This window comes from Sorex araneus, chromosome 2 (genome assembly GCF_027595985.1).
Source record: "Sorex araneus isolate mSorAra2 chromosome 2, mSorAra2.pri, whole genome shotgun sequence".
Taxonomy (NCBI): Eukaryota; Metazoa; Chordata; class Mammalia; order Eulipotyphla; family Soricidae; genus Sorex; species Sorex araneus.
Window position 1 is genome coordinate 212189136 of NC_073303.1, and position 144179 is coordinate 212333314.

Below are 144179 nucleotides of genomic sequence, written 5' to 3' on the forward strand. Positions count from 1 at the left end.
TGATTGTTACTGACTGAAATGCTCTATTTTTATTTTTTTTATTTTTTATTTTTATTTATTTATTTATTTTTGCTTTTTGGGTCACACCTGGCAATGCACAGGGGTTACTCCTGGCTCTGCACTCAGGAATTACCCCTGGCCGTGCTCAGGGGACCATATGGGATGCTGGGATTTGAACCCCGGTCGGCCGCGTGCAACGCAAACGCCCTACCCGCTGTGCTATCTCTCCAGCCCCTGAAATGCTCTATTTTTAAAAATGTAGTAGTACTGTTACTTATTCAGCCATTGATTAGGCTGATTGAATTGAGCATGAACTTTACTTTCTTTTACTTAGAATGTAAATTTTATTTTATTTCACTTTTATTATTATTATTTTGATCACCGTGAGACAGTTACAAAGCTTTCCTGTTTGAGTTTCAGTCATACAATGATCGATCATCTAACCCTCCACCAGTGCACATCTTCCACCATCAAGAACCCCAGTATCCCCGCTCCCACCCTTCCCCCTGCCCCTGTAAAAAACTAAGGCTCGCCGAGGGGCGAGTGCACTCTCGGGCTCTCCGGGCGGCTCTGTCTCACCGCCCGCGTTCGGTGCCCTGGAACCACAGTGTGTGGACTGGAGTGGGACGGCCGGTGGTCAAGGACAGGAGAAGGAAGAACGAGGACCAAGCTGGTTGCTGATTATTTACCGTTTATTCAATCTTCCATCTCTCTCATCTCCCGCACTCCCAGCTCCGGCCTCTGTCTGGATCAACTGCCGCCTCTCCCTGGCTTCTCTGTCTCCTCCTCCTTCTCTCCCCCACCTTGCCTTCTAGGCTACACCCAGCCAGGTAGCAAAATCAACATAAGAAAGCCCTTCCTGAGGGCAGGGCATTCCAAAGCCCTTCCTGACTCTTAAGGTTTTTGTCTTTTCCTTAGTCCAAGAACTTATTCACATATGAATGCTAGTTATTTTTGTATGGACATAGCAAGGGATACATTGAGGCTTGCAAGGCAGCTCTCCTGGCAACATCTTGCCACAGGCTCAGACCACAGCACTCAGGCCAGATTAATCATTCCTCACCCTAGCAGGGTCCGAATCTAGTTATCACTGTTTGGATCATGACAGCATTTGTCCATGACCAAGCTCTTAACTTATAGTTAAGCATTAGGCACTTTGGCCAGGCCCATCTCGATGCCAGGGTAGCACACAACTCACCGCTTGCCCTGGGTCCTTCTTATCCCACGTAGGGACCCTGCTTTGGGGATGCTAGGAAGTAAGGGCAGCTGAGGCTTAGGTCAAGAGAACAGATGCCCTGGAGGAAAATATCATGTAGAGTCAAATGACTCCCAGGTTACAAAAGCATAACATTTGTTAAGTCTTCCTGTGTCCATACAAAAAGGACTTGCTCTGAATAAACTATGCAAAGGACTCAAGGAGAAGAGAAAAACATTATTTACAAGTCAACAGAACACTAAGAAAGAAGCTATAAATAAACAAAGAGGAATAGGAGCACTGTAACGGGAGTAACCCAATAAACCTAAACTACCTGAGGCTATGTTATCCTACAGCCCCTATGGCAGACTATCTCCCCCATACTCTCTTTTGTCTTGCTTGTTATGAATAGCATAAGATGTCACGTGGCCGTGATCACAGCCACATGCTCCCGGAACTCCAAAATTCCAGATAATTAGGTTCCGTTGAAATCTCTGCAATAAGTTGCTCTGTTCGGAGATTCTTTTGTGTGTCTCTGGATCATGGCCATTAAGGAGCTTAAGTAGCAACCGGGGGCAGTTTGTGGGCCTGACCTCCAGGGTCCCATGGGGATGGGGGTTGAGAGGGACCGGCCCATCCCTTATCCCTTGAGGCCTGGAGTTTGCCATCACTGAACTTGCGTACTTGAACTTTATATTGGGTTCTGGGAGGTGGCCACCGGGGTTCTTAAGGGGCCAGATGGAAGAATGACACCTTTTCCCATCTGAGGCACCTGGTGAAGCTGGCCTGGCTTAAAGTCCGGAGGCATCTCTGCAGCGAGCTGTGCTCGGTTCAGAGATTCTTTGTGTGTCTCTGGATCATGGCCCTTGATTCCATCTTTTCCAGAGGAATAAACTATTGGCATATGCCCTGCAGGGAGCTCCTGCCCACCCACAGCGTGCCGCACCGCTGGCCATAGCTGTGTTTTTTGACCTCTTTTGAGATTTGTGGGCCTCTGAAATAAGGCCAATCAATGAGCTTGTATAGCTGAGCCAGAGGTGGTTTGTGGGTGTGGCCCTCACATACCTGTTGGCCGTTTAATTTCTTGATAAGTTTGACCCCAAGTTGTTGTGGTTCGGCCAAAGGCACAGTGGCAATTTGGGGGTGTCAGAAAGTCTGAAGGCACCATCAGGCTGCTGATGCACTCGCCCCACAGGTACAGGTTGACCTGCTGGCAGCATCCTACCTCCACAAAATGCACTTTTCCTAGGAGAGATTGTTCCAATTTGACCAGATTAGCTTGAATTTCTAGGAAGTTCTTTAGGGGATGCGAAGAGTGTTGCTGTTGGTTTCGTTGGTTTTGTTTTGTTTGGGGACCACAACCAGTGGTGCTCAAGACTTACTCCTGTCTCTGTGCACAGGCATCACTCCTGGTGGTGTTTGGGGGCTATATTAGGCTCAATGGATCAGATCAAACTAGGGTCAGCTTCATGCAAGGAAGCAGATTGACTCCTGGACTATTTTTCTGGTACTTTAATTTCTAGAAAGCCCTTATCTGAAATAAAATCCTTCTCTTTGTGACTTCCACACACTAATTTCATTTCACTTGTTTCTTTAGATGTCATTATATATCCATTTTTTCTTTCACTTGTCAGCCTTTTGGTTATTGAAAGTAGTTTTCTGGGTGAAGGATAGGGCTTAAGCTCAGTGCTCATTCTTACTATGTACAAGGTCTTGAGTTCCATTCCGATTAGTTTGTGACTTTAAAACAAAAACTGACAAATGTTTTATTTATTTATTTATTTATTTTTCTTTTTGGGTCATATCCGGCAATGCACCAGGGTTACTCCTGGTTCTGCACTCAGGAACCACCCCTGGCAGTGCTCAGGGGACCATATGGGATGCTGGGAATTGAACGCGGGTCCGCCGCGTGCAAGGCAAACGCCCTACCCGCTGTGCTATTGCTCCAGCCCTGACAAATGTTTTTATTAAAGCACACAGAATGAGCTCTTCAGTTTCTTCTGACTATGTTTTCATGAATTGTATTTATACCACCTTTGCTGTAAATCATATTTTAAATTTTTACCAAAATTTTATATATCATTGTATCGCTGTCATCCCGTTGCTCATAGATTTGCTCAAGCGGGCACCAGTAACGTCTCCATTCGTGAGACTTGTTGTTACTGTTTTTGGCATATTGAATACGCCACTGGGAGCTTGCCAGGCTCTGCCATGCGGGCGAGATACTCTCCATAGCTATCTGAGAGGGGCGGAGGAATCGAACCCAGGTCAGCTGCATGCAAGGCAAATGCCCCACCTGCTGTGCTCCAGGGCTCCAGCCCTGATGCACATGATACCTCAGTTTTAGTAGAAGCACTTGAAAATTACAGGTCCATATGTTAGTATGAGCATGCCCAGATAGAAGTACTTGAGTGTGACTAGATTATTTGGGAAATGCAGACTTACAGTAGTAAAGAAAGAGTATGAGGACAAGAATTCAACCAATGAAGGGTTTTAAGCCAGTTTTCACTGGAGGTAATTAAAGATGAATTTCATGAAGAAACTCTGGAAAAAGACTGCAAAATAAACACCCTAGAATTGGACCAACCAGAGATGAACCTTAGTATTTTCAGCCTGCGTATAGACAAGCTGTCTTCCATAGTGCTAGAATAAAAAGCTCTCAGGCACTGAGGAAGCCATCAGAATTTGGCTGGAATATTGTATGGGTCACTGGCAGATTCTGGGACAGTATTCAAAATAATCATAATTATAATCTTAGCTCATGGAATATACTTCCATTCAGAATTTTGCCATTTGTATACTAAGATGAATATAAAGTAAAATAAAGATAAAGCTATTCTATGATATTAATTTGTTCCTGATTTAATAACAATATCATATTATGTCTACGTAAATAATGTGATAAACATAAATTACCCTTATCATTAATGTTAATAGGCTGTACCATAATGTAATTAATTTCTTGATTAAATGTTTACAGTAGTTCCAGAAATTTGTGATTCTTTTGTTGCTGTTTTGGGACCATATATAGTGTGCTCAGTGGCTACTCCTGGATCTGCACCGGGGAATAGTCTTGGTAGTGCTTTGGGAACCATGTGATGCCAGGGTTTGCTTGTAGAGTATGTGCCTCAGTCCTTCGGGTTAACTCCTTGGCCAAATTTTTCTATTATTTTGAGTTGCGTTGTTACCGTACCAGTGTTCAGGGCTTGCTCCTTACTCAGTGCTCAGGGATCACTCCTGGAGGTGCTGGGGGACCCTATGGGGGTGCCTGGTGTGGAACTCAGGTCAGCCGCACGCAAAGCAAGATAATACCTTACCCGCTGTATTATCTTGCCAGCCCCAATTTTGCTGGTCTTGAGGGAGAAGCTTCATTTCCATCTCAAACAACAATGAAGTCTCTACTTGGTTCACAACTAGCTCGGTGAGTGCAATATTGTCTTGGGTTAGGTTTCCTGGGAAACAGACTGGGATAGGATTTGCAGTAAGGAGGTTTATCTGGGATTAGTCACAGAAACATTTTGAGAGGCAAAACTTAACTTCATCTGTAAATAGAATATCCTGAATTTTTACTACCCTGTTTTCCCTGGAGAAATTTACAAGGTTTGTAGGGGGAAAAAATCTAAATCCTGACATCATCTCTTTCCTCTTTCATAACCCTCTTCTAGACCAAGATGGACTTGTCTGGAGGGCTTATCCAGACTCCTTTTCCCAGGGGATCAGAGCCCCTAGTTCAGTTCTCCTTTAAGATGAGGGTATTGCATTTCCTCACTTGCCATCAAAATTTATGATTTAGCAGAGATCCCGTGCATTGACAAAGTGCTAATACTCATCTACACTGTGTCACAGCTGCCCTACCCAATTACCCGGTCAACATGGGGACTCTGCCAACCTCATAGCAAGAAATCTGGAATAACAAATGATAACTATAGCTTAGAGTTTAATGAAACTTCCTGAGTCCCCTCTTATAGAAGCATTTCTTCTAAGGAAACTACTTCTTGCAGAGTACAAAGTTGCAGTGATAAGAAATGCTTGTAGTGTTATTTAGAAAAACTACATTCCTGCAACCTTGAGGACTCCATGTGCGAAGGAAGCATCACTATATGTCATACCCTACCATTGACTTAAAGTGTTGACCCTGAAACTATTGCGCCATAAGAAAACATCACTAGCCTCCGCTGAGATGTGACCCCGGGGGCCGCACGCATGTGCAGCCCCTCTGCAGCTGCACGAGCGTGAATCCAGACCCAGTTGAACCAAATTCAACGTGGGCAGCTACTTGCAGAATGTCTCCAGCCAGAGAACCAAGCCGCGACCCCATGCCCGCCCAGGAGGGGAAAGGTATTTCTTTCTCTCGCCTGTCCCTTCCCAGGGATGAAGGGCAAGGGGACCGCCATATTATGACGACCACAGATGGGATTTACAAGCTTGCAATGATACAATATCCGGAAGAAATCTCCCTGGACTTAGTTGTTAACGTACAGAAATCCAAAACCGCTCGGCCACTACCGCGGCCGCTCGACCTCATTTCCCTTCACAACAGGTCTGACTCTAGTGGGGTGCTCCTAACAATAATTGTGAGGATTGTGTTGAAAAATTGAATGTAACCAAATTAAATAGAAAGTAAAGTGAAATTTATCAGTTATAAGGGGGGGGTGCGGGGGTGGGCGGGATGGGAGGCGTACTGTGGTTTTTTTTTTTTTTTTTCCGGTGGTGGGATATGGGCACCGGTGAAGGGATGGTTGTTTCAGCATTGTATGACTAAGACTTAAGCCTGAAAGCATTGTAATTCTCCACATGGTGATTCAATAAAATAAATTTAAAAAAATAATTAAAAAAAAAACATCACTATACCATCATTGACCACACACCACTATTAACTTAAAGAGTCAACCCTAAAGATTGTGCCTGAATTTTATACAAAGCTATAAGTTTGAAAGTCTATTGCAGGTCAAAAGATAGCACTGCAGTTATGGCGCATGCCTAGAATGCAGCTGACCCAGGTTTGATTCCCAAAACTTTCTGGTCTTCTGAGCATCACTAGGAGTAGTCTGTCAGTGAGCAGTGTTGTGTCCTTGGGAGCTTGCATTGAACCAACACCTGGTTGTCCCAGAATCATGGGGGTTTCCAGGGGGAGCAAGCATAGCCTGGGAGCCTGTTCCTTCAAAAAATATCTTTATGATGACTTTAGCTGTGTAGATTGAGATAAGGCCGCTGTAAATCATGATTACAGACTCACCACCACACCCTATTTGTGAAGTATCTTATACTGACACGATGATTTCTTCTGTCATGGAATCCCAGGAAACACTTTGGTTAGGAAATGTAAACCCACACTGAACAAGATGTTAATATTCAATTCTGAGCGAATTTCTCAGAAAGTTTCAGATCACTGAACCCCTAAAAAGTTCACTGATATAAATAATCCTGGATTTTCTTTATATTTGTGAGGTTTGGGGGATCAGGGAGGGAATTGGACCATATCCTGTGATGCGCAGGGCTTACTCTTTGCTCTGTGCTCAGGGATCATTCCTGGATGGGGTTTGGGGCACAAGCAAGGCAAACACCTTACCCTTGGTACAGTCTCACTAGCCCTTAGCCTGAATATTTGCACAGATTGTTTCCTGATTCTGGGGTATATGGGTTACCAACGCAGGTAGAATAAGTGCTTAATCAAGACCAACTGACTGTGTTGTTCGTATCATATAATGTTGTGAAGTGCTGTCGGATATTTGAATGGTCCAGGCACCGCTGCACTATAACAGAGTAGGAGAGTTGATCAGCACTGGGACAAGACCATTGATGTATACTTCTGTCCATCCGATGTAAAAACAAACAGCTTGTACTACTTGAATCTGCTTTATCTTCAAATTCACCTTCCATCTTAATAGTTCCACACCATTTATTAAAGAATGTTTTAATTTCTTAAAACAAAGATGAAATATCTATCAGAGTAGCTACAGTTAGGGTGACTACTTATTTGAAATTCGAGATGTGATCCAATTTTTCTTATAGAGGCCAGCCTGCAATTCCATAGGGATACGATGGGTCCTACCAAGCCTGTATTATTTATGTCTTTGAGGTTGACACTGATCTCTGCTAGTGATATAGGGGCAGAGTTGTTTGTGACTTCATAGTCTTCTGAAGATATGGAGGGCAATTTCAGGATATCCTTTTGGCTTCTTCTACTAAAGTATCTTTTATAGGTCAAGAAAATATCATGAAGTTTCTTCCAGTGCTGGGTATGTCCATTCTAATGATATGTTTATGTACCAGGGAAATGACCATTAGGTAATTTATATTTACTTTTGGAGCAAATGGATAGACTATGAAATGGACTAAGGTCAAGACTCCACTTATTACCTAACCTTTTTTTCTAACAGAGGTGTTACACATTTTGGGTTACTGAGTATTCAGTTCAGTGCTTAATCAGACTCTGTGTTCAACATCCTGCAAAACTTCAATGTATTCACTTTCTCTGTTTAAATTTACTGAGAAAGTCTTTTTGGAGGAAATTCTTTTTGGCATATTCGGTATGCCAAAAACAGCAACGATAGGTCTCATTCCCCTGACCCTGAAAGAGCCTCCAATCGTTGGGAAAGACGAGTATGTCAAGGCTGCTAAAATCTCAGGGCTGGGAACAACAGAGATGTTACTGGTGCCTACTCAAGTAAATCGACAAACAATGGAATGACAGTGATACAGTGATGCATTTACTACTGTGTTGTAATGTCCTACGTCAAAGGACATGATATCTTTGAACGTTTATCTGGAAAAAAAGACTAAAAGAACTAAGGTAATTATGACACAAAACAAGAGGCTATCTGCAATAAATTAGCAAATCTGACTAATAATTAAATGACTTTTAAAGATATTAAACATTTATTTGTTGAAATAAAAATGTTGGTGGGTGAGCTGGATGACAGATTGTCTAATCTGTAAATACAGATAATTTGTAACATATTCCAAGAATTCACATTTTAAAATTTGAGAAACAATATTCCAAACGTATGTTGCTTAGAGTTTCTCAGCAGTTAGCAAAGAATCAAGCATCACAGTATCACGAGAAAAAGAAATTTAAAAATCATTCCCACATGTGACAGAAGTGTCTATATAAAAATATTCTACAAGGAATTCTATCTAAAGCTACTTAATAAGTTTATCAAAGTAGAATACAAAGCCAATATAAAAAAGCTATTTATGTTTATATACATTGTCAAGGAACAATTTCATATCAAAACTTAAAATGCAGCACCATTCTGCATACATCAAAAACAAAAAATCCCGGGGGTATGGTGCCACCAGCAGGTTAACCAGTACCTGCGGGGCGAGTGCATCAGCAGCCTGATGGTGCCTTCAGACTTCCAGATACCCCCAAATTGCTGCTGTGCCTTTGGCCAGACCCCAACAACTTGGGTCCAAGTTTACCAAGAAACTAAGTGGCCAAAAGTTAGGTATGTGGGAGACACACCCACAAACCACCTATGGCTCAGCTATATAAGCCCATTTATTGGCCTTACTTCAGAGACCCATAAATCTTGAAAGAGATCAACAGACGCTGTTAGGTTTAAAGATGCGTGCCGAAAGTAGACTATAGACCGAACACGATGGCCACTCGATACCTCTATTGCAAACTACAACACCCAAAAGGAGAGAGAACAAAAGGGAATGCCCTGCCACAGAAGCGGGTGGGGTGGAGGTGGGGTTAAGGTCGTGGTGGTGGGAGGGATATTGGGACCGTTGATGGTGGAGAATGGACACTGGTGGAGGGATGGGTAAACGATCATTGTGTGACTGAAATGCAAACACAAAAGTCTGTAAGCTTGCAACTATACCCCACAGTGATTTATTAATAAAAAATTAAAAAAAAGTATCCTATTGATTTTAACTTTAATTTTTATTATTTATTTTTTTAATCCTCTCTTTCAGTTGCCCTCTTATTGCTGGGGTGGGGGTTAGATTTTGGATTGTAGATTATAGATTTTCTTCTTTTCGAAGAGACACTAAATGCTAGGCACTGTGGGCTAAGTTCTATTTTTATTGTATCTACAAATTTTGATAAGGAATATTTTCAATTTTAGTTCTATCAAATTAGCACCTGAAGAATAATTGACTTTAAATGTTAAAGTTTAATTCTGAACTTTAGATCTCACAAAAAAAAGAAACTTAAAAAAAAATTTATTGTTGCTTAGTGTGGTACAGGCACAATCTAAAACACAAATTCATTTTCTCTTCATAGTAACTCTTTGAGATGGGCACTATTCTACCTTCAATGTCCAGAGGCAATGACCAAGATAGGGTGAGTTAAATGACCACGCAGGTGGTCAAAGGCAGGATACAAATTTAGGGTTCAGGGCTTGAGCTCTTATCCACCTGAGAAATAATATGTTTAGAGTTTGCTGACGGGGTCATCCTAAATAAAATGGTTAACATTGGATTGGCCAGGCAGATTGGAGTACATGCAAGATATGCAGACACTTTTTAAAATTAATTTATTCTTTTATTGAATCACCATGTGCAAAGTTACAAAGCTTTCAGGTTTAAGTCTCAGTTATACAATGCTCGAACTCCATCCCTTCACCAGTGCACATATTTCACCACCAAGAATCACGGTATACCTTCCCCCTCCCCCCCACCTCCCCAGCTCCCCACCCCGCCTGTGTAACTGATAAATTTCACTTTACTTTCACTTTACTTTGATTACATTCAATATTTCAACAAAAAACTCACTCAGCTACTTTATATTCCACATATGAGTGCAATCTTTTTATGTCTGTCTCTTTCTGACTAATTTCACTCAGCATGATACTTTCCATGTTGATCCACTTGTATGCAAATTTCATGACTTCATGTTTTTTGACAGCTACATAGTATTCCATTGTGTAGATGTAGCAGAGTTTCTTTAACCAGTCATCTGTTTTTGGGCACTCTGTTTTTTTCCAAATTGTGGCTATTGTAAACAGTGCATGCAGACATTTTTTAAATTTTTAAAAAAAAATTTATTGAATCACTGTGAAATAGTTACAAAGTTTCATGTTTGGTGTTACATCTCACAATGATCAAACACCCATCCCTCCACCAGTGCACATTCCCCACCACCAATATCCCGGGTATATTTCCCCTTTCCCACCCTCCCCCTGCCTCCATGGCAGAGAGTATTCCGCATATTCTCTCTCTACTTTTGGGCATTATGGCTTGCAACACAGACACTGAGAGGTCATCATGTTTTGTCCATTATCTACTTTCTGCATGCATCTCCCATCCCAACTGGTTCCTCCAGCCATCATTTTCTTAGTGATCCCTTCTCTATTCCATCTGCCTTCTCCCCTCCGCTCATGAAGCAGTCTTCCAGCTATGGGGCAATCCCCCTGGCCCTTGTATCTACTGTCCTCGGGTGTCAGCCTCACATGACGCTACCCTACACTCCACAAATGAGTGCAGTCCCTCTAAGTCTGCCTCTCTCTTTCTGACTCACTTCACTTGGCATGATAATATGCAGACACTTCTTCAGAGCTTGCTTCCTGGATATTAAAATATAAATATTCCTGAATATTAAAAACAGACCTGCCCACGTGGGTTGCAAGCAGCCTGAACCTCAAGAAATCATATGCGCATCCCCCCCTGGGTTCCTGGGCTGGAGCCCCGCGGCAGGTGCAGGGCTCGCCCCTCCCACTCCCTCCCTGAACTGTTCGCTGCTCCCTCCCCCCCCCTCGCAGCGGGGGGGAGGGGGGGAAAGAAGGGGAGGGAGATCGCGCGGGATGTGCCAGGTCTCGCGGGAGGGTGCCAGGTTGCCTCGGTAACGGCGTCTCAGGCGCCAAAGATGGCGGGCCGCGGTTCCGGCCCCCGGGTCGGTTGAGGCGGCGGGTCCGGGTCGCGAGCCGCTCTCGGGGGAGGGCGGCGGGGCGGCTGTTCTCGGACCCCGGCCTGAAGCTCTGTCTCTTTTGCAGGGACGGAGCGTGCCGGGCTCTCGGCCCCCGCCGCGCCCGCGGGACCTGCTGGCCCGGGAGGAAGCCTACAAGTACGGACCCCGGGGGGGGGGGGGGGGGGAGGGGCGGGCCCTCCCCCACCCCGCCCCGGCCGCCGGCCCCCCGCCCGCCTTCCCGGGCCCCGCGGGACCCAGGGTTCAGGGGCTCTGGGGGGACGGCAGGGAGGGGAAAGGGAGTTTGCTTGGAGGGTTTGGAGGGTGTATGGGAGAGAGAGCAAGAGGGGAGAGGACAGGGGAGAGGAGAAGAGAGAGGACAGGGGAGAGGGGAGAGGGGAGAGGAGAGAGGACAGGGGAGAGGGGAGAGGAGAGAGAAAAGGGGAGAGGGGAGAAGAGAGGAGAGAGGACAGGGAGAGGAGAGAGGAAAGGGGAGAGGGGAGAAGAGAGGAGAGAGGACAGGGGAGAGGAGGAGAGAGGAGAGGAGAGAGAAAAGGGGAGAGGGGAGAAGAGAGGAGAGAGGACAGGGAGAGGAGAGAGGAAAGGGGAGAGGGGAGAAGAGAGGAGAGAGGACAGGGGAGATGAGGAGAGAGGAGAGAGAAAAGGGGAGAGGGGAGAAGAGAGGAGAGAGGACAGGGAGAGGAGAGAGGAAAGGGGAGAGGGGAGAAGAGAGGAGAGAGGACAGGGAGAGGAGAGAGGAAAGGGGAGAGGGGAGAAGAGAGGAGAGAGGACAGGGGAGAGGAGGAGAGAGGAGAGGAGAGAGGAGAGGAGAGGGGAGAGAGGACAGGGAGAGGAGAGAAGGGAGAGAGAGGAGAGAGGAGAGGGGACAGGGGAGAGGGGAGAGGACAGGCGAGCAGGGAGAGGACAGGGGAGAGGGGAAAGGAGAGAGGAGAGAGGACAGGGGAGTGGAGAGAGGGGAGAGGAGAGAGGACAGGGGAGAGGAGAGAGGGGAGAGGAGAGAAGGGAGAGTAGAGAGGGCAGGGGAGAGGGGAGAGGACAGGCGAGCAGGGAGAGGACAGGGGAGAGGGGAGAGGGGAAAGGAGAGAGGAGAGAGGACAGGGGAGTGGAGAAAGGGGAGAGGAGAGAGGAGAGAGGTCAGGGGAGAGGAGAGGAGAGAGGAGAGGGGAGGGGAGAGGAGAGAGGACAGGGGAGAGGGGAGAGGAAGAGGATTGTGCCTTGCTGTTGTGGAATAATGCATGAGCTTTGTTCAAGTGTGCTGTGCTCAACCCAAGTCAGTTGCTTTCATTGTCAGACAGTAGGACCAAGTGTTCATGTTGGTTAGGTGAACTGAGTTCTGTAAGCGTGTATCTGACTCCTGGTTGTGGTATGTGTTTAGGGATGTAGGTGGTCCAGTTTAAAGTCAGACATCTTCCCGATGTGTTTGGCAGATGTTCTGTGATGAAAGTATTCAGTTGTTAACCTCATGAGGTGTATAAGACACCTGAGGTCTAGAAAAGAACACAGTAGCTCTCTGGTGCTGCTCAAGCTCCTAAGACCTATTCACTAGGCAGAATGTGTATAGTTATTCTTATCAGCGAGATTCTGAGCTCAGTATTTTACCATATGTTGTCTTGGTATCAAGCCATTGTTTATTCATTCATCAAAATACACCACTTCACATGCACGCTAATCCAAAAGTTTCTCCAATCAGTTAATGTCAAAATAGTTGGAGGAAATAATGATCGAGAAGCTAAGCTAACAATATGCTGATCACTTACATCGGCAGATTTCCCAAGCTTCATGCCTGTATTATGAAACCAGAGAGTTTAATGATAAATAAATAATAAATAAATGATGTGTGACATCTGTTTCAATTCAACTTGATGACTGGTGGGGCAAGCCTGCTCTTCCAGCTGTCTACTTGTAAATGCCAGTTACATTGTATTTATGCATAAAGAATTGATATCTTGATGCGATTGAAGCTTCCCTTTCACTAATACAGTGCATGGCCATTTACACAGGTGGTCACGATAATTTCCTTTAGATAATTTTGAAAGAAACTTGAAGTAGTACTGTATCCTATGAATAAAATATATACTTCTGAGGATGTTTATTACATTATTAGACTTTAAAAGTGGAAAAGGTAGGGGGTTGGAGTGAGGGCACAGCGGGTAGGGTGTTTGCCTTGCACACAGCCAACCCGGGTTTGATTCCCAGCATCCCATGTGGTCCCCCGAGTACCACCCCAGGAGTGATTCCTGAGTGCAGACCCAGGAGTAACCCCTGAGCATCGCTGGGTGTGACCCAACAAACAAACAAAAAACAGTGGAAAAGGTACTGAACAGTAGACAGTTGAGTTATTATGTTGATCACAACTTATTAGAAGAGTAATTTTAGCCACTCATGACATTAACTATAAAGATTTTTATAGAGATAAACATATTCTCTTTATGGGGGCTGGAGCGATAGCACAGTGGGTAGGGCGTTTGCCTTGCACGAGGCCAACCCGGGTTTGATTCCCAGCATCCCATATGGTCCCCAGAGCAGCTCCAGGGGTAATTCCTGAGTGTAGAGCCAGGAGTAACCCCTGTGCATTGCCGAGTGTGACCTAAAAATCAAAAAAACAAAAACAAAAACAAAACATTCTCTTGATGTTATTACGGTCAAGCATAGTACAAAATTTTGTAAACAAAACTTTTGTAAAACATTTTGTAAATAACAGATGAAAGTTAAAAAGGAATCTTGAAAATAAAAGTGGTTGAATGACGGTGGTAGGACCATGAATAATTTTCCCTTTAAAACAGTTTCCTTCAATGACATTGTCATTCTTGCAGTTTAAGTGGGCCTAGACAATACTTCTTGCTAGATTCCAAATACATTTGAAAAAAATTTTAGATGGATTGGCTGGTGGAGGTAATGATTGCCTTTAGTTTTTTTTTTTTTTTTTTTTGCTTTTTGGGTCACACTTGGCAATGCACAGGGGTTACTCCTGGCTCTGCACTCAGGAATTACCCCTGGCTGTTCTCAGGGGACCATATGGGATGCTGGGATTTGAACCCGGGTCTGGCGCGTGCAAGGCAAACGCCCTACCCGCTGTGCTATCTCTCCAGCCCCTGCCTTTAGTTTTTGATGAAGCTGATGTTAAAGTGTGCTTACTTAATCTTAGATGTTCTGACCCCAGCTATACCTCAACCCAAACAGACCTTTTCCTTACGGGGCTGTCCCTCCTGCCTCCAGTTTGCATTAATTTCAAGAAGATGGAGAGACAAACTGAGTTGAAACAACCCAATTTGTTCTCCCAAAATAAGTCATTACACAGTAGAGATGCAGAATTTAGATTGAGGTTTTGACAGAAAAGAAGAGTAGCTGTATGGATTGGCAGAAACTATTCTAGTGGTTCATTTAGTTCATTTTAGAATTAAAATGCCGTGCGTATATTTTGGCAGGTTTTGATTTGTTCATTTGCTGAAGAGTTGTGACTGAAATTTAACTTTTGCTAGACTTTACAATAATCTTTAAATTACTTTGTGTTTTTAGGCGTTTAAATGCAGAATTGGAGGCAAAAACAGCTGATTTGGTTAGACAAGCTGAAGAAGTAATTGTAAGTTATTGAACAATTATTATTACTAATTTGTTATAAAGCATAAATACCAAAATTTCTCAAAGCTTAAGTTTTGTACAAATTTTCAGTTTAATGGTTTAATCCTAATTGAACACGAATCTATGTATGTATATGTGTATATGTTTTTGGTAAGAATGCATTTTCTAAGAGCCATTGAAAAACTGTTTTAGATGCTTTGGTCATATGGTTATTCAGAAAACTAGTATTTTAATTATTTTTATTTGTTTTTTATTAGTGAATCACTGTGAGGTACAGTTACAGACTTAAAAACTTTTGTGCTTGTGTTTCAGTCATACAATGATCGAGTACCCATCCCTCCACCAGTGCCCATTCTCCACCAATGGTGCCAGTATCCCTCCCCCACTTCCACCCCATGCCCCCTCCCCCCCCCACTCAGAATGCGGCAGGGCATTCCCTTTGTTCTCTCTCTCCTTTTGGGTATTGTGGTTTGCAATAGAGGTATTGAGTGGCCATGGTATTCGGTCTATAGTCTACTTTCGGCATGCATCTCTCAACTCGAGCGGGTCCTCCTAGCACCCTTTACTTGGTGTTCCCTTCTCTATGTGAGCTGCCTTTTCCCCCAGCATGTGAGGCCGTCTTCCAAGCCGTGGGGCAAACCTCCTGGTCCTTATCTCTACTACTCTTGGGTGTTAGTCTCCTATTCTGTTACTTTATATTCCACAGATGAGTGCAGTCTTTCTATGTCTGTCCCTCTCTTTCTGACTCATTTCACTTAACATGATACTTAGCTTCGATGTCGTGGAAGATTTGGCCAACCTTGTCTTCAATGTACCTTATGGATTCTAGTCTGATGTTAAGGTCTTTAATCCCTTTTGATCTGACTTTTGTACATGGTGTTAGGTAGAGATCTCAGCCCATTTTTTTTTTTTGCATGTAACTGTCCAGTTTTGCCAGCACCATTTGTTAAAGAGGCTTTCCGTGCTCCACTTCACATTTCTTGCTCCCTTATGAAAGATTAGATGATCATATATTTGAGGGTGTGTGTCAGAATATTCCACCTTGTTCCATTGGTCTGCGGCCTCTGGCTTTGTTCCAGTACCATGCCGAGAAAACTAGTATTTAATAATGTTCAGTATTACTGCTGCAATATAAAATTATCAAAAGATAGCAGTTAAACTATTTCTGGACAAAAGTTAAATAATACAACCATCACTAATACTTTGATAGTAATTTATTTCTTGTGTTTTTTGTGTTTGGGCCTCACTCAGTGGTGCTCAGGAGCTACTCCCAGGACTTAGTTGTTGCTTCTGGAGCATGCGCTGGTGGTCTCACCGGGGCCTCCAGTAATTTGTTTCTTAAACTCTGCAGTGTGATATAACACATGTTCTTAGGACTAGACCATAATAGATTTTTTTAAATTAGGAAGCATATTTTTGCTCCAGGTCTGAGTACTAAATTGAATGGTAAGTATCCTTTCTTGGGGCCGGAGCAATAGTACAGTGGGTAGGGCATTTGCCTTGTATGTAGCTGACTCAGGTTCGATCCCTGGCATCCTGTATGGTCCCCCACATGCAACGCCAGGAGTAATTCCTGAGAGCAGAGCCAGGAGTAACCCCTAAGCATTGCCAGGTGTGACCCCAAAGCCAATTAAAAAATCTTTTCCTAAGTAGAAGCCTTCTCATTATTAATTGATATGTTATAATAAGGGGCATTGCAAGTATAAAGCAGCTGCTTTCCATAATTTTTCATTACTTTTTAATTTTTTTTTCAAATCTAACCTCACTATCCTTACCTGATGAAATGTAGAGGTGATGGAGGCAGGCAAAAACTGGAAAATGTAAAATTTAGTGCCTTATACGAAACCATCATTTGCTACTTTAGGAATATTAAATATTGAGTAAAGGGATATTTAGAAAGATAAATCTTGAATAAATGGCATAGAGACTATGCTTAATTTGAAACATTTTCCTACCTATTAAATGGGCTTATGTTTTCATTTCTTCCAAGTCTGATTTTCTTTGCATGTTAATACAAGTGAAAGAATCTTATGTGGGAAGCAGTAGATAAGACAAAGACATTGACACACTTGTATTTTACCTTTGAATTAACTTTTTAAACCTAGAACAAATAAAAGCTTGAAGTGTATTGTTATGGACTATATTTTCATATAGTAACATTAAGATCCTATGCCTTGAATTTGTAGAAATTCAGGAAATTGTGGAAGCTCTCAAAGGACTAATGACTCTTTTTATAACTTGCCTTTATTCATTTAACTAGAGAGATCAGCAAGAGCTTCGATCTAGACCTCTTTCAACAGAAGTTAAATCCTACGACGAGGAAGATGATTACAGTTTAAGGTAAGTCACTTTAAATACTATACAATGCTAAATTAATGCTATATTCTATATACAGACTCCAAGAGATAAAAAAAAAAGACGACTAAGATTTACCCCTGTGTTTTGTTCTAAGAGAGTCTTGTAGTTTTAACTGCTATATTTGATTGATCCAATTTGAGTTAATTTTCTATATGACATAAGGTAAAGACCAACTATGTGGATAGATCTTTTAGTTATTTCACCATTATTTTTTGAAAAGACTTTTACCCCATTAAATGGTCTTGGCACCCTCGACACAAACCAGCTGCCCAGAGAGACATGATTTTATTTTTGAATTCTCAGTTCTGTTCTGTTGATTTAAATATCTTCTTTGTTAGTGCCATTTCTCTTAACTGCCTTCCTTTGTAGAGCTGGCTGCTTCTAGATCTCAAAACTGTGAGATGAAATTGAGAAAAATCTTTGATGTACAAAATCCTTGAGGTACACAGTTTAGACTTACTACTTACTTACAACTACTAATAAAACTTTTCAGTTGACTGTTATTTAGGCAACAATCATTAAATGGTACATTAAGTGACACATAGGGAAACTTCCCGACTGGATAAAATGGCTCAGAGCAAAGTTCCAACAAATGATATAGTCTCCCTATAGAAACTGCACAACCTCAGAGTATCACTTTTTTTTCGATATTTCTGTATTTAGTTATTTAAATTGAATCCTCATGAGATACACAGTTAGAAAGCTTTCATGATCAGGTTTCAGTCATACAGTGTTCCAACATCCATCCCTCCACCAATGTACATTTCCCACCATCAGTACACTCAAACCCCTCCTGCCAGCCCTTCCCACCCCTCAGCTGGCCTCTATGGCAGGTGCTTTTCTTCTTTGTCTGCCTGTCTGTCTATCTGTTTCTGTCTCTGTCTCTGTCTCTCTCTCTCTCCTTTTGGGCATTATGGAGTAACATGTTTTTAGATTGAAAGAGTGGCACAAGAGAAGGGAGTGAGGTGTTTGGATAAATAGAATAAAGAAATAGTCTTGAAAAATAACTGTGACAGGACACAGAACTGACTGTAGCCTAGAGATGTGAATATTAGTGTACGCAAAAATATGAAAATATGTATATCAGTTTTTGCCTTTAATTCCTAATTACTAAAAGCTGGAAATAGCTCAAATATCCGTTAACAGGTGACTGGTTCAACAGGATATGGTAGTATCCCTGTAAAGGAATACGACTTGGCGGTCCAAAGCAGTGAGCTACTGATACAGCAGCAATAGAGCTGCTGAGAATAAGCCAGACTACACAGTGTATAGTTTCACTTATTTCACATACTGAACAAGCAAAACCATACAAAAAAATCAGATTAGTGGTTGTGTGGGAGGCACTATTTTACAGAGACATCAGAAAATTTTTGAGGATGGTGGAAATATTCTACATCTTGGTACTGCATGGCGCATAAGTTTATAAGAATTTGCAGAAACATAGACCAAAATTTTTAATTATATTTAAATTATATGCAAATAAACCCAAAATAAGTAAGTTTGGATAGCATTAGTACATAAGTGCAGCTGCTGGTGGAATGATGGTATGTACGAAATTAGATTCTGACTTCAAGACTATACACATGCCTGATATGTAGTTTTTCAGTTTTTATTTTAAAATTAAAATTTTTTTCATAAGATGTTTCCACCATCATTTTACATATGGATATGTGCACATATAACATGAAACTACTAGTCTATTTTATATAATTCATGCTCTGATATTTTAGAGAAAATTGAGTCAATTTAAATTTCAAAATTTGGATTACCAATAAGATCAGGCTTGACTTTTATCTGGTAAATTAAAAGATTGCATGAGGGTAATAATAGCTATTCCCTGGTTTTTGTTGAAACAAGTGAGAGACTGATTTCACAAGCATAAAAATAAATCTGTTGGCTTTCTTTTACTTAACTTTCCTTAAGTGGTGCTGACATTTCTTTTTACCTATGTCAGGTGATTTTTTATTTTTTATTTTTTTTAACGCTACTCTTTTTTTTTTTTTTTTTTGGTTTTTGGGTCACACCCGGCGATGCACAGGGGTTACTCCTGGCTCTTCACTCAGGAATTACCCCTGGCGGTGCTCAGGGGACCATATGGGATGCTGGGATTAGAACCCGGGTCGGCCACGTGCAAGGCAAACGCCCTACCCGCTGTGCTATCGCTCCAGCCCCAACGCTACTCTTTGAATAATGTCTCACCTTGTGAAACATGGTCCTTGTTTAGGTGGGAATTACTGAAGTTAAGAGTTAACTCTGTAAGGGACAATCCATTTCAACTTGCACCAATGATGATTCACTAGCAGGTTGAACAACATATATGATACTACAAGGAAACTAACCTTTGGTATGACTATCATATTGTTTGGTAGAATAATCCTGATGTTGAAAACCTATATACTACTTGACTCATGTTGTTCAATCTGCTAGTAGTCGGGTTTACCAGGCAAAACATTTCAATCATATTACGCACAATCTTTTCATGGTGAGGTTTAACAAAAATCATCAGAATACTGTGAGGTTTTTTTTTTTTCCTCATGAATAGAAACTAGGAAAAGAATTCGCTCTGCTGCACCTGAGGAAGGGATCTGTTCTGTTTGTTCTGGCGCCCTGGTTTGCAGTGCTGTCGATGGCAGGGCTCCATGAGTTACTCTCCAGTATCTCAGGGCTCCATGAGATACTCTCCACCAGTATCCGTTTCTCTCCACCACTGTTCCATTGTCCAGTCCCTGATCCCCCTTGCCAGGGTAGCTTCTGTTTTACGGACTAATTCTCAGGCTATGTTGCCTTTAAAGATTCTATATTGCTTTGCTATATTTATTTATATCCCACGTATGTGAAAGAGATCATTAGTGTTTCCTTTAAAAAAATTTTTTTTTGTTATTGAATCGCCGTGAGATACAGTTACAAAGCTTTCATGTTTGAGTTTCAGCCATACAGTGGTCCAGCACCCATCCCTCCACCAGTGCACGTTTTCCACCACCAGTTTCCCCAGTATCACCCCCCTCCTCCTGCCTCCTGGCAGACAATTTCCCCCACACTAAGAGATCATTTTCTATCTGTCTTTCTTCTTTTGACTAACTTCACTCAGACTTTTTTTTAGAATGTAGGAGTACGGCTACTTATTCAGCCACTGATTAAGCGGGGTGAATTGGGCATGAATGCCACAACTTCACTCCGCTTGACACTCTCCAGTTCCGCCCATGTAGTGGCAGGTTGCATGCTTTCATCTTTCCCTTTGTGGTTTTTTGTTCTTATACCACATCCATGTGTGCTCAGGATTTATTCATTGCTTTGTGGTCAGAGACCACTCTTGGTGTTGCTGGGGGTATCACGGGCAGGACTGGGATCTAACCCAGATGGCATGCAAGGTAATGTACTCTCTCTTTGCCCCTTTTTCTTTTCTTATGACTGAATAATATTCCATTGTATATGTATACTATAGTTTCTTTATCCAGTTATCTGTTCCTGGACGTTTGTTTTTTTTTCTTTCCAGGCTTAACCTATTGTAAATAGTGCTGCCCATCTCTCCCATTCTTTTCTTTAAGGCCAGTGTTTTCTTACTGAGTTTTTGCCTAGTTGATTTATCCAGTGGATGTAGCAATATAGGAATCATTGAAATGAACTTGCTGCAAATCTCTATCTTTAGCTTTTGTCATTCTGATTAAAATGTGTTTCAGATTTTTAAATTTTCCGTCTGTTTTCACTGGAAACCTTTGGCCTCTTGAATCTAGGTGCCTACACTCCCCAATTCTGGGAAATTCTTTTCTGTGATTTATTTGATTAGTGATTCTTTATTGAATTCACCTTCTTGTTCCTTAGGGGTTTCAATGATTCTTATATTGTTCCTCTTGAACTATCTTGTAGTTCTCTGTGGTGTGCTATTGATTTCTTTTTTTTTTCCTTTTGGGTCACACCCGGCGATGCACAGGGGATACTCCTGGTTCTACACTCAGGAATTACTCCTGGCGGTGCTCAGGGGACCATATGGGATGCTGGGATTCGAACCCGGGTCGGCTGCGTGCAAGGCAAACGCCCAACCCGCTGTGCTATCGCTCCAGCTCCCTGTTCATTTCTTTTCAGACTTTTGTCCTCACGTTTTTTTTTATTTCCTTGAGGTTTCCTGCATCTCATGTTAGAACTCACCATTTTTTTTTCATCTGCTTTTCTTTTGCTCCTGAGGCCTTCCATTGAGTTTTTTATTTCTCTTTTCGCAACAACCATACTCCTCAGTTCTCTCACTTCTGCAATTTTTTTATTTAAAAAAATTAAGTAATTATTTTTGTTTTTTGGGCCCACCTGGAAATGCTCAGGGCTTACTCCTGGCTCTGTGCTCAGGAATCAGTCCTGGAAGTGCTCAGAGACCATATGGGGTGCCAGGGATTGAACCTAGGTTGTATGCATGCAAGGCATTTGCCCTACCTGCTGTACTACGAGCCCATCTCTCTCACTTCTGATTGTAGTTTTCTCATTTCTGCTCTCATATTTTCTTGTGATTTAATGATTACCACAATTTTTTGAACTCATTAAACATCATTATCTTGGTGTCTCTACTCTAGCTGAGAGGTTATAGAGAAGATAGGGGCTGGGCTACCAGGACTATTATATTCGCTCATTAAGCATGGTAGTTTTCTATAAAGTTTCTATAAAGATATGTCCGGTGCTAAGAACTAGAAATAGAGGCATAAACAGGCAGCCATAATTCCTAGCTTCATAGATATTTACTTATCAGGTATAGAAATGCATTAGGAAATGTATCATTTCATGAATTTATAATGAAAAACCATACAATGAATCATTTTGTATTCTGTGTCACTGTATCACTGTCACTGTCATCCCATTGCTCATCGATTTGCTCGAGCGGGCACCAGTAACATCTTTAAGTGAGACTTGTTGTTACTGTTTTTGGCATATCGAATACGCCACAAGTAGCTTGCCAGGCTCTGCCGTGCAGGTGAGATACTCTTGGTAACTTGCTGGGCTCTCCAAGAGGGATGGAGGAATCGAACTTGGGTCAGCCGCATGCAAGGCAAACACCCTACCCGCTGTGCTATCGCTCCAGCCCTTGTATTCTGTGTATACTCAATATATCACTTTTTATGCATTGCACTTGTTAATATTTGTGCTATGGTTTTTTTACAAAATACTGGTATTATATATTTTCTGAAAGGTGAATTTAACCAAATCTTGTTTGTGATACTTAATCCAAAATAAATCAATATGTGCAAAATTAGAATTTTAGGGATTGGAGCAGTAGTCCAGTAGGTAGGGCTCTTGCCTTGCACACGGCCGACCTGGGTTCAATCCCCAGCATCCCATGTTATTCCCTGAGCACCACCATGAGTAATTCCTGAGTGCAAAGCCAGGAACATCACACCAATGTGGCCCCAAAACAAAACAAAGCCCCAAAATACAAAAACCCCTAGAATTATAGAAAGATATATCTCAGAGTTGCGTATTTTCTTTCCAAATGTAATTTCTTTTGACTTTTATTATGTCTCAGTCTTCTGTCATTAATAAATAATATTTATTTTTTGTCTGTAGAGATTTACTATCTGAAGGAACAGTTCATCTCCATTCAGAAACAAAGGTATGAAATAATACATCTTTGTGAATTTAATTGCAATCTGTTGAATTTAGTTTTTTTAGAAAACACTTTTCTTAAAACAGAGGGTAATGGGTATGATTGTATAAAAATAGGATATAAGCCTTTATACATAAAGATGCCTTCATGCTTTATAAATACATAATTAGTCCTTTAATATAAATTGAGTCTTTTTTGGTTGTTGTTTCATGATGCAACAATTTGGGGTTATATTAGAAAGAACTCCAACAAAGTAATCTGTAGCCTAAGGATTTTAATTTTCTCTCTGAAGCCCAATATTTACAGATTGAAGACACGATTTTAAAAAAAAATACTCACATACTAGGAAAAGTATTTAGAATATTTAGTCAGTCATTAAAATATTCACCATACAGGGCGGGAGAGATAGGACAGTGGTGGGTCACTTGCCCACATGTGGCCGACCTGGGTTTGATCCCTGGTGTCCATGTGGTCCCCCAGCACTACCAGGAGTAATTCCTGAGTGCAGGGTCAGGAGTAACCCTGGAGCGTCACGGGGGGTGGCCCCCAAACAGCAACAGCACAGTTACCTACTCTTGGGGACATGGGCCAAGGGAACAACACGTACATGAAGACCTGTCTGAGAAATAAGTGAGAGGTAAGCTGTGAATCACAACAACCCAGTTTAATGTTTATCCAGTTAGCTGACTATCCATCCTTAGATCTTTCTGCCTCACTTTCCTTACCTTGGAATCTTTTAGTCCTAATTATCTCTATGTCACAGAGAGTCTCTTGTAGCCTACTTCTCCCTCTGGGAGAAACTGGCAAGCTTCTGAGAGTTTCCTGCCCACATGGGACAGCCTTGCAAGCTTCCCATGGTGTATTCATATGCTAAATCCAGTAACAAGCTGGATCTCATTCCCCTGACCCTGAAAGAGCCCCCAGTGAGACATTGACATTGACATCTTGGGAGGGCCTAGTCAAGAGAGACTTCTAAGATCTCAGGGAAAGGACGAAATGAGAGGTTACTGAGCCCGCTCAAGAAATTGATGATTAATGGGATTTCGTGATCATGATTGTGATCTCTATGTCTTTTCCAGCTGTACATTTATAGGATCCTTAAAAATACAATATGATCAATTACATGAAAATAGCATTTTATCTATGTAGCAATCTTATATTACCCAAAATTATATTACACAAATTGCTTTCCTGTGTAAATAATTAAAATATAATTAATAGCTTAAATTATTTTCATGTTCTCAAAGACCAGCAACATTGATCCAGCAAATAAGGTTCAAAACAAACGACAATCTACAATTAAGGGAAAGAAGACAAGTTCAAGGTATGACACATTTAAAAGCGATTGCATTCTTTTTTTCAGTTTTATTATTCCCAGTATCATGCGCCTTAATTATTAAGCTTTTACTTTTTCTCCAGATAATTTTTACTCCAAATTTAACAAATTATATATTATTTATATATGCTGGTATGTATTTATATATCAAAATATGTAGATAATATATGACATAGATACAATATATAGATAATATACATTATTTGTATACTATATGTAATGTATCTTATCCATACATACTGAGAAATATGTATAATATGTAGTTATACTACATATTAAAGTATAAGTTAATAAATTATACCATGTATTATCCAGTTTCAGTAATTACTCAGAAATGTAGCAGCTATGAACATTTACAAAGTGTTCTTTTAAGCATACTTGCAACATCTCAAATACTTTTTACATGTGAATATAGTTTACTTATTTAAAAAATTTTAATTTATTTTAATGTACAAAAAGTCACAATGGTTGATAAAATTCTGGAATTAAAATTGGTTGGATATCAGAACTCCAATATCATTAAAAATGAGATTGATGTGAACATTATTATATCTGATCACGGGTTGTTAAGTTCTTGTCTAAGAATTTATTAAGCGGTTATGGCTAATTGAAAGTTCTGTGTTAATTGTTTTTATTTTTGAGTTTAGTTGGCTTCCATGTCCCTTTCCCCTGTACTTGGCTGTGCCGGTACTGGGGTTTCAGTAGAGAGGGTCAGGAGGTGTCCTGCAGCTGTCGGGAGACTTCAGGGTCTGTGCTCTGGACCAAGGAGTTAACAAGACGCGGGAGGTGGGCCTGGCCGCAGGGGCTCCCAGACGTATGGGGGCTGGGCAGGGCTGCCCACCTCACTCCGAGAAACACGAGTTCCCAGCCTGGGCACTGGGCTACCTGAAATCATTAGCAGTTTGGTGACTGCAGAGTCTTTGTAAAGTGGCATCGAGCCCTTGGTGTGGCCGCGGCGGTGGGTGGGTGGGGGTGTAGCCGTGGCTGCGGGGGCGTCCGCAGGGTGGGCACTCGTCCCACCTTCCTTCCCAGGGCACCCAGAGTTTCCCTTCGCGAGGACCCGTGGGTCACAGTTCTTTACACAAATGTCTTTGATAACTTGTGCTTTGTCCGTTTATGTTTTTTAGTCTAACACTGAAATACTCGCCCGTGCAAACTGTAGACGATGTCGCCATCCCGGATGATTTCAAAGACTTTTCTCTTGCACAGACAATTAGCAAAATTGAAGGGCAGCTGGAAAAAGAAGGCTTACCTGATGACACAGATGATATTTTTTGTGGTGTTAGTGATGACATTGGAACAGGTAAGTTTTCTTGTTGTTTTTATTCTTTTCCATAATTAATACATTTTTATTTTCAAATGTATTGGATATCCTGCATTTGCTTAATAGTCACTTTGCGGGACATGATTGTGGGAGGAATGAGTGGGTTTATAGATGAGGTTATCATGGTAGATTATTAAAATATTAAAATTTTTTTCCTTAACTTTCCTTTTCACGTAATTGTATTTATTGCACATTAAATAGATACTTAGAAAAATACCCCTTAAAAGGACATAAATAAACACAAAAGGATAAATGATTTGTTATAGTATCAGGTAAGATCATTGTTTTTCATTGAATATAATTCTCTTTCCTATAAACTCATTTTTGCATACCTCTAGAAAAATAACAAGTTTAGATCTCTAAAGACATTATATTAAAAATTAGCCTCTAGGGGCTGGAGTGACAGCACAGCGGGGAGGGCGTTTGCCTTGCATGCGACCAACCCGGGTTCGATTCCCAGCATCCCATATGGTCCTCTGAGCACTGCCAGGGGTGGTTTCTGAGTGCAGAGCCAGGAGTAACCCCTGTGCATTGCCGGGTGTGACCAAAAAAGAAAAAAAAATTAACCTCTAACATAGTTGACTCATGACGAGCCACCTATACTACTGTGAACTGAAAAATAGCCAATTGAATATATATGAATATAATGAATGTGACTTTATGTAAGAATTTTGCTCCTCTGTCATACAATTTTTTATTTTAAAATTAAGCAGTTTGTATTAGGTATCATAAAGGGTATTATAAAAAATAATCTGATTCTGTGCCAGATAGTACAGCGGTTAAGGGGCTTGCCTTGAATGCAGCCCACCCCAGTTTAGCCCAGGCACTGCAAATGGTTCGCCAAGCCCTGCCGGGTGTGATCCATAAGTGCAGAGCCAAAAGTAAGCCCTGTGCACAGCTGGTTGCAACCCTAAACAAACAAAAATCTCTTGAGTGTGAAAATTTTAACAATTTCTAAGTGTAATGATTATTGTGCTGCATGCTAGACAGTCAGACATGAGTCTTATGCACTTACTATTTTCATTTAATAAAATAAAAATTTATTATGTAACCTTCGTAGTCTAGTCATGGGGAGGGAAGGGATGTGGAGCAGGAACTTCCCTTTAATATGTCCATTCATATGCCTTCAAGGAGTCAGATGTGAGCTGCTCTTCAGTACCATCATCGGTGTCCCGTTATGTTACTCCTGCTCCCAAATCAGGAGCCCGGCAAAGATAAATGCTTAAAATTGCCCCTCTTACCTTATCACTAAATCACCTTGCCTCTTTGCCTCTGTCTTCCCTTTTCAGGATCCTTAACCCAGGTATCAGGGATTCATCCGTTTGGTGAATTTTATCATTTCAGATTATTGCTTAGCGAGAGTGGTTTGACAGCATGGAGCGCTCTGTAGGACTGAAGTCTTACTAGTGGGAGTCATACAGAGAGGGGCGGGGAGTGCTCCAGAGAAGGAGCACGTGCTGCTTGCCAGCAATTCTCAGACTTCACTGGGGAGAGGAGGATGCAGGACGTCACACTACTCTGTTCTTGCAGTCTTCTCTCCCCTGAGACCAACTGCTATAAGCTTTTATACTTCGTGTTTTACTTCTAGTGGATGAGGCAGGATGAAAGGTAAGACTAGAGAGATCTAGGTGGGGTTAGAGCAGTTTAGGTCATTCAAGCCCTGTAGCACTGTCATCCCGTTGTTCATAGATTTGCTCGAGCGGGCACCAGTAACGTCTCCATGGTGAGACTTGTTACTGTTTTTGGCATATCGAATATGCCACGGGGAGCTTGTCAGGCTCTGCCATGCAGGCAGGATACTCTTGGTAGCTTGCCAGGCTCTTCGAAAGACACGGAGGAATCGAACCCGGGTCGGCTGCGTGCAAGGCAAACGCCCTACCCGCTGTGCTATCATATCGCTGGGTGTACTTCCTAAGATGGGCTCTAGAGTAGGAAGTATGTATGGAGAGGTTCTGTCACTGCAGGGTTTATCCTATCTTATTAATGACAATTCAGAGTGTTGACTCAGATAAGCTTCAGGAAGATAAAATCTTTGTTCTTATAATATCATTACTATGCCTGGAATAAAATAGAGATGTAATGTTTATTTTCTAATTGATGAATGAATTACAGGTGATTTTAAAATTTAGTTTAGTTTTCATTGACTAACAAACTTTTGCTGGCAATGAGATAACCAAAGGGCAGGGTCAGAGCTATAGTATAGCTGGTAGCGTGTTTGCCTTGCGTGCAGCGCACCTGGGTTCGATCCTCGGCATCCCATATGGTTCCCCAAGCACCGCCAGGAGTATTTCCTGCGTGCAGAGCCAGTAATAACTCCGGAGTATCTCTGGGTGTGACCCAAAAAAGAGAAAGATAAATAAAACAAAAGAAAATAACCAAAGGTAGATTCTAATGAAAGTTTGTAGAACAAGTCTTTTTTCATCAGTAAGCTATTAGTATATTGTTTATTTACTTCTGTGAAATTAGGACATCTGTTATAACTACAGTACTAAGAAAGGAGTTATGCTTGATTTTGCCGAATATTGAGACATCCCCTCTCTGAGACCACTTTATTTTATTTGCACTTTTTTTTGTGGGGGGTCACACCCGGTGATGTACAGGGGTCACTCCTGGCTCTGCACTCAGGAATTACCCCTGGCGGTGCTCAGGGGACCATATGGGATGCTGGGATTCGAACCCAGGTGGGCCGCATGCAAGGCAAATGCCCTACCCGATGTGCTATCACTCCAGCCCCTCTGAGACCACTTTAAGTCCCGTTTGAGCTATTTTGGATCACCTTGGTAAATATTGATTTAGTCTGCAAATTTAGGCAAGTACTTACTGACTTTTGTAACTTAGAATCTCAGGGACGTTTTGTCCCCCTTTGTTACTTTCAGTATTGAGCTATAAACAGATCCTTTCTGTTGTGTGGATTTATCATTACCTTTATTATAGTATGGGCATTTAATGTTTTATATTTCCTATTAGATTCTTCACTAATTTGTCACTCAAATGGTATTTCTTGTAATTAATGGTATTTTTAGACTCAGTGAAAGACAGTAAATATAATTATTTAAATTTACAGAAGCACAGATCAGATTTCTAAAGGCTAAACTCCGTGTTATGCAAGAAGAATTAGATAATGTTGTATGTGAATGCAATAAAAAGGTAAGTTTTAAAACCTCTCAAAATAAATGCCCTATAAGTCAAAGACTTTATAAGAACAATTTCAGTTACATTTTAATAATAATTGTATTGAGATATATTTAAGTTTAATTCGAATTCAAAATTTGTAAATATCGAATTACTCTGTTGGAATATTAAATTTATATTGAGCTACATTGTTTTAAATTCTTATTAGTCATTATCATTGCCTATATTAGATTTACAAGCATAAAGCATTCAACTTCATTTCTGAAGATGAAAATGGAATGTAATTTATTTTTCTTCATGAGGTGTGTTAATATCTCATCAACAATAATCTGAAACTCTTTGTTTTCTACCTTAATTTTTTTTTTTTTTTTGCTTTTTGGGTCACACCCAGCGATGCTCAGGGGTTACTCCTGGCTTTGCACTCAGGAACTACTCCTGGCGGTGCTTGGGGGACCATATGGGATGCCGGGGATTGAACCCAGGTCGGCCGCGTGCAAGGCAAATGCCCTACCCGCTGTGCTATCGCTCCGGCCCCTCTACCTTAATTTTTATAGCAAATCTTAAGGACTTTTTTCACATGCTCTATAATTTTATAAACTTTAGGAAGATGAAATACAGAATTTAAAGTCTCAAGTAAAAACTTTTGAAGAAGATTGTGTGCGACAGCAGCGAACAATTAATTTGCAACAGGCTCAAACAGAAAAATACAAAACTCTTTTTGAAGAATCAACTAAAAAATGTGACAGATTGCAGCAACAGTTGTCTTCAGTAGAAAGGGTAATAATTTTGTTATTTTTTCCTAACCAAAATACCGTAAAATATTATAGTTACACATCTATATAGATGCCATTTTTCGTTGTCCAAGCTACTTTCTATTTACTCAAAACCCTTTCTTTCAAAATATGGGAGAATTTTCTTTGTTGGGCCACGCCTGGCCCTGCTCAGCGCTCACCCTGGCTCTGCTTGTGGGAGACCGTGTCTGGTGCTGGGATCAAACCCAGCCAGCCCCGTGCCGGTCTGGGCCCCACTCACCTAGACTGTGGCTTCAGGCCATTGAAGGATATTTTTATTAAAAAACACCTTTGAAAGATTCACATCCAGTGCATCTCACCATTTCAGTGTATAATTTGTTGTCTTTTAGTATAGTCACTGAGTTGTGTAACTATCACCATTCTCAGTTTTAAAATATTTTCATTATCCCCAGAAAGATACCCCCCATACCTTTCCCAATTCCCTCCAGGCGAGGCAACTTCTAATCTGTTTTCTGTCTTGATAAATTTGCCTACTCTGCATATTTAATTTGTATAGAATCAGACAATATGTTGACCTCAAGCAAATCGAAGATCAACGGGATGACAAGTGATACAGGTGATACAAGTGATGTAGTGCTCTGTGACTGACATCTTTCACTTAGCTTAATCAAGTTTATCAGAGTATATACACAGTTACCTCACTGCTTTTTATAGCATAATGCACCTTTTCTTGTAGGTTTAATACATTTTGTTCATTTCTTCATCAGTTGGTGGCATTTGGGCAGTATTGTACTTAAGGACTGTTTTGAATGAATATTCATGTACAACTTATTATGTGAATATATTTTTTCATTTGTTGTGGGTGTATACCTAGGAATAGAGTTGTTGAATCACATAGTAACCTGTACTTAACCTTTTGAAGAGCCACCAACTGTTTTGTAAATTTGTTGTATCGTTTTTACATTTCCACTAAATATTTCCATTTATATTCCTAAAAATGTACCCAGTTTTTCTGCATCCTCACTAACATATGTTAGATAAACTATCTTTTTTTTTTTAAATTACAGGCATTCTACTGGTGTGAGGTGATTATCTTGCTGTGATTTGTAGTTCCCTGATGGCTAATGATGTTGAACATCTTTTCATAAATATTGGCCATTTGTGTACCTTAAGTTTATTTTGTTTGGGGGACACATCTGGCTCCATGCTGGTGTTTGGGGGTCTCTCCTAATTGTGCTTGGGCAGCCATGTGGTAATGGTTATCACACCCAGGACTGCTGCATGCAAAGCATGTGCTCCAGACTATTGAGCTATTTATGTGGTTCCCCCATTCATATATCTTTGGAGAAATGTATTATCGGGATCTTTATCTATTTTTAATATAAATTTAAAAATTATTGAATCTTAAAGTCTTCATATATCCTAGATGCAAATCCTCATCAGATGTGCAATTTAAATTTTTTTATTGAGATAACATTAATCTACAATTTTTATATGTTTCAATAATTATTTTTCCACACTTCTTCAAAAGTAAGTAGTCACCCCACCCTCCACACCAAAGTTCCTAAATTCCTTCACCCTTTCTGCTCCCTTTGCTTTCCCTCTGGCAATCTCAGATACGAGTTCTAATTCCATGGGTTGCTTTTGTCCATTTTCTGGCTTTGTTTCATTATGAGTAAGATGATCCAGAATTTGTCTTTCTTCTTCTGACTTATTTTACCTAAAATTACACCCTCTAACTTTGTTGTTTTTGTTGCAAATGCCAGAACTTTATTTTTCCTTACAGCTGTATAATTCCATTGCATGTGCACTCACCATAATGCCTTTACCCATTATTGGTGTGATGCCCTACTGTAATTGTATAGTGAACACATGAGATGTGTTCATATCTTGTCTTCTATGATAAAACTGCAGTGAGCATAAGAATCCATACATCTTTTTAAATTTGTGTGTTTATATTCTTTGGAGCAAAATTGCGATCTTATTATGGCTAGTCTATTTTCAGTGTCTTGAGAAATCTCCATAGTAATTTCCAGAAAGATTAGACCAAATTACATTTTGACCAACAATTCCAAGAGTTCTTCCTTTTCTCCAGACTCTTGCCAACAGTTGTTTCTGGTCTTTGTGGTATGGGCTGTTGTCAACAGGGGTGTGGTGATAACTCATTCTGGTTTGATTTGCATTTCCCTGTAAGTGATGCTGAGCATCTTTTCATGTGCCTGTTGACCATCTGTCTTTTTTTTAATATAAGTTTTTATTCAAATTTTCTGCCTACTTTGGGGGGAAGCACTTATTTTTGTTATTGTTTATGAATTTGTATATTGGACATAAATCCCTTATCAGATGTATGATTTGTCAATATTTTCTCCCACTTAGCAAGATATCTTTTATTTTACTGATATTTTATCATGCAGAAACATTTTTTTTTCAGGGTCTTTTTTTAAAAATTTTTTTATTGAGTCACCATGTGGAAAATTACAAAGTTTTCAGGTTTAAATCTCAGTTATACAATGCTCGAATACCCATCCCTTCACCAGTGCACATATTCCACCACCAAGAATCCCAGTATAGCTCCACCCCACACCCCCACACCCCTAACCCCCCCACGCCCCTAGCTCCCCCACCCTTAGCCCCCCCACCTGTGTAACTAATAAATTTCACTTTACTTTCACTTTGATTGCATACAATATTTCAACAAAACTCACTATTATTGTTTGGAGAGTCTCTCCCCTAAAGTCAGACCTGCTGAAAAGGAAGCATTAGATAATTTGTTTTCCATTGCTAAGGATGAAGAAGTATGAGGTCGAGTGACCACACTTATCGGCCTCTCAGTTTTGGGTTTCTGTATTTTAGTATTTTAGTAACTAAGTCCAGAGAGATATCTGCCAGAAGTTGCATCATTGTCAACTTGCACTTCTCAGTTACATTATATTCCACATATGAGTGCAATCTTTCTATGTCTGTCTCTTTCTTTCTTTTTTTTTTTTTTTTTTTTTTTTGCTTTTTGGGTCACACCTGGCGATGCACAGGGGTTACTCCTGGCTCTGCACTCAGGAATTACCCCTGGCCATGCTCAGGGGACCATATGGGATGCTGGGATTTGAACCCGGGTCGGCCGCGTGCAAGGCAAACGCCCTACCCGCTGTGCTATCTCTCCAGCCCCTGTCTCTTTCTTTCTGACTCATTTCACTCAACATGATACTTTCCATGTTGATCCATTTATATGCAAATTTCATGACTTCATGTTTTCTGACGGCTACATAGTATTCCATTGTGTAGATGTACCAGAGTTTCTTTAACCAGTCATCTGTTTTGGGGCACTCTGGTTTTTTCCAGATTCTGGCTATTGTAAACAGTGCTGCAATGAACATAGAAATACATATGCCATCTCTACTATACCATTTTGCCTCTCCGGGATATATTCCCAGGAGTGGTATTGCTGGGTCAAATGGAAGCTCAATTTCTAATTTTTTGAGAATCGTCCATATTGTTTTCCAAAAGGACTGAACCAGTCGGCATTCCCACCAGCAGTGAAGAAGAGTCCCTTTCTCCCCGCATCCACACCAACACCGGTTGCTTTTGTTTTTTGGGATGTGGGCCAGTCTCTGTGGTGTGAGATGATATCTCATGGTTGTTTTGATCTGCATTTCATGCAGAAACATTTTAGTTTGATGTAATCCCAGCATTTAATTTTGCTTTTGTTTCCCTTGATTTTGGGGTCAAGTTTCATTATTCTGAAGTTATTTTACTTGTGCTGTCTATTATTGTATTTTATGGTTTCATGTCTTAAGCATCCAAATCAGTTAATTTTAATTAATATTTAAATTAAATTTTAATAAACTTAATATTTAAATTACAATTTTAAATAAATTTAATATTTAAATTAAATTAAAATAAATAAAACCTCACATATTAACATAATGTGAGACAGTGGCCTAGTTTATATTGAGTAGCTAGCACCATTGTTAAAGCAATTTTTCATTCTACAGTGTGTACTCTTGACTTTTTGTCACAAACTAAGTACTCATATATGTGTGAATTTATTTTGGGGATCTTAATTCTGTTATATTGATCTGTGTGTCTGCTTCTACCACACCATTTTTCTTACCATCACATTGTAGTACATTATAAAGTCAGAATGTGATGCATCCTACTTTTTTTCCACTGAATAATCATTGTATCAACGTACAAAGTTTATGAATACCACCACTAAAGTACCCATGACCTTCCACCAGTATCTGAGGTTTTAAAAGTTTTTTATGATATACTTTTATAATACTATACATTTTGAGGGGTACACATTAATACCTGTGTGTAAGAACCAAAATTTTAGTGCCATCCTACTATCAAAATGACCCTCTCTACCCACTCCTTTCCCTCTGATAACCATCAGATTTTTCTCATGATCTAAGGATTAACTTTTGTGGTGATTTGCCAATTCCTTAGATTATTGTACATGTGAAAGAAACCATCCAGAAATTGTGCTTTAGTTCTTGATCTGTTTCACTTAGTAGCTACCTCAAGTTGCATTTGTGTTGTGCAAAGGCATGATTTTATTTTGGCCCACCTCAGGCAGTGCTCACGGCTTACTCCGGGGTCTGTACTCAGGGATCACTCCTGGGGATGCTCAGAGGATAATGTGTGGTGCTGGAATCGAACCTGTATCAGCCGCCACCTGCAAGGCCAGTGCCCTGATCTCTGTGCTCTCTCTCTCTCTCTCTCTCTCTCTCTCTCACTCTCTCTGGGCCCTGGATAGTTTCATCTCGTCATCTTGTGGGTGGGCTACTGAGAATCTCTGCCTTTTCCATGAGAGTGAGGTACATCAGGATGGCTCTCTCCGTAGCAGCCACCCACAAAGCCGTGAAGAAGGGCAAAGATGAATTCCCTTAGTTTGATGGAGAGGAGGCAGCTTGAATTGTGGACTTCGTAGCTGCTGGGAATCTCTGCCTTTTCCATGTGAGGAGTGAGGTACATCAGGCTGGTTCTTTCCGTAGCAGCCACCCACAAAGCTGTGAAGAAGGCTGGCAATAGCAGATGGCATTCACACACAGTTGGATTTGTTTAGAAGCTGACATGAAGAGCAGCATGTGTTTTGTTTTGTTTTGTTTCGCCCTTAATTACTCAGAGCCAAGGAGATCAGTTTTCAAATAAAACGTCATGATACAGCCAGGAGAACTTATACATCAAAGAGGATAATAGGTTACTCTATTTTTAAACATAGACTTTCAGTTCATACATTTTATTGAGTATCTCTTTTGAAGAAGAGACATATAAGGGATGAAAGAAGAATGATTTTAAGTATTGGAAAATCAACTCAGTTTATGAAACGTGATTAGTGCCTCTTCCATGCCATTAATGTGCCAGGGCTATAGAGGTCAAGACAGTTTATATATTCAGAGAAAGGAAGGGTGGGCTTATGAAGTATATTTTGGTTTCATAGCATGTACATATATGCATATCAGGCTGCAGCAGAAGTTCCGAAAATAGGGCACCTGGAACACCCAGAAAGATAGTGAAATAAGGCTTATTGGAGGGGACAAATCCTCACAATACAGCCTTAGGTACATATTAAAGAATGCTCTGCTCCAGCCAGGTAAGAGTGAGAAGAAGGGATCCAGGAAGAGCAGAGGCAAGAGCACCTTGGATGCTTTGGAAAGATCCCAGTACTACTGACATAGCTGAAGATGGCTTCTTTGGAAGGAGATATGATTACAGGGCCAGATTATGGGGAGTTTGGAGTATAATATGATTCATGTTTCTTCATGTGTCGCCTATAGACATTCTGCCTATAGACAATCTCTTGGAATATTTGTAGAAATTTAGGTCTAAATGTACCCCAAGGTCTGGTAAATAATCCACAAAACCTGTTATTCCTCTGCAGAATTGGGATTTCTCTATAAGGCAAAGTATATTTAACAAATAATTTCTTAACTGAATTATGAGGTTTCTATTTTATATTGGTGGTTTGAGAGGCTCCCAAGGGATGAATTATGAGTTGATTATCAAGTGTAGAATACATGTCTAAGTTTGAGTCAGTATAAAGCAGAAAATTCCAGAAAAAAAGTAATTTAAAGCATAATTGGAGACCACAACTTTAAGGTTACATTCTCTGAGATGTATATCAGTGTTTAGCTTCTTTGTGTGTGTGTGTGTGTGTGTGTGTGTGTGTGTGTGTGTGTGTGTTTGCATTCCTAACTTTAGGGAAGAGGTAGGGAAATATGGGAATGGAAAAAGCTGCAAAATTATACAGCAAATTTCTGAAGTATATAAATGTTCCCCATATCTCCTTTCCAGGAATTAGAAACTAAACAACGGCTACAGAAACAAGCTGCCTCTAGTCAGAGTGCCACAGAAGTTCGCTTGAACAGAGCACTAGAAGAAACAGAGAGATATAAACTGGAGTTAAGTAAATTAAGGCAAAACAACAAGGTAGGAGAACATGGAATAGTTCTGTCAGTATCACCATCGGTCAATTCCTGTTTTAGGCATGAGTGAAAAATAATAGTTTTAAAATTAAAAGATTCTAATTTAAATTTTAGATACTATGTTAGACATTTCTTTTTTCAGAAGAAATAACAATTTGAAGCAAGATGAATGTCTTAATAAGGTTACATTGCCTTCATTGGGTGGTGACACAACTCTGGAAAATTCATTTTTCATCCAGTATGTCATTACACACATGTGTGCCCATATTACATGCTAGAAAGTTTTCTAATCTCAGAGGGCAAATAGTGAGGGGGAGGAAATCTCTTATATTTTAAAATTGTCATTTCCTTTGAGCTCCGCAATTTTTAAATGTGTAATGCAAGCTGCTCCTTTACAGAATAGTGGTGGGTATGTAAATATTGCCTATTAGTTTTGTTTTTTTTTTGTCAACCTGAAAGTTATACTTCATTAGAGTGTATCTATTAGGAAAATATGTAGTAACTTAACAATACTTGGATAACGAAATTAGGAGCCACCCCTATTACATATGGGTGATAAACTCTGGATTACATTAGTAGCAATAAAATATAGAAATAAACTGAGCTTGTAAGTTCTGAGGAAGATATTTAACAAAAGCATCAATGACTCATAGTTTTAATGTATCTTCTCTGATGATTTGGGGATCAGATCATGCTCATTTTTTAGAGGCCTGAGGAATGAAATGAACGATGACTGGGATTTATTAATAGAAGTTGTTGAATGAACAATTTAGGATACCATCTTTAAGAAACTTGTTAACAATTAGCATGTTATAATATTATTTATAATTTGCGGATTTTAAAAGAATTTTGAAGAGAATGGAATAACTACATCGGGATTTGCTAGTTCTAGATGTAGATTTGATCTCTGTACTAGTAAACATATTAAGTATAAAGAAAAGCTTGTTCCCATAACAAGAGATAACTTTAATTCTTTCTAGCTAGGCCTTTTGTAAATTCAAGTAATCAGGATTTGGTATGTGAAGAGCTTGGTACATCAGCACAATAAAAAGAACTTACATGTGTTTAGAGAAGATTTTTCTCATCAGAGGTTTGGATTATGGGTGCTTGATGTAGACACAGTAGGAAACATTTTGTGTACATGCTACTTTATATTTCCCATAAGGAAGACATTTTGAGATCAGTTTTTACATGGACTCATTTCAGATTTCAAAAAATATATATGGGAATGTCTTGAGTTTTTTACTTTTAAATTATTTGCCTTGTTTTTAACTTTTTTTTCTTTGAATGTTTTTCCTTGAAGTTTAATTTGTGTATGTTTCTATGTATTATAAAAAATTACCGTTTCAATATCCCTTCTCATTCTAATTGGACATGTAATTATTGTTAGCCAGCTTAAATGATCAGATTTATAAGAATGTTTCCAATTAAATACACCAACCACATAAGATTACCCTGTAGTCATCAGAAAGCTAGCAATTTAAAAAATAAATTAATGATAAACTTATTTTCCACCAAGCTTAGGAAACAGTTAATCTGGCTTTTAGAGTCAGGGTAATTTGTGAAATGAAGAGTGAGGTAGCTGTAAACCTGATGTTACTTGAGTCTAGGAACCCTGCTCTATTATTCAGTGCTCCACCCCGGGGCCTGGCATATAGTATAGAGGAGCCCTACTGTATTATTCAGTGTTCTGCCTCGGTGCCTGGCATATAGTAATTACCTCTGAAATTGCCCAGGGCGGGGGTGTTAGGGAAGATATAATTCAAGACAACTGTTTCATAGTTTAACTTAAATTCTGATTTTTAAAAAATTTTGGTAGAAAATTTATTTGAGTAAAGTAAAGTCAGGGAAGGGAGTTTCCTTCTTCTAGATTCTGCTTTCAAACAAGGTAATTGTGGCTTGAAGTCCATTTTAAGTGTCATCAAATTCATGTTATTTTATTTAGAACTGGATCATTTATAGTTTTTCATTAATTCATATAGAGCTGGCAGTGAGAGCCTGCTAGGTCTCTAGTTAAGGTTGGAAATAAAAAAAATACAGTCATTTTAGGCATTTATCATAAAGTAGAGAAAATGGATGTTATTTAGATGAAGCAAAATTAGGATGCAACTCTGATAAATGCCATGAAAGATACTTGATTGGTGTTTTGAGGACATGAACAGTTAAGTAAATGCTTTTATAAACATGTATTTCTAAAGATAAAAATCTGAATAATATATGAATTATATGCTGGGGATGATTATGGGCAGAGGAAGAGTATGGAAAAGAATGTCTATGTGACAGGAAAAAAGATAAAGTAATGAAAAGTAGGTATGAATATGGAGGGAGTGTTGCCAAGTCAGGCGTTTAATCTAGGTAAGAGACTGGATGTTAAGTACTCAAGAAGTGTTTTGTTTTTTTTTTTTTTGCTTTTTGGGTCACACCCGGCGATGTACAGGGGTCACTCCTGGCTCATGCACTCAGGAATCACCCCTGGCGGTGCTCAGGGGACCATATGGGATGCTGGGATTCGAACCCGGGTCGGCTGCGTGCAAGGCAAACGCCCTACCCGCTGTGCTATCGCTCCAGCCCCTCAAGAAGTGTTTTAAAGCCACTGCAGTTATTGTAGAAGAACTCGCCTCAGTCAGATATATACATGTGGAAAGTATTTCCCAGCTTGTAGTGTGGACAGTGGATTGGAAGTGGGCTGGAAGAGACGCAGAGAGACTATGTAGCCATGTGAGTGAGATGATAATAGCACTTGGACGAAACTGAGAATCTGCATCAAAGAGGGAAAAACCACTTGGCGCTGGTGTGGGAGGGAAAGCGGAAGGAGGGCTATTTTGACTTCTGGTTTTCAAAAAGAAACTGAAGACATGAGTGTTGGTTGGAGGGAAGAAAAACAAGTCGTTTTAGAACATGGTGAATGTGGAGTGTTTTGAGAATTGGAAATATGTACAATGTGGGGAGAAGTCTGCAAGGATACAGTAAGAGAAACTGTTGCCATTGGGAGGGTCTGAACAGAAGCCCTCCCTTGCTCTTGGCGACAAGAAATCGGTGACTGCTGCCTGTCTGTTTTTGATAGTCTTCAAACTAAAGATTACTAGATGATAGATATTGTGGGCTTTTAAGAATTCCTTTGAGATTAGTAAGGTTCACTGTCTTTTAAAATACTGGTTGGCCTTTAGTGTGTCCTATTTGGAGAGATATCAGGTCCTTTGCTCAATTTTTTCTCAAGACTTTAATTTTTTTTTTACTTTATCTTACCATTTTTATTGAGATTACAGGATTTATAATTCTGTTTATCATATTTTGTATGCATATACCATTCTGATACCATTCCATAGAGGGAGCTAGACTCCCTCTCCCATGTTCCAGAGAGGAGGGGCTTATACCCCCACCATGTAAGCTCAGTTTTACAGACAAGCTCTTTAGTTCCAATGACTTTGACCATTTATTGTTCCCTCACTGTGTTTCCTTTTAATCCCACATGAGATCTTTCTCTCCTCTTCCCTGTTTTATTGTGGAGGTGGTAACACCTACACATATAGATCAATAAAGCTAATATTCTGGAATTCCACAAAACTGTAGATCAGTGATAAGTTGATAATGTAAAATTTTTTCAAAAGCTATATTTTTGCTGGTATATAAAATTTTAAAATATGACAAATAGTCCAGTGCTAATCCATTTGAAAATTTACATGAAATAAATAATACAAATGTAAAAAAAAAGTAAGAGTGTTTTACTTCACTAAAATATGTGTATTGTAGTTTAAGGTCTGAATTAATAAGTAAGATTGTAATAACAAGCTCTATGGATATGAAAAAAAAAACCCTAACACGTGGTCTGACATAGAAAATTTAGTACAAATGAAATGGTAATTTCTTATTGAAAATGTGTGAAATCCTTAGGAAGGTAGGAGTAAACAAACCTTTATTAATCTTGGTTGCAGAGGATGGCCATTAGCACCAGGGATGAACGCACCATGAGTAAGTGCTGTACTTGGTGCCAGGTGCTGCATCCGCCTTCTCTTTTAAAGAGGCTCCTTTAATGCTTCCTGCAAGACTGGTTTCAAGGCAATGAATTTATTAAGCTGTCCATTTGTCCTTGAAGCTCTGTATCATTCCTTCAGATCTGAATGATAATCTCACTGGAGAGAGTATTCTTGGTGACCACCTCATTTCATCCAGTTTTCGCACTAGATCTCTCCATTCTTTTCTGGCTCCTAGAGTCTCATTTGATAGATCTGCTATGAATCTTCTGGGCTTTCCTCGTAAGCTACTTTTCTGATCTTGCTGCTTTCACTATTCTGTCTTTGGTTTTTGTCATTCTAAGCATAATATAAATGCAAATGTATACACAAAAGATCAGTGAAACCAGTTTTTTAAAATAATAAACAAGGCTGACAAACCATTAGCTAAATTTACAAAGCAAAAGAGAAAAAACTCTTGATAAGCTGATCAGAAACGAAAGAGAAATTACAGCAAATACTATAGAAATAGAAAGTGTTACCTGAAATTACTATGAAAAATTCTGTGCCACAATATTGGAGAACCTATGGATAAATTTTTGGAATCCTAGAAGATCCTAAGACTGATTTAGGAGATTACCTGAACTGAGGTCAGTTACTCACAAGGAAATTAAGCGGTAACAAAAGTTGTACTCAAAATTAAAGTCCATGTTTACTGTTTTTTCCAAACCTTCAAAGAAGACATATTTCCTATTCTTCGCAGGCTCTTCTAAACAAATTGAAGAAACAGGAGTCCAACCCAGCAATATCTATCAGGGCGACATTTTCCTAATCACAAAATCAGAGACATCACTAAAAAGTAATCAATCACAATCAATCAATCACAATATCCCGTTAATCACCGATTTCTTGGGTGGGCTCAGTAATTTCTCATTTCATCCTTTTCCTGAGATCTTAGAAGTCTATTTTGACTTGGCCCTCCTAAGATATGTTGCACTGGGGGCTCTTCCCGGTCAGGGGAATGGGATCCAGCTTGTTACTGGATTTTGCATATGAAGACACCATGGGAAGCTTGCAAGGCTGTCCCATGGGGGCAGGAAACTCAGAAGATTGCCAGTTTCTCCCAGAGGGAGAAGTAGGCTAAAGAGCTTGCTTTTAAGTCTCTCTCTGGATGTTGGCCGTTGATGGGATCATCAATGGCCAAAAAGTAAAATTACAGATTAATATCCCTAATGAACATAGATGCAAAAATCCTTATCAAAATCTTAGTGAGCTGAATCCAACAATACATAACTTGATCATGATCAAATATATATTTCAGGTATATAGCTTTTATATACAAATCAATGTAATATACTATACAATGAAAAGATTAAACCATATGAATATATGGTTAAACATATGTAAATCAATCAGTGTATCACAGTGTATCACAGTCAATCAGTGTATCACAATTTAAGGAGAAGCAAAAATTATATGATCATAACAGGAAATTCAGAGAAAGCATTTGACAGAACCTAAAACCCATCAAGCTCAACTAAATGGAGTAGAAGGAAGTTTCATCAAAATAGTGAAGATGGGGCTGGAGTGATAGTATAGTGGGTAGGGCATTTGCCTTGCACGCGGTTGACCTGGGTTCGATTCCCAGCATCCCATATGGTCCCCTGAGCACCGCCAGGGGTAATTCCTGAGTGCGGAGCCAGGAGTGACCCCTGTGCATCGCCGGGTGTGACCCCCCCCAAAAAAAAAGCAAAATAGTGAAAAGCCCTTTATCACAAATCCGCAGCTAATACCACAGTCAATTATGAAAACTGTCTTTCCTCTCATGAGGCCTAAGACAAGAATATTTGCTCTCCACCCTTTTTTCAACATGGTACTGAGTATTGGAAATCATTGCCACTAGCAATTAGACAAGAAGAGATATACTGAGGGAACCCCGATTGGGAAAGAAGTCAAGATATGATTATTTGCTGATGCTGTCCTATACTTAGCAAACACTAAAGAGTTCAGACAAAAAACTAGAAACAATCTGGTCTAAAGTGGCAGGCTACAGAATGAACATAATAGAAATCAGTAGCATTTCTATATGCAAATAATAAAGACTGACCTGTATTGAAGTCACTGCTCCTTTCTCTGGTACTGTCCAAATTGCTGCAGCTCTCGTCCAGCTAACTTCTACCAAGACACAAATCTGTTTTCTCCTGTCATCGACAGTTATTTGTACCTGTGATTATACCTATACTTGCTATTCTCGGGGTCCTTAGGAGTCTCACCCTCAAATGTTACTTAGATTTGAATGTTAAAGAGCTGACACAGGTACATGACTTTTTGAGAGCGTCCTACTTCCTAGGATTTCCCGACTGGAAGTCACTACCACTCCTCTCATCCGTCAGGTCCAGGAGGCCACTTTTTTGCTTGAAGTCTGCCCCCTCCACACTTGTGACTGGAGACAGCTCTCCCAAGATGGCTAAATGTGAATCTTCTCAAGACCCACATCCTGCTTCTGTTTTTTCAATGACTACGTATCTCCTGTTTACACATCTGATGACCTTGGTTTGGCCTTAAATACATTTCTTCCCTTTATGTTGCTGGGGATGGGCCGTCAGACCGCTCAGGGGGGCCAGGGGGCCATTCCTGGTGACACCCAGCTAAGCAGGCTCAGTTCCGTGACCCGAAGGGGTGACACTCCTCCGGCCAGGTGAAACCGGAAGCCAGTAGGATTGTAGCTGGTAGTATTCAGGGGGCATGCAAAGGGCTGAACCCCTGGGGTATGTGTATACAAGGCATGTGTGTCAGCCCCATGAGCTCTCTCTCTGACCCTGTGCCTCAGGTACATTTAAAATTGTGTTGATTGTCTCTATTTGTTACTGTCCGAAAGGTTCTACATAAGCTACTGTGCCATTATATTGAGATGAAAAATAACAAGTTGGTTTAAAAACATTTTTAGAGCCAGAGTTATCAATAGTACAGCAGATACCCAGGTTTGATCCCTGGCAAGAAAATGGTCCTTTAATCCCATCAGAACTGATCCCTGAGTAAGTCCTGAGCCAGGAGTTATCCTGACCCCCAGCAGGTGCGTCCCAAAAACAAAAGTAAAGAGACTTTACTATGTGAGAGACCAGGATATCAAAAAGTTATTAAAATTACAGTAGTTTAGTAATGTGAAAATTGTTATTTTAATTTAAAGTAGTACTAATTACTGATACTGTGTTTGTATAATTTCTTTCAGTAAAATGCTGCCAAATACATATGTGGTTATTTTTCCTTTTGCAGGATATTACAAATGAAGAGCACAGAAAAATTGAAGCATTAAAATTAGAAAACAAGAAGCTAGAAAAACAAAAAGGAGAGTTAATGATAGGATTTAAAAAACAATTAAAATTAATTGATGTTTTAAAAAGGCAGAAGGTGAGTGCCTGTCCTAGAAAACACTGAGTTAAATTACAAATATCTGGACTTATAGTAAAATATGTAGTATTTCTCTTTATTTAGTATGTGTAAGTTTTAGATAGTGTGAACCAAACAAATGGATATTTTGATTACTAATATTTTGATTAGTAATATGGAAAGTACTTATAGTAACTACAGAAAAGAGAAAATAAAAGAATAACTATTATCTTAGAAGATGAAAGGTTTTACTTAAGTCTTAAAAGTAAAAAATAATCCTGAAGCACTGTTGTTCCCAACTTCTCTACCAATTACTTACCTAATGGTAAGATTTGAATTCATGATTTTGTCATTTCCCCATTTACAAAGGTTATTTATAGTATTTTTGCTTTCTCAACAGAAGGTTGGTTTTATACTGCATTGAACAAATATGCTTTTATTGATCGGCCCATGAATGTAATTAACATTTAAAACACCATGTGTATTAGAATTAGAGTTCACATTCTTACAATTTGATTTTTTTAAAATACAGATGCATATTGAAGCTGCTAAGATGTTGTCCTTCACTGAAGAGGAATTTATGAAGGCACTTGAATGGGAAAATTCATAAATTGTATACTACAGTCCTTATGACAGTGTATGGTAGATATTTTTCTAAATTTAAGGTGTAATGGTTAGAATTATTTTTGTTCTCTGTAAATATTAAAGATATTTGATAATGGACCTAGATTAGAGGAATATAAAATTTATATAGTTATTAGGAAAAAACAAAACAATAGGAATTTAACTTTTGATTCTGCTCTTTTTTGACAGAATAGTAATAGTTTATTTGAGAGGAAATTTTAGTTTCTATTGATATTATGTGCATCAGGTAATAAAGCTCTTTGAAAGTCCTTATTCTTCTCTCTCTTATCTGTAGATAATAGATTTGTGTTGCTGTTATGTCTTTGGACCACACCCAGGGGTGCTCAGGGTTTACACCTGGCCCTGCACTCAGGGATAACTCCTGGCGTGGCTCAGGGGATCATGTAGGGTACAGGGGCTTGCTGTGTGTAGGCAAATGTCCTACCTGCTGTTGCTACCTACTAAAATATGGCCCCTGAAGTAGGTGTTTTAAACTCAGATTCTAAATACTCTTATTGTCTTGGCCAAATTAGTTCATAGAAACTGTAAGCTTAAGTGAACTGTCATGGTAAAAAAATACTCTTCTTACATCCAAGTGGCCAACAGCCATATAACAAATATTTGTTGTCATTCATATTAGGGAATTAAAACAACAATGAGGTATCACCTCATGACTGTGAGAATGAAATATATCAAAAAGTTGTAAGTAGCCAGTGCGGGCAGGGCTGTGGTGAGAAAGTAGCCCCCACCCACTGTTGGTGGGAGTGTCAAGCTGGCCAGCCTTTGTCGAAAGCAACATGGAGAGCCATCTAAAAAAATCCCCCAAACATAAGAATATCACGCACACCTATGTTCCTCACCTCATTTAAGTACAGCAGCCAAGATAGGATAACAACTCAAAGCCCAATTACGGATGAATGGGTCAAGAAGTGGTATCAGCCGGATTCCCGAAACTGATCTGTTGAAAACTCAGGTCTCCGGGTTTGTGACTGACCTCTCCAGGCTCTCATGGAGTTGGGAATGGGCGACCTCCCTGCTCTCCCTGTTTTTACAGAAGCCTGGCAGTCACGCCATGAACCACCATTGGCACCAAATAAGCTCATTAACAGGCCATGATCCAGAGACTCATAAATAAATCTCGAAAGAGATCAACAAGTTACAGAGATGCTTCCAGACCCTGTGCCAGGCTCTGTTGTCTGGGGAACCCAAAGTCATCATCCAGTTAACAATTTAACTCCCGCTGTACTGTAGCACTGTCATCCCATTCTTCATTGATTTGCTTGAGCGGGCACCAGTAACGTCTCCATTGTGAGACTTGTTGTTACTGTTTTTGGCATATCGAATACACCACGGGGAGCTTGCCAGGCTCTGCCGTGGGGACGACATACTCTCAGCAGCTTGCCAGGTTCTCCGAGAGGGGCGGAGGAATCAAACCTGGGTTGGCCTCGTGCAAGGCAAACGCCCTACCTGCTGTGCTATTGCTCCAGCCCTTTGAAAGCCTGGACATATTAATAAAGAAACAAATGCAAAACATTTCTAAACCTAAGTCAGTGTTCCCATAGTCAAGCAGTAATATATTTCTTGTCTTTACTTTTCAAAATCAGAACAGATACAGAAGACAATATTATAGATGATCGAAAATCTAAATCTTTCTTAAGAAAAAAAAGATGTGACTTATTTTACATTTATGGAAATATTTTATTTGAATCTTTCTCCAGGATAACCATGATGTTTTTATTATCATGGGATCTTTCCATTGACATGTTCAGTAACAAACATATAATGAACTATGACTTATTTTTAGAAAAAGTGATTTGAAACAATACTTTCTACAGATTTTTAATTTGTATTCCTGCTGTCAAATCAGTAGGCTTGTTTTCAAAACACTGATTTGGGGTTGTATCTTCATGTTGGCTTCTCTCCGTACTCACCTTTGGACATTCTCCGCACCAGTAAGAGTGCTGTACAAAAAAATACAAATTCGTGAAGCGTTCCCGCTGTATTACCCTGTTCAAATTTTTTGAATTCCTGGCGTGTACGGCCGCACTTGTGGCCACGTGACACCTCAAACTCTACACCACTGATAAACCAGGAGTAGCACACCACACAGGATGGGATGTAGAGTAAAAGTCAATCAATCTTAAGAAAATATAAACAACCAGTCTCAATTAAGAAAATATAAACACACAAGCTTAACCTGTAACAACATGTTAGTAATCTCTTCTACAAGGGCTTGATGGCTCCATGGTGAGATACAATATTCACACACCTTCTTCTGACAAAATTTTTTTGGATCATTTTTAGCAGTTACAACAATTATATATAAAATATGTATTAGCAATTATAACAAGCAATATAAAATATTCAGGGCCTGTTATAGGGGCAGACTTGAGGGTGGTTGGAAAAATTGGAAATAATGACGATGGGAAAATGCACTGGTGGTGGGATTGGTGTTGGTATATTGAATGTAATAAATCATGAACAACTTAAAACTGTAATTTTCAGAGAAGAAACAAACCTAAAAGTTGAAAAAAATGTCGTGGTAAATATACACAGTGGAATACTACACGGATGCCGTCATGCTGAGTGAGGTCAGTCGTAAGGAAAGGGAGAGATACAGAATGATCTCTCCCATGTGGGACTTAAAGGTACACATCGAGGTAGCAACACAGAACCAAAGGAAACACAACAGGAGAACCGACACGCACACTTGTGTTGTAGAACAGCGCAGAGTGGAGGGTGGTGGTGTCCTTGCGGGAGGGAGACAGGCACTCTGGTGATGGCTGTGCTGTTGCAATTATGTCTGTGAGAAATCATTATTAATAGTACTTTTAGCCAGAATAAAAGGCAACATAATGGGAAAGCTGACCCACACAATTGTGTGTGTGTGTGGGTGTGCACGTGGGAGGGGGTGGATATTGAAATGGAGGGGTGTCGAGTCCTTGAGAGAGGGAAGTAGGAAAACTGGTGAAGGGGGTGGTGTTTGAATTATATGCATGAGAAGCCATTATTAATATTATCGTAAACCACAGAATCTCAGTAAATCCAAAAACTTTTTTTTTTACTTATTTTTTACTTATTTATTTTCTTAAAAGTTTTTTTTTAAATACTTCATGAGAAATGATGAACTCTGAACTGTAAGAGAATGTGGAAATATTAGGTTTGGCCTAAAACATTATTTATGTACTATTGTAATGTGGTGGTGAATAAATCAGATTTTCTCAATATTAACTTGTTTAATTTTTCCAGTTAACCTGTTTAATTTTTTTTTGTCAGAAAACAGTATTTTCTTTACAAGTCATGAAAGATCTATCTTAAAAATTCCAAATAAAAGTCCAGAGACAATGGATCCTACTATCACAGATATAAAATAAAAGCAACACTGACATCTAGTGGTAACATACAAGAGAATTCAGGTTTTACCAAATCTTACTGTCATTTCTCTTCGATAATTTCACTCCTTTTCTGATACGCTTTTCTAAACTCTTCACCGAGCATATTAATATCATCCTCTTTTTTAAATACTCCCTAGAAGAAAAATATTTTGAATGTCAATACTAAGAAACAAATAAATATATAGACATGTAATTTGTGATAATAAAATCTACTTCAGCTGGGGGGATGACTTTTTCAAGAAACGATGACTGGATATAAATAGAAGCAGATAGAGCTGGATAGCTCAAGTAGTTGGGATCTGAACTTTACTGCTGTGAGGACTGAGGCTTGAGTTGGGTAAGTGGGAAGGAGTTTCCAAACTGTATCACGTCTTTGTCCTGAAAGAGCCCTGTCTACTTCAAGTGAGGGAAGTCGAGATCAGGAGACGGAGCTGTGCCAGACTCCCGACCAAGACCTCAGTTCCATGGGCAACCAGCAACCACTCAATCTCACGGGAGAGAGTACAGGTTTAGAGTTAAACAATCCTTTGAAATCCTTTATTTGTCTGTTTACCCTTTCTGTGTATAGTAAAAGAATTTATTTGCTTATCTTGTAATCTAAGGGATTGAGAAGAATCATTTAGGTCATTTGGAGTCACTGGAACTCATTCTGGAATATCAAGTAATTTATTAGCCTTTCCCCTAGTCCACAATTACTTCCTTATAAAAATAAGCCAAGACTCTCCCAGATTTTATAGATATTTTATGAGATTTATCTGAATTAAGGCTAACAATACATCTTTTCACGTTCATTCATCTGGTCTAACCATGTAGACCAAGACACTGTGGACTGGAAAATTTTTTCTCCAGTTCCTTTTTTCCTTAGCACCAGACTATATTACCAAATGTGTACTTTATTCAATTACTGTACTTGAAAAATGGATATCTTACATGAGTCTAAAATACCTAAATCTAAATTCATATAGTCACACTATCTCAAATAGATATACATACCTGGTTATTGGCTACTTTCTACAAGTATTTTCAGAGCATATTTCCTAACATGTATACATATATTTCTATCTACATATCTGTCTATCTATCTATCTATCTATCTATCTATCTATCTATCTATCTATCTATCTATCTATCTATCTATCTACCTACCTATCTATCATCTATCACCTCTTGTTATAAAACCAGATGTCTCCGACCCAGTTTTTTTCAGATACTTACTTTTCTGTATAAAGTATCACAATTACTTTAGGGTATCTTAGTTTTATACCACCTATACTGAAAGGGAGGAAAGAAAATTATCTCTAAAATTTAAATTTAAAAACCTGTGGCTCTACTCTAAGACAGTGCTAAGATCAAATCTTTTATTTTGAGGTGACTGACCAAAACCCCATGCTACTCTGCAGGAGAAAGAAGCTGTGAAACCCAGGACCTTGGAGATCCTGATACTGTTTTGGTTTTCTTTCACCACTAGTAGAACTCTCAAAGATTAAATCTCACTTACTTTAGGTAGATACCCAAGTAATTTAGTAGCATGTTCTTTGAGAAGTTTTTGTCTTTCCTCTTCAATGATTTCATTAATACATCCTTGTCTTCTTTGCTGAAGCTGCCATTCTTCTATATCACGTTGCTGCAAATGTATTTAAAATCATAGTGTCACAAGTCAATGATATTTTAATTTTTTAAAGTAACACAAATAACATAGGTCTTTCTGAAAGTTTTTGTATAGATTACTTTTCCCCCCAATGGTTGACGTATTTTAATGTCCTTATATTTTGTCTGCACACAAAATTTCTCATGGGACATTGCCTTTTCCCCTATTTTTATTGATATGATAGAGATTACTGAGACTTACTGTTACTGTTTTTGGCATATCCAATACGCAATAAGTCTCTCAATGAGAGACGTTACTGATGCCCGCTCAAGCAAATCGATGAGCAACGGGATGACAGCACAGCACTTATGATAGAGATTACTTCCTCTATTTTTGTTTTTTGCTTTTTTGGTCCATACCCGATGATGCTCAGGGTTACTCCTGACTCTGCACTCAGAACTCACTCCCGGTGGTGCTCCGGGGAGCATGAGATGCTGGAGTGGAATCTGGGTTGGCCACATGCAAGGCAAACACGCTGTACTGTTTCTCCGCAAGGTCACATTGTTATAAGCAAATCATTTTCTGATTATTGGCTACGTTAGACTTTTGCACTATGTTTTTTTAAAGTTCAGTGTTAATTTTTAAAAAACGTTTAAAATAAAACCTTTCAAACAAATTTAAAAAACAAAATGACATTGTTACAAAATACATTCATCTTTCAAGAAGTGGTCATACAAAACTATTCTTGCAGCAAGTTCAGCAAGAGGCTAAATTTTATTCATTTTCTCTCAACAGAGACCCTAAGTCCCTGGGGATAGGTATACCAGGGTCACCTTGTCCATGTGCCCCTTTTCCTGGGAGCTTATTCCTAAGACACTGAACCATTTTCTGGGCCCTTCTCACTAGGGATTCCTCACAGCAGGGCGGTCAGGTTCCCTTGGTGCTTTCTAGGCAGCACTGGGGTTTGAACACAAGACTGTGCTTAAGCAAAAAAAAAAAAAAAAAAATAGTTTACGTGTGTGTGTGTCTGTGCGCATATATATTTATCGTGCGCAGTCACCAAGGTTGCAAAAACAATAGCTGTATAATTGGGATTTCAAGGAGGCAAGTGCATATTTTCAAGTTATAACTAAGTTCAAATAAGTTATTTTTTTTTTAATTCGACAACCATTTATTAAATGCTTACTATACATAACAGGCACTGAAGACAGTTTACAGTCGATCAAATGGAGGCTGTACATATTTGCATAAATTTTAGTATTCTAAAGGTCTATTTGAAGCACAAGATAATAACCCAAAACAACCCAGCAACACGGGTTCTTACTTTGTCGGCGAGGAACTGGTTGCGACGTTCTTCAATGAGCTTCTCCACGGCTCTCTTGTGTTCCAGCTGCTTCATCCTTTGCTTCTGGGCGTTCATTAATTCTATGCGATCATCCTCAGCAAACTTGGCAAGCATAGCTTTTCTGAAGATCTCCTCTTCCTCCTTTGCAGCCTGGAGTACTAGTTCCTTCAGGGCTATTTGTTCTATAAAATCTTGCTTCAGCTCCTTCTGCTTTCTTAGTTTCTCCTCTGCTTCTTCCTAAATGGCACGGACAAAGCTCATTCCATCACGTTCCTCACAGCAGGCTCACAAAGAAATGTTGACACAGTTTCTTTAGGTTTACTTTTACATTATGAAATAGCACTGACAAACGAAGCCTTTTCTTTTTTTTTTTGAAGCCTTTTCTAGATAACACTGCTCTACCTTCATTTTTGATCACAGCTTTTACCTGTGACCCCCAGGTTTCAGTATGCTGTTATACCAGCCGATGATAAGTTTGCCTATCTGTTTGCTTCTCATATGCTCATAGAAACTTAGTATTCTTTTACCCATTATTTTATACTTTGATGGGTAATTTTATATATGTATAGAAATATATGTATGATGGATTCATTGATACTTTAAAAAAATTACCCCTTAATTTTTACCCTTTAATACTTTAAATTTTACCCTTTAATACTTTAATTGTACACAGTTTACATTCTTATATGTAGTTGTATAATAATAGGTTTAATTTCAGTACATGGTATCTATTTAATTCCTCATTGATAAAATAGTATATATAAAATAATTTTTTATGTAGCTAAAATATTCAAATATTTTTCTCATTTTGAAAATTGATATACCTTTTAATCTATTACAAAATAATAATAAGTATTCTTTAGATATTCTGAATAAAAGTTCTGTTAGGACATGTGTGGGTATATTCCATAGCATGCAGACTAGTTTGCACTTTAATTTTCCTAACAATGTTAGGCACTTACTCATTTGATGAACCACAAATTACATATTTTTTTCTTTTATGGCTTATACCTTCTTGACTCCACTCAAAAAATCTTCATTCTGAAGGCCATTAAAACTTTATCCTACATTTTCTTCTAGAAATTGTACAGTTTGACTTTTAATTTTTTTACTCATTTAGAGTTAACTTATTTTAGTTTTGAATCACATCCAACAGTGCTTGGGGGCTATGCTAAGTTCTGCATGTGGGGGTTGCTCCTGACTGTGCTCAAGGAATATGTGGTGCCAGAGAATGACCCTGGTCCTCCTGCATGCAAAGAATATGCTCACTGTATTGGATTGTCTATCCTGCCCTTGTATTAACTTTTGTATAATACGGTAAACTTGAACACTTATATATGGTTGCATGAATTAAAATGGTACAGATTTTGTGGAAGATAAGCAGTTCTGAAAGTTACACCTGTTATTACCCTATGAACCAGAAATTTCATTCCTAGATTTATATCTTAAAAAAAAATTTTGCTGAACAAAAGACTTGTACACAAATGTCCACAGCAATGACATTCACAATACTCAAAAGATAGAAACAACTCAAATATCCTTCAGCTGTAAGCAAAATGTGGCATATCCATATAATAGACTATCAGCTTAAAAAAAAGAGGAAAGAATGATTAGATACAATAAATGGAGTGAATCAGGAAAAAATTATGCTACTTAAAAAAATCTAGACAGAAGTTCACATTTGTATAACCCTACTCATATGAAATATCAAAAAAATGGCCAAGTCATAAAGATAGAAGCACATTAGTAGTTGTTAAAAAGTAGAGGAGGAGAAGATGGGGACAAGGCATCCTTTTGGGGTCATGAAAATGTTTTATGAAAGGTGATGATTGTACATTAAGAATATGCTAAATATTGCTGAATTATGAGCTTTAAAATTATTAAATTCATAGATATATAAATTTTATCTCAATTTTTTTTAACAAAGCTTTCATGTTTGAGATTCAACCATACTGTGATCGAACACCCATCCCTCCACCCCCCATCCCAGTCCTCACCCTGCCTCCATGGCAGACAATTTCCCCAATACTCTCTCTCTACTTTGGGGCATTATGTTTTGCTCGAATTTTCCCACCACCATTCAAGCCTGCCTGCCAGGGGCAGATGCTAGATCATTTATTGTCCATTGCTCATTTTGAATATCATGGGTACCATGGCTGTGCACTTCTGGAATCCTAGACTGTAAATGGTTGGGTTCCAGAGACATCTCTGTAGGGCACTGATCCATTTTGGGATTCAATTGGGCATCTCTGGACCAGAGCTTCTGGGGTGCTAAGATGACACCCAGAGGCACATTGTGGGTGTGACAGCCATGCTGAGGAGCAGGCAGGGAGCCAGAGAGAGACAACCTGGTGCCTCTGATGCCCTGCGGCATGGAGATTTAGTCCTGGAACCCGCATACCTGGGCCTTGCTTGTGGAAGCTCCTGGTCACCGGGATTCCATCTGGAGTAGGCAGGGAGACTGCACCTGCTCCATCTGGGGTGCCCCGGTGAAATTGGCTCAGTATGGGGCCCGGAGAGATCTCTGGTTCATTGGTATCTTCCAGGACTCGCTGCTGTGTCTCTGGCTTTTGATCTCTTTCGAGATTTATTTATGGGTCTCTGAAGCAAGGCCAGTAATAGAGTTTACAGGGTGGTGCTGGAGTAAGTTCATGGGGTAACTGCCAGTGCTTCCATGTGTATTGGGAAGTGGGGGGAGGTAGCCCACCCCAAGTCCGTGAAAGCCTGGAGATTTCAGTCACAATACCCGAATTTTCAGCAGATTATGTCTTGGTGAGGTCCGTCCTGAGACGGTGGAGGTGGCCCAGGGGTACGGCGGTGATTTTGGATGTGGAAGCAAGTGGCTGCTGGGGGCTCTGCCTGGGCGGGCACAGGCCAAGCTGCCCCACTACGACTTACCCCAGTCTGCTCAGCCATGCGTGGGTCCGAGATTAACTGTGGCTTTTGGTCTCTTGCTAGATTAATCTACGGGTCTCTGAAATAAGGCCAATTAATGAGCTCCCACATACCTAACCTTTGGCTGTTTAATTTCTTGGTAAACTTGGTCCCAAATTATTGGGGTCCGGCCAAAGGCACAGCGGCCATTTTGGGGCGTCAGGAAGCCTGAAGGTACCATCAGGCTGCTGATGCACTCGCCCCGCACGTACAGTCTGACCTGTTGGCGGCACCATATTCCCTTATCTCAATTTTCAAAACCACTTGTGAAAGAAATACACAAATTCACAGTTATGGTCAGAGATTTCAATAACCCTCTTCTAATAATTGACAGAATGAGAAAAAAATCAGTAAGCTCAGTAAGGCTGTGGAAGAATTCAACAACACTATTAACAACCAGATATAATCAATGCTATGGAACATCACACAACAGCAGAATTAAATTCTCAGTGCTGCAGAGCAGCACTGTCATCCCGTTGTTCATCAATTTGCTCGAGCGGGCACCAGTAACGACTCCATTGTGAGACTTGCTGTTACTGTTTGGCATATCGAATACGCCACGGGGAGCTTGCCAGGCTCTGCCATGCAGGCAGGATACTCTCGGTAGCTTGCCGGGCTCTCCAAGAGGGACAGAGGAATCTAACCTGGGTCGGCCGCGTGAAAGGCAAATGCCCTACCCACTGTGCTATCAGTCCAGTAACAATGCAAAAATAAAAAAAGAAATGAAACCATACTCTGTTCTCTGATGCAGCAAACTAAAAATCAATATTAAAAAATGAGATTTTGGATATTAGGAATTAATGCATATCTAAATAATTCACAGATCAAAGAGGAAGTCTGTAGGAAAATAAATACATTGAGGTTGGTGAAAATAAGATATATCAAAACTAGTGAGATGCTACTAAAACATGAAGAAGAAAATTTCTAGCACTGTGAACAAATGTACTTGTAGCACTAAATGCAAATATGCAGGAAATGAGTCAATCAAAACCTGCAGCTCCTATTTTTGAGGGTATATACAAAGAGAAGCAAAGTATATCTAAAACAAGAAGGAAGTAAAAAGTGAAGAACAGAAACCTATAAAGTTAAAAATAGACAAAAAGATAACAGATGAAGGAAAGCCTGTTATTTTTTAAAACCAGTTAAATTGAAATAATAAAACTTCTAGAAGAAAAAGTACATATGATAAGCTCTTTAATTTTTTTGGATTTGATACCAATAGCAGTTAGCAAACGCACAAAAAAATAAGTGGAGCTAACTCAAACTAAAAATCTTCTGCAGAGCAAAGGAACCAAGAAAGTGAAGTCTAGGGGCTGGAGCAATAGTACAGCGGGTAGGGCGTTTTCCTTGCATGTGGCCGACCCGAGTTCGATTCCCAGCATCCCATATGGTCCCCTGAGCACCGCCAGGGGTAATTCCTGAGTGCAGAGCCAGGAGTAACCCTGTGTATCGCCGGGTGTGATCCAAAAAGAAAAAAAAAAAGAAAGTGAAGTCTAGAGAATGGGACAAATATTTGCAAATCATGTATCTGTTAAGAAATTAGTGCCCCGAATATATAAAGAACTTAAGACCTATCAAGAGAAAAAAAAATTCTGGTTGAAAAATGGATAGAGTATCTGAATAAACCACTTTCCCGAAGAAAACATGCAGATGGCCAGTAGGGCAAAAGTTGCCCAGCACTGAATAAGGCCTCACCTCTCAACTGCTAAAATGAATCTTGTTAAAAAGACAGAAACCTAGTGTAGGTAAGGATATGGGGAAAGGGGTCGGACCCAGGAGTGCACTGCTGGGAGGAGTGTGAGTCCACACAGCTAGATGTAGACAGTGTGGAGCTTCTTCACAAACTGAAAACAAACTACCATATCATCCAGAAAACCCCCTTCTGGGTACACAGACTCAAAGAAATTGAGAACAGAATATTAGAAAATATCTGCACCCCCATGTTCACTGTAGTATTTTAGTAATAAAGATATAGAAACAACATAAGTATCCATTAACAAATGAATTATATTGTGATGAGTGTAAGGGAATATTACTCCAGCCATGAAAAGAAGGGAACACTGCCATCTGCGACAACTCGGATGGATGTTGAGATACATACACACACACATACATATATACGTGTATATATATATGTATATATATATATATATATAATATATTTGCCTTTTGGCTTTTGGGGTTACACCTGGTGATGCTCAGATACTCCTGGCTCTGAAATCCAGGAATTACTCCTGGTGGTGCTCAGGGGACCATATGGTATGCAGGGGATCAAACCTGGGTCAGGGCGTGCAAGGCAAACACCCTATCCTATCCCTCCAGCCCCCACAGATGAATCTTGAGGGAATTAGAGTACGTGAAAATAAGCCATAAGAGGGGACAAATAAGACCTGGTATTTCTTGCATAGGAAATCTTAAAAAAAAAAAAGTCAAATTCACAGAAGCAGAATAGAAAAGCGGTTGCCAAAGCATGGTAAAGGTGCAGAGCTTGAAATAGGGAGAGGTTAGTATAAAGGCACAAACTGTAGAATGAAGAAGGTCTGGGGAACCAAAGTTAAAATATGGCAACAGGAGCTGTAAAACTGAAATTTGCTAAAAGAATATAAGGTCATAGTTCCTACCAAAAAATATAAGATGATGAACATGCTAATTACATGTGAAGAATTACTTCACAATGCACGCTTTAGATATCTAATAATTTTATATCAAATATATTAAGAAAAAAATGTTTAGATGTTGACTCACCCACTGGTAAGTGACAAAACTAACTCCTGACAAAATCTCCAAGAGGATGCACACCAAGCAGCGAACATTCACAGAAACACTGTCCCCCTGGCTGAAAACTCAGGGGCGCCTTCAGGAAGTGGGTGAACAGAGTACCTACCCGCAGAGCTGCCAGCAGCTGCACATTTGACTGGAAAACTCTGCTAAACATTCAAAGTATTACTACTAATTCTAAGCAATTTCCTCCAGAAATACATAGAGAGGGACCATGTTGCCATCCACTGTGACTCTGTTGCTCATCGATGTGTTCGAGCAGGCATCAGTAACGTCTCCATTGTGAGACTTGTTGTTACTGTTTTTGGCATATTGAATACCATCGGTAGCCTGCCAGGCTCTGCCGCATGGGCGGGATACTCTCGGTAGCTTGCCGGGCTCTGCGAGAGGGCCGGAGGAATCGAACCGGGGTCAGTGGCGTGCAAGGCAAACGCCCTACCTCCTGTGCTATAGTTCCATCCTATAGCTCCAAGTATATTAAAAAAAAACCCTCAAAATCATCAGTATTTCTCATGAGTAGGGACACAGAAATCCCCAGGCTGATACTTGGAAACAAAATACAGTCATAGATTAGAATAAAAATAACCCCATGATCAGTACTGGTTCCTACTCAGAAGGTATCAGTGGAGGAGCCCACCCAATGCGTCTGCTCCAGGCGGACCCACCCACCGCCCCTGCCGCACCAAAGCCCGACTAACCTCCCAGGAGCTGTGGCGAGCAGCTAACCCTTATGGAATAGCTGAAAACCCCAGAGCGCCAATGGGGGCAGGGGTGAATACCCGCCCAACCGGGGCCGGGCAGCAGCACCTAAGCCTGTCTCTACGGCTACACCAAGGGTTCCACCCTACTGCCCCGCGAACATTCTCTGCAGAGACACCAGTTTCCAGATAATCTCAGGTGACTGATCCCCGGCTGAGAACTCGGGTTTTTCTCTCTGCCACGTCTATACTTCCAGAAGCACCAGAAGTCCCACCCCGCACCCACGCCTCTGGCTTGTCCACTCTTTCGCCCAGACCATAGACGAGGAAGTGTCTGGACACCCTCTGAAGCAACAAAGAGTTGCTTCAAAAGGTTGGCGTGTATTCTCATCACGCTCGTTTAAAATAGCACTACCCAGGGCCATAGATTTTAGCCTCGCAATAAGGCAAGAAAAGTCAAGGAAAAGTCAATTACACAGACTTAGAAGGCAAGAAATAAAACTGTCCCCATTTCGGGTGTGTGATCATAGTATGACTGAGACTTGATCCTAAAAGCCCTATAACTGTTCTCAGGGTGACTCAATTAAAAAAATAAACTATTAAAAAAACAAAACAAAACAAAACAAAAAAACTGTCCCTATTTGCAGAGGACATTACTAAGGGAAAAAGAACAAATCCATCTTTTACAGCTACTAAGTGAATTCATCAATATTTATGAGATTTAAGATCAATATTAAGGTGATTCATTAACAATGATTATATGGACACTCAAAAAAACTTATACTCCACTTATAATTGCTATAAAGCTCTTAAATGTAAGATAAGATAAGATACATCCCGTTGCTCATTGATTTGTTCGAGCGGGCACCAGTAACGTCTCATTGAGAGACTTATTGTTACTGTTTTTGGCATATCCAATACGCACGGGGAGCTTGCCAGGCTCTGCCGAGTGGGCTTGATACTCTCGGTAGCTTGCCGGGCTCTCTGACAGGGGCAGAGGAATCGAACTCGGGTCGGCCGAGTGAAAGGCGAAAGCCCAACCACTGTGCTATCGCTTTAGCCCTTAAACGTAATTAACAAAATACATATTTGTATGCTGAAACTATAAAGCAAGGATGAAAAAGTTCAGGTGATCTATTAAATAAATGCAGTCCTACTGTGTGCACAGAACTGGGCTCCGCACGTATCAATTCCTGCACAGAGCTGGCCCCAGTCCAGTCCCTGTCACTGCCTGGGCTCCCTGAGCACAGAGCTAGGGGGCCCCAGTAGCCACTGAGTGTGGCCCAAGAACCCAAAAATAGTCAATTCTTTTCAAATTGATATTCAAATAAAGTGATTCTTATCAAAGTCCCAGGAGCCTATTTGTAGATAGAGACAAGAAGCTAAAATTTATAGGGAAAGGCAAAGGAACTAGAATAGCTAAAGTAATTTTGAAGAATTTTTATGCAGCTGCAGTAATCAAATCTATGAGGTATGGTGGAGAGCCACGCGCGGACCAACAGAAATAAGGTTCCATAACAGCCCCATGCCAACATGCTCGACTGTGCTTAATAAAGGTACAAACCCTCCTGAGGTCAGTTTTATCTGTACTGTCATTCAATAGCGACCTGTGACTTTTTTTTCCCTACTACTTATACAACTATAACAAGTCGTGAAATAGTCAACAATAGTCAACCACTATCTGCTGCTCCTTTTAGTTTTGCTTCATGTGCTGGAAGCTTCTTTCAGGTTTATAGATCCTGAGGACTATTATATCCTTTAGGTAATTTACCTTATTATCTTATCGTCAAATCAATTTTGATCAGTGTTTGGATGGCATATAGAAATCTCCATTCCATTGCATCTAAATGACACATATCTTCATATTTAAAGTGTGTTTCTTGTAGACAGTAAAATCCCATCATGCTGTTTGTTTTGTTTTGCTTTGCTTTGGGGTCATACCCAGCAATGCTCAGGGGTCACTCCTGGCTCTGGCCGTGCTTGTGCAAGGCAAACACCCTATCCACTGCACCATCACTCTGGCTCCTATACATCATGTTTTTTTTGTGCAGTTTGAGAAAAACTGCAACTAGCTTTTAAATCCAGCTTGAACACTTATGCATTCAGCTTTTAAGTCCAGCTTCTCTTTTCATTATAATGTTTATAGCTCTCAATATGGTTGGGTCTAAATCTATTGCTGATCCACTATTCCATCTCAAATGATACTATTTTCTACTAATCATCTTTCAATTTCCAAAACTTACTTTAAGTCTCTTCTCATTGGCTGCAGTTTGTTCTTCCAGGTATAATTCTTGTCGCATTTGTTCCAAATCCTCACGCTGTCGCATCTTTTCCTCTAATTTCTGAGCTAGCTATTGATTCAAACACACACACACATTTATAGAAACAAAATTCTATTACAAATAGTCCCGCTCAAATTTTTTTTTTTGCTTTTTGGGTCACACCCGGCGATGCACAGGGGTTATTCCTGGCTCTGGACTCAGGAATTACCCCAATGGTGCTCGGGGAACCATATGGGATGCTGGGAATCGAACCCAGGTCCACCGTGTGCAAGGCAAATGCCCTCCCCGATGTGCTATTGCTCGAGCCCCTCCCCTCAAATTGTTTATGACTTTACTACCATAGTTTGAAGTTGTTGTCTTTTTTCTTCATTTTCTTGAGCTTTTGACATTCGTTCTTCTTCTCTTTGTTGTTGCATCTGGGAAAACTCCATGATTTTTCTGTTTTCGTCTTCCATCTCCTCATGCTTCTTTCTTCTCCAGAGAGCCTGTTCTTTCTTAAACTCTTCAATATACTTCCGTGTGACATTCATTTTTTCTAACCTTTGCTGTTTTTCCCTAAAAGTAAATGAGCAGTTTTATAGTAACAAAAAAATATATTTTTTAAAACGTATCAAATCCTTCTGTTATTATAATGAGGGGGAACGGCTTTTTCCTACCTATAGCTCATTCATTCACGCAACAATAAACTATATTAACTAGATGTAATAACACCTGTGAATTTTCTAAGCAAAATACTGCTTCACTTTTTTCTAACTTATTGACATCTCATGGATCTATTTCAGAAGCCTACGACAGGCTAATGGCAGATGTCTCAGAAGAAAGTAATCATAAAACAAACTGTTACATGACGTGAGCACATTTAAGAAAAACAAAAGTTTTCAGTGATTTAGATTAGATTCATTATTTATCAGATATTTATCATGCTAAGATAAATAAGAATTGTTCAATTCAATGAAAAGTTATCACTGTATCACTGTCGTCCCATTGTTTATCGATTTGCTCGAGCAGGTACCAGTAACGTCTCCATTGTGAGACTTGTTGTTACTGTTCTTAGCATATCAAATATGCCACAGGGAGCTTGCCATGCTCTGCTGTGCAGGTAGGATACTCTAGGTAGCTTGCCGGGCTCTCCAAGAGGAACAGAGGACTCGAACTCGGGTTGGCTGTGTGCAAGGCAAATGCCCTACCTGCCGTGCTATTGCTTCAGTCTGATAAAAAAAAATAAATTTAAAAATAAATAAGAATTGTTCTCAGTTTATGTTATCATAACATTTACTGATGACTTACCATGAATTAGGCACTGTTCAGGTGCTTCTTCACAGTATGCCTAAAATCAACCTAATATAAAAGTTTACACTAATATAAAAGTTTAAGAAAATTGGGATTAACCTTACATTTGATCTTCTTCATAGATTTTCCTAACAATTTCATCAATCATGAGTTTCTCTTGCAGCAACTGCTTATAAGCTTCCTGCTTTTTCAGTTCTTGCTCTTCAAGTTGCTTCTCTAGGTCAAGAGAATATTGTGCTTTTACTTGATTTCTTTTGTCCTCAGCAGCATTTTCCGCCTTTGTTAATCTCTCATGTTCTTCCTGCATGGTTCTGGCTATTTCAGCATCACGTGCCTGTTATTGAAACAAAAAATCACCTTTCCATTTTAAGATCTGAGCATATATGATAGAATATTTTATGACGCAACTGAAAATTATAAACCCTATTACATAAAATTTTTCATATGTCTAGGTGAAAGCAGAGATTATTTGAAAGGTTCCAGTGACAAATCAAATCCCAAAGATGCCTTTCTATACTTTTCTTTCTCTCTCTCTCTCTCCCTCTCTCTCTCTCTCTCTCTCTCTCTCTCTCTCTCTCACCCCCTCCCCTCTTTTTGGACAGTATACAAAAAGAATAGTTAACAAATTCTTATCAATATTGAATTACATTTTTTTAATTTTGCACTAAATTTATATTTGAAAAACATTAAGTAAAATTAGAAATAATTTATTGTAACATCTGTGTTCACTGCCAAAAGAGTAGTCATCCTTTTCCTATACTTAAAAGTTGATAATTGGGGCTGGAGCGATAGCACAGCGGGTAGGGCATTTGCCTCGCATGAGGCCAACCCGGGTTCCATTCCCAGCATCCCATATGGTCCCCGGAGCACCGCCAGGAGTAATTCCGGAGTTCATGAGCCAGGAGTAATCCCTGTGCATCGCCGGGTGTGACCCAAAAAGCAAAAAAAAGAAAGTAAAAAAAAAGTTGATAATTGATGGAGACAATTTGCACAATTTTTAGCTGCATGGATTACCAATGCTACTTAAAGACAGTACTAGTTTTGGGGGTTGCATTTTATCTTTAAGTTCTGTATTAAATAGTTCTGAGAAGTTCTTAAATTTCTACTGCTGGTGGAAGTCCTGCCACTGGTCCAAAAATATATCTCCTTTCTCATTTTATTAAAGGCTCTTTATAATCTCTTTAAGCTGAAAGGGTCACACTTATCTCTGTGTATTTGCTATAGACTTCAATTAATTCTTTAAGCTTCATTTTCCTTTGAGTTGAGACGATCTTACTTTATGAATGGTTTAAGCACCTCATTTACTTCAAATGCTTTAAAATCATTTAACAAAATAAAATTGAAGTAAATTGGGACAATTAGGAAACTCTTCCTTTAGCATTATGATCACATCTCCAAATCTAGAATATTTACTGGAATCGAATATTAAAAACATTAGAATATGGATAATAATTTTTTGAATGACAATCACGATCTTAGTGATTCTATAAACATATGTTAATGTGACTTCACCAAAAAACTTCCTTTGCTTCTGTTTTATTAGCATGCTATACTAAGTTACTTAGAAAAATTAAAATGACAAGAACATTCAGTTACAGATTACCTCAAACTTATGGAAATGAAGTATGCTCTTATGTCTATGCTAAAAAAACAGGACTCAAAGAGACAGAACCAAAATTATCACCTACATATTCTGACACCTAGTCAAGTCCTAGGAGTGTTTGACTTTTTTGTATCAGTTTTAATAGCAAGTAGTGGAAATTATTTCAGGAGTTGGATTAAGATATCTTGACTCCCTTTAATAACTTTTAATTATCAGAATAATTAAAAATGGAAGCTATTGGTCAAATACTACAGTTTATGTCCTATTTTAAATTTTGAAAAAGTGGAACCGAGCTATGTGGGTTCAAGAAATGAAGTCATTATCCTTTTCTATCACCTGCCTCACCAAAACAAGAATTTCACTACTAAAAGTATGTGTTCGATCATTGTATGACTGAAACTCAAACATGAAAGCTTTGTAACTGTATCTCATAGTGATTCAATTAAAAAAATGAACAAATTAATTAAAGCTCAATACTAAACAATCCATCATTTTTGTACCTTAAAAATCTAAAAGGTATGTGAGAAACAAAGCAATGTAAATTATTTATAGTATGGACAATTATGGACAAAATTTTTTTTTTAAATTTGAGTTATTTTGGTTTTCTAAATGAGGACAAATATATAGAAAGCACAATGAGTAGAAGCATAATTACCATTTGCTCGTATTTAATGGCATCTCTTTCAGCAATCTGAGCTGCCCTTTCTTTATTCATGTAGGCTGCTCTCAATTTCTTCTCTAGTTCTCTGAGCTCAAAACTGTTTAAAAAAATACAGGAGTTAAACTTTATTATGCTTTCTCTGATTTTAAAAATAAACCACATCTGAAATTTGAAACTCTTTTTGTTTGAATGTGTGCCATATAGTTAGATTATTATTTAAATATTTTGAAAATATTCTTTCTTTCCTTCATCCAAAGAAAACTCAGAATGTTTGTGAAACAGGACATAGTAATAAACTTTCTTACTGAAAGAATCCTTTCACTTTCAATAATCCTGGCTCTCAGAAGGTGCTTGAGGTGTTTTTATCAATAGTTGTTAACATTTATCTTCGGACACTAATTCTGTTGAGTTAAAAGGAGGATTGCGGTTGATGAATTTAAACTTAAGCTTAAGTCTGGTTTAGTCAAACTCTGCCAAGTGAACTTTACAAGGATTAATACCCGTCTCAGGTCAGCTATGTGGATTAATACCAGTCTCAGGCCTGCAATGTGAAGACTTCTCCAAGCCTCCTTTGAGTCTCAACATTTCTTATTATTACATTTTCTCCTTTATACTATACAAGCTCCCCTTGTTCACTGTACATGCTTTTCCAAATTGTTATTGCAAAGATGACAGCATGTTTGTATCACACACAGAACTGTCTATTTTTTATACTAGAAAATGAAATGTTCCTGACACCATTTTAACTCCATGTATTCATATTTCTTTTCTCAATTTGTTTTAGTTTGTTTTGTTCTGATCTTCTGTATGTTTGAGTCTCAAGTTGTCTCCTAATAAATGACTTACTCACTTAAAGTTCTAGAACTACTACACACTTACCTTTCCCAGGTTCTAAAAATAACCGTTGGCTCATTTTCCTTCTTTTACCTAAAGAACTACTGCTGCTTTTTCCTTTAATGTAGAGCTCTTAGTAATCATTTCTGCCTTTGCACATCTGAAAACGTCACTTTCTACTCTGCAGCTATTTTGCTTCATCTATAGTCATACTTCTTATACTTGGCCTTTTATTGGTTTTACTGACATCAATAATTCTTTGAGGTTTATTTTTTCTTTTCTGGATTCCAAAGAGAACTAGCAGTGAGTGAAGTGGCAGTTTTCATCATTTATCATGTTTTAAGTGTGTCTCTATATCCTTTATCATGTAAGTCAAACTAATACTATAAGACATGAAGAAGGATGGTATCTTACCATTTACGACAGGATGGATCAAACTCGAAGGCATATGCCAGGTGAAATGAGTCAGACAAAGAAAGAAAACTACTATATGATCTCACTTAAATAAGGAATCTTAAAAAAAATACTGAACAACAAAAACAACAAAACAGGCTCCTGGGGCTGGAGCGATAGCATAGCAGGTAGGGTGTTTGCTTTGAATGTGGCCAACCCGGGTTCAATTCCCAGCATCCCATACCCTGAGCACTGCCAGGAGTAATTCCTGGGTGCAGAGCCAGGAGTAACCCCTGTGCATCACCAGGTGTGACCCAAAAAAGCAAAAAAAAAAAACCACAAAAACAAAAATACCCAAAAAACAAATACATCAAAAAACAAAACAAAAAAAGTTACAATAAAGTTTCTTTTTGAAAAAAAAAAAAAAACAGGCTCCTGAGTACACTGATAGGCGTCAGCAACTGGGATAGTGGTGGGGCAGGAGGGAATGAGTGTAGGGAACCAATAAATAAGAAGAAAATACAGATTTCCATTTTCACTGAATTACACTGAGCTCGTGCATTATTCTATTACAAATTTTCTTCCTTGATATGGCCTTCAGTAACAAAAGAGAAAACAAAAGAAGCGAAAACAACACAGACTCCTCAAAAAGACACTGGGGCCACATAAGAATCACAGTTGGTCAGCCACTTTCCAGGGAGAGAGTAGAAATTCTACTTCAGGTGCAAAAGCTAAATCTTACCTAAGGTTTCTCTACTGAGATTCATGCTTCTATTTTTTTTTTGCTATTTTTTTGTGACCGGGGGGGGGGGTCACACCCGGCCATGCACAGGGGTCACTCCTGGCTCTGCACTCAGGAATAAATCCTGGTGGTGCTCCGGGGGACCATATGTGATGCTGGGAATCAAACTCAGTTCGGCCCCGTGCAAGGCAAATGCCCTACCTGCTGTGCTATTGCTCCAGCCCCATGCCTCTATTTTTTTAAGATGTCACTTAAGTATATTTAGAGAAAAGAGCAGAACTCAATATTTATTTTCACATTAAAAATAAACTCCTTTCATAAAAAAATAAAAATAAACTAATGACTATGCCTTTTCTTTAAAAATTACATATACAGGACTTAAAGTAACAAGGATTTCAAGATATTAACTAAGTGCAAAGATCTAAAAAAGAAACTTTAGACTCAGGTGCTAAATATTACACAAAAGTTTAAAGATAAGAAACAAATGACATTTATAGGATCAAGATACCTGTTTTCTCTAACTTTCTGTCTCATTTTTTCATCCTTTATGCTTTCATGTTTTAGTCTTGCTAACTCCGTAGCCAGTTTTTCTTCTTGTTCAAGTTGAAGTTCCTTCAGTCTTTTATTTTCTTCTGCCTGGGTTTAAAAGAACAACAGCTCTTTGTATTTGTCCTCCAGGACCGGATTTGTGAGAAGTGGGTACAACCTCCACGCTCGGGCCCTGTGGAGCTGCAGTTACCCAATCACCTGGCAGCGCTCAGGGTTTTAAGGCTACAACCCAGAAATGCTCATAAGATCATGCAGTGCCAGAGATTGAACCACGGTCGATCACACGCAAGGCATGTGCTTTTACTCCAGTCCCCGGGGTCACATTTTATTTTTCCTCAAGAAAAACACTGAATTTTGCTTTGTGAGAGAAAACAGAAAGTGCCTTCAGAGCAAAAAATTAACTGTTTCATCTTAAAATACAAAGCATAATTTCCCACACCTTTCATCATGAGAAATCTGGGAAAAGTCCATTGATAAGACAGCATTAAAATATTCCCTCAGGTAGATAGATAGGACAGAAGAATCAATCTAATCGTGGGAAAGACACTAGAACTTTCGTGGGGGGGAGACAATGAGTCTTACATGCATGTCAAGCCACATTTCCAAAGCTGACAGCACATTATAAAGTAATGGTAAATCAATAAAGTTTTATTAAAAACAAAGTAAAATATCCCCGCAAGCCACTACCACTCATCTTTTATTACTAACCTTTTCCCTCTACTCTCCTTTTTTTCCTTTGCTTTTTTTTGGCTAGAGCATTTTAAATTAGATCCTAGAGTATTCATAACCACTCAATATTGATATCAGGAATTGAAATCTACTTGATATGAATTTACTCAATTCATGTATGCATTACATATGTAATGAGACCTGACAATTTTCGGCACCAAAATCAAAACAAAATAAGTTCTTATCTTAAAATAAAAAGGGAATTCCTTTTTAGGTAACAAACAGGCCACCACCATGTATTGACAAACTGGCAGTAATTCCTTAATAAGTTCTGATACCTTGTCAATACTTAGGTTTACAACAATCTCCAAAATGCTTTATCAACTTTTTTTTTGTTTAAACTAAAATCCAAATAAGATCTTTTTATGGCATTGTTATTATTTCTCTTAATTCTCTTTTACACACCACCCACGCCATTGATTTGCTGTAGGAAACAGGATATACATCTTGCAATCTGATTGACTGCTTCTGTGGGCTGTCATTTAACTTACTTTGCTTTTGTATGTAATATAAATGGTAGAAAGATCTAGAGTTTTATCAAACTAACTACTTAGAAAACAAATGAATCTACAAAATGATCACCATCACTAGCCATCATAAAATGCAAGTAAAAACTAAAATGCCATCACTATGAATCTATTATAATGGTTAACATTAAAAGCAGCAGAATCAATGCTAGTTAGAAACTATACCACCTGCACATTAATGGACAGAAGTATGGAATGATACAACCATTTTGGGAAATATTCTATTAATTTGTTATAAGGCCAGAATACAATTACTATGCAACTCAGCAACTGTGCTCTTAAGCATTTAATTAAAATGCCTTATAAATTAAAACAAGTATTATTAAAACACCCACCAAAGGTCATATTTATTTAAAATAGTTAATATTGCCCCACATGGCAGTCTAGCAAGCTACCCATGGCGTATTGATATGCCAAAAGCAGTAATGATAGGTCTCATTCCCCTGACCCTGAAAGAGCCTCCAATCATTGGGCAAGACGAGTAAGGAGAGGCTGCTAAAATCTCAGGACTGAGTATAATAGAGACATTATTGGTGCCAACTCGAGTAAATCGACGAACAATGGAATGACAGTGATACAGTGAGAACAGTTAATATAGCAAAAATGTAGCTATTCTTCAACGGGTCAAATAAACTGATCAAAAAAACAGATCAAATAAACTGTAGAACATCCGATCATAGGAAAATAACGTGAAAAAAAAAAAGAAAGAATAAATTAACCACACAAATAACACCTGGATGAATATGTAGGAATTAAACCGAATGAAAATATCCAAAGTGTTGCACATCAGCTGATTTCATTTATCAGTATATATTTTTGAATATCACATATTTGGAAAGTTTACTTTTCTAATTATAAAAAAGTTGATAATTTTTCCTTTTAAGATATTATGTTCACTTTTTCAAAAAGTTCCTAGCAAGAAATAATTTACAAGCATACAATGTACCTTTCACAATTCACAGAAATGTTTTTGGTATATTCACAACGTTGTGCAACTATTATCTAGATCCAGAACTTTCCCAGGTAGTGTATTTGGGAGCTGTTTTAAGTTCATGGTCAATGGAGAAAGATCACAGGGTTCGCATCTGCCATCATCTACTCCTCCTCTCTGCACCACTTCTTACCATCAACACCCCACACCAGAGAGGTACATTTGCTTACCCTGACACATCATTCTCACCCAAAGTCCATAGTTACATTAGGGTTCATGCTTGGTGTTCTACATTTTATGGGTTTTGATGAGCGTAAGTATCAATCCTTAAAGTATCACACGGAACAATTAAGATTGCCCTAAAAAATCCTTTTTTTTCCTCTCTCTACTTTCTTATCTCTCACTCTAAGTCCTTGGTAATCACCAATTCTTTCAATATCTCCTTTGTTTGAGCTTTTCAAGCACAGAGTTGAAATTATACAGTAATTGGTCTTTCCGGTTAGTAATACAAGTGTAAGTTTCCTCTCCAGGTCTTTTCCAAAGTGTATGTAAACTAATAACCAACCGACAAAATTCTGCTAAAGATAAAAATCAAAGGAGAGATAGTACAGCACGTAAAGGCGCTTGCCTTGCACGTGGTGGATTTGGGTTTCATCCCTGGCATCCCAGATGGTCTCCCAAGTCCTGCTAGGAGTAAATCCTAGGTACAGAGCCATAAATAAGCCCTGAGCATTTCTGGGTGTGGTCCCCAAGCAAAAACAAAAACAAAAACAAAAGGTAGAGCACTTTTCCTAGGACTCTGCATGTATTAATTCATTACTTGGTAAACAATCCTATTATGAAGTAGGCATTGTTTTATTCCCACTCTGTAGACGAGGCATCAAAAAGTAAAAGAAACTTATTCAAGTCTTCACAGCTAACACATAGTATCTCTGGGATCCAAAGACACACAGGACAGTTCCAAAACCCAGGTCTCATCAGCCGGCTGAGCCGTCATCTGCTGGTGCTGTCAGTTCTCTGCTCAATGCCAATTATCAGCCAATCCTTGCATCATTTCCAAGAGAAATGAAAGGAGAAAAACAGGGGAAGAACGAACAGTAAAACTTACCTTTTGAATAGCTTCTTCCATATCCAGTTCAAACTGCTCATTCTGTAGTAACCTGAGGAATCTCCTTTGCTCAAGAGACTCCTCATTTTGATTCTTTACTCGTTGTATATTGACTTGATTCCCTATCTTTTTCAGTCCCTCGATTTCCAGCTGTTTCTTGTAGTTTCTCTCTATCGATTTCTCATACCTTTCACTGTAGCTCAGAGTTCTCCAATTGGAAGCCTGGGCAGGCAGGAGGCAGAAAGGGATCTGCATACTTTGGCATTCCAAACATTGAATTTGTCAAATAGAATTCTGTAAGCCTCAATTCCCAATGACACAGAAAGGGGTGACGGTAAAGAAGGGTCCCCCACTTTCTAAGGTAAGAGAAATACACCGCAGCGTAAATGTGCTGGGTGAAAAGGTACCCATCAAGTAGGTGCTAGTATCATCAGCTGAGGATAAAGGTGATGCATGGAGAATAAAAACAACTTTAGTGGGATAGCCCCCCAGCACTGTAGGATGTGGTCCTTTTTAAAAAGAGACAATATCATTGTGTGTGGGCTGGAGCGGTAGCACAGTGGGTAGGGTGTTTGCCTTGCATGCGGCCAACCCTGGTTTGATTCCTCCGCCCCTCTCAGAGAGCCCGGCAAGCTACCGATAGTATCCCGCCCACACGCAGAGCCTGGCAAGCTCCCTGTGGTGTATTGGATATGCCAAAAACAGTAACAACAAGTCTCACAATGGAGACGTTACTGATGCCCACTTGAATAAATCTATGAACAACGGGAGGACAGTGCTACAGTGCAAAATGCATGCAGCAGTGCTGGCTTCATGTATATAGTTTGTAAGCCCGTAACTGTACCTCATGGTGAGAAAGAAAGAAAGAGAGAAAAAAGAGAGAAAGAGAGAGAGACAGAGAGAAAGGGAGAGATAAAGAGAGAAAAAGAAAAGAAAGAGAAAGAGAGAAAGAAAAGAAAGAAAGAGAAAGAAAGAAAGAGAAAGAGAGAGAGAGAGAAAGAAAGGAGGGAAGGAGAGAAAGAAAAGAAAGAAAGAAAGAAAGAAAGAAAGAAGGAAAGAAAGAAAGAAAGAAAGAAAGAAAGAAAGAAAGAAAGAAAGAAAGAAAGAAAGAAAGAAAGAAAGAAAGAAAGAAAGAAAGAAAGAAAGAAATGCAGGCAGCGGAGGGACAGACACCACTCTCGCAGTGTTCCCCACTCCTCATTCTACCCCGTCCCTCCCCCTTAACTAACAAAACAAAACAAAACAAAACACCCCAAAAACGTTCCACAGCTGAACGCGGGGCTTTCAGGGCAGAGATTTATTTTTTGGTCCTTATAAAATGAATTCTAATTATTTGCATGTTATTATTATTATTTTTAAAATTAGCTGTGGGAAAATTTTATCTTTATTAATTTTTTTTTTCACAGCAGAGATTATTTAACAGAGTAACAGTCGCTCCCTCGGTGCTTTTATTCCCACTTATTCAGAAACACGGGAAACAAGAATTTTTACCGGCCCCTCTGCTGTTCTAGCATTGCCCAAGCTCGGGGACCCGCAAGTCTGCAAACAAGTTCCCGCAAATCCCCACTTAATTCCCAGGCCCGCGGCCCGACGGCCTGCAGCGGGCGGCCCTAAGCTACAATGAAAGCAATAGATAAATAAACGAGTTATTATTTATCCGGACCCCCTGCCCAACGGCTCACCATCCTGGCCCACGAAGGTCCGGTCCTTGGTTCCCGCAACCGCCTTCTCCCGCCCAAAGAGCCGCGATCCGGCCCCGCTCCCGGGTGTTTACGCCGTTTCCTGGCAACGGTTGCCTAGGCACCGCTTTCGACCGCCCACTGGGCAGAGCAAGGGCCAATCGGCGTCCAGCTTCTTGGGAGATTGACAGGGCTGGTATTCCTCCAGGGCTAACGGAGACAGACAGGCGGGAAGTTCAAATTGTTTTCCTGCCCGAAGACCGTTGCCTGCTTGGCAAGGGAAGCTCAGGATTTTTCTCTCCACCTCGATTGCGTGGTTTGAGCGCGCTTACGAGGCAAGAAGAAGGCTGAGCGGACTGGTTGGAGAGGAATAGGCACGCTCTTGTTCAGTGCATCTGGTCAAAGTCACTTTCCTGAGCTCCCAGCACCTCTGCCAGGGGGGACCCTTGACTTCATTGCCTGTAGTGGGAAGTACAGGAACACGCCAGTCCAACCCACTACTCTTTTTTTTAAAATACTTTTAAAAAAAATTTATTTTTTAAATTAGTGGATCACCATGAGAGTACAGTAACAGATTTACACATTTTCATACTTGTGTTTCCCTCATACAATGTTCGGGCACCTCTCACTCTACCAGTGTCCATTCTCCACCACCAGTGAACCCAGTAACCCTCCCACCTCCCAATCCCATACCCCTCCCCCTAGGACCCCCCCCCCCCCCCGCCTCTGTGGCAGGGCATTCCCTTTTGGTCTCTCTCTCTCCTTTTGGGTGTTGTGGTCTGTAATAGGGGTATTGAGTGGCCATTGTGTTCAATCTATAGTCTACTTTAAGCCCACATCTCCCCTCCGGAGCGGGTACTCTAACCAGAGCTTACTTGATGTTCCCTTCTCTATCTGAACTGCCTTCTCCCCCCCAGCATGTGAGGCCAGCTTCCAAGCCATGGAGCCAACCTCCTGGTGCTTATTTCTACTATTCTTGGGTGTTAGTCTCCTACTGTGTTATTTTATATTCCACAGATGAGTGCAATCTTTCTATGTCTGTCTCTCTCTTTCTGACTCATTTCACTTAGCATGATACTTTCCATGTTGATCCACTTATATGCAAAGTTCATGACTTCATCTTTTCTAACAGCTGCATAGTATTCCATTGTATAGATGTACCAAAGTTTCTTTAACCAGTCATCTGTTCTCGGGCACTCGGGTTTTTTACAGATTCTGGCTATTGTAAACAGTGCCACGATGAACATATAAGTGCAAATGTCATTTCAACTATACCTTTTTGCTTCTCCAGGATATATTCCAGATACATATTCCCAGAAGTGGTATTGCTGGGTCAAATGGGAGCTCAATTTCTAATTTTTTGAGAAGCGTCCATATTGTTTTCCAGAAGGGCTGAACAAGTCGGCATTCCCACCAACAATGTAGGAGGGTCCCCAACCCACTGCTCTAAATGGTCACCTGAGGGATGATCAGTAGATTATCAGTGAGTGGTAGAGTTGAGAGGAAGCCCTGAGCACAGAAGACTCTGACCCTCAAACCAAAAACAAACCAAATGTGTGGACTGCATGGCTCTTACTCTGCTAAGTTAAACATGGTTTGGGTACCTGTGAGAGAGAACAGCTGATGGGCTGGAGGGGGGAGTTGTTCTTTTTATTTTTATTGAGCAGTTAGACACCAAAGTCTTTATAAGTAGAACTGAATAATAAGGATGGACCTGAGAAATTAGACACACAGGTTTATGTCAGGGTTGACTTCTCAAGAAGCTTCATCATAACATATTTTTAAGGCATTTGACATGAGAAGTTGTTGGGTCTGTGTTATCTAATTTTAGTCTCTTTTGTGTATCACCCTGAATGTTCAAAGATCTTTAGCTCAAAAAAAATCTTAAAAAGCTTGGAAGATAGCCCTTCAAACACTGTCACCAGGAGGGGGAAAAGAAAAGCAGAAATAAAATTTAAAATTAATGACATTTCTTAGAAGCCTTACCATAGAATTGCGATCAAACCAACCCCCATATCCCAATCCCCTGCTGAAATCTAAAATGAACAAATTCAAGATCTACTCACTTGGAGCATGGGCCCCTGAAGCTATGAATTCGGAAGTCTTAAATGACCATTTTGTTGTATCTCCACTTTGTTTGATTCTCAGGCTGTAGTTTTCTCAGATTTCCCATTTCACTTAAGTGGAGCAAGTACAATTAAAAATAAAGCTTCTGAAGGCCAAAACCCAGGAGCACAACCCTACTTAAATATTTCATCATAAAATCATAAAACATCTCTCTTACACTTTAATACCTCATGAAACGCTTCAGTATAGTAGCTGAGACAGCTAATATAGTAGCTGACTACAGCTTGGTTGTGTCTTATGTGTGGTGTGCACTGTCAGCTATAGAATTCCGTGTACTGTGAGTTCTCTCTGAGCCTCGTTATTTCACGGCATATTTGGAATTTGCTCATGAGACTCGGCATTCTCTGGTGATGTGACTTCAATATAAGAGTTTCAGAGGTTAACTTTTTCTTGAATTGACTATTGCTGAATGTGCTGTTGAGTTTGGAACTTCCTGGTTCTTGGTTGAATACTCCCATCTGTTGAGATATTGATGGCCTTATTACATGGACCATGGTCCATTTTACTGGACTTCTCTTGAATTCATTTCTGTAGGGTTGCTAGATTGTGGTCTCAGACTGGCGATTGTGTCAGGGAGTACTTATGCACATGGCAGCCTCTGCCTCATGTCCTCCCCTCTATTCAGTTTATCTTAGGCATGATATTTGAAAGGTAGGTGTATGTGTGTGCTTGCAGTGAAAAACCAAGCCTCAATAAAATGGATTTCTTTCCCTTTCAATTTTATCAAAAGTTCCTTCTAGTACTGTGGTGTGTAATCACAAAATAGATAAGTGTGTGGTGATGGTGGCATCTCTCTCTCACCTGCCACGTGCGTTCAGTGGCCATGAGTCGCTTCCCCACCTCGGCCTGCTGCAGCCGCCAACAGACGCACGAAAGCGGGAACAGGGCCGCTAGGCTGGTTGGTAACCTGTTCCCATTTATTCCATTCTCCCCATGCACTTGCTCCAGTCTCACTAAGCGGCCCATTCCTGTCTCACACTGCCCCTCATTCCCATCTCCTCCTGTCCCCCATGCTAGTCTCTCCTCATCCTCCGCCTCCCAGCCTTGGTCCTGTGCCCAACCTCTAAGCATTAGAGGGAGCAACTACACCCAGATGAGGTAGCACAATAAGCACATGAAAGCCCTTCTTGCAAGGGAAGCTCTTCTAAGATAAGACAAAGTTCTCCTGCAGCTAGGAGACCTGCTCCAGGGCGAAATACCACCTAGCGGGAGTGTTGCTCCTTCCCTTAGTCCAACAACCATCTTAGATTTACTTTCTAGTCATTTTGTATGGGCATAGTCAGAGATATATTAAGCTTGTAGGGTGGCTTTCCTGGGGACATCTCGCTATAGATCTCAGACTACCGTGCTCAGACCAGATTAGTCTTTCCTAACCCTAGCAGGGTCCTTAATCCAGTTGTTACTCTTTGGATCATGACAGAATTTGTCCATGACCATGCTCTTAACTTACAGTTAAGTATTATAGTGCTTGGTCTGGCCCGTTTCGATGCCAGGGTAGCTTACAACTTGCTCTGGGTCCATCCATTCCTTTGTAAGGACCCTGCTTTTGGGTTGCTAGGAGTTAAGGGCAACTGAGGCTTAAGTCAAGAAAATAGATGTCCAGAAGTGAATATTACTCAGAGTCAATTAACTCCCAAGTTACAAAAGCATAGCATTCACTGTCTTCCTGTGTCTATACAAAAGGACATTGCTTTGAAGTAAGCTATGCAAAAGGACATAAGGGAAGGAGAAATACAAATCGCTTACAAATACAAAATCAGAGATTTCTGAGGAATTTGACTTTACAACTCACAGGCACTGCTTAGGGGGAGAAGGTGGTTAACCGGTTGGGGAAGCAGAGCATAGAGAAGTTAAAGTGCCTTGGGAGCACTGTAAATGGTGTAACCCAATAAACCTAAGCTCCCTGAGACCAGGGAGAAATGACAAACCAATGTTATCCTACACTGCAGTACTTCAGTTTACTTTTCATGTTACTGAGTGAGTGCAAGTGCAGATTTTGTAGATCCCACTCTTTCCACATGCCCGTTGTTTTGCATTTACTTGCTTTTGAGCATTGATGCTGTGGAATAGCCACATACAGCTGTTTTCCCAGTGTTTGATTCTGCCCGATGTGGAGCTCTTGAGACACCTAGTGAAATGATATGGGGTCTAGGGCCTGTCTACATTTCCTTAAGCAGCATTGCCATATTTGCTTTGCCTATTGCATTTGCTTTGCATATTCCGTAGCTGCAAATTTCCTAAGGAAAGTTGTGTTGGTTCACTTTTAGATTTAATGCTGAGGCTTGTATACGTGGTGGTTCCTTATGTCATGTTGGACCTGTGAACAACTTAGTGAATTCAAAACCCCATTTGTTGTCCAGTGATCCCTTTGTTGTAGTGCAGGGTGGCCTTTTGGGGGTTAGGTAGGAAGGGGAGTGTGTGCTAATTATAGTTAGTAGGCCTGGAGCGATAGCACAGCGGGTAGGGCATTTTCCTTGCACGTGGCCGACCTGGGTACGATTCCTTCGGCCCTCTTGGAGAGCCCGGCAAGCTACCAAGAGTATCTCACCTGCACAGCAGAGCCTAGCAAGCTATACATGGCTTATTAAATATGCCAAAAACAGTAATAACAAGTCTATAAAATGGAGTCGTTACTGGTGCCTGCTCAAGGAAATCGATGAGCAATGGGATGACAGTGATACAATGATACAGTGACAGGAAGTGTGTTCATTGATATTCAGAACTGGGTTCATTGGGTTCCCGCTCTAGAAATGTATGCCTGTCTTTAGTCATCCCCTACAGATTACTTTGGATCTCCAAAGTGGTCAGGTGCTACATTCACCTCATTTGTTTGGGTTTATGAGCCATGGAATTGTGCTCGTGCTTTTGGATGCAGATTTAATTCCCCTTAGTGTAATATACTTTGTTTGAATTACTTACCCGTGGTCATTTTTATTACTTTACACACCTATTACTTTATGCACCCTTTTATTCTTTTCTTTGTCCTCCAGGTTTATCTCCCTAGTTCAATACAATGGTAGTTTCATCTAATACTGAAAAGTGCTATTATCAGGATCTGAAGCAAGCAGCTGGTACAGTAGCTAGGCACCTGGCTTTCACAAGGCCATAATAGGTTTCATCCCTGGCACTCCATAAAGACCCAAGCCATGCAATAGTGATACCTGAGCCCTGAGCCAGGAGTGAGCCCTGGGTGCTGCCTAGTGTGTCACAGATGGACAGAACAGGCACTGTTACCAATATTTTACCTTCATTGACTTTGAAATTGTTACAATGCTCATGTTGCTGTTATGAAATTATGGATATGACTTAGTCCTGTTGTAGTATCCATTGCCTTGCTGGCTATTATATTTGCTTATAAGGCCATCCACCTAAATGGTCCAGTCTACTCTTACTATACACGTTTTACCATTCCAGAGTCCTTTGGCTGAGAAGACCACCCCATGACTTGCAGTTGTTTACAGAGTTGGCTTACAGAGATTGTATTACCATGCGCTGTAAGGAATAGTTCCGCAGTTTAGCTGTGTGCGTTCCTGCTATGCATAATGTTGTTTCTGCTATGCACAGTACCCTGAGTCTCTGTGAACTTTAATCCTCTAATTTTTCTCCTGCTTTAAAATTAAGAGCTCTTAAGGCTCTTAAAGCCCTCTGACAATCTACCTTAGCTTTGTCAAATACCAAGATATATAGCAGCATATCTTAAACTCTATGAATAGGAACAATCTTAGTCAGACTATTTTTTAATTGGGCAATGAATGCCACATAAAGTTATTCAGGCCTTTGCTTAAAAAGGGATGAATTGTGAATCAAGAAGGAGAATTTTTTTCCCAAACTTTTAGACAACAGTCACAAACTTGGGAAATAATCTTATCACCATCAGCAGATGGTCTGTATCACTGTATCACTGTCATCCCGTTGTTCATTGATTTGCTCAAGTGTGTACCAGTAACATCTCCATTCATCCTAGCCCTGAGATTTTAGCAGCCTCTCTTTACTCGTCCTTCCCAAAAGTGCCGCATTGGAGGCTCTTTCAGAGTCAGGGGGATGAGACCCATCATTGTTGTTGGGATCTGGGTGGAGGAGGCCCAGTTCTGATCCGAGCAGGCTTGGAGATCTCAGCCCTGGGTCCTGCACACCTGGGTTCCTCTGCCAGTTCCTTCATGCGTAAGGCTCGTCCAAACGTGTGGAGAGGGGCCTTGAGCATGGCTATGGCTGGGTTCCAGAGGTCTTCGGCTGCTGGGGCTCTGCTTGGGGTGGGGAGGGAAACTCAACCCGCCCCCCTCTGAGGGGACCCTGTGAAGACAGTCAGGTGTGGGGGCAGCAGACTCTGCCGCAGTAGTTCTGTATCTGCCCAGTTCCCTGTTCCTGGGATACCAATCTGGGTGTTGGCCTTTGCATTTCTAATCTTCCACCACAAGCCTCATCCCCCAACTATGTTTTTTGTTTTTTACATTTGAACATGGTGTTTATTTCAACGATGCCATTTCTACCATCCTATATTTAAAGAAGAAAACCTAGCAATTATAATAACTTGACTCGGGAATCAAATATTTAGGACAGCAAAATCATGTCTATTTCAGGCTATGCAGCTGACATGCTTGTGTCTTCAGTTATACAGGTGTTGTGTGAATATTCTTTCCATCAGGGGCACAGAGATAGAACCCCAAGAAAAATTTTACAAATGGCTGGAGGGCTGCCAGTTCGCTCTGGCAGGACAGTGGGTGAAGATGCGTCCGACGGCCTCTTTTACTTACTATCCTACATGCACACATCTAATGCACTCAGCACAAAGAAAGCATTAACAACATCGGGACATCAAGGCTACGTTGTTCTGTCACCGACAGTCACAGCCTCCAAGGAGGAATGCAAGGCCAAGCAGCCTGACCCCATGAGCTACAGCCCTTTGCACCTGGAGTGACAAGGGGATGTGGGAAAATGTCTGCACCCCAAAGCTGAGGCGGGTTAGGGGTCCGTGAGAAAGGGGAGGTTACTTCTGGGTAATACTAAGCTCTAAAAGGCAGCCAACGGAAGAGATGTTAACGCTTTCCAAACCACGAGTCTTGGCTCACCCATGTTCATGGGAACCTGTGTTCCTGCCCGCTGGTGAGTCAGTCTCCACGGGCTCATCCTAACAGTTCTGGTTGGGCACCAACATACAGGATAAACACAGTGCTTCATTTCAAGTTCTTAAAAGGCATAATGGCCATGATCAAAATGAAAAGACTTTGTTTTATTTTCGGTAAGCTGGAGTTTAGGCAGCGGAGGCAGTTCGTTAATGTATGTCTTAGGCAACCTGTGACTAAAGACATCAACATGTTAGCATCTCTTCGAGAGGAATAAAGAAGTGTGCGTCTACAGAGTTATCACTAGGATAGCAGAGTCTGTAATTATTATCCTAATGGCTCTGATCACAAACAGCAAGAGGCAGGCAAGAAATAGATAATGACAGGAAGAGCACCGGGAGATGGTTTCTTTTGAAAAGCATAGTTTCTTTTCAGAAACCTTTCCATTAGGATAATAGCCAATGTATCTGGGGCACATTTTAAAGTACATTAACTAGATGTGATTACTAAGTCTTTTGTTTAATTATCTCTGTACATCAAAGGTTAGTGCAATCCAGGCTCCCGACTCTAACCTACCCACTCCCAGGTGGAACGTGTCTTTCTTTCCTTCCAACAATGAAAAATAAAAAGGTCATTAACCCTATTTTATGCAGCTTGACCCCAACTATGTTTTAAATTGTAAAATTTGGCAGGGGAGAGACACGTGCAAGGCAATTGCTCCCACTCTGCAGGAATGGTCTACTCTGTTGTAGGTAAGCCAACAAGCCCCATAGTATAGGGAGAGTCAGTTCCGTATTACATATGAGCACGATTCAATTCTTTTAAAGTCTCAAAATGGAAGAGTATGCGTGTATTCATGTGTCCTTTCTGGAAATTCATTTGCAGCTTCAGGAATAACAGACACAGGGTACAAATATGCATCCGTAGGCCGACCCGGGTTCGATTCCTCCATCCCTCTCAGAGAGACTGGCAAGCTACCGAGAGTATCCCGCCCACACGGCAGAGCCTGGCAAGCTCCCCGTGGCGTATTCGATATGCCAAAAATCGTAAAAAGTCCCATAATGGAGACGTTACTGGTGCCCCCTCGAGCAAATCAATGAACAACGGAACGATAGTTGTACAGTGCCACAGTCCCTCCTGAGTGACACTGCTGAGTGCCTTGTGAATTCTAGACATCTTTGACAAGCTAGCTTCTGCCATGACTATGTTTTTCTGGTGGAGCTGAAGGAGGAGCAGGTGATCTGGAAAGCCAATGCCACATTTCCCATTTTCATTTTCTTAGTTTTTTCCAATTTTTCTAAGAAATCCTTGTGATGAGTTTGGGCGGATGGACATTTAACCTTTTGAACAAGAACAAGTAGAAAAGGGTCATGAGCATAACCTCTCTTTCCTCATCTTCCTTAGATGGTTTCTCCTCAGATCTGCTCTAATTCCTTCTCACTTTCCTTTTACGCCTGTCCATGTGGCCCCCCTTCTAATTGTAATGATTCTAAAGCAGATAAGATGACTCACAAAGTGACCACACAGAATCAGGTATGGATGTGCCCCTTTTCTTTGGGCTTCTCTCAGTGCTAAGGTCACTTTCTCCCATTGTTGGAACCTAAAGTTCCCTGTGAGCATAGACTGGAATAACGGTTGATAGGCTTCCTTTTGAAATTTTCATCCCGATGTGTGCATGAGTGATTTGGGGAGCTGAATGTACTCCCCCTCTTTGGAAGTACTTTGGCCGATTATTATCCTGATTGTCAAATCCCCAGAACTCACCCTGGGAGCTTTGCTGTCTCCCTGTTCGGTGCCCGTAGCCTGGGACTAGTCGGAGGTGAACAGGCTTTGAAGCAGTAACACGGCAAGGATCAAGGGAAGAGACAGAAATAAGAGCAAAAGCATGGGGTCAGAGGCCTCATGAACGGAGAACATGGGTGTAAGTGAACACAGATGCTCTCACAAATTCAGTCACATAAAATGCATTTGCAGAAATCACCATTTATCTAGCAGGCTGTTGACCACAAGAGTAAGTCATGACTCATTCTCATGTATATGCTTTTGGAAAAAGAATTGCAGAATGTTACATGCTCTGTAGCACTTACTTTGCATGTTCATGGCTCCATGTCTCTCTGGTGGCTCTTGATTGGACATCAGACAGTCTGCATGATATACCTTGTTATTGTTGTCCGGAATTTTTTATTTTTGCCATCTGTCCCACTTAGATTTTTTAGTACACATGCTAGATTCGATATGCCCAAAACAGTAATAAGAAGTCTCACAATGGAGACGTTACTGGTGCCTGCTCGAGTGAATAGATGAACAACAGGATGACAGTGCTACAGTGCTATAAGTGATAGTGTTCTCAGCTGTTTTTATTAGTAGCAATTAAGCAGGCATATCAAAACTGAAGTGATATAGTTTCTTGAAACATAAATCAAAACTTAAAATAAGAATCTGTCACTGTCACTGTCATCCCATTTCTCATCGATTTGCTTGAGTGGGCACCAGTAACATCTCCATTGTGCTAGAGCGATAGCACAGCGGGTAGGGTGTTTGCCTTACACATGGCCCACCTGGGTTCGATTCCTCTGCCCCACTCTGAGTGTCCAGCAAGCTACCGAGAGTACCTCACCCGTACGACAGAGCCTGGCAAGCTACCCGTGGCATATTCGATAAGATAAGAATACTCAAGTTATTTTCTCTCCTTATCCCAGTTATATCTTATTTACCTCCCCAATTAGGTTGACTCATATAATTTTTTTAGGATATTACAAGTTTCTTCTGCTTGTTCCTTCATGCGTGAGGCTCATCCGAGCATGTGGAGTGGCCTTGAGCACGGCTGTGGCAGAGAAAACAGGTGTGCAGGACCTAGGGCTGATATCACCAAGGCTGCACGAATTGGGACTGGGCCTCCTCCACCCAGACCCCCCATTTTTCAGTAGCTAGACAGTCACACCTACAGACTGCCCCTGGTGTTGTGTAATCCCATCAACGGCCAAGATCCAGAGACTATAAAACAAAGCTCCTGGAAGCGACCTTTTATTGTCCAGTTCTCCTTCTCAGAGAACCCAGCAAGCTACTGAGAGTATCCCGCCCACACAGCAGAGCCTGGCAAGCTCCCTGTGGCATATTGGATATGCCAAAAACAGTAATAATGATGGATCTCATTCCCCTCACCCTAAAAGAATCTCCAATGCAGCACCATTGGGAAGGACGAGTAAAGAGAGGCTGCTAAAATCTCAGGGCTATGACGAATGGAGACATGACTGGTGCCCGCTCAAGCAAATCAATGAACAACGGGATGACAGTGCTGCAGTGATACAACACACATGCAAGTTCAATGACTTGGTTTCTGACAGGCAAACGCAGAGCATTACTGCTCACATGCCATGTAGTGGCAGTGCTTTTCCCACTGCAGTCACACAGCCCATTTCTATCCTAGTGTCAGATCAGAACCGTGGCTGCACCCTTGTCTCAGGCACCGTGACTTTGTAATTTCTCTAGTGCTGTGTTCTGGCATGTGCATTCTTGGGCTCCATTTCTGGGTGACACATGATTTACTAATCATGTGGGCCCCTGAGTCTGGGCTGTGTCTGCTGACAGGCAGACCCCGGTGTCTGGGCGGGACTGTGGGCGGGGGCTTCCCTCTACCTGGGTCTGCTTTCTGGGCTCTTTCCGTAAGCCGCCCACCTCCCTGGAGCTCTGGGTGGGCTCAACGACAGGGAATCTCTGAGGAGCTGGCTTGTCCCTGGAATGTCCCACTACCGTCCCCAGCCGAGCGTGGCATGGGCACAGGGCAGTGTGTGGGATGCAGGAGCTCAGAGAGCCGAGTCCGTGCCAAGCCCCACAGAGCACAGAGGCTAGTGGTATGGTGGATGTGAGGGCCAGTGGGCCCTGGGCAGGCAGGATCCCATAATGCACTCACCTCGGAAAGTTCTGGAACCAATTTTATATTTTGTGTTTGAGCACAAAACACCTGGGGGTGCTTAGGACTATTCCTGGCTTGGTGCTCAGGGGTTTGCTCCTGGCTGTGTTTGGGGGACCTAGTAGTACCTGCTGGAGTGATAACACAGCGGGTAGGGCGTTTGCCTTGCACATGGCCGACCCGGGTTCGATTCTTCCGTCCCTCTCGAAGAGCCCGGCAAGCTCTCATGACTATCCCACCCACATGGCAGAGCCTGGCAAGATCCCCGTGATGTATTCAAATGCCAAAGACAGTAACAAGTCTCACTATGGAGATGTTACTGGTGCCCGCTCAAGCAAATTGATGAGCAACGGGATGACAGTGATGAAAGTGACAGTGATTTACTAATCACACATATGCACACACCCATACCTAGAGACAGGAAACTGTCTTATGACTTAGTTGCTTGCACATATCTTGCTTGCATGTATAAGCCTGCACAATTTGTCTCCTGTGTATGATTGCTATTGCTTTATTTCCTCACAACAGTCAGGCATGAGTCTTCACTCACATGCCTGTGTAGTCACATCCATGTGTGTGCACATTTACTGTGTGTTCTCTTTAATCATGCATGTTTTGAGATCAAAGGCAGATGCAGAAATTCTAGTCACTCAAATCTTCTGTCTCTTGCATGTGCATACACATATTCACTAGACCCAGGTGTGTCTATGCACGAGTCTATACATGTACAGAGGTACACACTCTTAATTTTTTAATTTTTTTTATTAGTGAATCACTGAGATAAAGTTACAGACTTACAAGTTTTCATGCTTGCGATTCAGTCATACAATGATCGAGTGCCCATCCCTCCACCAGTGACCATTTTTCCACCACCAAGGGTCCCAGCACCCCTCCCACCACCCCCACCCTGTCCCCTTCACCCCACCCCGCCTCTGTGGTGGGGCAATCCCATTTGCTCTCTTTCTTTTTGGGTGTTGTGGTTTGCTACAGAGGCATTGTCATGTTCAGTCTATAGTCTATTTTTAGCCCGTATTTCCCATCCGTAGTGGGCCCGCATAGCACCTTTTACTTGGAGATCCCTTCTCTATGAGAGCTGCTTCTTCACCTAGTATGTGAGGTCAGCTTCCAAGCTGTGGAGTACTCCTCTTGGTCCTTATCTCTACTATTCTTGGGTGTTAGTCTCCCATTCTGTTACTTTATATTCCACAGATGAGTGCAATATTTCTGTCTGTCTCTGTTTTTCTGACTCAGTTCACTTGATACTTTCCATGTTGATCCACCTATATGCAAATTTCATGACTTCATCTTTTCTAACAGCTGCATAGTATTCCATTGTGGAAAGAGGTACACACTCTTTAAACAGTATTTTATAGCTCAGTCATACGTGGACATATTAACAGGCGTGCCCTTGCTTGTTCCTTTACTCCTCTTGGGTGTACAAATTTTCTTTAAGTTCATCACGTGTTTGCATTTGATTCTCACTACATTGTTAATTTTGGGGGTACGCTGATAGCTTATGCGTTCACAGGCGGGTCTTGCTTCAGCGCAGGTTTCACTGGTTCCAACAACCTGGACTGTGAGCATGTGCACATGCTCATAGACACACACACCTACATAGAATTAGGCTTATTCCACTTTCCAGCTAGGAAGCACTCCCTTCGCGGCTGTTTGGACCCGCTCCTCAGCGCCTTCCCTTCCAGGTCAGCCTCAGATGGGAGAACTCTCTCAGACCAGCTCAGCCCTGCGGGACTCAGCCTTGGGCTGTGAGCCTAGCCGGCTCAGGAGTTCCTGTCGGGACAGGGATCCTCGAGCAGCCCTTACTGGGCCGCGGCCAGCCTGGGATCTCCCTGGCCACCCCGGAACTTCAGAGACGGACGCTGTGGTTGGGGCAGTGAGAATTGAGTCTCACACACTGAGCACTGCCCTGGCTGCAGGCAGGGATTCAGCTTTGCACCCCGACAACTCTCTTTCCCCGCGGCAGGGGCAGAGAGCACGTTGTCTGCGTCCCTTACATCTGCGATTGTAACAGAGAGACACATGGAAGAGTTTTCAGCAGCGTCGCACCAGGAGGAGTCTGGGGCCTGGGACTAGAGCCAGTGTGGCACTCGTGGGACAGCGAGTGTCACTGTGGTCTGGGGACAGATAAACCCCGGGAATGCCTCTTGCGTTCCCAAAGGAGGTTGGGCCAATGCTTCTCATGGTGTGTGTGTGTGTGTGTGTGTGTGTGCGCTCGCACACACACCGGGGGGGGGGGGAGGACAACCCTGCCCAAGGGAACCCAAATGTTGCTTAATTCATGGGGTTATTCCCTGGTAGCAGCCAAGGAAGGCTGATGCTAGGAAATGTGCCACAGTCCCAAAGATCTCCTCTCAGCACTGAGCAGGCTTGGGGACTGGGGTACAGACACACCCTCCCAGCTAGACTGCAGCGCCTCAACCTCCCTTCAGCTGACTTTCCAACTTCTCAGATCCACTCTTCCCGGTCTCCAGGGCAACCTCTCCAGCTCTCAGCTGCAAGTCGGCTGTCATGGTGTGACCCCAGTTCATTGAAACAGGCATGACCAGCTGAAAGAGTGGGGCTCGTGGGGTTAGCATTCAGTAGTTTAGAGACTTGAATAAGGAAGCCGAGAGGGACAGGCACGGAGATGAATGGCCAGAAGGCTCAGGAAGAAAGGCCACACCTGAGAAGCAGATGAGGGACGTGCATTGGTGACCAGAGGGAGGGTGGAGACGAGACTCCCGACTGCACTGACTCCAGACAAATGGAGCCTAGCGGGAAACTTGGCTTTCCAGAGCCGAGTTTTTAAGAGCAGAGAAGTCAGTCTTCGTTTCCCCAAAGCCTCTGGGCACCATAGGAGTCACTAGGCCAGTTCGGGAGGCAGATGAGATGACAGTTGTCACTGTAGAGAGTGATGCAGCCATCATGCCACTGTCTGCCTATTATTCTGTTGCTTCCTGGAGGACACAGTTGAGGTGGACAACAGACTTGAGAGTGGAATGAGAGAAAGGACAAAGACAGACAGGACAGGACCGAGAGGAAAGGGCAGGAGAGGGGTCCCTGGGAGTCGAGAAGCCCAGCGCTGAGCCAGCAGAGACACTCAGGCCTGCTGAGCCCCAAAGATGCAGCCCCTGGGGCCTGAGTCCCCCCCTCAGCCCTCTCCTCAGCCCTCAGCCCTTGTGTTCCCCAGGGAGGTGGGGTCCAGTCCCCTCACATGTGTTTGTGTGCAGGGAAATACCCCTGCCCAGAGAACCCCAAGCTTGATAGATTCGAGGGGTCCCACCCAGGCAGAGGGCATGGAAGGCTGATACCAGGGAAGGGGCCAAGGTCCCAAAGTTGTTGGCCAGGGAGACTGATTGACAGGTCAATGGAAAGGGGTTGGCTGAACGGAAAGCAGGAAAAAGGCCGAGAAATGGTTCCTGGGAAGATGGAGGGTGGCGGCAGTGAGACCTTCAGGGGCTGGACCAGGGCAGTGGGAGCAGCAGGGGAGGGAAGTGAAGGCTGTGGGGCCCATTGAGACAGTGACGCCCCCGGAGCCCGGCAGGGACACAGCTGACCTGAAGGACGGGCAGGACCCTGTGGTGCCACACTGCTCGGGGACCTGGTTTCTGCCTCTCCGTCTCCAGCTGGGAATGAGACATGAGCACGTGACAGCTCCCCCAGAGACAGGCCGGGCAGGACAGCCAGATCCCGTGTGACGCTCGGACGTTGAGAGTGTGACTGGGAAGCCTCTGCCTGAGCTGCTGCTTCCATCCCTGGGCCCGACGGTCCCCGCCAGCACCGGCGCTGGTGCCTCTGGGGCTCTGGATGGCGCCAATGTCCAGCCAGGGGTGGGGGAGGTGTGGGTGTGGGACGGGCAGCAGGGAGGTAAGAAGAGGAAGAGGTGCCGGGTGGGTGGGGAGCAGGGAGGACACAGCCAGGCTCCTTTGGAGGGAGGGGTTCCTGTCCTAGGGGCCTTGGGGGACTCGGGGCCAGTGTGGCCTCTTCAGAGTGTCTGAGGAAGCTCTTGGGCACGGCTGGTGGCCCCTTCTCCATCTGTCCTACTGGCTCATGTCTTGTTCCTCACACTTCCTTATTCTCTAGCTCCTCCCTAGCCTTGTGTGGAGTCATCCCCACTTGACTCCCAAGCGGTAACTTTCTTTGGGAAGGGGGTGAAATGCCACCCCCTCCCCTGCGTCATCCAGTGTCCAGGGTCTGAGGGTGGCTGAGGGTCACCTGAGCTTTCGTCCTGTTTGGACAGAGTGCGGAAGGGCGCCCCGCAGTGCGTCCTCCTCTCAGCCCCAGAGGACTTCCTGGCACAGACGGGCTCTGGGGGAGGGAGGGGCAGCACCCAGGCCCTGAGCCTCGGGAAGAATCATTTCCTCTGTGGTGGTGCCTGACAGGTTTGCTTCCCGCTGCCGCTGTGAAAACGTGGCGCGTGTGGCTCTCGGGGCTGTGCTGAGGGGCCTGGGGCAGGCTTGAGTTCAGATGGGGGAGCCACGATCACGGGCGTGAAGGGTCCGAGTGTGGCTGGGGCGGGCCGGGAGGCACAGCCCGAGGGTGGGAGCCTGGTCCTGGCCGTGGCCACAGTGCACGACGGGCACAGCACCTGCCCGGCAGAGCCAGCCTGAGCTGCTCAGGGCCGTCCCCTGCGGGGGAGAGCAGGGCGGGAAAGAGCAGCCGGGCCAAGGGTGTGTCTGCGTGGGAGCAGGTGGGGGGGGCACAGAGCAGCTGTGTCTGGGAGCACTGGCAAGGGGGTGCCAAGAGCCCCGAGTCTGCACCTCTCAGCCTCCCGGAGGCCGAGTGTTCCGACTGTTTGCGGAATGAATGAATTAAAGGCGGGGACCCACACAGCCTGGGTGATGAGACGTGTCAATCAGCCTCCCCCGAGTCCTTGGAGAGGGCAGCGGCCCGCAACGTCCAGCTTGTCCTCTGCCAGACAGACTGACAGACCCGGCTCTAGAGATGGAAGCCTTAGCAACCTCGCCCGAACGGAATTCCTGCCGAAGTTTCTGGAATTCCCGATGGGGACGGCCGAAACCCCTCACCGGGGAGCCTAGGTACTTGTTCTGGGAGCGCTGGGCCTCCAGGGGGCCGTGGAGCCCACCTGGTCCCCGGGAATCCCCACTATGCTGAGCTGAGCCCTGCCTGTGCAGCCCAGACAGCTGGATGGGAGACGGGCCCATCCCGGGCTCCGTGCGCGTCTGTCTCGGCCTGTGGGTGGCCAGGGAGACCGCCGTGATTTCTCCCCATGCCTGGGGCCACGACCCTGTTGCTCTGGTGCTGAGGGATCCGCGGGTGGGCTCTGGGCTTGGTTTCCAAATCCTGATCAAGATGGTGGGACTGGGGCCCGGTGGCCTTTGTCGCCAGTCCTGTAGAAGGCCTGAGGAAGAAGGAAAGGTGTCCTCTTCATTACGGTCACTGAAGGACGGGGACTTTCTCCCAGGTGCACCTCGACAGTCTTCCCCCTGCTCCCGGGCCCCGCAGAGAGAACATGCCGGTGACTCTGCCCTCCCCCGACTCCTGCTCTGAGTGGCTTCCTTCTCTGGATTCCCACGAACAAACTCCGATGAACGCAGTTAGTGAGGAGCAGGACGGGCTCCCATTCACACGGAGGCTCTGTCACGTAGAGACAGATTCTGGGAGAGCCTGGGGTCAGCTCCAGAGTCAGAGGACAGTGTTGCAGAGGGAGAGAGGACCAGGGCACCTCTGAGCGGGAGCAGGAGGACGTGGCAATGAGTCACAGCCTTGGGATGGACAATCTATGCCGGAAGAACGGGTCCAGGCTGCATGGTTCCAGTTCAAACAGGCTCTGCGGTCCTGGTGGCCACTTGCTTGGTCTTGCTTGAATTTTCGAGTACCTGATGGGAACAGGGAGGAGATCTGTAGGTTAAGGTGCTTGTCAGAACTGAAGAGAATTGGACAGGGACCTGTATACGTGTTTCCCTGGGGTTACATGATGGTATATTCTTTCTTCCCCTTTCCTCCTCCCATAAGTCAGGCTGGCCTGTGTCTAGATCCCCCATGGCTACAAGGAAGGAGCAGACAGATCTTATCACCAGCTCTGCATCCTGCAGGCTCCCAGCCGGGACGTGTGCAGTGCAGGCATCACAAATGGTCAGCCCAGGAGAAGTTGTGTAGGTCCAGCCCAGTATTCTTGCAAAGGATTTGTTCAGGACCTGATGTGTCCACCAGGAAGCGGGGACATGTGTGAAGTATTGTCAACCAGAGGAGCTTGTTAGCGTCCAGGGTTGGATGTAGAAGAACTCGTATATCTTTTAGTAAATGATCTGCTTAATTTGGCACTGTGTTCAGTGTCTTGGGAGCTCCCTTCCCTCACGTGAACTCATAAAACGCAAATAGATTCATGTTATGTTATGAGCTTGGTTCAGTTCTTCGAAGGAGAGCGATTTTCCTAAGTGTACCTCAAAGTTCTCTTATAGACATGTTTTTAATGGTTCATGTAAAGCCACTCTACTATCATCCACATCTAAGACCTTAATAATTATAGCTCTTTTGTCCTCATGCTCTCATTTTTATGACCAATAGAGTTAATTTAGTTTTGTTTATCAATAGTAGATATACAAAGCAAGCGCTTAAATAGTGATTACACTATATGTAAGTAATAAACATTGACTAAAGTAGTGACAAGTGAAAGAGGACATGTCAAAACAAAATGCAACATATGAGAAAGTCCATGACCAGAGGTTGAGAAATAGATAAGGCTGTAGATCAGCAAATAGTAATTAAATGATTGTAGTGACTCATTTCAGAATCTAAAGACATTCAATGTACAAAATAGTTGATTTAGTATGTAATATACATAGAATGATGTAGAAAATATCCATAATCTTCTTATTTCATGCAGAAATGCACTTAATGCAATCCAAGAATCTGTAATGATTTAAAAAGCAGTGATAAGTCAGGCTGGTGTGACAGTGCAGTGGGAAGGAGGCTGGTTTTGGATGTGCCCTAACTGGGTCCAATACCCTTGATACTTCAGTGTACCCCCCCAGCCCTTCCAGTAGTGATCCCTTGGGGCAGAGCCAGGCATAAGATGGACCACAGTCAGGGGCAGCCCCCAAACCAAGTAACAACAACAAAAACAATGACAAATCAAGGACAATTAATGATATTTCTTCAATGCAATAAAAATAATTTCTAAAACACAAGCCAACCAAACCCACAGTTGATATTGTACTCAGTGTTCAGAGAACAAAATATTTCTGTTAAGATCATAAACAAAGCGCTCACTTCACACCCTCGGCCCAGATAAATCCGGAGCCGCTGAGCGTGAATCGGACCCTCTGCGCCTAAAGACTTTGATTCCAGAGATCTAACACATTCGGGCATCCAGCGCAGCATCCGATGGCAATGCACTGGGACTGCGAACTGGGCTACAACTCTGTGCTGCCGGGGGTGGATTTGTTTCCTCCCCACCCTGTCTTCCTGCACGGAAAACGGTGGGCTGGCGGCACCCATGTGGCAGGTGCCATCTTTTAGACTCCAAACCCAGAGGTATTCGGTTTTTACTTTTGGGGTTCCCAGGAACTCATGGGAAGGGGGCGTAACCGGCATGCCCTCGGCCCAGATAAATCCGGAGCCGCTGAGCGCGAATCGGACCCTCTGCGCCTAAAGACTTTGAATTCAGAAACTTCTTACAGCAATGCACTGGGACTGTGAGCTGGGCTATGTAATTTCTGGCAGAATTTTCCCTGGACTTTATACAGAAATCCAAAACCGCACGGACGCGACTTAATATTTATAATTGTCAGCAATGTGAAACGGTTCCTTTTGAACAGGTCTGACTTGGGGGGAAAACTCCAAATAATAACAGTAAGTTTTTGTTGAAATATTGAAGGTTTTTAATGTAGCAGCCACCTCTCTGGACTGTGAACTAAGCAAAAGCCCCACGCTGGCCGACGCGGTGTGGCGTACACCATACTATGAGGCGCGGGAAGGGGATGAGGGGGAAAAAGAAAAAAAAAAGGGAAAAGGAAAAAGGAAAAAAAAAAGAGAGAGAGAGTTATGTACTTGTAGCAGTGGGGCTACATATCTCTTCATTTCCAGCAATGAAAAACTAATTATCAAATATAGTAGGTCTGTCTCTCTTGGGTGGAAACTCCAACAACTATAGTGAGTTTTGTGTTGAATTATGGAATGTAATCAAGGTAAAGAAAAAATGAAGTGAAATTCATTAGTTATACAGTAGGGGGTAGGGGGTGGGGGCGGGGGGTATACTGGGGTTTTTGGTGGTGGAATATGGGCACTGGTGAAGGGATGGGTGTTTGAATATTGTATAACTGACATATAAACCTCAGAACTTTGTAACTTTCCACATGGTGATTTAATAAAAAGTTAAAAAAAAAAGAAAAAAAAAGCGCTCACTTTAACCTTTTAACTATAAAAGCACTTATATGCATAAGCGATGTTATGCATATTCAAGCAGAGTAATGTGCAAAATCATAAGACACAAATTAAAAAATGAAATGAAATTATGTACAGATGCTTGTAGGATAACATAGCCTCAGGTAGTTTAGGTTTATTGGGTTACTCCCATCACAGTGCTCCCATTCTGATGTAGGCAGGTAGATAGGGAAAGGCCCCTGGCAATGAAATTTAGATTATCAAAGTCTCTGGGGAGCAGAATCCTGAGACTGATCCACCCTGTGGATACAGGAAATGGACCTGATAAGACCTTCAGCAGACCCTGAAGATAATGGACCCCTCCCCAGGAGGTTCAACAAAGAAGGCCATCACCACTCCCAACCTCCCTGGTAACCTTAGCAATGAACTTTTACCTGGAAAGAAACCCCAATTGGGTGGGGGCAGGTTGAAGAAACCCTATAAAAGACACCTTGAACAAAGGAAGCGCACGCATATGCTGCCTGAGCCCATGTGCTGCTTGTGCCCACGTGGCCAAGCACATGTGTCACCCGAGCACATGTGTGGCCCGCATCTCCCCTCTTGAGATGTGTACTTTCATCTTTCGTGTCCAGTGCTAGGATGTGTGAAGAGCTCTCTCTCCACCCTTGGAGAAGCCCGCATTCTCTCTTGAGCGCGTTACTCCTACTGATTTTTCCTTTCCACTTATCCCTTCCTCCTTCCCTCAGAAACCTCTAAATAAAATCTGTTACTTCACTGCTTGTCTACTCCTGAAATTCTTTTCCGCGAGCGAAGACAAGAACCTAGTAACTCTGGGTCCCGGGTGGTAGAGGCGGCTGGGGAGAAAGTGACGTCTTTCTCCTCCCCACTTCACGGAAGTCACCCGTGGGGCCCACCGACATCAATTCCTCTGTGTTTATTTGTAGCTTTTTTCTTAGTGTTCTGTTGACTTGTAAATATTGTTTTTCTCTTCTCCTTGAGTCCTTTGCATAGTTTATTCAGAGCCATGTCCTTTTTGTACGGACACAGGAAGACTTAGCAAATGCCATGCTTTTGTATCCTGGGAGTCATTTGACTCTACATGATATTTTCCTCCTGGGCATCTGTTCTCTCCACCTAAGTCTCAGCTGCCCTTACTTCCTAGCACCGCCAAAAGCAGGGTCCCGACGAGGGACGGGATGGACCCAGGGCAAGCGGTGAGTTGTGTGCTACCCTGGCATCGAGATGGGCCTGGCCAAAGTGCCTAATGCTTAACTATAAGTTAAGAGCTTGGTCATGGACAAATGCTGTCATGATCCCAACAGTGATAACTAGATTTGGACCCTGCTAGGGTTAGGAATGATTAATCTGGCCTTCGTGCTGTGGTCTGAGTCTGTGGCAAGACATTGCCAGGAGAGCTGCCTTGTAAGCCTCAATATATCTCTTGCTATGTCCATACAAAAATAACTAGTATTAAGATGTTAATAAGTGTTTGGACTAAGGAAAGGAAAAAAACCTTAAGAGTCAAGAAGGGCTTTGGAATGCCCTGCCCTCAGGAAGGGCTTTCTTATGCTGATTTTGCTACCTGGCTGGGTGTAGCCTAGAGGGCAAGGTGGGAGAGACAAGGAGGAGGAGAGACTAGAGAAGCGAGAGAGGCTGGAGTAGATCCAGACAGAGGACAGAGCTGGGAGTGCGGGAGATGAGAAAGATGGAAGATTGAATAAAGGGTAACTAATCAGCAACCAGCTTGGTCCTCGTTCTTCCTTCGCCTGTCCTTGACCGCCGGCCGTCCCGATCCAGCCCATTACACAGCAGTTCCAGAGCACCGAACGTGGGCGGTGAGACAGAGCCGCCCCGGAGAGCCTGTGAGTGCATACCCCCCTCGGGGTGCTTTAGTTTTTCACAGATGCTTATCCTGTATACACCAATATTTCAATACAAAAATGATTAGATTTGAAGAATTCAACAAACCTTTAGGCATAGCAGCAGTGAACAAATGAAAATAAAGTTAAGAGCAAGATTTCATTTGCAATATGCTTTTTATTTGAATTTCTTTTAGTTGGCCCATTTTGCGCGTATTAAATCAGGGTGCATGCACTTGTCAGCTCTGAAAATGTCTCAGCAATGATGGCTTTGACAGCTGCTTCTTCATCAGGATTTTCTTTCTGTCCTTCTGTGATTCCAATGATTCTTACGTTATCCCTCTTGTCTTCATCTCAATTTTCTCTTGATATCTGTTGGCTTATTTTGAGGTTCTTTTCCATCTTCTGCTGTTGCATGGAGATTCTCGGCACCTCTTGGAGCTCACTGATTCTTCCTCAGCAGCTGTCACTGCTCCTGAAGCCTTCCAATGAGTTTTTCATTTCACCTACTAAGTTGTTCGGGTCTGTCATTTCTTCTTGTACTTTTGCTTGTATTTTCCTCATTTTGGCTCTCATATCCTCTTACATCTTATTGTCAGTGCATTCCATTGCTTCTTATACATCACTAACAGCTCTATTCTAAATTCCTTATTCGAGAGGTCCTATAGTTCATTATTACTGTTCGGTTCATCTGGGCTAGCAATTGCTCTCACTGAGCCTGCTGAGTTTCTGCATTGTTTTACCATTGTGACCTTTGCGGTGTGGAGTTGTTTCCTGTGTGTTGTTGTGTAGTGAGGACCCTGTAGTTAGGCTGTCTTTGTAATGCTACAGTGAGTTAGGGTGGGGTGAGGAAATGTAAGGTCTGGATGCTCTTGTAGCTCTAATATAAGGTATAGATGAAATAATTTCTAAAGTAAACTGCATCTGCGTGGTTTCGGGGTTAGAGATTTTAAAGGGATGCCACAAGAGGTAGTTCCAGGGACAAAAAGCTGAGGGTCCAGCCTTTTCTTTGTGTGGGGTCATACTTTAGGCTGGGGGGTGAAGAGCCCCCCGTGGGGCACACACCTGAGTTTGAGATGTCATTTACAATACTATTAAAGTAAGATATTAAGGAATAAATATAACCAATATGATACAAGACTTGCACGTGTAAAAGCTAAAAAAAATGCTAGTTTTCTAAGTCAACCTAATTGGAGTCATCAAATGATGATATCAATAAATGGAAAGATAGTCTATATTCATGGTGTGAAACAATATTGTTAAGGCAATGGTGGTATCCCAAGCAACAAAAATATTCAATACAATTCTTTCCAAAAAGCCAATGACATTTTTTTCCAGGAATGGAAAATCATTCTAAAATTGGTATACAATTTTAAGGGAGCCCAAAGAACCAAATTTTCTTGAAATAGAAAAGCAAAAGTTGACGCGTGTTCCCTAGGCAAGCATGGCACTGCCCCAATTGGAGTGATAGCACAGCAGTAGGGCATTCGCCTTTCAAGCGGTTGACCCGTGTTCGATCCCTCCATCCCTCTCAGAGAGCCTGGCAAGCTACCGAGAGTATCCTGCCCGCACGACAGAGCCTGGCAAGCTCCCCGTGGCATATTGGATATGCCAAAAACAGTGATAACAAGTCTCACAATGAGAGATGTTACTGGTGCCCGCTCAAACAAATTGATGAGCAACAGGATGACAGTGACAGTGACAGAAAAGCAAAGTTGAAAGATTGACTTACAATTTTTGATTTTGAAACTTATTACAAAACGAGAGTATTCAGACCAATATGGTGTAGAAATGAGTTTGATACATAGATCAATGGACTAAATTGAGATTCTTGCTAAATAGTTATAAATCTGAGGTCCATTGATTTTTGTCAAACAATGGGGAAAAGTGTTTCTCAACAAGTGTGCTAGGTACAATTGGATAGGCACTAAGTGAAAAGTTATATTGGATGGGGCCAGATATGTACCTAAAATGTGGTAATACTTTAACCTGACACTGAATAGTCCCATCAGCACCAGTGAAAATAAGCTCCAAGCACAGAGGCTGGAGTATAATCCTGACATCACTAGTGGTCCAGAAATAAACAGAGATAAAAACAGACCCTCAATTCATATATGAAAACTTATCTAAAATGCCCAGCTTGTATTATCTATCTTTCTGGCTCTCTATTAACATTTTTGGATAACTCCTCTATTTAGATTACCTTGTTGTTGATTTTTATTGCTTTAAAAAAGTTTCTGGTTTTATTGACTCTGTGTTGTTTTCTTGACTTCGAGAGCAGTGATATCTGCTCTAATTTTTATTATTGCCTTTCTTCTACTAACTTTGGGATCTATTTCTTGCTAATTTTATAAATACTCAAGCTGTGTGTGGTTAGGTTTGAGATTTTTTTTCTTTCCTGATGTGATCCTGGATTGCTATGAATTGCCCCCTTTGATTGTGTTCCATAAGTTCTGATAATTTGGTTCTTAATTGTCATTCATTCAAAGGAATCTTAATTTTTTTATCTGATCTCTTTATGCATGGGATTAGGCACTTTGAAGAATCTTTATTTCTTCATTCATTTCCTCTTTGATCAGTTGTTATTTAGCAGTATGTTCATTTTCCAATTGGGGTTTTTCCCATCTTATGATTAATTTCTATTTTCATAGCACTGTGATCTAAGAAAACATCTGTTGCAATGTCCTTTTTTGTGTGTGTTATACCTTAGTATATGGTCTGTCCTCGAGATTTTCCCATGTGTTCTAGGGAGGAAATGTGTATTCAGCATTTTGAAGGCGAAGAACGTAATTGGGTGAGTAAGGACTTTTGTTTCTTTCTCGTTAATTCTGTCTTATTTATCTGTCCAATAACCAGAGAAGAGGTGTTAACTCTCCTACTACTATCCTGTTTCCATCAATGTACCTTTTTAAGGTCTGTTGGGTGTAAATTCTTTGCAGCCCTTTCCTTTTTGCATATATTTTGCAGAGTTAGATCTTCTTGATTGGTGGATCCCTTAACCAGTATGGAATATTTATTTCTATATAATTACTTTGTTTAGCTTGAATACTAGTTAGACTTATATAAGCAACTTTATCTCATGAATTCCAGTGCGTTTCCTGGAAGCATCAAAGAGCTGGATTTTGTTTTATCTATGGTATCCTTTTGACAAAAGAATTTAGTCCATTGACTGTCAAATAAATTATTGATTTATATAAATTCACTACCATTTGTTTTGGATTTTGGGGTTGGTTTTCTCAACTAGACCTTTGTCTTTTGTAAGAGGTATTTGTAGTTATCTAGTAACGTGGAGATTATCCACTGGTCTAGGGCAATGGATGCTCAAAGACTCATGAGGTACAGCATGGCTGAGATAAGACCTCCCACAAGGGACATATACTCGGATTCATATAACAAAGTCAAGGAAAAGCAATGGTTAAATAGTGGCTATGTGTCTATTCCCTCTATGAGGGAATGTGCCTACATGCACTAAGGAGCAGGTGATGGAGGGTGAAAGGGTGTTGTTATAACTAGGAAGGGAATTGTTATAACTAGGAAGAAGAGGCTGGAGCACTGTCCTTGATGCTCTAAGGGAGAGGCAATATTGCTGACACTTAAAGATATCTGTTTCTCTTCTCTCAAGCCATTGGCTGCTGGCAAACCAAGGCTGTCTTAGAAATGTCAGGTCCCCCTGGCAACACTCAGTTCCCAGAGAAGTCGGGACCCATGGCACTCCCTACAGACCTAGCGACTTCTAGTGGTCAAAGGGTTGTGCCAGGGAGAACTCTAACATCTCTCCTTTTTTTTAAAAAAAAATTTTAACTGAAGTAATGGGTTAGAGATTGGGCTTTTGTGTGTAGTCAACTCACCATCGCAAGAAGCACAATCCTAAGAACAATAACACAACTACAATTATAAGTACCAACCTAGCTTTTCCCATAGTATGAGCGATGCTTTGCCACCAAGAATGGAATCCAGGTCTTGCAGGCCACCAACTAATGCCTGCACCAGGCCTTCATAGTGTACATGAGGCAGTTTCTTTCTGAAAATATTAAAAATTTCCTTCTAGAGGGATTAGACATTGAAATAATAGCAAATGATATATGATTCTTTACCCGTTCATGGGAGGACTCATTATAAGGTTTGGAGTTAACACAAATAGAAGAACTGTTCCAATCACATAGAAGTCCAAGTTCTTATTCTAAAACACCAAGCTGCCCCTCAATCCAAAGTAACATTTGTTGAAAGGCATCAGGTCATTTCTCTACATCCTGTTGACAGTAGCTTGGAGTGTCCGTAGGTGGTGAGAGTCACTCTGCCATCGCTCAACAAAGTCATGGGTCTGGTTTTCAAGGCGACTCTGGCAACTGCTTCCAGAGCTGTTGCAGCAATAAGTCCAGTGATGGCAGTAATCGAAAGTCCAACAGACTGGCAAGAACATTTTAGGAGCTTTGTGACAACATGCATAGTCCTTCCATGGGGGAATGCTGCCGTTCCCTATCCAGGTTTACAGGTCGTCAAACGTTAGATCATGCTTCCAGAAGTGCAATAACAGTGTTTCGTATCATAAAGAAATAGGGAAGCATTTAAGCAAGTGAACAAGGCACAATGATTACAGCTAATGGTTTTAAGTTTTTCATCAAAGGTAATAGTTTCATGAGCAAAAACATAGGGAGATTTTACATAAAATTTAATCTGAAAAATTATTGGATATCAAATTGGAATGCCCTGCCACAGAGGCAGGGTGGGGTGGGGGGGATGGGATTGGGGGGTGGTGGGAGGGATACTGGGTTCATTGGTGGTGGATAATGGACACTGGTGGAGGTACGGGTTCTCAAACATTGCATGAGGGAAAAACAAGCACGAAAATGTGTGAATCTGTAAATGTACCCTCACTGTGACTCACTAATTAAAATAATAATAATAATAATAATAAATAATTAGGGTGAATGTTATGAACAACTTTCTTATATTTGCCACTAGAGATGTTTCCCATCCAAATGCTAGCTAGGCTTAAGACCACAGCCATCTTCCATAAATCTTTATGCTCAGGGTAAAGATTTTTTTTTTTTGTCTTTACCAGCACTGAGTCATGGAGGGGCTAATCCCCCATCATGTGATTTCAAAATCTTTTGTCCTCTAATCCTGGCATGATCCTCCTAAGTGTAAATCCAAAAGGCACCAAATAGAGTGGCATAGAGTTGGCAGAGTCTCTTGCCCCTGTGCCTGGCTGTCTTCCCCGGGGCCCCTCGGATGGGGTGGGCTTCAGTTTCCCTCCCCACCTCGAGCAGAGCTCCTGTGGCTGAAGACCTCTGGAACCCAGCCATAGCCATGCTCAAGGCCCCTCTCCACATGTTCGGACGAGCCTCATGCATGAAGGAACTGGCAGAGGAACCCAGGTGTGTGGGACCCAGGCTGAGACTTCCAAACCTGCTCAGATCAGGACTGGGCCTCCTCCGCCCAGATCCCCCATTTTCCAGTAGCTAGGTGGTCACACCCAGGGACTGCCCCCGGCACCGTGTAATCCCACCAACGGCCAACATCCAGAAACTTTAAAACCAAGCTCTTGGAAGCCTAGATATCTTATAGCCTATTTCTCCCTCTGGGAGAACCTGGCAAGCTACCAAGAGTTTCCTGCCCACATGGGAGAGCCTTTTTATCTTCTACTAGCCTTTTTATCTTCTTCATGGGAGAGCCTTTTTATCTTCTACTAGTTAATTTTTCCCTATCTTATTTACTTCTTCTTCTGTTAGTTCTATAGATTGAAGATTATCCATTAGATACAAACATTGAAGAAAATTCAGTATTTTTTTTCTATTGCCTCTTCTCTTTTACTGATGGCTTGTATTTTGTCTTTAGATCATTGAATCCATTTTTTGGTTTGCTGAATTTGGATGCTGTGACTTGCTACTGTATTCTTTATGTGTTTCAATTTGATTTTGATATTTTATTTTCTTTTTGGGTCACACCCGGCGATGCACAGGGATTACTCCTGGCTTTGCACTCAGGAATTACTCCTGGTGGTGTTTGGGGGACAATATGAGATGCTGGGAATTGAACCCAGGCTGACCGCATGCAAGGCAAATGCCCTATTTGCTGTACTATCGCTCCAGCTCCTGATTTTGATAATTTAAAAAATAATTTACATCAGTTTTTATTTGAGCCATTAAATATCTCTTCCAATGCTTTCTTTATTTCCTCTACCATAATGAAGACTGTTGTTCTGAATTTCTCCTTGAAAAGTGTCAAGATATTTGATGAGCTGAAGACTCCCCTTGACTTTTATTCCCTTGAGGTCTAGAAACTGATTTTTTTTTATCTTATTCTTCTTTTTAACAAACTGCTCTTAATGCTTCATGGATGCTAACAATGGAGCTTTATTTTTAAGAAGATCTTAGCAGTAATCCAATACGCTGGTCAACATATCAGATGCTGCTATTCCTTCTAGTGCTTTCTAGCTATATCCTCTGCCTTTAAAAAATTTAAACCCTTATATAAGGGTCAGGAAGATTGCTTCATAGCTGGAAGCCTGCCTCATGAATGGAGGGGAGAAGGCAGCTGGAATAGAGAAGGGATCACTAAGAAAATGATGGCTGGAGGAATCAGTTGGGATGGGAGATGCATACCGAAAGTAGATAATGGACCAAACATGATAATCTCTCTGTATCTGTATTGCAAATCATAATGCCCAAAAGTAGAGAGAGAGTATGGGGAATATTGTCTGCTATGGAGGCAGGGGGAGGGTGGGAAAGGGGGGTATACCGGGGATATTGGTGGTGGGGAATGTGCACTGGTGGAGGGATGGGTATTTGATCATTGTGAGATTGTAACACAAACATGAAAGCTTGTAACTATCTCATGGTGATTCAAAAAAAAATTAATACCATGGTTTACAAAGTTGCTCATAATACAATTATATTAGGGATTAAGTATTTTAACACAGCAATCCCTCTACAATTGTGACCTTTCCTCCACCACTGCCCCCAGTCGATCACCCATTCCCCAAGCAAGCCCCCTTTGTAGGCACAAAATAATTCATTTTATATTGTTACAATGAAATGGTGAATGGAATTATCAAGAAATAGTTCCAGTAAAAGAAAATTTGTGAAAATTGCTTTGCTTTGTCTCACAATGGCATTATTAAGGTCATTAAGGATTTACTGAAGACCCTGGGAAAAAAGAGTTTTCAGCAACGTGCAAAAATTTAAAGCAATCCTTTCTTTAATTTTGTAATTCTTTACTGTGGAATAGCTCAGAATGTCAAATAGTTCTGTTTTAAATATCAGAATTGATTACTGAGCAAGGAAAAGTAATTTGGATTACAAAATTCTTGCTTTAATATAAATTACTTAAACAGTGGGGGAAAAAGGATTTACTGACCTATTTATTTCTAATTGAGACTTCTGTTATTGCTTTTGCTTATCGAGCTTATTTGGCTTCTATTAGACTTTCCCACCTAATTTGCTGTGTGCCTACTGTAGTATCAGTACTGTGAAAATTGGAGGTGTCACATGACTCTCTAGGCTGCCACTTACTCCAGGATCTGTGTATTTGGAAGTTTCATCAGCATGACATTTCTTCAGACATTATGTACAGGCATGAGGGTGGCCTCTGCATGGGGCAGGAGGACCCACAATCACAGGCTGGCTGGGCCACTTCTGAGAGACGTAACGGAACTAGAAACACAGACACTCAGGTGGTACTCAAAGAGATCAGCTGGCCCGTTCCTTTCCATTCACTCTCCACATTACACGCTCACCATTCTTTCTTCCGGTTCATCTTCACCCCAAGCTGTGTCCCCTCCTTTCCTCTTGAAGAGATGCTCCACAGAAGCACTTCGGAGTTCTCTCTGCTCAAGGTGCCTCTGCATTCTCATAGTTCAGTTCGGGCATCATCTCTAGAAGCTGCGTTCCTGCAGGCCAGCTCGAGTCTCTGGGGGTGGCGGTTGCACGTTGGTTGCCATCCTTCTTTTGTGCCCCCTCTGGAGAGAGAAGGATCCTCTTCCTTTGCCTGTTACTGGGAACTCTCCCTGGAAGCCTGAAGAGGAGAGTTTGATTTGTTCTAGTATTCACCTTGACTTTACATGGGACCCCCTACCTGAGCTTCACTGGGAAGGACCCTGGGGTCTAGATGGACACCGAGTCGCTGAGACGCTGCTCAGAAATTTATCAGGAGACCTTGCATGGTGAGAGGGTTCTAGGAGGGCTGGGAGGAAATGGGCAGCTCATACACATGCACACACATACACGTGGGCTGGAGTGGCACTGGGCCGTCTTCCTCCGTCTTCCCATTTCTTTCATACTGGTTAGAACCTTTCACTTGTTCTTGGTAGGGGAGGCCCTCAGCTCAGCTCATTAGTAAGAGGTAACCTTCCCAGATGGTTTGGTGGAGAGTGTCCATTTGCTGTTGAGGTTTTGGAATTTTTGTTTGGGTTTTATTGCTTTTCTTTTTGGGTCACACCCGGCAATGCACAGGGGTTACTCCTGGCTCTGCACTCAGAAACTACTCCTGGCGGTGCTCAGGGGATCATATGGGGTGCTGAGAATCGAACCCGGGTTGGCCGCGTGCAAGGCAAACGCCCTACCCACTGTGCCTGTGCTCTCACTCCAGCCCTGGTTTTATTGTTTTTAACGAAGTGGGAGGCATACCTGACAGTGTTCAGGGGTCACTCCTGGCTCTGGATTCTGGAATAACTCCTGGTTGGCTTGGACACCATATGGGATGCAGGGGATTAAACCTGGGTCAGCCACAAACAAGGCAAACGCCCTCCCTGCTGCTCCATTTCTCTCTCTGGCCACTGATGTTGAAGTTTCACCGAGATAACATGACGCCTCTTCCTCTAACCTGTCCCTGGGAAGTCCCTTCAACAAATCCTCCTCGAGAGCTTCCTGGTTGTCACTCAAAGGCTTATCCTGTCGTCTGGCTGGTGGGGACACGGTGGTGACCCCTGGCAGGAGGCCGCTGCTATTTGACTCTGTGAAGTTCTACTGTTCCTCTGTTGCTAAGGGCAACACACTGGTGGTTGGGACATCTTTCCTGGGGGACCCTGGATGGCTTCTCATCCGAGTCTCCGTGCGGAGCTTCCAGGCCCAGTTTGGTTTCCTGTCTTAGGGGTATAGCTGAGAGCTGCCGGCTTCTCACACTCCTAGGTGCCCTGGTGCCCTCTGTAGGGCCTGGCAGCTCATTCTTCTGTTTGTGCTGTTCTCTGTGGTCTCAAGATGCAGCTTTCACTTTTTGCTGAGGCCACTTTGGCCACATCTGACTCCTCTTCCTCAATCTGCCTCTGGGAAGCCCCTCCAGCAAGCAAGCCCTGGATGGGTGGGTTTGTGGAGACATACTTTGGGGGGTCTGTTGCTAGGGTACACTATATTCATTTTCCAGACAGAGATCTAAGTTCTGGCATCCTCATGGCAAGATCCCTTCTACAGCCTAGAAGTTTGGTCAAGGTGTCATCAGGGTGGTTTCTCCCGAGTCTCTCTGTCTGTGGCCCCCTTGTGTCTGGGTTCATCTCTTCACTCTGTCTCTGTGTGCACCTCTTTCGTGTTCCTGTTGTTGGATTATGAATAACCCCAGTGAACTGAACTTTCATTACTTCCTTGAAAAATGTTTTTCTGTCAATTGGCAGGTTTATCAGTCTCACAGGTAAAGACATAATCCTATGGACTGGAAAGATATCTCAGGGCAAAGGAATTTGCTTTTTATGCTCAGGTGTCAGATTCTCAGCAAATTTTTTTTTTGCCTTTTGCGTCACACCTGGTGATGCACAGGGGTTACTCCTGGCTCTGAACTCAGGAATTACTCCTGGCAGTGTCTGGGGGAACCATATGGGATGCTGGGAATCGAACCCGGGAGCGCCGCATGCAAGGCAAACGCCCTACCCGCTGTGCTATCACTCCAGTCCCACGATTCTCAGTATTTTGTGACTTCCCAAAACCTCTTTTCCTGGAGGCCTTTACATGCCGCTGTACCAGGTGGCACTATATCCTTGAACCCAAGTATTGAAGTATCACCAGATACTTCAGTTGGCTGAGTATCACCAGGAGCGTTCTGCCTTCTACCCCAAGCACTTCTTGAAAGGTTATTTGAAGGACACCTGTAAATTTGAAGGGACATAGTTCAGCCTATGGCAAATGCTGATCCCTTATCACCTGGGAGATATACTGATGGTAGAAGGAGCAGACTGTGTCACATGTTTAAAACTACTGCCAGATACCCAACAAAAACAGGTTGTGGAAGTGACCTTGTCAAAAAACATTTTCTGACAGCTGTCATCTTTTCTCCATCCCTGCAAGCGCTGACTAGTCTTTTGAATATTTGACTAATCTTCCACTGTTAAATGCACTCAGTGTCCCTTTACTGTCACTGCAGCACTGTTGTCCCTTTGTTCATTGATTTGCATGAGCAGGTACCAGTAACGTCTCCATTGTGAGACTTGTTACAGTTTTTGGCATATCGAATATGCCATGGCTAGTTTGCCAGGCTCTGCCGTGTGGGCGGGATACTCTCGGTAGCTTGCCAGGCTCTCCAAGAGGGATGGAGGAATTGAACCCAGGTCGGCCACGTGCAAGGCAAATGCCCTACTTGCCATGCTAGTGCTGCTACAGTATCTATGGTTATTGTGAGTGGACAGTCTGCATTTACCAGACACCAGTTATTTTTTCCAAGAGTCATCTCAACTTTTATTTTTTTAACAAATGAAGAACATGGAGAACATCATGCCAAGTAAAATGAGTCAGGAGGAGTGGGATAGACATAGAGTGATTGGATTCATGTGTGAGATATAAAAGAATATGAGGCCAATACCCAGGGACAGTAGAAACAAGGGCCAGCAGGATTGGTCCACAGTTGGAAGTCTACCTCAAGTGCTGAGGGAGAAGACAGTTGTGATAGATAAGGGATCACCCTAACAAAAATAGGTGGAAATGATTACTCTGGATAAGAAATGCGTGCTCTAAACAGGTAAAGGAACTCACATGATAACCTCCGTTCCTGTATTGCAAACCATAATGCCTCAAAGGGGGTGAGGAAGGCAACGAGGGGGAGGGGTGAAAGAGAAAGTGTGTGTGTGGTGGGAGGGAAACTGGGGACAGTGGTGGTGGGAAATGTACACTGGAGGAGTGATGGGTGTTGCAACACTGTATGACCTAAACCCAACTATGGTCAGCCTTGTAACTCTGTATCTCATGGTGATTCAATAAAAAATATAAGTATGTGTATGTACAGAAAAACCAAACCAAACCTGGAAATAGGAAAAAAAACTCTTTTGGAAGTAGTGTTTTTAAAGCAAACATGGCAAAATATTAACAAATATAGAGTTTGAGTGTTGGAGAAATGCATTTTTTTCTTTAGAATGTCATTAATGAATTGAGGTGAATTCCTTTGGGGAAAGCATCTCAAAATTCAGTTTCAAGTATCACATCCGGAGAGACAGAAACAGAGCAAAGTCTCTTTGGTCAACCAAGATAACATTCTCCACTTCTGTGACATTTCCTAAGTCCTCTTCCTGGCATTATTACCTCCTGGTGAGCAATATGATTCATAGAACTCAGGAGATAAATTGTGACATGATTATCAATCCTAATAGGGAACATGGAGACAACATACTAGAAGGTGATGGAGTATAAGCTATGATTTTAAAGACATTTCATCTAGGCCAGGGAGATTGTGCGGGGGTCAAGATGCTTGTCTTACTTGCAAATGACCCCCATACTTGCACTTCATTTGGTCCTAAAGAATCACTAGGAGTAATCTTTGATTATAGACCCAGGAATGGACCTAGAGTGAGCACCCCAAAACCCATCCACATCATATAGATTTATTCTACATCACAATCCGAGGTTCTAGAATCTAGAGACTGAAAATTCTCTGTTCAGCACACGCTCCCTGTCTTACTAAAACCTTGGCTCATAACTTGAGCCCCATCTTTAAATCCCCCTATACAGTTAGTGCTTGTGTTTCCTAAAAAGTAGATGCTCAGTATTTGTTGAAGTCCTGAAATTGAGGACCTTTAACAGAAGGTCACATAGAAAGCTTACAATTTTATTTATTTATTTATTTATTGCTTTTTTAGGCCACACCTGGCGATGCACAGGGGTTACTCCTGGCTCAGTAGTCAGGAATTACTCCTGGCAGTGCTCAGGGGACCATATGGGATGCTGGGAATCGAATCCGGGTTGGCCACACGCAAGGCAAACGCCCTCCCTGCTGTACTATTGCTCCAGCCCCCAAAACTTGCCATTTTTTGGGAAGGGATCTCAAGGGGTCATCTATGACCACAAAAATGTTTGAGAGTCCTTGGAAACCAGTCTCCTTTCTGGCCTGCCTATAGTACAACTCACTCAGGGCGAGAGAAAAAGCCTCTTCCTCACCATTAGGACACTTTCCCCCTCACTCACCATAAATACCGCTTCAAAACTTAATTCTTTGAAACTGGAATACTGAGGGATCGAAGTCCTTTTGACTTCAACCCCACTGCTGTTAGAATGAGTTCGTCAAGCGTGAGGTTTAAGCTCATGGTCAGGGTGCGGAGAGCTGAGTGCCAACCACTCCGGCTGCCTATTCCAACAACTCTTTATTCTCAAACACCTGGAAGGAAATAAAAAAAAAAAAAACTTCCTCGAAAGTTTCCTAGTAGCTCTTTGCCTTGCTCCTTTTCATTCTCCTCCACACCTTGTACCCAGTATTAATTTTGTAAACAACTAGATGGAACCAGAGAGTACACATTTTCTTAGTCTTATTTTACTCAGCTTCATTATTTCGAGGCTCATTTATGTTACCAGATGTATTCAGAAACATTATTCAACTATATGGGCATACCACTGTTCGTTCATTTAGATTTTGATGGGCACCTGAATGTTTCCTTTTTGGGGCTCTTTTATAATTATAGGTAGCTACAAAACCATATATTTGGGGGGAAAACAGTGGCCACATAAGCTAAATCTCCACCCGGATACTTGGTGATTTGCTCTTGAGCTCTCTGTGGCATATTCAATATGCTAAATACAGTAACAAAGATGGGTTTCATTCCCCTTACCTGAAAAGGCACCGCTGGGAAGAAGCAGTAAAGAGAGGACGCTAAAATCGAAGGGCTAGGATGAATGGAGACGTTACTGGTTCCCGCTCAAGCAAATTGATGATCAACGGGCTGACAGTGATACAGTGACAGTGACCTGGTAGAAGATTCCCATTTGTAAGCTCTGTGGAAATTTATCTTCCATCGGAAAACTGGACAACTAGAAAACCTTGCTTCTTACACCCTGAAGACTTTACCCATCTGAGTCAGGCAACAAAGCTCTAAAAGAACTCCAAATTCTAATAGAATTCTGGCCAACACCCCAGTGTTCCAGAATCCTTTCCAAGTAAGGAAAGTTTTCTGGTGTAAGATAAAAAAAAAATAGATTCGTTACCCAAGTAGAGGCTGGAAAGTGCCAACTACTCCATTAATGACAAGCAGAACCACCTCGTGGTTGATTTAGGAAATTGTGTTTGAAGATACACGCTTGGGCAAACAGTATACCCAGTACAACAGCAGAAGCAGGAAATAGATGAAAGAAAAATGAGGACACTGCCAAAGAAATTGAAAAAAATTTTAATGCATCATTTTAGGGTTAGCTACTAAATTCAGGAAATGCCAAATTAAAACTGAAATTTCTTCTTATCCTTTCTGCATATGTTCTATGAATACAGGAATTTTTTCTAGTTTTTTTTTTCTAGGTTTTCTAGTTGTACCCCCTTTTGGCCCTACACATTTTTATAGGACCCAGCTAGGTAAAGCAGGAATACACGACAAACACGCACGCAAGTCATTTATCAATAATAACATAAAATAAAAGAATTTATTTGCAACTCTTCATATTGTGATGTGATCCCATAGGGACGGTGTGATGGGTGACATATATCAGAAGTTATATGAAGGACCAATTACTGGTCTTTTGTGATATGGGTTTGATTGACAGTTTGGAGCCATAGGATAAACCGAAGCAATCATACCTCATGACTCTCAGAGGTGATGCTTGACAACATGTGGCCATTGTTTTTAAAGGGAGAGTTTTTTTTCTTCAAAAGATTAGGATGTGGATGCTTTCATATGACCATTCCTTTCATACATCAGAAATAAAGTCAAAGCAGAGTTTTCTCTTTGACCTTCCTCAAAGATGGTTGCTCTGTGATTGGCAGAGCCAAGGACTGCCCCATGTTTGGAGTTCACCACCCTGGGGTAACTTGTTCTTTTTCTGTTCATCTCTGCGACAAAAATCTTGACTCCACTGGTCCTCCAGGCACCATTCAAATTGCAGAGTATTTGAAACTCCACGGGGTGAACTTTTCTTCCCCTCAATGTGGCTCATAAATTTGAAGAGCATTCTCTCTCAAACTCTTCACAAAAAGAAGCTTCCCTGGGGGAGTTCCACCATCTTCTACTTCAATGCCCTTGATCAGACTAATGGAACAAGCCCTTCACGCTGGCACTGACCCACCGGAAATCCCTATGTGTAGCAATGTCTTGTTTTATTTATTTATATTTTGCTTTTTGGGTCACACCCAGAGATGCACGGGGATCACCCCTGGCTCTGCACTCAGGAATTGCTCCTGGCGGTGCTCAGGGGACCATATGGGATGCTGGGATTTGAATCCGGGGTGACCATGAGCAGGCAAATGCCCTACCCGCTGTGCTCTCACTCCAGGGAACCCGGGGTCATATGAGAAAACATTGGATAGAGGGACTATCTGGTTATTGTACAAATTCAAAGCACTTACAATGAAATGAAGTCAATTATTATTAGGAGCTTGGACTTTTTAGCGGTGTTATCCTGAATCAATATGCGAAAAACAGTAACAAGTCTCACAATGGAGATGTTACTGGTGCCCACTCGAGCAAATCAATGAAGACCGGGACGAAAGTGCTACAGAGCTATTATCCTGAGTCAATGAAAGGTTATGTTTTAGATTGCTATTAAGCCAGGAATCCTGTTCTACAGAGTTTACTGCATAGCTTACCATATGCTTATTTTATCATCATCATTGTCGATTTTCTCAAGCTTATTTATTTTTATTATTTTTTATATTAGAATCTCGCACAGCAGAGCCTGGCAAGCTCCCCGTAGCGTATTTGATATGCCAAAAACAGTAACAATAGTGGGCCTCATTCCCCTGACCCTGAACGCGACAGGGACGAATGATATGTTACTGGCGCCCACTCGAGCAAATCGATGAGCAACGAGACGACAGTGACACAGTGATACAGTGACTTTTTATATTAACTTTATTTTTTATTTAGCTTTCTGGGTCACACCTGGCAATGCTCAGGAGTCACTCCTGGAGGTGCTTGGGGACCCATGTCGGGGAGAGAACCCAGGTTGGCTGCGTGCAAGGCAAATACTCTCTCCTTGTGCTGTTGCTCTGGCCCCAATACGTTATTTTACAATGTCACATTACATTCAGTCCTAAACATAGTCTTTATGCAACTACATTAGCTTTTTAAGGTATTCTTACCTCCAACTCACCTATTCGTTCTCCTTCCATTCATTCAATAAAGGTTTGCTAAACAACGGTTAGTGGTATTAGTGGTATGGTTTCCTTTTGCCGATGAGGAAAGCGAACCAAAAGTTCAGAGAACGATTCCATTTTTGTGGGAAGCAGGCAAAGACACGAATCAGGCAGCTTTGTGTGTTGCTGGTAGCGTTTCCCCCACCACAAGACTTGCAGTTCTGCAGCAGGATCTTTCGGAGAAACTTAACGTCGCATTTCTCACACATACGTCTCCACAGAGTCTCATGGAAGCAAGTGAGCAAAACAAATTCTTGTTCACTCAGAGGATTTAGGTATACCCCTGCAAGTGCCCTCTGGATTCATTCTCTAAAATGCACAGGGAATTTCTCTAGAGAGAGCCTTGATGAATCGGGTTGAGACCTCATCGTACCAAGGGCAGGTTTTTAAAAAGCCAGGAACTTAAGAGTCCTCTCCGGATTGCACTTTCCCCGGGAGGGCTGGGCCTGATGTGCAGTCATTGGCCCGTTTCCTGCATTCTAACAAGTTCTGGAAGAAGACAAGTTGGTCATCTTTATTCCTCTTTGTACCTACCTGACCCTTCCTTGGAAGGATAAGAGGAGGCTGCAGACAGAGGAGAGGGGAGGAAACACCTGGCCACAATCATACGAGAAAGGTAGCAGAGGAGCACGCAAGCTCTTGGAGAGGATTTCATCTGAGAAAAGGGTTCTAGAGAGGGAAGGCGGCAACACAGAAGTCAGTATGCCACTGAGAGATGTCAGTAAGGGTGCGAGTGATCAATACTCTACTTTCAGCCTTCACAGCAGGTGGGAAGGCTCCCATCAAAACATCTGGTCTAAACAGGTGGGTCCCTGGGTCCATCATAGCCGATGATCATGAAAAGTGACGGGCTTGTGCCCTAGTGCCCCCTATTGTGACCTGCCCTTCGAGGATGCTCGCCCGCCTGCTGAAGCACCGAGCAGGCACTGCTCAGGAGAATGAAAACACAGAAGGTAGCGCAGAAAAATCAAACAGTCCAGAGTCTCATTCCAGATCCCGGGCTGTGCCTGGACAACGGCCCCGTGAAAACGTAGCAACTGGACTCCCTACTCAGGGTGAGAGGACCCACTCGGAGAGGGTAGACACATCTGCACTTGCAGTGACTCCCAAACAGATCCCATTTTTGGAGCGGGGTGTAGCCAAGAGGAGTCCAAACTTCAGAGCCTGTTCCTGGTCCCTGCACCCTTGCTCGGGCAGTACATGGAAAGGGATAAAGAATGGGGACAGGGGTTCCCGGGCCCGTTCACTGGACTATTCTGGTCCCCAGGCTAAGGAGGAACCAGATGTCATTTATACGGGAGAGTGGGACGCAGAATGGGAAAGCTCAAATTAGAAAGACCACAAAGAATGATGAGGCTTCCAAGTGGAAAGTGGGGAAGATGGGCCCTAACTCAAGTCTTGAGCCTACAGCAAGAAGGCCCGGGACCCTCCCCCCCAGAGGCAGACTCCACAGAGAGCAGGAGTTCGCGCCCAGCACGGAGTCAGGGTGCTGTGACCCCTGCACAGGACAGTGTATTTCTAGAAAGATGGCCCTTGCTGCCTTCACCAGAACACAGAGTGTAGGGAGAGCAGGGAGAGCCGACTCCTGAGAGACTCAGCCCGCTCTCGCAGTCTCCATATCTCTTTCTCCCGGTCATCAAGATGCAGGGGCTCGTGGAGGGGTGGGGGGGGGGTCAAGACTTCATGTGAAAGAATGCCGGGGCCTCCGAGCAGAAAGGACAACTTGGAGTCGGTTTGCCCGTGTGGGAGAGAGACAGAGGAGTAGGGGTCTCTAGGCACGTCCCAAAGCAGGCAGGGCAAGAACAGACACGAGGATCCATCTTTTAAGCCAGAAATGTCAGCAGACATCCCCCGAATCTTTGCCTAGAAAGGCACGTTCTGTGGGAGGCACCAGGACCGGTTTATCAGATCGGGGAGACGGGGGGGGGGGGGGGGGGGGGGGCTGCCGGGGCTCCCTCGTTCCGTGGCTGTGAAATCCCTGTCCAAAGAGTGAAGAGAGTCCAAGCCCCGTTTCTGGTGTCAAAAAGTCAGAAAAGATCAAAGCAACGACTCCCTAAATTGTAAACATGCCAGATTATTCCCTTAGCTTTCTTCTGCCTGCGTTTTTAGCCTTGCCTCTGTTCACTTCTGTGTCAAAGTGGGCTTTATAAAAATAAATCAACTACACAAAGCTTCTTTGCTTTCCATATTTTTCTTCAAAACCCATTGGTAGGCCAAAGAGCTGGCAGCGTATACTGCTTTCTCTCACCAACCCATGCCCTTCTTATTCAGTATTTGCCAATTACTTCTTCAGGCCCTGATTTAAAAAAAAAAAACTTTTTAAACATTAAATTTACTTAATTTTAGTTAGGGTCACACCGGTGATGCACAGGGGTTACTCCTGGCTCATGCACTCAGGAGTTACTCCTGGCGGTGCTCAGGGGACCCTACAGGATGCTGGGAATTGAACCCAGGTTGGCCAAGTGCAAGGCAAACGCCTTCCCCGTTGTGCTATTGCTCCAGCCCCCCAGGGCCTGATTCTGAGCTTGCTGGGCTATTATTGGGGGTCTTCGCCAACTTTGGAAATTCCATCCAAAAATGACTGGGAAGCAAGGGATATCAAGTTTACCCCTCAAGCACAGACACGTTTCTTTCCTGACTTTTGATTTCCTCTCCTTTAGCAATGAAGTTTGAAAGCTTTCACTGGTCCATCACGCCCTGGGTGTGGATTCCAGACTGGCTGCTTCCCCGCCTTGGCCCAAATGAACCACACTTCATCTGCAACGCATTCCCCCACCCTTCCCTTCCTCTCCTCTGTCTCCGCCTTATATGCGTAAGTTCATATTCGGCTTGAAAGCTTTTGCTTCCCAGGGAGGAGGGAGGAAATGCCCAGGAGGCTCCAAGCAGAGATTCCCTGCACCTCTCTTTTCAAATCTGCACCTCTCCTTGGCCTGTTTGGTTCCCCGGGATTTAGGGAGCAAAGCTTCGAGACTACATATAAACACCGACAATAACTGCTGGATATTTTCTACTTAAGAGTCCTTCTGTGGCCTCTTATTACCTTCAGCCACTTATTAGCATCCATCTCTCCCCTTAAGACAGGGCAACAAATCGCGGGGGTTGGGCAGGAAGCAAGGCACCACCTGAGGGAGTACTTGGGTCTCTGAGCAGAAAGGACAATGTGGCCTTTGAGACATGAGCAAGAGGGAACAAGGCTGGAGCCCAGCAGGAGCTCAGAGCACTGGAGAGCATCTCACTGGCCTGCAAATGTTAATAAGACCCCAGGGTGGGCCAGGACAGGCCATTTCACAGGGACTGTGGGAAGATTTGGAGACTAACCCGGAGACATTGGGACACCGAGGAATTGGCGCCATAACCCCACAGCTCATTGGCGCCAAGGGTTTGCAAGGAGCCAGCAGGCAAGAAGCCACAGAGCCGTGTGCTACATATCAGAAGTAAGTGAAGAAAGTAGAGGAGCAGGGACGAGAGTGGGCGGCAACGGGAAACTGCTGCCTCCTCTTCAGGTAGGGAATTGGGCTTCACGGAATCTCTGCAGCCTGTTGCTGTTGGGGTCTCTGATGACAACCTAGACATCACCCGAACTGGCCCTTGGGAGGGCGTTTCCTCGAGGTTTAAGCATAGTGGATGCAGTGGTGAGGGGTCTCTGAGGAAGACTCTCAGTGGGGGGTGGTCCCCCATGCCCCAGTATCTTCTCCTGGTATGAGGCAGGGAATTATGTATCACACACAAGGGTCCCCCTGAATCCTCACCTTCAGCCTGTGCAACCACCTCTCTGACAAAATAAGCGCTCACAGAACAGCCAGCTCACGCTGCTGCCCCACCCTCTAGGCCAACGGCCAGCCCCACGGAGCCCTTTGCCATCTCTGACAAGCACAGACGCAGGCCAGTGTGGCTGCCCACCCCCCACCCCCCCAGCCGTGGCTGGAGACATCCGCATGGCTCCATTCTCCCCGGGTGGGAGAGAGCCACAGAGAAATCGCACTAGGTCCGTGCGAAGGCGGGGGACGCCTTTCTCCGGTTTGTGGCAGTTCACAAGCGGGGCTGAAGGCAGTTTCAGCGGGGAAGTGCAACCCACGAGCAAGGGTGCGGGTCCTTGGCAGATTGCAGACATCTGCTCAAGGGCAGGTGGGGGCCTGGGTCCAGACCTCCTCCCCTAAAGGCCGACCTGGGACAAGCCTGTCCCGAGACACACTGGCAGGACACGCCTGGGCCTCGGCAGAGCAGAGAGGGCAGGAGAACCCAGTGTCCCCCAAATTCAGCTCTGTCCAGTGAGGCTGGTCCCTGAGGAAGGAGAAAAATAGGTGCCTGGGGGTGGGGGGTGGGTGGGCCCAGGGACATGCCCTGCCCTGCAAGCTCGCCCAGGGAAGCAGCTCACAGGCCCAGAATGAAACCAAGCTCCATGTGATCTCTGTACCCATGAGTCGGGGTCCCCGAAACCAGCTGCAAAGTCAATTTTGCCATGCTGGAAAGGAGGACAACAAGACACGGGGGAAGAGGGGGGGCTCCTTAGAAGGGGTGTCCCCGGAAGCAAAGAGACCAGGAAAGACACGCCCTCTGTCATCTGTTCCTTAGAAAACTGAGGGGGTGGCGTGGGGCCAGGCTAACTCGAGGGCTCCAACACAGCCACGCCCAAGGCAGTAAGGCAGAAAAGTCCATTCGCCCCCCGCCCCCCGCCCTCCAAGTCAGCTTGGGAATGGGCCACTGGCATCCCCCACCATGCTGCCACCAGTGGGCAGCAGAACGTCCCCAGAAGGGCGGGCACGTGGGGCAGGTTCGGCCTCTGGGGTCAGACGAGCCTCCCCGCCACGGGACGGGCCCCTCTGTGGTTGGAGTCTGTTGTGTCGGAGACAAGGCCTAAAGGCGCTGGTGGACTAACAGGGAAACCTTGGCCGAAGCTGGGGGAGGGGGGACGGCAGGGGGGCGGCACGAAGGGACATAGAGAGGGACTGAGCCAAGCTAGCAGCACCCTTCACGGCCGCTGCAGAGACACAGCCCGTTTGCAGACGGAGCCCCGGGGTCCCCAGCCCGAGAGCAGGTGGCGTGGCAGAGCGCGGCCCCGCGAGAAGCTCCACGGGAGCCAGAACCTGAGTGGAGACGGGAGCGTCTCCGGAGGGGCCCAGTCAGAGGCTTTGGGCAGCATCTGTCCCGGAGTCCCGCCCTGGCAAGGCCGTGGGGCAGGACTCTGGTCTCCGCTAGCCTGAGCCTTGTGCACTGAGGGGGGCAGGAGGAGAGAGAATAGCAACGGGGCTCCGGGGGCAAGGCGGCCCAGGAGGCCAGGCGTGGACCCCCGGACTCTGAACGGAGGGAGGACGGAGCTAGATTCCGCCTAAGGGGGGGGGCAGAAGGAAAACCGAGTTCTGAAGAAGATTGCAGGGGACGCCTCGAGGGAAGAGCCCTTCGCAAGTTCCAGTGAGAGCGTTCACAGGGGAGCGTGAGGAGGAGATCCCCACCCCCCAACTGCTTTCCCTGTCACCGCTTGGGAGAGAGTGAGCGCCAATCACCCCCACAATGTCCCGAGTGCTCGTCATTGCGCACAGTGCTGGCAAGCCTGCGAGTGAGACATCGCCTCTGTCCCCACAGTCCTCACCTCCCAGCTCAAAGTGATCGCCCACCGACTCAAAACCCAACCGCCGGCGTCGCGAATCATGAGTGGTGAGTCTGGGGGGGGGGGGCGCAAAATCGCTGAATCGCAGCAGGCAGCCAGGGCGGGTGTGCAGAGGGTAGAAGCCCACCAAGCCCCTCGCCGTCCTCTCCTTTCTGGGAAGCTGCCACCCCCTGGCGACGTTTCGGGGGACAGAGCAGAGCGCTGCTCACCTTGCTCTAGACTGTCATCTCTTCTGGCCGTCCCCTTACCCCATGCTGCCCTATTTCTGGTGGCACCCTTCTCCTTGCCCTGTCCCCAGTGCTCGCCCACTCTGCCCTCTGCCCCGCCCATTGTTCGTTCCGTCTTTCTCTTAGTCCCTCAGATGGTGTCACGTGCCCCTCTTGGAAGGGACTAACGTTCTCCTGCATGAGTTGCAAGAGGAAGGACTCCTTGAGTCTGTTTGTTTCACGTTGCTTCCTGCATCCTCCAAGCTCCACAGGTCAGAAATCTTAGTGTCTTTGCGACTGTCATCTTCGTCTCCGTCCTGCCTGGAAGAAATGTCAATTTCCCATATGGAAGATCATCATAATAAATACCCAAACACCTAAACACTGTTTTTTTTTTTTAAACTGGAAATGGAGTTGAGTTTGAAAGCCACCCATGGTTTTATTCTCAACACAGGGCCTTGAGTCCTCCACCTAGGAAGCCCTCGGCCTTGGAGAGACGACTCATTTGTCCCTCAATAAGCAATTTAGTTCTCTACGAACAGAGTCAAGTCCAGTTCGTTTGGCGTGCATCTTAGCTAAGTTTTCCTAAGAGTGGGATCGAGGGGCAGTATTGAGGTGTGCCGCTCCGGGTGCAACGTGAAGGAGGGAGCAGTTTAATGAGCTTGAAAGATGAACACAAAGTGGAGGGACCCGGGACAGACTGGCTCACGGCTGCCGCAGTCAGGCACAGCTGCTGACTTCCCATGACCATAGTTGCATGCAGAATGGAGGAGTCAAGAGGAGGCCCGGACATCTCTTATGGGCCAACAATAAACGGAAGGTTTCCAATGACTGTCACTGGGACATCCGTTTAGGACTGCACAGGAAAATGTGGGCCTGCCTCTTGCTCTCAGCTGCTGGGTTCTTGGGTTTCCAGCTTGACACTCTTTTTTTTTTTTTGGCAGGGGGACCCCCTTTGCAGTAGTTCTTCAGAAGATCGATGAGCTCACCACCTCCTTTGAACTTGCACAACTAAGTCAAGCAAATAAGCAATGATTTTGGGGACGATACCTAAATCGCAACCCTGACAGCCCCTAGGTCAGGGTTTACTAGGCTTCTCAGCATGGGGCCGTTCAGGATTCTAGCACCACTACCAAGTTTTCTGTTAGAATCCCGGGATGACTTGCAGGTGATTGCTGGGGGCATGGTGGACATCAAGCACACACAAGCCCTGCCCCTAACCTCACTCCCCTTCATTCTACCCTTCCTGTTGCCTGTCTCCCATTGCCCACTCATGCCTTGTGGTGATGGTGTGGCAGACAACACAGAGGAAAGCAACTCCTGTTCTTCACAAGAGGAAGCCTCCAGACACATCTCCTGTCTGAAGTGACTTCAAGAACACGCTCTTTCTTCAAATTTCCATCCCTCTGCAGTCAACCCCAAGTTCCTGTCTTTGCTTTCTGCTTCTGCAGTTCATTCTTTCATCTTCAGTTGTGCCGATCACACACAGAAGAGGGGCCATTAGTGACACACAGCAAACTCACAGTATTGTAGCCCTCATCAGCCGCTTGTTTCTGACCTTTTTTTTCCTGTCTCCAAGAGGAAAGTCTGTACTCACTAAATAGCCCACTCCTACCTGCCCCCATCCTCCTCCTCTCTAATCCCCCAACCACTTCTCATTACTTTCTATAAAGTTTTTTTTTCATCCTAGAGATTGCATAAAATTCAATCATGCCAACTGACATTTTCTGTCTAGTTTGGGTCAGGACATTACGCTCATGGTGTTCGCCCATGTTGCACCAATCCTTTTCATGGCTAAATAACATTCTATTGTACACAAATGTCACGTGTTTATCCAGTCATCAACTGATGGACCGTTGGGCAGTTGCTACCTTTGGATCCTTATGAAGGAAATTTGCTATATATTCCTTGTGAGAAATTTCTTCGGTCAGCCATCTTCAAATCTTCTTGATATAAGCCTGGAAAGTGATGCTTGGAGGAAGATATTTTACTAACTTATAGCTTGAAACTATTTTCATGTGGTATCTCCACATCATCATCACTCTAGCAATATGTGAGGTTTCTGATTTCACCACATTTCAGCCTTACCAACACTTGTTATTTGATTGGTTTGAATAATTATTGAGACCATACTAATGAGGGCGACAAGTGATACTTCAGTGTTGCTTTAACTTCAATAAACTCCTGATATATGATAGGTGTATATTCATGTGTTGCTTGAGCAATCTGTATATCCTTTGGTGAAATGTCATTTCAAGTCCTCTGCCCTTGCCTCAGTTTCTCAGTTGAATTTTTGCCTTTATGTTGTTGAGTCATAGGAACTCTTTTGATATTCTGGATAATAGACTCTTATCAGATATTGTTATTGGGGTTGTTGTTGTTTATATTGATTTACCATTGGATGACAATTCTATAAAATTTGATGAGTGGAGGTTCAATCTCTTTTTACTCGACTGCTAAAAATGTACCACTTTTTAATTGCTTGTGCATTTCATGTCATATTAAGAAACTGTTGCCACGTTTTAGGTCATAAAAATTTGCCCCTCTGCTTTCTGTAAAGATTTTATTTTTGTTCCACACCTGGTGGAGCTCAGAACTTAATCCTGACTCTTCAGTCAGCGATCATTCTTTATGGATTTTGGGGACCACATTGCAGTGCCAGGGGTGGAAACTAGGCCATCTGTGCGCAAAACAAATGCTCTACTCACTGTACTATCTTTCTGGCACTCTATTAACATATTTGGATAACTCCTCTATTTATATAATCGATCCATTTCAGATTAGTTCTTGTGCATGAATTGAGGCTCCAATTTTATTTTTTGTTTATTTGGGGACCACACCTACTGATATCAGGATTATACTCCTGCCTCTGTGCTTGCGGCTTACTTGTACTGGTGCTGATGGGACCATTCAGTGCCAGGTTAAAGTATTAGCAGCCTTTTAGGTGCATTTTTGCCCCATCCAATATGACTTTTCACTTGTGTCTATCCTAGTTGTACTCAGTACACTTGTTGAAAAACACGTGTCCCCGAATATCAATATCACTGCTTGCCGAATATCAATTGACCTTAGATTTGTAACCAACAAGAATCTCAATTTTAGTCCATTGATCTATGTTTCAAACTCATTTCTACACTCTTTTGTTCTGAATACTCTAGTTTTATAGTAAGTTTCAAAGTCAAAAATTGTAGGTTAGTTTTTTAACTACTTTTCTATTTCAAGAAATTTTGGTATTTGGGGTCCTTTAAAATGATAAGTTTTAGAATGATTTTCCATTTCTGGAAAAAAATGTCATTTCCTTTTTGAAAATTATTGTATTGAGTATTTTCCTGCCTGGATACCACCACTTTCTTAACAGTATTGTTTCAGACATGAATATGGATAGTTTTCCATTACTGATATATTTCTTTGATGACTTCAGTTAGGTTGACTCAGAAAACTAGCATTATTTTCCCTAGTGTACAAGTTTTTGTGTACAAGTTTTGTATCACATTGGTTACATTTATTCCTAAATATTATACTTTAACAATATTGCAAATGAAATGTTGCCCTTATCTTTTTTTTTTTGATCGTTCACTGCTGCTATGTAAGAATGAAATCAGAGTCCTAGGGGATGATTTCAAGAGGAAAAACACTGGAATCATCAAAGTACCAGAAGGACAGGGAACGAACCCCAATGAAAAAGCCACAGTCAAAGAAATCATTGCTGAGAAGTTCCCAGAGCTGAAGAATGCAGACATCCAGATTCAAGGAGCTAGAAGGGTGCCAGCTAAAAGAGATCCTAACAGAAAAACTCCAAACATATCATAGTTAGAATGATGCATGTCACAGAGAGAGACACAATACTGCAAGCAACAAGGTCCAAGAAGGATATCATATCTATCTCTTTCTCATCAAAAACTCTCACCTCTCCTTGATATTGGCATGCAGGGAGAGGAATAAACCAAAACCATATATATTAACACTCAAAGGATCATACGGTCCAACTTTAATCTGGTCATCCTACCTAATGCTGCTGTGAGGAAGAAATGTGCAGCCACTTGGGGTTGGGTTTGGGGGGCTGGGGCATCTCTTTTTCTGTTGACAGTGAAGTGAGCATGGACCCAAGGATGACTCCCTGGGAAAGGCCATGGAGTCTTCATCTTTGCTAACTCTGTCAGCCGTGGGACTAAACGCTCATACAGTACTTGGATGATAGGAAACCAGAACTGATTCCAATGCTGTGGACTATCTTTAGGTAGGAAAATGGGGAGGCTGGATATCTGTGTTTAAGAGCAGAGCAACTTTCTCTCTCTGAACTCTGTGTGTGTGTGTGTGTGCCATTCAATTGTTGAATTAACTCCTCTCCAATCTTCCAGTTCATCCATCCTGGAATAATTTTAAGATTCCTTTGAGGGGCTGGAGCGATAGCACAGGGGGTAGGGCATTTGCCTTGCACGCGGCCGACTTGGGTTCGATTCCCAGCACCCCATAGGGTCCCCTGAGTACCACCGAAAGCAATTCCTGAGTGCATAAGTCAGGAGTAACCCCTGTGCACTGCCTGGTATGACCCCCTCCCCCAAAAAATAAGGATTCCTCTGAGTGCAGGAAACCACAAGTAGGAAATGGATGGCTATTGAGAACTAGGCCATGGGAGGAAAAGAAACAGCATGACAGGCTGGGGAGGGAGATGTCTCCCATCCTCTGACTGAGCTACTTTTGACCATGGGCAGAGACCATGCTTGCACAAGACGAGGACCATCTATAGTCTGAGGCAGCCTTGCCTTTGCTGAAAGATGGGAGAGTGTCTTTTCCCATCCACCACTAAGAATGGGGTTGCAGTGAGTTTATGCCTCACTTCAGCCTCCTTCGGAATAGTCCCCGCAGTCACAGGCCTTGTCTGAGGGCCTCTCGGCACCAACTCTAGGAGAGCTGGTGGCTGAGGGAGCCTCAGGCCAGGCTAGATGCCGTATCCAGGGAAAGCAGCAAGAAAGGCGGGCAGGATCAAACAGCAGCACTCACCAAAACAGCTCCTGTGCAAAGAATCTAGCACAGCAGGCTTGCGAGTGAGCACTGAAAGAGCTCTGAAAAAAAAAAAAACCCAAGGGGAGCACCGGCTATTTGGGTGCTCCTGGAGGCTTGGCTTTGGGGCACAGTGACTTGGGGTTTCCTCCACATCAAATGAAAGAGAAGTTCATAGAGGCATTATGGGCTTTGGACCAACTCAGTGGTCTGAGTGAAACACGCTCTTTCCATGGGTGTTCCGTTAGGATTCATGGCAGCCTGGGGGCTGTGACTTTTCCATCTAACCCTGGACGCTAACAAGCTTCTCTGGTTGACAATACTTCACACATGTCCTCGCTTCCTGGTGGACACATCAGGTCCTGAACAAATCCTTTGCAAGAATACTGGGCTGGACCTACACAACTTCTCCTGTGCTGACCATTTGTGTTGCCTGCACTGCAACACGTCCCAGCTGGGAGCCTGCAGGATGCAGAGCTGGTGATAAGATCTGTCTGCTCCTTCCTTGTAGCCGCGGGGGATCTAGACACAGGCCAGCCTGACTTATGGGAGGAGGAAAGGGGAAGAAAGAATATACCATCATATCACCCCAGCAAACCACGTATACAGGTCCCTGTCCAATTCTCTTCTGTTCTGACAAGCACCTTAACCTGCAGATCTCCTCCCTGTTCCCATCAGGTACTCGAAAATTCAAGCAAGACCAAGCAAGTGGCCACCAGGACCGCAGAGCCTGTTTGAACTGGAACCATGCAGCCTGGACCCGTTCTTCCGGCATAGATTGTCCATCCCGAGGCTGTGACTTATTGCCACGTCCTCCTGCTCCCACTCAGAGGTGCCCTGGTCCTCTCTCCCTCTGCAACACTGTCCTCTGACTCTGGAGCTGACCCCAGGCTCTCCCAGAATCTGTCTCTACACGACAGAGCCTCCGTGTGAATGGGAGCCCGTCCTGCTCCTCACTAACTGCGTTCGTCGGAGTTTGTTCGTGGGAATCCAGAGAAGGAAGCCACTCAGAGCAGGAGTCGGGGGAGGGCAGAGTCACCGGCATGTTCTCTCTGCGGGGCCCGGGAGCAGGGGGAAGACTGTCGAGGTGCACCTGGGAGAGAGTCCCCGTCCTTCAGTGACCGTGATGAAGAGGACACCTTTCCTTCTTCCTCAGGCCTTCTACAGGGCCGGTGACAAAGGCCACCGGGTCCCAGTCCCACCATCTCGATCAAGATTTGGAAACCAAGCCCAGAGTCCACCTGCGGATGCCTCAGCACCAGAACAACGGAGCCGTGGCCCCAGGCCTGGGGAGAAATCACGGCGGTCACCCTGGGCACCCACAGGCCGAGACAGACGCGCACGGAGCCCGGGATGGGCCCGTCTCCCGTACAGCCGTCTGGGCTGGACAGGCGGGGCTCAGCTCAGCTCAGCGGGGGTTCCCGGGGGCCAGGCAGGCTCCATGGACCCCTGGAGGCCCAGCGCTCCCAGACCAAGCACCCAGGCTCCCTGGTGAGGGGTGTCAGCCGTCCCCACTGGGAATTCCAGAAACTCTCGGCAGGAATTCCGTTCGGGCGAGGTTGCTAAGGCTTCCATCTCTATAGCCGGGTCTGTCAGTCTGTCTGGCAGAGGACAAGCTGGACGTTGCGGGCCACTGCCCACAGCGGCCTCTCCAAGGACTCGGGGGAGGCTGATTGACACGTCTCATCACCCAGGCTGTGTGGGTCCCCGCCTTTAATTCATTCATTCTGCAAACAGTCGGAACACTTGGCCTCCGGGAAGCTGAGGGGTGCAGACTCGGGGCACTTGGCACCCCCTTCCCAGTGCTCCCAGACACAGCTGCTCTGTGCTCCCCCGCCACCTGCTCCCACGCAGATACGCCCGTGGCCCGGCTGCTCTTTCCCGCCCTGCTCTCTCCCGCAGGGGACGGCCCTGAGCAGCTCAGGCTGGCTCTGCCGGGCAGTGGGCTGTGCCCGTCGTGCACTGCGGCCACGGCCAGGACCAGGCTCCCACCCTCGGGCCGTGCCTCCCGGCCCGCCCCAGCCACGCTCGGACCCTTCACGCCGTGAGCGTGGCTCCCCCATCTGAACTCAAGCCTGCCCCAGGCCCCTCAGCACAGCCCCGAGAGCCACACGCGCCACGTTTTCACAGCGGCAGCGGGAAGCAAACCTGTCAGGCACCACCACAGAGGAAATGATTCTTCCCGAGGCTCAGGGCCCGGACGCTGCCCCTCCATCCCCCAGAGCCCACCTGTGCCAGGAAGTCCTCTGGGGCTGAAAGGAGGACGCACTGCGGGGCGCCCTTCCGCACTTTGTCCAAACAGGATGAAAGCTCAGGTGACCCTCAGCCACCCTCAGACCCTGGACACTGGATGACGCAGGGTGGGGGTGGCATTTCACCCCCTTCCCAAAGAAAGTTACCGCTTGGGAGTCAAGTGGGGATGACTCCACACAAGGCTAGGGAGGAGCTAGAGAACAAGGAAGTGTGAGGAACAAGACATGAGCCAGTAGGACAGATGGAGAAGGGGCCACCAGCCGGGCCCAAGAGCTTCCTCAGACACTCTGAAGAGGCCACACTGGCCCCGCGCCCCCCAAGGCCCCTAGGACAGGACCCCCTCCCTCCAAAGGAGCCTGGCTGTGTCCTCCCTGCTCCCCACCCACCCGGCACCTCTTCCTCCTCTTACCTCCCTGCTGCCCGTCCCACACCCACACCTCCCCCGCCCCTGGCTGGACATTGGCGCCATCCAGAGCCCCAGAGGCACCAGCGCCGGTGCTGGCAGGGACCGTCGGGCCCAGGGATGGAAGCAGCAGCTCAGGCAGAGGCTTCCCAGTCACACTCTCAACGTCCGAGCGTCACACGGGATCTGGCTGTCCTGCCCGGCCTGTCTCTGGGGGAGCTGTCACGTGCTCATGTCTCATTCCCAGCTGGAGACGGAGAGGCGGACACCAGGTCCCTGAGCAGTGTGGCACCACAGGGTCCTGCCCGTCCTTCAGGTCAGCTGTGTCCCTGCCGGGCTCCGGGGGCGTCACTGTCTCAACGGGCCCCACAGCCTTCACTTCCCTCCCCTGCTGCTCCCACTGCCCTGGTCCAGCCCCTGAAGGTCTCACTGCCGCCACCCTCCATCTTCCCAGGAACCATTTCTCGGCCTTTTTCCTGCTTTCCGTTCAGCCAACCCCTTTCCATTGACCTGTCAATCAGCCTCCCTGGCCAACAACTTTGGGACCTTGGCCCCTTCCCTGGTATCAGCCTTCCATGCCCTCTGCCTGGGTGGGACCGCTCGAATCTATCAAGCTTGGGGTTCTCTGGGCAGGGGTATTTCCCTGCACACAAACACATGTGAGGGGACTGGACCCCACCTCCCTGGGGAACACAAGGGCTGAGGGCTGAGGAGAGGGCTGAGGGGGAGACTCAGGCCCCAGGGGCTGCATCTTTGGGGCTCAGCAGGCCTGAGTGTCTCTGCTGGCTCAGCGCTGGGCTTCTCGACTCCCAGGGACCCCTCTCCTGCCCTTTCCTCTCGGTCCTGTCCTGTCTGTCTTTGTCCTTTCTCTCATTCCACTCTCAAGTCTGTTGTCCACCTCAACTGTGTCCTCCAGGAAGCAACAGAATAATAGGCAGACAGTGGCATGATGGCTGCATCACTCTCTACAGTGACAACTGTCATCTCATCTGCCTCCCGAACTGGCCTAGTGACTCCTATGGTGCCCAGAGGCTTTGGGGAAACGAAGACTGACTTCTCTGCTCTTAAAAACTCGGCTCTGGAAAGCCAAGTTTCCCGCTAGACTCCATTTGTCTGGAGTCAGTGCAGTCGGGAGTCTCGTCTCCACCCTCCCTCTGTTCACCAATGCACGTCCCTCATCTGCTTCTCAGGTTGGCCTTTCTTCCTGAGCCTTCTGGCCATTCACCTACGTGCCTGTCCCTCTCGGCTCCCTTATTCAAGTCTCTAAACTACTGAATGCTAACCCCACGAGCCCCACTCTTTCAGCTGGTCATGCCTGTTTCAATGAACTGGGGTCACACCATGACAGCCGACTTGCAGCTGAGAGCTGGAGAGGTTGCCCTGGAGACCGGGAAGAGTGGATCTGAGAAGTTGGAAAGTCAGCTGAAGGGAAGTCGAGGCGCTGCAGTCTGGATGGAAGGGTGTGTCTGTACCCCAGTCCCAAAGCCAGTGCTGAGAGATCTTTGGGACTGTGGCACATTTCCTAGCATCAGCCTTCCTTGGCTGCTACCAGGGAATAACCCCATGAATTAAGCAAGCTTCGGGTTCCCTGGGGAAGGGTTCCCCCCATTCTTGCAAGAGCTCGTGCGTACACACACAGAGACACACAGACACAGACATACAACCCCCCCCCCCCCCCCCCGCTGAGTGAGGTACCTTGGCCCAACCTCCCTTTTGAACCCGAGAGTCATTATCTGTCCCCAGACCACAGTGACACTTGCTGTCCCATGAGTGTCAAACTGGCTCCCTACCCAGCCCCTGCCCCCCCCTCCCCCCCCCGACTCCTCCTGGTGCTACACTGCTGAAACCTCTTCCATGTGTTTCTCTATTACAATCGCAGGTGTAAGAAAGCAGAACATGTGAACTTCCCCTCCCTGCAGCTTGGGGAGGGAGAGTTGTAGGGGAGAAAGTACAGCCAGGGCAGTGCTCAGTGGGTGAGACCTTGTTCTCACAGCCCCAACCACAGGGTCTGTCCCCGTAGTTCCTGGGGGGCTGCCCCGGGCCCAGTAAGGGGCCGCGCAAGGATCCCTGTCCCGTCAGGAACTCCTCTGCAATCCAGGTTCACAATCCTAGTCTGAGTCCCGCAGGGCTGGGTGCTGTTTCTTGCACAGGCACCCCTGGCGGCTGATGGAGGTGCCCCAAGGGGCTGAGCTGGAAGGGGGCTGCGGACAGAATCAAAGCAGCAAGGAAGGGGGCGGATGAGCCCTGGGCCCACCGAGAGGATTAAGTCTTGGCTGCTTTAGACAAACCACCTCATCAGGGAGCCTGGTTTCGCATTCAGGACAGAGGACAGGTAGGACAGGGGCAGCCTTGGTACGCACAGCGGACACAACCTGTGCCTAGGACCGAGGTTGAGTGGGCGCCCAGGTCACTGTGGGATCCCGTGGGTGAGCAGGGCAGGGCTCAGGGCATCGGCCATGCAGGGTCCCTGCTCTCCTGGGTACCAGGCTGAGGTGCGCGCCGGTGGCGAAACAGGGCGAAGGTGCTGAACCCCCGGGGGCCGGCTCGGTGTGCTGGAGCCATCAGGAAAAGGGGTTCTGGAGCCCCCCACCCGTGTCCTGGGACAAATAGAGCTTGAGGCAGTGGAGGGCAGTGGGGCTAGGGGCAGGCTGGCGGCGGAGACAGCGCGGACAGCGGGCCCCTGGGGCCCCTGCGCATCCCTGGTGCTGGACCAGGCGCGCAACACCAGGTGCGGTTGAAGCCGTTGGCCCCGCCCCACCGCTTTCCATTGGGTCCGGAGCAGCTCGAGGTTCTGCGTCATAACCGCCCACTGTCCAGTGGGGCGGTGCCCAGGACTGGACGCCCCCACAGTTGTTGAGACCCTGAAATGCTGCAAAGCCGTGGCCCGCCCTGTATCCGATGTTCTGGGAACCCGACTCGGATGATTCTGGGGCTTCCTGGCCCTCCTCACCACAGCAGCCAAAGGGGATGGGGTGTCGCCGGCGTAGCCTGCAGGGAAGTCAGGGCTTCCTGCCCAGGAAAGTGGGGGGCCACGCCAGACAGCCTTGCCCCAAGCCTTCAGCACCCCCAGACCTAGTCCTCCTGCTCAGGATCGTGCTCCTTCCTCCTCCTCTGTGGACGGTGTCAGCAGGAAGCTGGCACCTCAGTGGCCAGGCCCCGGCCGGCCGCTGTCCTCCCCAGTCCCCAGAATGACCCTCAAATACTTTGATGTCCCTGGAGAAGTCACCTAGTAGTTAAGTTGAGTGGGTTCATTTTGAAGATTCCCTGGGGAATCGAGAGATCTGGGGTGCTTCTCTGGGTCTCAGCTGTTACTAGGCTGGTGTGCACGAGGCAAATATTCGTGCTTCAGACTGGGACCCCCAAAGGATGGTAGATGGAATGGCAGACTGATGGGATTGATTGGGAGTGGGCGCGACACGGACACCGAGTGTTGTGGGGTGTGGGTGCTCACACACTGGGGCTACAAACCATGTGGGACCTGTTTGGGCTGCCCCCCTAGGGCTGATTCTAGACATGATTTGAGCTGGTAGAGGAAAGCCTTCTGCCACTATGCTCTGGTGGTGCCCCTCTGCCCTGCCGAAAATCAGAAAATGCAACTGAGCGAGCGCCTGTGGCGGACACCATAAAACACCTGCTGGCACAAATTTAGGCTGGTCACAATTAGAGAATCCTGTATTGGGGATTGGGGGGGGGGGAAATGATACCCCTCAGGAGCCAGGATCTGGCCCCCTGTGTGCTGGCAGGAGGATTCGGTGCAATGGGTGGGCACCACCACCCAGGAGCTGGGCTGCAATGAGGGTCTGCCCCAGGCCCTCTGCACATGCTTAGGCCTTCCTCTACAGAGAGCGACACGGATTCCCAATCTGATCCGCTCACCCAGGGGCCATCCTCTAATCTCCTGCTTATGCCCCGCTCCTGAGTGTCCCCAAGGGTCTGATTACTAGTAGGGACGTTGACCCCACACTGGAGGGTGGCAGGTCACTAACGGGGGCGGGTGGCTGAGCATATCAAGTGTCCCCTCTGCCTGGTAAGAGAAAAACGGACACACAGTCTTTTCTGCACCGAAGGGAGGGAGCCTGCTGAGGTCCCAGGTGGGCTGAGAGAGTCCAGAAGAGCCTTGGAGGTGGTGCAAAGGAGAGCCTGGGACCTCCCCCCCCACCTCCGTTTTGGTCCCCCCACTTGGGGGTGCCCTTAGCTCTCCAGACAGGCCCTGAAGCTGGTCTTGTGCAGGCAGAGCACCATCTGAGCCCCTGCAAAGGAGCTAGACCCCTGCCAAGAGCCGGTTTCTAGGTTGATGGTAACTGCAAGAGCTCTGGGCTGACTCGAAGTAGCCAGCAAAAAAATCCATGCACCAGATTTCTCACTGGGCAGGAAAGGGGATGGATCACCACGGTTACCTCCACGGTGGTTTGCCTTGGGGAGGTTGGGGGGGTTGGGGAAGGCATCCCATCTCTAGGAACAAAGTATGTGAGGCAGAGAAAAGCTCACGGCGGTGGGTGGGTGGGGGGGGGGGCGGGAAGCAAGAGGGACTCAGGCTGGGTTGCTAGCAAGAGAAGAAAGATGCTGTAAATGTTGTGTCCAATCCCAGAGGAAACGGTTCAGCCAGAGGTGATCAGGTTTAGTGACAGAAAGGACACGTGGTGGTGGTGGTGGTGGGGGATGTGGGAGAGCAAAGACGGGAGGAGGGAAGAGGCAGTGCTGATAAGCCGGGAGCGGGGAGGGGGCACACAGGACTGCTAGGATCTCCTATTCTATTTTCTTTCTTTGACCCCCTGGTACTTTTCCTCTTCCCCTTCCTCCAGGCACGTGGCTGTGCCCCGCTGGGACCCGGTTGGGTCCTGAGACAGAAATCTGCCCCCACTGATTCCTTCCTGTGGGAGAGAAGCAGAGTTTGGGGGTGTGGTTGAGAGCAGGCGTATTGGACCCAGAACGGCCTCCTGGCACTGCCCCTTGTGTACCAGCCAGGAGGGCTGCGTCAGGACACCCTCAGTGGCGTCTGCAGCTGCCTTGGCAATTGCTTTTTGTGTAGGGAACTGTCGGTAGGCGCAGGGATGGAGACGAAGAGTCAGTTCGCATGGCTGACAATCAGGTGGAGGATGACTGTTCAGGTCGTCTTTGAGCTCTCGGGCAGGCTGGGCAGGTGTCTGGAGGAGTCCACCTTGGTGTCCCTGAGCTCCACATAGCTGCAGTCAACAACACCCCCTCCCGGAAAGTCCTCTGAACTGCTTGGAGCTCTTGGCCGAGTGGCCATTGGTCTTGGGAATCTTTTCCTGGCTGGACACCAGAGGACGTGGCCAGACACTGCAAGAGTGCACCCCAAGGATGAAGAAACGGCTTTCCTCGAAGTTAAAGGAAAGCCTGTTTAGGGCCTAATGTCTGGGCTCCCAGGGCCCCCAGGCTGGTGGTCCCCAAGTCTAGAAGAGACCTTTCCTCTGGGAATGTGAGGTTGATGGGCTCTGAAGGACCAGCAACGTCAAAGCCTCCCCCATCAGCATCCTGGTGGGACTATCCCACAGGTCCATGCCTTCTGCTGGCGTCAGCAGCTCTGGCCTCCTTCGTCCTGCGGGCTCCGCCTGCAGGGGGCGCCAGAATGTGTCCTTTGACAGAGTCCCGGCATCTTAGTGTCCCACTTGGAGCTGTAAAGCATTGAAGAGTAGCTGTGAGTTTGCAGAACTTGGGGGCACCAGGCTAGAAGTGGCCAGTGGGCCTGGCAACCCCCCCCACATGTTCTTTTTCAAAGATGGTTTTGTGGGAGGGAAGAGGCGGGGTAGGAGAGGGCGCTCACTGCAGAAAGCACCATCTGCCGTCCTGGCAGATGAGCTCCTGCCCCAGGCCCACCAGGTGCAGGACGTGTCCAACGCTTGTCCACAGACACTTCCCTGAACTCACTCCCGGACGAGTGTGTGGTCTCATCTCTGTGATGAGCAGACTGTGCTGTCAGCTGAGAGCGCAGTGGCACCCCCTTATCTTCCCCATTTTCTGCGTGCAGCGGCCGTGAAGCGGTCACCCCAGTGGCCACGGTGACCTTGGAGTGACCTTTTCTTCCCATGGAGGACCCCAGCTCTAAAGGCCGAGCCAGGATGATGTAAAGTCACAGAGCTTGTCCAAGTCTGTCTGAGCAGAAGGCCCAGGAGCCTTCTGGGCTGTCGCACACACGGGTTCTCTCACTGTCCCTTCCCCACCGGGCAGTGTCCTCTCAGGCCAAGGAGCTAGTCTCCAGGGCACGTTCCCCTCCGATCAGGGCTTGCTTTTTCTTTTGGTGTATGTTCTGCCTTTCCAAAGAGGTTTCGGGCTCTCTTTCAAACTGACGCCCAGTCCCCGCTCTGCAAAGGCCAAGCAATTCACAACCACACTGAACAAGAAACCAAAGAATGACATTGATGTCCGTCTGGCTCCTCCTTTCTTCTGTTTTCCTCCTAGAGGTGTTTTTGTTTTGGAGCTCAATGTCTTGTCAAAGAAATGAATCCTTCTGTGGCTCAGTCTCACCAGGGAGTAATGTTGGGGGTAACACACACACAGCATGGTGTTACACAATCTGTAGCTCATCAGAGATGGATTCTTTCTTTTTTTTTTCTTTTAAATTTTTGGGTCACACCCGGCTATGCACACAGGGGTTACTCCTGGCCCATGCACTCAGGAATTACCCCTAGCAGTGCTCAGGGGACCCTATGGGATGCTGGGAATCGAACCTGGGTCGGCTGCATGCAAGGCAAACGCCCTACCCGCTGTGTTATCACTCCAGCTCCAAAAGAAAGCTCTTAAACTTTTGCTGGAACAAATTGGCTCCAGCCCCAATCATCATAGATGGATTCATAAAAGGACTGTGACCACACCCTCCCCGCAGAGTAACTATGAGGAAGCTTCATTCAAAAGTTGGAAATTCATTAGATGTGTTTGTTGTTTGAACCAGGAATAGAAATATTTGTTTTAGTCTTGGACCTCCTTCATGATCCTCATGAATTTTGTGAGATCTCCCCAATTTTATTATTCCAATTGCCTCATGGGAAATATTAGTATCTTAATAACTTACCCCACAGGGTTGTTGTGAGAATCAAACACATTTATTTACTGATTTTAGGGCCTTTTTTGTGGCGGATGCAGAGTTGGTGGTGCTTAGGGCTTAGTTCTACTCTGCTCACGGATCCCTCCTGGTGGGCTCGGGGGAATATGCAGGGTGCTGGGGACTGGGTCAGGTGTCTGCAAGCCAGGTGCTCTGCCCACAGTGTCTCTCCAGCCCCAGAGTTAAGGCCTTTTTTCAATATAGCTTCTGAGTATACAGCAATTATCTTTCCATTTTTACCTGGAGAGCTGGGTTTTCATCATCATACATTGTATATTTAAGCCCCTGGAGCAAACTCTGTTTCTATGTAAATTATTATTTTTTTATTTTTGGGTCACACCCAGCGATGCTCAGAGGTTACTCCTGGCTCTGCACTCAGGAATTACCCCGGCGGTGCTCAGGGGACCATATGGGATGCTGGGAATCGAACCCGGGTTGGCCGCGTGCAAGGCAAACGCCCTACCCGCTGTGCTATCGCCAGCCCCGTAAATTATTTTTTATGTGGAGAAGGTCCATAGCTTTTATCAGCATTTAAAGTGGGCCCAGTGGTTGTAAAAATGTTAAAAATCCAATATTCATTGTTGCAAAGTTGGATTCAGTCCATGAAATAGGACCGTCCTTCCAGAAATTTCCTTTCAGCCTGTCTAAGTCACAGTTGCATTCATTCACATAGCGAAATTGCTGTGACCTTGTCAGTATGAACATGTAAATTTGGACGTGGTCTTTGGGGATAGTAACAATTGGGTAATTGAATTGCCCCTCATATGAAGGTGGTGGTGAAACCAAGTGGCCCAAGGAATTGCATCTGACCTGTCAGAGTTTACTACCTCATTTGTGAAGGGTTTTGCCTCAGATGATTTCCCAAGTTCCTAGCTTGAATTTCCTAAGATATAGATCAAAGCTGGAACTGGATGAAACCTCAGACCGCCCCCTCCCCGCCACCCCCCACACCTTCCCACTTCCCGTGTGGCTGAAATGAGCCAAGTTTAGTGTGAGGGGCAAACACATCAGAGTGAGTAGGATAACCAGAGCATCCAGAAGCACCTCCACCCCTGCCCTCCTTGCCCAATCCCTGGAAAATATGGGGGAAAGTGAAGAATTTAGAGTAATCTACATAAAAATAGTGAGGCACTTCTTAAAATCCTTTATTGTGGGGTTGGGAAATAGGACAGGAGTTATGATGCATGCACCCAACCTGGGTTTGATTCCCAGCATCACATGGTCTGCCAACCATCACTGTATATAGCTCTGGAGGTACCAGGCACCACGGGGCTTGAGGCACTAGAACCCTAACCTTAAACTGCTGGCCCCAGAGTGTCCCCCTCCCCCAACACCTAACCACCAGGTGGGAGGCCCAGAATAAAACAGATTTCAGACTGGGAGATAATTTGAAGGACTGCTCTGCATGTGGGAATATGGGTTTTGTCCAAGAGAGAGGGCTGGAGCTGATTAGTGTGGTGTTGGGGTCAGCTTTTGGACCCCGAGGAGATATTTAACAGGTACCCCTAAAACCCGGCTCATGACCATCCATTTCTTCACCACTCCGTAACTCATCCTAAACACACAAAGACATCCCAACTTAGGCTCCTAAGTACACGAACACATGCAGGAAGCAACTCCAAACTGCGAAGGTCACAATGGCAAAGCAATGTGGAAACGCACTAGGCTTAGTGAGTGAGGTAGATTACCCAACCAGTCATAATCAATTCTATTGCCTCTCTGATAAGTTGTTTGGAAAGGAACTTATAAGGGTGCATAAGGAGCTCAAAGAAACAGTGGAACACATTTTCAATAAAATACAGGAGGATATGAGGGCATCTATGAAGAAGACACACAAAAAATACAAGCAAACACCTGGTAAATGAAAAAAATCACTGGAAGACCTCAACAGCAGAGTAACAGCTGAGCTCCATGTAATAGTGGGATCCAAGAGGAGGTGCAGAGAATTTCCAGACAGCAGCAGAAGATGGAAAAGAGCCTCAAAATAAGCCAACAGATGAGAAGAGAAAATTGGGATGAAGTCAAGAGGGTTTTGACCTTAGCATTGCATTCCTCCCTCCCACCGCTGCTCCCCATGCAGAGGTGAATGGCCAGAATAAATGTGGTAGAGCCCTGACTTAAGATGGGGAAGGAATCAGAAAACTTTCTCACCTGGAAAAATAATTCTCTGTGTAGATATTGCAAAACTTAACAACTACACCATTGTTATTGTTTTGGGCTGACTCGAAGTAGCCAGCAAAAAAATCCAATGCACCAGATTTCTCATTGGGCAGGAAGGGGGATGGATCACCAGGGTTGCCTCCATGGTGGTTTGCCTTGGGGAGGTCGGGGGTGGGGGTGGGGAAGGCATCCCATCTCCAGGGATGTAAGATCCTTCTCAGGAACAAAGTATGTGAGGCAGAGAAAAGTTCACGGGGGGGGGGGTGAGGGGTGAGGGGGTGGCAGGAAGCAAGAGAGACTCAAGTTGGGCTGCTAGCAAGAGAAGAAGGATGTTATAAATGTTGGGTCCAATCCCAGAGGAAACGGTTCAGCCAGAGGTGATCAGGTTTAGGCAGAGATCATCAGGTTTTGTGACAGAAAGGACACGGGGTGGGGGGGTTGTGGGAGGATGGGAGGAGGGAAGAGGCAGTGCTGATAAGCTGGGGGGGAGGGGCACACAGGACTGCCAGAACCTCCTGCTCTATTTTCTTTCTTTGACCCCCTGTCAAGCAAACACCATAGTGTTATGTAAAGACTCATAACTATTACTTCCTGTCCTTCAACCTGTTACTATCACACTCACTTCACTTCCATCTTCAATCTCTTTCCTTAATTATGTCTCAGATATCCATAGACAATGTTGGGGAACTTAATTTGTTCTGCCAAAGGAGTGAATGTGTTACAGATGCTGAACCTCTCAGAGATTAAAACAAAGTGGCCCCAAACTCATTGGAATCTAAGATCAGTTCATCATCATCATCATCATCATCGTCATCATCCTGTTGATTGTCAATTTTCTCGAGCGCTCTCAGTAACGTCTCCATTCATCCTAGCCCTGAGATTTTAGCAGCCTCTCTTTACTCGTCCTTCCCAATGATGCCACATTGGAGGCCCTTTCAGGGTCAGGGGAATGAGACCCATCATTGTTACTGGTTTTAGCATATGAATACACCATGCCAGGCTCTCCCATCTAAGATCAGTTAGTGCCAAGAAAATTAAAGATTGGGGAGCAAGTGACTGATGAGCAGCTTGCATCTTTGTAATACACATTTCAATTAGCTAAGAAAAAGAACATCTCTACCACGCAAACTGTTGGAATTACCATGGCAGCTTAGGAAGTAACCAAATATGGTTCAAATATGGGTAGCATCTTGACACCTGGAAATTCACCACCCAACATGCCTCTCCTCCTATGAAATGTCATAAATATTCCAATCCTTATGAATTTAACCCATTTCTACAGGTGTATAACGTAGATACTGGGTTGAAGGAACACAACTGCATTGAAGTATGCCTACACACTATTTGAGAGTATACTTTATTAATAAACTTCTCTTAAAAGCTACTCAGTCAGAGAAACATGCCCACACTCTGATCCTCTAGTTTGTTCTATAGTATCTTTTCTGTGCTTTATTTTTCAACCTCTTAGCTCGCATTTATATTCTTGCCATGTGGGTCAGTTGGACCTGCCCCTGAATTTAAGATCTAATAACTTTAGCCCTAACTGGGCAATTTCTACCACACCCCAACTACTGACTGAGTAAAGTAACCCCCAGAACCAATGAACAAATCTACCCTGATTTCTGATGGACCAGAGAATCAGACACTACCTTTTACCTTGGAACTGATGTGCCAGATAACAAGGTACCTGCATGAGCACACACACACGATCATCCCTGTACTCTAAGAATTTCCAGTTCTCCTGGGAACAAACTCCTCGAATCTTCTGCCTACACACAATGATTTGGCTACTGCAGGAAAACACTCCCTCAAAATGCCACAAACCACAAGTGAGTCTTCCAGGAGTTGAATGTGTTGGGAAGGTTTGAAGAACCTCATATTCAGACTTTAGGGTAGATTGGAAGCCCTATCTCCATGTCAGACATTTTAACCATAAAAATATATTTTTCTTTTTTGGGGGGTGGCATTTGGGGAATACCTAGTTGTACTCAGGGTTTATTCCTGGCTTTGTGTCCAGGGATCACTCTTGATGTGGCTCAGGAGACTATATGTGGTGGCAGGGAACAATGTCAAATCAACTACATACAAGGAAAGTGCTCTACTCACTGTGCTATCTCTCCAACCTCTAGATTATCTTTTTTAAAAAATCCATGGTTTATATTAAGTTTCATTACTTGTATATAAGTACATGTGCACTTTAATTTGATTGAAGATGTATGTGTGTGTGTGTGAGAGAGAGCTCAAGACAGAAAAAGAGATAACTCATTATGTTAGGCATATATTATTATCATCATCATCATCATCCTGTTGATCGTTGATTTTCTCGAGTGGTCTCCATCTGTCCTAGCCCAGAGATTTTAGAAACCTCTTTTTACTCATCCTAATTGTGCTGCATTGGAGGCTCTTTCAGGGTCAGGGGAATGAGACCCATCATTGTTACTGGTTTTTCCATATGAATACGCCAATGGGAGTTTGCCAGGCTCTCCCAAGAGGGCAGGAAATTCTCGGTAGCTTGCCAGGTTCTCTGAGAGGGAGAACTAGGTTATAAGATGTCGGGAGCTTGGTTTTATAGTCTCTGGGTGTTGCTTGTTGATGGGATTACATGGTGCCAGGGACAGTTTCTGGGTGTGACCGCCTAGCTACCGGAAAATGGGGGATCTGGGTGGAAGAGGCCCATTCCTGATCTGAGCAGATCTCAACCCCAGGTCCCACACACCTGGGTTCCTCTGCTGGTTTCTTCATGCGTGAGGCTCATTTGAATGTGTGGAAAGGGGCCTTGAGCACGGCTCTGGCTGGGTTCCAGAGGTCTTCGGCTGCGGGGGCTCTGCTTGGGGCAGGGAGGGAAACTCAACCCACCCCCTCCGAGGTTTCCTGGTGAAGACAGCTAGGCGAGGGGCCAAGAGGCTCTTATATATACTTAACAATAAAACATATATACTTAACAATAAAAGAAAAAAAAACACCCTTCTCCAAACTGTTTCCTGCAATGGTGCTATCATTTTACATCCCGTGTGTTTGGCACCTGGAGAGAATGTAGCTGTTGTTAGATTCCCAGCACTGCCTCCCTGGCTGCGTCCCTGGAGGCCCCCATCCCCAGGGCAGTGCCCTTGGCATGCCACAGCACTGCAGAGCCTGAGCAGCATGGGCCCTGTCGAGCCTCACGTCGGCGTGGCGGAGGGTCGCCAGAGTGGCCCAGGGAGCTGCTAAGCACAGCTTGGTAGCCTTCCTCCTCACCGCATCCCCATGAGAACAACTCAAATCCTGTTGACTTGCATTGAAATGTTTTCTTTGGGTTCCTCACCTGGACCCTGTTTTGTTTTGTTTGCTTATTTGTTTATTTTTAACATGGTCAGCGTTGGCTCTATGAGGCTGTAAGAGAGCCACAGAAAAATGTAACCCACGAAGAACCCCAAATACCTGATACTGTCCCTTTCCCAAACACCTGGGCCAGCCCTGGTCAATGTCCCATGCCAGAATAGATGGAATAGGGGGAATCAGACACGCTACCGGGGCCCACGACACAATGAACGACCTGTCTCCTCATTGGCCATTTGACTCCCTGAAGAATTTTTTTTTTCTTTAAAGTTTATTAAGATGCGAGGTGGGTGTGAATTTTTTCTCTGCTCAGTCTAGAAACCAATGGATGGCAATTGTGCCTGATTATCCTCAGAGATTCACAGGTGTCCCCTGGGGTCAGAAGCGGCCGTGGTGAAGACTGGGATCTCCCAGCCGTGGACAAAGTAGTAGGTAGGGACGGACACGGCTGGCCCTAGGTCTCACCTTAAGTTGCGTGGTGGACAGTTGTGCAGCAGTGCACTCCGCAGCCGGGAAGCTACTGCTGCTGTCCAAACTTTGCAGTGTCACCGCGCGGTTGCCTCACAGGTAAACGGTTTGTCTCAGGCTCTGGAACAACAGTGATGCACACATCTTCCAACCCTAAGCCTGGCTCTTTTCTGTCAGACGCTGGCCTCTCCGCTTTCTCCTCCTTGTTACCATCTGATTGTTCATCACTTCTTTAAGGGCTAACAGCTCTTTCAGTTTTTGTTCTTCTATTCATGACCCCTTTTCACCCAAGAAACTAGATTTATTTATGTTTTTTAAAACATTTATTTTCATTTTTGTTCTCTCTTTTTCTCCTTGGGGTGGAGGTCCACACCTGGTGTTGCTGAAGGCTCATTTCGGGCAGGACTCAGTGGAACATGCGTTGCTGGGGATTGAACCCAAGTTAGCAGGATGCAAGGCACGAGCCTTATCTGCTATACTCTATTTTGGAGCTGGATTTATTTTTCTTGTCGTTCTGATGTCCTTAGGGACTGATCCCCTCTATCCTTTGATGTCCGTTATTTGTTTTGGTTTGTGTGGGTGTGTATCTGATGTATCATTTATTCTCTCCAACTAATTTTTTTCTGTTCCCCCACTTCTGTGGATTTCTGAGAAATGTTTTGCTTCTCATTCATTTTGTAGCCAGATCTAAGCTTAAAAATATTTCCTCTTGGGGCTGGAGCGATAGTAGGGCATTTGCCTTGCACGCGGCCAACCTGGGTTTGATTCCTCAGTATCCCATGTGGTCCCCGGAGCACCACCAGGAGTAATTCCTGAGTGCAGAGCCAGGAATAACCCCCTGTGCATTGCCGGGTGTGACCCAAAAAGAAAAAAAAAAAAACCACATAGCATTCAGAAGAAGCTTTATTCTGGCCTTCCAGACCCTGGGATTGGGACAAATTCCCATTGCAAGTTACTTTGCGGGACTCTAGCTAACGGCAGCCCTCGGATATGAATGAATGCACGCATCGTAACAAAATCTTGAAGGATTCTGTGATTTCCACCAGCAATAAACTAAATCCAAAGCCGACCCTAAGCAAGCGGGGAGCATAACACGGTGGCTCCTGGCCACACCAGTAGCCGGGAGAGCGAACCCAGGGCAGGTCCATTCTGAGGACGGGTCTCTCTCCAGCCAAAGGAACTGACACCCCGGCCTCCCCTACCCCCACCCTACGGTACCTGGGCCTTCCTGGCATGGTGCAGAACACACGCACAAAGACCCCCTCCCCACACACCGGGAGGAACTTGAAAGCGGGCGACTGGGGGTGGCCCGGAGGATGGAGAGTGGGGTGGGGGGGTGGTGGGGACCCGGCCCGTGGGGAACCCTGCAGCAGGGCAGGCGCACCGAGACCTGGGCCGCGCCCCCGGAGCCCCCCAACCCTGCCGTCGGTCGGTTGGTGGGTTGACAGTGACAGACAAGCCACGTCTGCAGGGCCGGGGGCGCCCGGATGCCGCTGCCTCTCCCTCCTCCCGCCCAGAGCTTGTCCCGGGCCTCCTCCCGGAGTTCTGTGCGTCCTGCCGCGCCGCCCAGGCCGGTGTCCCCCACCCCTCGCAGGCGACCGGCCGGCGACGGCTCGGACCGCAGGGCCTTGGGACCCGCGTTCGCACGCCGCGCGCTGCCGGCTGCTTCCCGGGCCTCGCGCGCGCACCGCCGGCGGCAGAGGGTGCTGAGCCGGGGCGATGCTCGGTACCCGCGGGTCCTCCCCGCGTTTCCTCCTCTGGACCAGCGGCGCCAGCAGTATCTTAGGGGAGAGCCGGGGTCACGCGTGACGGCCTGGGGAGGGGGGTGATGCTCGCCTCTAGTCCCCGCGTCCCCAGCCCCTTCCCCACCCCCAGACTCTTGTTTTGGAGGGGAGTGTAGGCGCCAGAGGAGAGAAGGAAGCCACTCGCCAGGGTGGTCTTTGCTTTCCACCCTGATTGACTCGCACCCGTGCTCAGGGGCCCGTGTTTGCTTGGATCATGGAATCTCAGTCACATGCTGAGAGCCAGCTGGCTGCCCCCCGCCAAGGCATACAGGTCCCACCTGGGATTAAGGCGCGTGGGTGGGGCACTCTCTGTAGCACTGTTGTCCTGTTGTTCATGGATTTGCTCCAGTGGGCACCAGTAACGTCTCCATGGTGAGGCTTGTTGTGACTGTTTTTGGCATATCGAATATGCCACGGGGAGCTTGCCAGGCTCGGGATACTCTCAGGTAGCTTTCGGGGGGCTGGGGGGGAGGGTGTCTCTGAGAGGAGTGGAGGAATTGAACTCAGGTGGGCCTCCTGCAAGGCAGATGCCCTACCTGCTGTGTATCTCTGTATCGTTCTAAAAATCTGAGTCATGACTGCTGGGTGTGGCCCCCAAATGCAAAAAAAAATTCTCACCTTTATACTTCCTTGGGAACATTTTAAAAATTAATTTATTCCCCCCTCCCGGTATTTAAACACCCTGGTTTGTTCATGATGCATTTGTTACAGGCATTCAATATTCAACACCAATCCCACCACCAGTGTGATCTTCCCGCTTCCATTGTCTGCATTTTCTCCAACCACTCCCCCCCCCAACCCTGCCCCCTTAGCAGGACCAAGATAATTTATTTTATATCACTTGTTATCACTAATGGAATTATCAAAAAATACTTCAGTAAGTATTATGGAGCTGTACCACAGCAGGTAGGGCGTTTGCCTTGCAGGAGGCTGACCTGGGTTCGATTCGTCCGTCTCTCTCGGGGGCCTGGCAAGCTCCCCGTGGTGTATTCGATATGCCAAAAGCAGTAACAAGTCTCACAATGGAGACGTTACTGGTGCCCGCTCGAGCAAATCGATGAGCAATGGGATGACAGTCCTACACTGCTAACTTCTGACATCTGGAGGTCTCCTACAGTCCAGGAGAACAATGAAGTCTGAATTGTGATCTCCTAATACCAGTTCTGCTAGTCTGCTTTATAAGCTCTGTCTAAATTCTCCTCGTCTGTAAAAAGGAACATATTAAAACATCCCCCAATTCCCCATTTTGCTGAGCCTGGAGTCTTAGGCGCAAAGACTGTCATGTTAGCTTTTGGCCAGAAGGTGGAAGCAACACACCTCTTAATTTTATGACCAAAACGGGGACCGAGCTGGCCAGGAGAGGGCCCTGGAAAGTGCCGCCAGCCCCGGCTCCTGCAGGCCCCCCGTCACCGCCAGGGTTGGGGCTCAGCAGGCTTGAGCTCAGTGGGGGAGCACCGCGCTGTGCAGCCGCAGACAGGCTGCTGCTGAGCCTCGGTCCCCCTCCGCGTCTGGGACACACAGAGTCCCGGCACCGACAGCCGTTTCTGGGGCACCAGGGCCTGGGGCTGTGAGCTGGAGGAGGAAGCACCTGGGGACACAAAGGGACATCTTGGGGACGACACTGGGCTCTGGCCAGGATGTGGCTAGAGGCTGAGACAGTCCTAAGGGCAGGGAGAGTCCGGGGACACTGCCCTGCAAATAGCCAGAGTTGTGTCCCTGTGTCTTTCTCTCCTCTGTCCCCTGGAGCCACACCCAGGGGACTGTTCTCCTGAGAGAGCGACGCTTCCCTCTCAGCCTTCCTGGGAGAAGCGGAAGCTCGGGAAGGGCAAGTCACTTGCTCAGGTCCTGTCGCTTCTCCCCTGACGGGCTCCATTTTACCCTGGCCTCTGCCGCCTCTCGCCTAGACACTCGCTGGGATCCGGACCCCTCAAGTCCTCAGCTCCTTCTAGAAGCAGCTTCCCCCCGCCCCCTCGGGGCCCCCTGAAGTGGCTGCTGTTTGACATTGGTGGTGGGGGGAGTGGGGAGTGGAGGGGGTGGGCGTCCAGCTGTGGACCTGGTTCCCTCTCCCCATCTCCTCACTCAGCTCTGAGTTCAAGGCTGTCCCACAGCCTCACTCCTGCAAAACTCCTCACACGTCTTCCCTGCAAACCTCTGCTGCTTCTTGTTTCAGTTGTTTGGTCTTTTTGCTTGCGTCTGTTTTGGGCCGCCTGGTGATGCCTGCCCAGCACTCTTGGCTCTGCATTCGGGAATTGCTCCTGGTGGAGCTCAGGGGACCCTGTGGGGTGCCAGGGATCTCGAATCTGGCTTGGCCGCATGGAAAGCGAACTCCCTAAACAAAGTCCCCAACCACCCCAACTCTTCTTACAGGCCTTTTGGAGCCCTGTAGGGTGACAGGAGGAGGTGAGGCGATGGCCATGTTGACTTACATTGCACGTGCCAGGTGCCAAGCACTGTTTTCGTGCATTAAAAGTCATTTCCTCTTCCAACATTATTAATGGTGTATGTATTAATCCTATCATTGTGTCAATGTATTAATACTATCACTCATACATCCCTATTCTGATGAAGGCGGTGACCAGAGAGCTGCCGTTACCTTCTGGGAATTGGGCGTGGGGATGTTTAGCCCTGTAGCACCGCCGTCTCATGGCTCATTGATTTGCTCGAGTGGGCACCAGGCACGTCTTCATTGTGAGACGTGTTGTGACTATTTTTGGCCTATCGAATATGCCACGGGGAGCTTGCCAGGCTCTGCCATTTGGGCGGGATACTCTTGGTAACTTGCGGGGCTCTCTGAGAGCGACGGAGGAATTAAACCTGGGTCGGCCGCGTGCAAGGCAAATGCCCTACCTGCTGTGCTATCACTCCAGTTCAGGGATGTTTAGGGAGTTGAAAAAGCTCTGTGTATGTGTGTGTGCATGTGTGCATGTGTGCATGTGTGCATGTGTGTGTGTGTGTGTGTGTGTGTGTGTCGCGTGCAGGCACTTGTGTGTAAGCTGCAGAGGGAGAAGGGAGCTACCTAAAGAGGTTGACTGGGGGCCTCTGGGAGCCTTGGGATTGGGGGAGACCAGGGAATGAGGGGCAGATACAGAAGATTCCAGAGTCTTGGAGCAGATGGCACAACTTTGAAGAGCTGGGCAACCAGCGCTGAGGGACTCTCCCCCAGCTCACAGTCAAGGCGAGGGACAAGGATGGGGGCAGGCCAGTGGCAAGCAGGGGTCCTTGGAGGGCAGTGAGGGAAGGAAGCAAAAGTGTCTGTGGCAGGACTGCACTGTTAGGACTCTGACACACTGGTCCTCTGCCCACCCCACATGGACAGGAGGGAAATCAACCAGGACCAGTTTAAGTGTGTGTGTGTGTGTGTGTGTGTGTGTGTGTGTGTGTGTGTGTGTGAAGGTTTTGGGTAAAACCTGGTGAGGTTCAGGGCTTACTCCTGGCTCTATACTTAGGAATCACTCCTGGTGGGGTTTGAGAGACCCGAGGGGCTACCAGGGATGGAGCCCAGGTCAACGGTGTACAAGATAAGCACCGTACTGGTTGTTCTAGTGCTCTGGTTCCTAAACTTTTTAGGTCCTCCATTTCCCATGGATCTTCGATGGGGTTTTGGCCGATCTGGCTGGGTAAGTGGGTGTTCCTGCGGCCCCCCCCCCCCCCCCCCCCCGTTTACTTCCTGACTTTAGGTGGATCTTTCCCACAGCTGCGTGGTGCTGGTTCCAACAGGAGGGCCTTTGCCAAAAAAAGAGAAACACTCTTTGGAGGTCAAGGGTGTAGCTGAGCTAGCTGCTCTCTCCCGTTAGCATCTCTGAGCAAGCGCTCAAGGGTAATCAAGCCCCTACGCGGCCAGACATCCAAATGAAGCCCTGCAGATGGCAGCTTGCCGTTTGAAAAACAAATCTGGATGAAGATTAATGGTAGGAATTCCAGTAAGCTTCCTGTATTTCAACTTGTATTAATTTAATCACAAGTCCATTTTAAGCAACGGCCTCAAAGCAGAAAACCAATGCATTTAATAGCCGCAGGCAATATTCTGGGCAGACAGCAAATAGAGGAAATAACCATTCTATTGCATGCCACACCTTTATATGAGCACTGTAGCACTGTTGTCCTGTTGTTCATTGATTTGCTCGAGCGGGCACCAGTAACGTCTCCATTGTGAGACTTGTTACTGTGTTTGGCATATCAAATATGCCATGGGAAGCTTGCCAGGCTCTGCCGTGAGGGCGGGATACACTCTGTAGCTTGTCCCTCTTCGAGAGGGACGGAGGAATCGAATCCAGGTCAGCTGCGTGCAAGGCTGTAGGATATCATTGGTTTGTCCTTTCTTGTTTGCCACAGAGTTTGGGCATATCTGGTAATAATCTCTAAACATTTTAAGATAACATTGGTATGTCCTGTTCTCCTTGCTACAGGGAGTTTAGGTTTATCGGGTCATACCCATCAAAGTGCTCCCGAGTCATTCCCGTTCCTTTGTCTATCTGTAACCACTTCTATGCTCTCTTCCCCAACCAGTTAATCAGCTTTTTCCCTAATCAGACTCTGTTAATTTGTAAGGTCAGACCTTGCTAGGACAGTGAACTTGTAAGTTCATATTGCCTTGCTCCTCTCCTCGTGTCTTTTGAAGAGTTTACTTTAAAACAATGTCCTTTTTGTACGGACAAAGAAAGACAGTTGTTAATATGCTTTGGTAACATGGGATTTAATTGGCTTCGAATATTATTCACTCCCGGGCACCTGCTTTCTCAACTTAAGCCTCAGCTTCCCTTACTTCCTAGCACCCCCAAAAGCAGGGTCCCGACCCAGGGCAAGCGGTGAGTTATGTGCTACCCTGGCATCAAGATGGGCTTGGCCAAAGTGCCTAATGCTAAACTATAAGTTAAGAGCTTGATCATGGACATGTCATGTCATGATCCAAAAGTAACGACGAGACTAGGGCCCTGCTAGGGATAGGAAAGACTAATCTGGCCTGAGCACTGTAGTCTGAGATGTAGTTGAGATGACCTCAGGAGAGCAATTCCGTAAGCTTAATGCATCTCTTGCTGTGTCCATACAAAATGATTAGTAGTATGAATACTTACATGTTAGTTGGACAAGGAGAGGAGAAAGACACCCATGGGATTCCGCTCTTGGGTGGGTGTCCTGCTGAAAGAGAATCTGTCCTAGAAGAAGCATCCCCTGAGGGAAAGAACTTTACCCCATTGATTGTGAACACACCTATGTGTAAGCCCCAACCCCTCATGCTGGGGGATTTAACTAGGCTGTAAGAGTGGGCTGGGGGCCAGTCCCAGAACCAGATCTGGAGAAGCCAGATTGAGATCCAGATCCAGAGTTGGAGAATGAAGTAGCATGGGGGAGGAATAAGCAGGAGGAGAATCAGAGGAGAATGGAGATGGGAATGGAATAAACTGCACCTGAGACCAACCAGCCTGGCCCTCGTTCCTTCTTTCGCCTGCCTCGTCATCGCCATCAACCTCCCCAGGGTGGGGGAAGCTGCTGGAGACTACTGAACTCAGGCGGCGGGAGAGACAGAGCGCCGCTGCCCGGTGTGGTCCCTCCCCCCGCCTTCTTTCTGTGTGTTTACACAAAAGGCAAATGCCCTACCTGCAGTGCTATCACTCCAGTCCTGACCTTTATATTAATTTTTAAATTTATTTTATTTTAAAAGATCGAGGGAATCTTAGTCTACAAAACAAAATTTATTTTAGGAAGTATAGGTTTTAATTTTTTCCAATGTCTCATATCAGACCATGCCCGACATCAAAATGCAGACTTCTCCTCACCGCAGTCCATTGAATGACTTTTCCTGTTTCCTCCCAACACTAGCCTCTCTGGAAACCTTAATCAATCCCTCCCCTTAATAATTCTGTTGTCTTCCTGCCAAAAGGTGAGAAGAGCATTAGCTTGCTCTAAAATCCTGAGTAGTGTTTCTCTGTGTGTGGATATCTCTGGACCACACTTTCACTACCTGTTGAATAGTACATAACCCAAATGCTGTCAGTTGCTTTTGAGCATGACAAATTTTCCTGACCTGTTTGATTTCCTTGTATACCCAAGATCGTGGATTAAAACTGTGAGGACAAACCACAGGAATCTATTTAGCTTTCTTAAGACTCTTTTTACAGGAGCCGGATTGTAGAATAACTTGTCTATCTGTCCTTGAGCAAGGAATTTGGATACAGGCACCCTGGGTCGCAAGAAGGGTGGTGGTCAGACCAGATAACAAGACCCATATCACAAGACCCATATCACAGGACCCAGGACTGTCCCCAGAACCGGGACATTCCTGAGTATTGGCGCGAATGCTGATCTCTAAAACCATAGGCTAAGGAGTGATGTCCTTTTAAATGGATTGGTTAAGAAAGTTTGCAATATTACAAATCTATTGGCTATGAAATGCACAGGCTCTGCTGTAACAGCCGGGGAAGGCCTATGTAAGATCTCCTTTGGAGAAGCTTGGGGTCTTTTGCCCAACCTGCTGGACCTGCGTGTCTGCGTAGGCGGCTGGATCCTGGCTAGCCAGTCTCACAATAAACCCTGCTTACTGTTTGCAGTCTCTGGAGTCTCTTTGTTGGTAAGGGAGATCTTGATCTGCGCCCTAACAAAACCTTGCACAAAGTTTCTTGTGTTTTATTGTTATGTTTGATATCTTCATGTGGGAATGTCTATGAACTCTTTTCAGATTAATCTGCTCTACTTTCGCATGATTTCTGCTCTGTGAGATGTCTTCATTTCTTTTGCTTATTAATAATGGCGACTTATAGATCATCATTGTGATGTTTGAGTTCTCAGAGAACACAAAACTACCAAGTCCCTGGAGAGTGAGGACCAGGCATGGCATCCCATCAGTTCTGCTCAGGGCTTAACACCACACTTAGCATCATCAGCAGAGATACCCAACATTGGTTTCTAATGTACCACTTCTGCTCCTACCCCTATAAACCAAAACTCAAACAACTCAAATAGAGCTTCTTTGGCTATTTATACCACAACAAAAGACACTGACACTTGTTTTTATTTTATATTTTTGTCTTGGCAATCGAAATTTATTGAACTACTTAATGTTAAGTCAGACAAAATTTTACAATTTTAATGAAAGATTCTAGCTTAAGTTTGGGTACCTCAAAGTTGTTGTAACATTAGGTTGCTCAGTTTAGTCTGTGACTGTTGGATAGACACTCAGTCTTTGTAGCCAAATGTTAATTGTATGCAAAGCAACAAACTTTGTAAAACAAAACAGCAATAGTTATTGCAACTTAAGCCTTATTGCTTCCCACATTCATTCACAGTAATCTTCCACCTATCCATTTCAACTAAGACAGTACACAAGAAAGTACTAACTTTTAGGAATTATTCATCCTCTGAAAGTCTATTATTTTTACTGCTTACTTGGCCCTTATTATCCATTGCCTTATACAGCAATTTCTTTTTATGGAGCTATCTCCGTTTGCCCAGTAAGTAAGGAGTAGACACAATGCTTTATGAATCTTACTAGCTGCCCAGTCTCCTAGCTTCTTGCCTTATGAAAAACACTAATAAAATTGAGATAGTGGATCAATGGGAGGTCTTTGGTTATAAATAATAAAGATAGATGACTCTGGCTTACTTAAGAAAGAATCTACAGAAAGACTAACTTACATAATTCATGGGATTCTGAGTAAGTGAGGACCAAAAAAATTGATTGAAGGCTACTCTGGAAAAAGAAGTACGGCATTGGGTTTATGGTAGGAAAAAATGTACTGCTATATGAGGAAAAATAAGATATGGCTTATTTCTGTCATTCAAGAAAAATATTTTCTGGATAGAATATAGATATAGATATAGATACAGATATAGGTATTAGTGTTTGTATAGGTATTCGTAGAGGTATAGCTATAGATCTAGATCTAGAGATACCTAGAAATATAGTCAGTGACCCTCGGACTATTAGCTTTGGGGTACTCTGGGAACTACGCTGTGTTGGGATTAGACCTGGTTGTCTACCATGCAAACCATATGCTCCAATCCATTGACCTATCTGGAGAGATTCTTTGAATGAATCCCCCCAGCCCCACACAATGGGGCTGCCCCTTACTTAAAGGAAATTAACATAGCTGATTTATAGTATGACCAGAATCTATCTGATGGGGTAGCAGCAATTCATCAAAATAAACTTTGTATGCTGTTAGAAAGATGAAATAGATATTGGGAAGCTAAATTCTTAACTCTTAAAACAAACCAACAAATCACTGTCACTGTCACTGTCATCGTCATCCAGTTGTTCATGGATTTGCTCAAGCAGGCACTAGTAACGTCTCCATTGTGAGACTTCTTGTTACTGTTTTTTGGCATATCCAATGTGACATGGTATTAATTCAATTAATCCAATTGAACTAAAGCAATTAATCCAATAGCCGTGCTATTACTCCACAAACAAATCACTACAATTATTCATTTTTTTTTAAAAGTCATATAGTTGTTTTCAATTTTTCTTGCATCCAGGGAAATAGGAGATACATAATTAATGGCCTGGATTTTAACTTTAATTTAAAATATTTGGGGTTGAAGAGGCTGGACTGGAGCAATAGTGCAGCGGGTAGGGCACTTGTCGTGCACGCAGCCGACCCAGGTTTAATTCCTTCGTCCCTCTTGGAGAGCCCAGCAAGCTACCGAGAGTATCTCACCCTCATGTCAGAGTCTGGCAAACTACCTGTGGCATATTCGATATGCCAAAAATAGTAACAACAAGTCTCACAATGGAGACGTTACTGGTGCCCGCTCGAGCAAATCAATGAACAATGGGATGACAGTGACAGTGACAGGGGTTGGAGAGATAAGGTATGGCACTTGTCTTGCATGTGACTGACCTGGGTTCAGTTTTTGGCATCTCATGTAGTTCCCTGAGCCTTGCCTGAAATGTTTCCTATGTGCAGAGCCAGGGGTAAGCCCTGAGTATTGCTGGGAATGACTGTCTCCCCCCAATTACTTCCTCCAAATTCAAGGATGTGAAATTTATCAGTTACACAGGTGGGGTGGGGGTTGAGGGGGCGGGGGGTGGGGAGGAGGGAGGTATACTGTGATTTTTGGTGGTGGAATATGTGCACTGGTGAAGGGATGGGTGTTCGAGCATTGTATAACTGGGACTTAAACCTGAAAGCTTTGTAACTTTCCACATGGTGATTCAATAAAAGAATAAATTAAAAAAAATTCAAAGATGTGAAGTCCTGTATCTTTACTTATAAATATAACTAATCTTAAGCCATATAATCATATTTAGAGAATGCTAAGTGCACCATTACATTTAATTTGGTTGAATCTGAACTATCTTTTCAGGTAATGGAAGTAATTTTTCCTCTTAATTATATCATTTCTTAAACTGGCTTTCTCCTACCAATAGTCAAATTCACTTACCAATAGTCAAATTCATTGCAGTTAGGTAAGAACTATATTACAGGTATGAAGCTAGCCCTTTACATTTGTTACCTTACATAAACTCTTAGCAGTAGGCTTTGTTTAGCTTCATTTATGAATGATGAGACAGGCAAAA

General features: G+C 44.1%; 2 protein-coding genes across 5 annotated transcripts; one reads left to right on the plus strand and one right to left on the minus strand.

Moving 5' to 3' along the window:
- Window positions 1–10971: 10971 nt before the first annotated feature.
- On the plus strand, window positions 10972–43789 carry TEX9 (testis expressed 9). 3 transcript variants are annotated; one of them, XR_008628545.1, is made up of 12 exons: window positions 10972–11039; window positions 11140–11210; window positions 14589–14652; window positions 16912–16991; window positions 22551–22596; window positions 23838–23914; window positions 25054–25229; window positions 28315–28397; window positions 28986–29159; window positions 35429–35563; window positions 41903–42062; window positions 42783–42920. XR_008628545.1 is itself a non-coding variant. In XM_055127062.1 (12 exons), the coding sequence occupies exons 1-12, from the start codon at window positions 11013–11015 to the stop codon at window positions 43504–43506; spliced, it is 1146 nt and encodes a 381-aa protein (XP_054983037.1). In that variant the 5' UTR covers window positions 10972–11012; the 3' UTR covers window positions 43507–43789. The 3 variants fall into 3 exon arrangements, 2 of the variants coding, with proteins under 2 accessions (XP_054983037.1, XP_054983038.1); XM_055127062.1 differs by lacking the exon at window positions 41903–42062 and adding an exon at window positions 43429–43789 and having other exon boundaries at window positions 42783–42917; XM_055127063.1 differs by lacking the exons at window positions 28986–29159; window positions 41903–42062 and adding an exon at window positions 43429–43789 and having other exon boundaries at window positions 42783–42917.
- A 1405-nt stretch (window positions 43790–45194) lies between these two features.
- On the minus strand, window positions 45195–69654 carry MNS1 (meiosis specific nuclear structural 1). Of its 2 annotated transcripts, none has more exons than XM_055127870.1 (11): window positions 69590–69654; window positions 67908–68129; window positions 64572–64699; window positions 62089–62191; window positions 59935–60164; window positions 58879–59095; window positions 58502–58609; window positions 49828–50085; window positions 48414–48539; window positions 46954–47048; window positions 45195–45481 (listed from the first exon to the last, which is right to left on the minus strand). In XM_055127870.1, the coding sequence occupies exons 1-10, from the start codon at window positions 69590–69592 to the stop codon at window positions 46956–46958; spliced, it is 1488 nt and encodes a 495-aa protein (XP_054983845.1). In that variant the 5' UTR covers window positions 69593–69654; the 3' UTR covers window positions 45195–45481; window positions 46954–46955. The 2 variants fall into 2 exon arrangements, with proteins under 2 accessions (XP_054983845.1, XP_054983844.1); XM_055127869.1 differs by having other exon boundaries at window positions 46944–47048.
- Window positions 69655–144179: the final 74525 nt, after the last annotated feature.

Bases quoted from the DNA above. Each gene is read 5' to 3' on its own strand.
- TEX9 (XM_055127062.1), top strand. From the start codon at position 11,013: ATGGCGGGCCGCGGTTCCGGCCCCCGG. The intron at 11,211-14,588 runs GTACGGACCCCG...TTGTGTTTTTAG, and splicing joins GCCCGGGAGGAAGCCTACAA to GCGTTTAAATGCAGAATTGG. The intron at 28,398-28,985 runs GTAAGTTTTAAA...TATAAACTTTAG, and splicing joins TATGTGAATGCAATAAAAAG to GAAGATGAAATACAGAATTT.
- MNS1 (XM_055127870.1), bottom strand. The intron at 64,700-67,907 runs GTAAGTTTTACT...TTTTAAACCCAG, and splicing joins TGGAAGAAGCTATTCAAAAG to GCAGAAGAAAATAAAAGACT. The intron at 47,049-48,413 runs GTAAGTGAGATT...TTTTTCTTCTAG, and splicing joins TACTTGGGTATCTACCTAAA to GGAGTATTTAAAAAAGAGGA.